The sequence below is a fragment of the Lutjanus erythropterus genome, chromosome 22 (genome assembly GCF_056507025.1).
Source record: "Lutjanus erythropterus isolate fLutEry1 chromosome 22, fLutEry1.hap2, whole genome shotgun sequence".
Lineage (NCBI taxonomy): Eukaryota > Metazoa > Chordata > Actinopteri > Lutjaniformes > Lutjanidae > Lutjanus > Lutjanus erythropterus.
In genome coordinates this window covers 24,038,812-24,182,990 of record NC_139338.1, presented here as the reverse complement: position 1 = coordinate 24,182,990, position 144,179 = coordinate 24,038,812, and the positions used below count along the sequence as shown (strand labels likewise).

The following is a 144,179-nucleotide window of genomic DNA, read 5'->3' as shown; positions in this document are numbered from 1 at the left end:
ATTTTTTTCCTCGAAAGCAAATTAAATGATTCATTTTCTGTTGATGGACTGATTGGCTAATTGGCTAATCATTTCAGCTCCGCAGAGCACGGCTGTGTCTCGGCTGTCAATTATCTATTTTAATGTAATTTCATGCTTAAGGAGCTATTTGACTCCTAATATATGAGCATGACCACAATGTCCTGTAAGCACTGGTGCAGTACTGTATGTGCTGCAGTCTTGAGAAAGAAATTCAGCATAGATGGGGTCATGAAAGATTCACAGTCCTGCACTCTGCATACAGAGGAGGGAACGTCAAGTCGGTGCATGTTGCACTCTGCAGGGCTCTCAAATATAAAGAGACGTCATTATACATTCAGGAACACACACACGCATTTTAGAGTTGACATATAGGATGAAAAATAGTCCTTTTCGCTTCCTCTTCCTCCAGAAGCCTGCTAAACCTAAGCTGTTATACACTCTGGAGGAACTCCCTGTAATAATCGGAACAATTTATTACTCCACCTCTCCTGTGACACAGTTCTGGTTTGATGGCGGCTTCCCAGATTCCCCAGAGCTCTCCAAGAACCTCGACACTCTGGCACTGGGAAGCAGCACTAACACTGCTCTGTGCTATGCGAATGTCACACTGTGATGCGTTCATGTCTGCCAGATTTTAATACCAACATTTGCCGCTTGAAAAATATTCCACCCCCCTTCTCTTTTTCTTTGACTGAGTCACATTTTTTTTGTCATCTATTGATAGATTTGTTTCTCTTCTTTCCTTTACTGACCCTGAGTTTCTGCAGTAACATATAATTAAAACAGCAAGTGACGTTATTTAATGTATAAATATACCATTTTCCTGTTGTACTTTTTAAAATTAATGGAATCGTTGTTCCATCCCATTTCGTCCAGACTGAAATATCTGAACAACTGTTGAATGGATTGCATTCATTTTCCCCTCAGGATGAATTGTATTAACTTTGGTGATCCCTTAATGTTTCAACTAGCGCCATCATCAGTTCAATATATCAACTTGTCCAATATTTAATGATCAATTAGCCGACCTGAAAAGCTAATGACATTTCCGTCATCTTCAGCTGTACTTAGTTTAGCGCTAACTAGCAAGTGTTAGCTTGCTAATACGCTAAACGCATCATTTCTGCTATATGAAGCATGTTAGCATTGACATTGTGAGCATGTTAGCATGCTGATGTTAGCATTTAACTTAAAGCACATCTGTGTTCAAGTACAGCTTCACTGAGCTGCTAGCATCTAGCATGGCTGTTTGTGGAAGAAGGGTGAGTCTAGATAGGATCCCCAGAGGCCGCCATGTTGCACCGCCATGTTTCTACAGTAGTTGGGAATGGACAAACCAAACACTGACTGCAATTTTTTCTCTTACACACTAGGAAGGAGAGGGTAAGTCAAGTGGTATTCAGCTGGTTGCAATCTACACCGTCACTACTAGATGCCACTAAATCCTGCACACTGGTCCGTGAAGAAACATTATTCCTCCCAAAAGTGGATATTTGATGCCATGGTTGGTGGGGACAATAAATATGCCCCAGCCTGTTGTCGCAAAGTTTCAGAATGACAGACTGTCTCCATAAGAAGCTGTCAGTCACCAGCCCACGATGCACAAGGAGATGGAGAGACACAGAGCTGCTGCCAGAGGACTGATGACTAAGATTACAGCACAGGAAAAAATTACAAAATAATAGATTTGTGTATATTTCTCACTTCCTCCCTGAATAACTCACTAGATTTGCTGTTAGTCACTTCATTCTTATATATTAAACGTTTTGGCAGCAAAAACACTTGTTGCTCTGTAGGCAATCGACCAAACCAATGTGAGGCAAACAGTTGGATGGAAGACATCATCTTTTGTGTCTCTGTTCTGAACTAAGATAGTAGATGTGGTTAATGTCACTGTGAGTAACAGGCTAATGCTAATGCTAGTATTTAGCTCACAGTGACGATATTATTCCTGTAATGGCAGAGTTTCTTCGGCAACAGAGATGAGTCCAACACTGCACATCTAAACACCATTATGAAATGAAAAACTTATCTACATCAGGATAAGATCCCCCACAACTCTATTAGATTCAAGGAGCATAATGTACAACTCACCCATTTGCAGCCTGTGATTCAACATCTCCTGCAGGGGCTGGAAAACCCTCTTATCATAATACCAATTATCTTCTCCTTCAAGAGAGAATGAAGCTCATCTCAGTAGTTATCTAAAACCCTATCTGTGGCGCACATGTGGCCACGGGGAGCCCGGCACGATTTGCATGGTGACCGTAACAAGTGATTTTCGATGTCAGAATGGCTTTGGGGAACTTGAGGGAAATTGCCAGCAGCCCTCCGCCATGCCTGTATCTCCCCTCTGCAGACAGCCAGCGACATCATTGAGACGGTGAATAGACAGGGCTGGACTAAATGAAAAGAAAGCATGATGAGTTTCTGGGATGGTTTTCATGCTAAACCCTCATAGACAAAAGATGAGATCATTTGGATAAGACTGTCAGAAACAGTAGGCAGCAGTCTGTAGGCAGTCTGAATAAATCAGCCTCTGCCTTTCTCCATTTTCCAGTTAAATCCTCATGTTAATTAAAATACTGCTGAATAATTATGCTTTTCTTTTTGGCTTGTGAGCTCCACAAACAAAGATCATACCTTAAATTTTAGACCTTATCTTTGACGATAAATGGTTATTTTCCCTTTTCTGGAAAACTGACATGATTCATTAATGTAAGAGCCTGATATGTCAAGAAAGATGAAGAGGACATTATCTTAGTTTTGCAAAAGGCAGGATGTAGTGATTTTAGGAAATCTAGCCTTCATACCTTCACCAGCTGTTAATTGGTTAGTTAATCATTTAAGGATTAATTTGACAGCAATTTTGATTATGATGAAGCAAAAATGCCAAATATTTGTTGGTTCTAGCTTGTCAAATGTGAAGATTTTCTGCTTTTAAATTGCCTGTCTTCGGCTGCTGAAAACAAGCTAATTGACAATGTCATTTTGTAAATTGCCATTGGCATTTTGCCTAAACAAGCATAATCAAAGGATTAAAGGAAGATTAAGTTAGTTAATTGCATCTCTAAGTGTCTGCCGTTAAAGGAATTGATTAACATTTTGGGAAATACACTTCGATTCATTTTCTTTCCAAGAGTTAGATGAGATCTACTCTCATGTCTATTAGTTTGCTAGGAAACAGGGTGAAAGAGTTAGCGCAGCTAGTGCGAAACAGAGGGAAACTGCTAGCTTGGCTCTGTCCACAAGTGACAAAATCGGCTTGCCAACCACCCTTAAAGCTCACTAATTCACATATTGTGTCTTATTGGTTTCATATAAAGAGAAATGTAAAAACAACAATTTTGTACAGACGGTTAGCTTACATTGCTGTAGCTAACCATTTCTTTACGCTGTCCATTTCTTGTTGCTGCATAAAACTGCTGAGTGAAATAAGATATTTATCAAATAATTACATGTAACATGTAACATGAAACACAGACATATGAGAGTGGTATCAATCTACTCATCTGACTCTCTGCAAGAAAATAAGCATATTTCCCAAAGTGTTGGGATATTTCTTTAAATATTAAAATTAATAGTCTGATGCTACACGCTGTAAAGTGTTCTAAGTGTTTGTGCTTTCATGCCACACACAGACATGTTATCTGTAACCTCGCCTTTCTTCCTTTTAATTTGTGCTATAGCTGTCCTGTCCTGTCCAGTGTGTAATTCAGCAGCAGAGCCTGTTATGTAAGAGTGAATTTGTTTTGCTGCTCTTTAGCCTGAGGTCCTCTCACTCTCAGCAGCAGCAGCAGCAGCCGCAGCAGCATCATCACTCCAGCCATGTTGTGCTGCGGAGTAAAGGGGAGCAGTGAGCATGAAAAGGGCAAAATCAACCGCTCAAATGCGAGAGCGATGGAGGGGAAAGGAAACGGCGGGCTGTAGATGGAGGTCAAGGAGGACACACGGTTCAGTGGGGCTGGTTTATGTAACACAATGTAGGGTCCTGAGTGGATACATGGGTGTAAAAGAGTAAACAGTGAGAGTGTGTGTGTGTATATATATATATATATATATATATGATATACATACATACATATGTGCCTGTATGATTGGGGGATTGGGTTGGATACATCTGAGCCCAGTTACATTAACACCTGAGCTCAACATGGACCAAGTTATTGTGTAATCGCACCATTTTCTAATGTACAAACTGAACATTTGCGCCGCAAAGTTGCACCAAAATAAGGGAGATAACGTAGAAGAGGAAATGTGCCAATAAAAATACACCAGTGAGAGGTTTTAAAGGGCAATACCACAATTTCTGTGTTGAAGATATGTATTTAGTTACCTTTTATATTATTTTTATTTTCATTTTGAACATTTGAAGTACTGTTTTGAAGAATTTCTTTCTGTTGTCAGAGTAGAAAAGCCTTCTGCGAAGCACTGAGGTCATCAAAACTGTTAGTAGAACGGATATAAATTCAGTTATGTTGGCAGGCTGTTCTTGAACAAAGGTCACACAAAAAGAAAAAAAAACAAACGCAAACATTATTTTCAGTCATGACATCCTGAAATGTCTTCTTTTGTCCACAACTCAAAAATATTTAGTGTAGTGTGAAAGAGGAGTAACCAGAAAACATGAGCTACACAGGCCAACCGCAGATGGTTTCTTGAGAGGTGCTGGTAGGCAGATTTTGTTACCTTTGGACAGAGACAGGCTAACAGTTTCCCTTTATTTCCAGTCTTTATGCTAAGCTAAGCTAACCAGCTGCTAGTAACCTTTACTATACAGATGAAGCAGTGGTGCACTCTTCAAAATAAAGGTGCTAACAAGAACCATGAAGGGTTCTACCATGGACCCATTTACATTCAAAGGGTTTTTAAACTACTCAGGGGGTTCCCCTGAGAACCCTTTAATATTCCAAGAAGAACCCAAACAGGTGCCCTTTACCCTTTATATTATGGTACAAAGAACTCTTGACAGACCCTTTCTTCAAAAAAGAGATATTCAGAAGCAAGTGGTTCTGGGAAGAACCTCAGCCCTTCAGGAAGAACCTTTAGAGGAACTTTACTGACTTCTCCTTTATTGACTCACTGTTTTGACTTTTTTGTCAAGTTAAAAGTCATATAAAACAGTCAATCCTTCCAATTTTGTCAGCAGATAATTCTTTTAAAATTGGTAAAATGTCAAAGTAAGAAATACGTACTGGTTGTAGGAACCTTCAAACTCAAAAATAGCATCATTTTAAATCTCACATTGGTGTAATTTTACTGAACATCTTGTCTGCTGCTGCAGAGCCGTCCTCTTTTCCTCCCTGCAGCTTAGCTGTCTGTTTGCTCAAGTCTCCCTGTTACAGATGAGTGAGCCTGAAACCTGTGTGTGTGTGTGTGTGTGTGTGTGTGTGTGTGTGTGTGTGTGTTTGTGTTTGTGCGTGCATGTGTGCGAACCCTGTCTAATCGAGAGCTTCGAGTCTCCAGGTACTTCTGAGGATGATCAAAAGCTACAGAACTGGGCCTGAATGTAGAACTGTGGTGTAGAAGGAACTGATACATGGAGGAAAGTGAGCCCCTGCTGTGTGCATTAAAATACAACTTAAGTCCTGATTTGCTATTCATTCATTTAAAATACATTCATTTATAGATAGCTAAAGCAGTGTAGAGGAGCGATTTGAACATTTTGTGAACTCAGTGATCTCAAAACTTCTTTACTTGCAGATCCTATATTAACGGTTTGGTAAACATGGTAATTAGGTTTAGGACCTGATTTAGGACAAAAAAAAAACATTACAGATGAAGAGTTTCTAAGTCAGTGTTCCCATCTTAAATGAAGATAGGAAGTCTTCATCCTAACCATCCAAATCTTAAATAAACTCTCCTAACTTTAGCATAACTGTTAAGTTCTAATTTTGACTTTTCCACCAGTAGTGGTTGCTAACTTATTAACTAGCTAATGGTTGCTAACAGAAGTTTTAGCTAACAGCAGCTAACAGAAGTACTTGTTGGTGTTGGTGTTGTTGATAATAGTAGCTAGCTAGTAGTGGTAACTAATAGTTTTATATTGTGTAATTATAGCAATTACAATATTCAATTTATTATAGATTACCTTCTGTTTAAATAGGATGAGCAACTTGTTTTGAGTTTGTCTGATTTTTTTTCTTTTTAGAGCTGTAACGATTATTGATTGGTTGTTAACTAATGAATTGATAGCAACTGTTGTCATGATCGATTGATCAGTTTGAGTAATGTTTTTAAAAAGGTCAAGGTTTTGTAATTCCATCTTCTAAAGTGTTTCCTGGTTGCTTTGGTCCTCTGTGACAGCATGCTGGATGTCTTTGGGTTGTGAAATGTTTGGCACTGATATTTTTCAGCATTTTCTTACATTTAGTGGACTGATTAGCTGATTGATTGATCAAGAAGATAATTGACAGGATTGATGGACAAAGAAAGTAATTTTTGGTTGCAGCCCTTTTTTGTTTTGTGTTAATGCAGCAAATTTATGCTGAATTTATGGCAATCCTGATGAATTCTATGAATCCAGATTCATCTGTGAACTCGATTGTTTATGATTTTCCCCAGAGGGCAAAATAGCACTTCAAAGTGAAGCACAAACACGACATTGTCACTCAGCGTGATCCCCGGCTCTCGGGAATGCCTGTTCCCTCCAAAACAAGAACCGTGTTAAATCGGTTCAGATGCAGCAGGCTTTATTATTAGCTCCAGGACAATTAGGTGGGCTGGAGCCGGGTTAGTGTGAACCTGTCTCTCTCTGTGTCATCTGGAGCCGTGGATGGGCGGCACCGCTCTCCCTCAGCTGCTCCCTCTGAGCGGTGTAGGGAGACAGGAGGCTAAAAATACCCGACAAAAACAAAAACGACAAAACAAACCCGAAAACTGAGGAGGAGAGAGCGCGTGATAGTGAGAAAGGAAGAGTATTTTTGATTATTTATCGGATATGGCCAGGTGTGACAATATGACACCCCGGGCTCCAAAGTCACTCCAAATTTAATCTCGGTGTTTCTATTTAAGAGATTTTTTCTCGGAAATTAAAATCGCTCCGCTTTCCTCCACAAAAAGCCATTTGATTTTGAATTAGTGCCGAAAATTAGCTCTGTCGCAAACAAAGGTTTTAATACTTATCACATTTTGTTCAGTAAGATAATGAAATAAAAGCTAACGTTAGCCTACAAACAATCTACACCATGGTCACATGTCACCCCCAGGGTTGGGAGGGTTGTTTTTGAAATGTATTCTCGTACATTTACGAATTACCTGTTTAAAAAAATGTAGTCAGTAACTTAATCAAAGTATCACAATGTTTAAAGTAATGTAACTTGATTACTTTCCATTAGTTTTGGATTACCTCAATGCCAATTATGGTGAAGTTTTCTTTAGCTTGGATTTCTGTGTAGCTAATGTTAGCAGTTATTCTGTGTAGCTAATGTCTTCTGGTTACCCCTCTCTGACAATACACTGGAATTTTTTGAGTTGTGGATAAAAAGACATCATCTTGAGCTTGGATCAACATTTTTCACTATTTTCTGACAGTATATGGACCAAATTACTAATTGATTAATTGAGAAAAAAGTGAGTTGCAGCCTTAAAAACACTATATTAGGCTAAACAATTCACCATATTTCATACTGTAACCCAAAAATAATGGACCAACCGCTAACATTAGCTACAAATTTAAGCCACAAAGACCAAACGCTAGCTTTAGCTAGATTCTAGAAAAGAGAACTGATGAGCCTTATCCTGGTTATATATCCAGGATAATAATCAGGAAACTACTGCACATGTAAAGACCTTCAGTGTCTGACAAAAAAAGATCAAAAATTCAGGCTCAAACTGGCTCTCTGTCAGACTCTGTGTTCCTTTGTGTCCATTCATACGTGGTCTGTTAGCGATTCTGCTGATGTGTGTCCTGTGGTGACCTCTGAACACGAACCAGTCCAAACCAGTCCTCTACCAGGGAGATAAGAGAGACAACTGGTAATATGTGACTCCAGCTCTCCTCCTCCTCTTCCTCCTCCTCTCTGTCTCTTGTTCTCAGTTTCTTCCTCTCTGTATTTCTCCCTCTGTGAGTCAGATTAGAGGCTAATTGCCATGTGGACTAATTATCTGACTGCAACAGACTCCTCTCCCTCATTCAGCGCGTCACGTGAGCTTTCTAATGCCCTCTTTCTCATTCTGATGGAGGTCCCCAGCGGCTGACTTCCTGTCACATCGACCAGGAGGCTCCGGCAGCTTCGCATCTGCTGCCTGCCCGCCTTCCTCCCTGCTCCTCCTCCTCCTCCCTTGTTTAACTGTACAGCTCGAGCCAACTTTGAGTCAACTCAAATTCTTAAGTTTTGTTGAGCTAATTTACTTTTCTTCTTCAGGTAAACTTAATGATATTAATATTTATTTGGGGTTAAAGGCTGAGTCAGTAGGATTTGTCCAAGTTGTTCCTAAACGCATACACAAAATAAGAACACCGTTGCCATTAATGCCATAAATTCTCTATTAAGCATAATAAATGATGGTTCAAGCTTCTTTCAGCGGTGGCGTCTTACAATCAGGAGCACTAAATGTTCAAAATTATATCATCCAAAATCACTCTGCATGCTGTGAAAAATGAACAAACAGATTACACCTCAGCGATGCCAATTTCACCTCAGCTGCTTCCACAATAAAACAATTCGCTGTCAAATGAAGCGTAACAGGTGGTTGCATAGTGTATAAGAGATAAAGTCTTTATGGAACACCGCCGCCCGCAGTCTTCATTAGATTTCACGACGGGTAATCCACGAGGAGGCCATATGATTGATGCAAATTCACATATTCTCAGCCTGTTGACAAGCAGTGAGGTGAGAAATTTGGTGAAACCTCGAGATGTGTCACGAGGGTAGAAACATCTCTCACATGACAGTTTATTAAGACGCTCTTCACACTGTTTATCTTGCAGCAAGTGAACTACAGTTTATAACAGAGTGTCCAACACTGTGGAGCCTCTTTCCACTGGCAAAATACTCACAGTGCAACATGGATAAAGTTAATATTAACGGATTATGTTACTCCTGATATCTTTCAGTTTGTTGGATCGTCATCATCTTTAAAGTTTTGGAACTTATAGTCCCCTCCCATGATGCTTTGGGAGGTCCATGATTTGATTTGAAGTGCCATTGTTTTGATTTGTAAAGATCCAACTGATCCTTGGTTTTATGCCCTGACAACTTTCATTCACATTTTCTGATTGGGAGATTTGAACCCAAACCATGATCTTTTCCTAAGTAACTTACAAGTATTTTTTTGTTCTAAACCTGACCATGCAGTTTTTCTGGAGCGACACAGATCAGCTAGCAAGCGAGCTAGTGTTTTGTTAACATTAGCAAACTTAAGATGTAGCTGTATATGTCACTTTCACAGGTCCCTCAGTAACCATCTTTTAACCATCTTCAAAGTTTGGTTTTGTTTTAAACATAGACAAGCTTCGTACATAACATACTTAAAAACAGGAAACAGAAATGTTTCTGTTGGCAGATTTCAAAGCAAATGTCTGGATGTTTACTCACAACAGAAATCAGAGGTGATATCCCTGGAAAGTGCAACACACTCTGAATCTAAAAATATGTGCCTCATGTTTACATTTGTCTGAGTTGTGATTGAAATTCCAGCAGTCAGGTGCAAATGGTTTTAAAGTACCTTAATTGCCTCCATTTTACCTCAGAGTGACAGTTCAGATTATTTGAAGTGGGGGTTTATGAGGTACTTGTTGATAATCAGTGTATTACCAACAGTAGATGGAGGTCAGCATGCACCCAGTTTAGAGGAGCAGCAGGAGAACTGATGTAGGAGAACTAATAAATGTACCGCTGTGGACAGGGTCAGCAGCAAAACACATTTTAGCCACCAAAAAAATCCAATATATGTTGAAGTGGATACTATATTTAGAATATTTTCACTGCTTTGCCTTGTCATCACACAACCTTTTCCAATGGGAAACCACTGTTATAGAAGCCAGTTATCGCTCTCAACCAGAATCCTTTGGCAAAAACAGTCATTTTATGCACAAACTTTACAAAAGCACACACATCTAAAAATGTTAAATAGGTGCTGGACTGAAGTTTATGACAAAAGAGGAAAAATCAGCATGCTTGATAATGCTCCTATGAATAGTGTTGACAGAGAGCAAAGGTCAGTTGTTGAATTTTGTCTAAGCTACCAATATGAGAAGGCCACGCAGAGTAAGATTCAGAGAAAAGAGAGAATTCAAAGACTGACAAGACATTTTAGGAGCTGATCTTTAAATGATGCATGTGGTTCATCTTTAAAGTTGCATTTTGTTACGTGTTGAATGTATTTTCAGAGTTTGTGGTTTCACACGTGCTGCTGGCTTTCACTGTCCGTTACTTAAAGAGGAACAAAGGCCAAGAATACAGGCCCTGTCACACACACACAAGTGCACGTGCATGATGGGCAGGGGTTTAGCGTAGCAGTGCTAGTAGCTTGACCCCTGTGGCAGCACTTGCAAACGATGAAATAGCTCAGAGCAAAGCAAAGCAAAGCTTCTTCTCTCCCGCCTCACAGTTCAAAACCTTCTTCACTATATCAAAAAGCAAACAAAGATCAAGTGCGCCCTGTAAAGCGCAAGATTGCCAATTCACCTCTGAACCGCAAAAACACAGAACCGAGACACACGTGATGCCGCCTTGCAGCAGCGAGACGTTACTAACACAATTTGCTCGGGAGCTGACCCCAGAGCAGTCAGCAAAAACAGACGCCAACCATCAGGGTAGACAGGGAGCGGCACAATGAGAAAAACGGCTGAAATTACATTGTGTTCGCTGTCTATCAGATTCAATCTTTGCTTCCCTGCAGCCTCGGGAGGAAAAGAAAGAAATCAAAACTCTTCCCTCCCCGTTCTCGACTCAGCTTGACATGATTTCCGTCACCCAGTGGATAAAAACATTGCAGTGTGCCACCAGACTTCATAAGCAATTTCATTAAAATAGTATTTTCCACGCTTTTGCGAGCAGGTGGAGTAACCCTTGATCTGTCACTGTTTGTATCCCCCTTAACAAGCTGTTTTTAATTTGCACAAGAGGATAATTACTGTTACCATTTAGCCATGAGCATCGAGGTGGGAACAAGGTCAACCGATACGCAGACTGTTGTCACAACAATATAACAAAAATTCAGAAGTGGAGCTCCTGATTGAATTTGATTAGTTCAGGTGTTGAGAAGCTCAATGTGAAAAAGCTCCTATTTTAGCAGAGCTGCTGCAGAGAGAGGAGAGAGAGAGGAGAAGATTACTTTTTGGATGAGGATTACTCTTATCTATTGGGTTTGTTAAGAGAATAAATGTGATTCAGTGGAAGGAAGAAATGGCCTCTGATCTCGATTTCTGGTGATTGCAGTGAAAGGCATAAAGAGAGGAGAGGAGAGGAGAGAAGGGAGGTGAGGGAAGGAAATGTATGGAAAGGAAAGGAAATAAGGAATAAAAGAGAAAGAGGAATGGCAGGGGAGGGAGGAGAGGAGATGACAGAGGAGAGATAAAAGAAAAGGAAAAAAAAAGGGAAGGAAACAATATGAGAGGAGAACTAAGGGCAGGAAAAATGAACAGACTGTAATGGAAGGGAACGATGAAAGGAAAGGAATGGAGGAGAAGACAGGAGAGACAAGGAAAGGAAAGGAAAGGGACAGAAAGGAAAGGAGACAAAAGGAAAGGGAAGGCAATGAGGAGAGGACAGGAGATGAAAGGGAAGGAAAGGAAAGAAAAGGAAAGGAGGAGAGGAGAGGAAAGGAATGAAAAGACATGGAAAGGAAAGGAAAAGACAGGAGGAGAGGAGAGGAGAGGAGAGGAGAGGAGAGGAGAGGAGAGGAGAGGAGAGGAGAGGAGAGGAAATGAGGAGAGGAGAGGTGAGGAGAGGAAAGGAAAGGCAAGGGAGGAGAGGAGAGGAGAGGAGAGGAGAGGAGAGGAGAGGAGAGGAGAGGAGAGGAGAGGAGAGGAGAGGGAATGAGGAGAGTACAGGAGATGAAAGGGAAGGAAAGAAAAGGAAAGGAGGAGAGGATGGAAGAGGACAGGAGAGGAAAGGAAAGGAAATGAGGACAGAAGAGGAAAGGAAAGGACAGGAAAGGAGGCAAAGAGAAGAGATGAGAAGAGAGAAGAAAGACAGGAGAAATAAATAAAGAAAAGGAAACAAGAAAAGAGAATTGGCCTGTTCTCATTCTCAGGTTGTCAAATATAGACTTTAAGTCCCGCCCCTCAGTGTCTCATACAGACGTACAAGGTCCCCCTCTGACTGAGACGCACCCTCATCCAGCTTTCAGGTAACTTCAGTGTAAATATATCTGTGGCCAACCAAACACTGGACTTTCACCCAGGAAGCCGGGGTTCACGTCTCAAATGAAACCAAATTATGTTAAGTCACGTAATTTAAGGTACGCTCCGGGTTGCCAGATGTGTGATGAAACCATCCAAACAGCTAATAAAACTAAATAAAAGCAGGCAGAGAGCATAAGTGTGTCATATTTGTGAGCGTTCATGTGGGCGTTCATGTGACATGTGCCAGGTCTGTGCTTATTGGAAGCCAGTTTGGTAGGATTTAGGTATTAATAAATGATTTTATTTAAATTTTGGATGTGTATTTATAGATATTATTAATGTAATCTGCATGCAAAATGGGTTCAGCAAACCAGTGGGCAAAAAATCCTCCTGGGGCAAAACAAACATAGCTCAATGGACCGGTTGCACAGCACGCACAAAATATCTCCTACAACTAGTCCGTTCTGCAGGAAAAATGTGGACCTGGCAACCCTGTGTCAGGCAACATAGTGTAGAGCAAGTTAAAGTAACAAGCTCACTTCAACCCACCCTTTTTCCTAAATCAACTGAGTGGTTTTGCAGATGAAAAAGACCAGTTCACAAAGCTTGCGACTCAGTAAAAAGGCTCTCATACAGATTCTGAAGGGAACTATATGCAAAACAAGGGCTGGGTATTGTTTAAAATCAATACAAGTACAAGTACCAGCCATCCATCCATTATCTGCAACCGCAAAGTGTTGCAGGGGGCTGGAGCCTCTCCCAGCTGATACTGGGCGAGAGGTGATGTGCACCCTGGCCGAGAAATACCAACACCAAGAGAGTACTTCAGATACTTTTTTTTTTCTATTTCATTCAATACTGCTTGCCACTGGGTTATTTCTGTCGAAAAACTGATAGCCAGTCCTAAAGAGAACAGGTGAGGAAGAAAAGAAACGAGGAAAGGATTAGGAAGGGAAAAGAGGACGGGATGAGGAAAGGAAACTAGGAGAGGAGAGATAATGAAGTGGAGGAGAGGCCGGTTTATGAGCCAGCTAAAAGCTGCTCAGCCACAGCTGGAGCTCAGAGAGGAACGAATGGGCTGAATCGAACTCACTGACACGGGTGGTGATTACCAGTTTGAAGTGTTGTTGTTTTGGACAGGAAGCCTGAGGAGAGATCTATGAATAGCTACTATAGAAACCATCGTTTTTTTTTTTTTTTTTACAGTATTGGACTTTTTTTTTTCTTTAGATGGATGAATGCTTTTTGACATGACAGCCTGTCAAAGATGAGTCGTGGATGATGTGCAGAGGTGTTGGACTGAGCAGCAGATCCACTGATGGATGTCTGACACAAAGCGCCACAGAAACATAATGACAGATCACACAGGCGGCGAGGACGAGGACACTCGACATGGTCAGACATGAGATGACATCATTACAGCCATGTTCAGGCCGGTTTATTCACCCTGAGGTCTCGTCTCTGTTTTATTTTTCTCTTTCCACTTTTTTTTTTTTTATGTCTCCTTCTCTGCCTGTCAGGCCGTAAAAATCATCCCTCACTCAAATTCTGCTCGGGAGCACTTTAACAGAACAATCTGTGCTCTTAGAACGAAAGGAGTCCAAAAGGGTTCTTCCTGAAGGGCTGAGGTTCTACCCAGAACCATTTCCTTCCAAAGAACCCTTTGTCAAGGGTTCTCTGGATTACTTAGGGTTGCATTAAAAAACCCTTTTCATCAAGAGAACCCTTTTTTGGAAGAAAGCGTTCCCCAAGGACTGTGGAAATCCTCAAAGAAAGGGTTCAAGGGTTCTTTGTACTGTAAAAGAGTTCTTGGCAGAACCCCCTGGTGGGGTTCTACATAAGACTCTTGGATTATAAAAATGTTCTCAGTAGAACCCCCGGGTGGGTTCTAAATAAAATCCTTGAAAGACAAAAATGTTATCTGGAGACCAGGATGGATTATAGATAAAACACTTTAGAACCCCTTAAACGTGTTCTAGGTAAAACCCCTGGAATACAAAAGGGTTCTTGGCAGAACCCATTGGATGGGTTCTAGATAAAACCCTTGTAAGGTAAAAAGATTCCCCGCAGATTAAACTCTTCTCCCTCCTTCGTGGGTTCTAGCTAAAACCCTTGGAATTTACAAAGGCTCTCAGCAGAACCCCCTTGGTAGGTTCAAGATAAAACCCTTGGTATATAAAAAGGTTCTTGGTACAACCCTGTGGATGCGTTCTTGTTAGCACCCTTAGAAGGTAAAGCGGTTCTGGATAGAACCGCCAGAGAGGGTTCTGGGTTGAACCATTGCCTGTGGAACCTCTCATAGTGGGTTGTGGGTGAAACCTGTCATAGATGGTCCTAGGTATAACCCTTTATGCTGGGTTCTAGGTAGAGCACTCTTAAAGGTGTGTGAGGGTTCTTTAATAAGGGTCACAGACCACTCGATTTAGTTCCCTCACAGACAGAAGAGGGTCGGCGTTTCTCATCGACCGCTGCCTTTGTGACGGCACACGACGCCATTATCCAGAGAGCGTCATTCAAAAACAAATCACACGCCCAGCCTCCTTCGCCCCGTTCACATACCGTACTATCACACTCGAAGAACTGACGAGTCTCACAGGAGACCGGGGGGTCAAACAGCCCAGAGTGACCCAGAAACAGCTCTCCGGTCTGTGAAAATCGTTCTCACCACTCACAGCATCAACAGGGAACATTTAAAGTGTTGTTTTAGGAGCGCGGTGAAGTGGACACACACAAACACATTTGTCTGTAAAAGCGCGGCGACTGGCTGCAGGCCTGTTGATTCAGAAAGAGGAGACAGATGGACGCAGGCAACAGGTGACTGGTGGTAGAAATCCAAGGCTGAGCAACACAAAGCATGTGAGAACAACAGGTAGGCAGATGGGGACGTCCTTTGTGAGAGACTGGCACTCAACCAAAGATACTTAAGCTGTGACTTTATGGCTCCACAGATGCCAGTGTTGGCTGGTGAGGTGCAGTTTGATCCACAGCTGGATTTACATGAGAACTGAGGGTTTTTTATTTTTACTTACTACTGATTTTTACTTAAAGTAATCTGCAAAAATAAAGTTTTAAAGATGAAAATCTTGGCTTTTAAACCTTGTAATAAGCAAACCACGAGCAGCCATTTCATTTTTTAAAAAGTTGCTCCGAGTTCTAGATAAAACCCTTGGAATGCAAAAGGGTCCTTGGTAGAACCCCCTGACTGTGTTCTAGATAAAACCTTGGGAATCTAAAAAAGTTTTTCAGCAGAACCCCCTGGGTTCTAGATAAAACCCTTGGTATATAAAAAGGTTCTTGGTACAACCCTGTGGATGGGCTCTCATTAGCACCCTTAGAAGATGGGATGTTTCTGAATAGAACCTCCAAAGAAGGTTCTGGATGGAACCATACACCATAGAAGAGTTGTAGCTGGTTGCTGGGCTCTCTTCATGACTTTAAGTCCAAGATTCACTCTCCTTTTAGCTCGGTTTTGGTCTCCGCCTCCTCCTGAGGGAAATATCTGGCTCTTTAGCTGCTAAACGCTCCACCACGTTCTCCAGCTAGTTGCTAAATTTGTTTGGCAGATATTTGGTGCTTGGCAGGAGATGTACTGTTGGGTTCTTTTTAGAGAGTTCTCACTGAAAACAGCTGCTTCTTGTTGGAAACTGCTCTGACGAATGATGAAAAAAGCAAAGATAATGATCTTAAAGATGCTAAAAGGCTCTGCAGAGTTGAGTTGAACTGCGTAAGTTTGGTTATATTTCCCTTTGGATTCGTCTTGAGTGACTCAATTTAGATACAAGTATAGTTATATGATCAATTTTTAATATATGAATATTAATTATAGCCACTTTAAAGCCCGTCTTAGTTATAATTTTGTCTTCATGGCTCGTCCAGGACATTTTCTCATTATGGCTGATTACTCTGTGATACGTGTTTGTTCATTTCAACACGCCTCGAGGATCCTTGTGGTTTTACTGTTCAAAATAACCCTTGAAATGAAAGCGAGCGCCTTGTGTTTTATTAATGCAGTGACTCCACTGGTGTTGGGTGACCTGCTCTTTTCAAAGCGTGCTGTCTGAAAGTCTGTACCCAGACTCTGCACTGGTGAACTGCAATGTGATTACAGAGGAACAGGCAGCTTAAATATAATTTAGTTTTTTTTATGTGATCCAGAGAGAACAGCCAGTCAGCGGCCACATGTTGTCTTGAAACAGTGGAAACGTTTCTTTAATTAAGATCAATGCACCGGTATCAGGGTTTGTGCAGCCTTTTAGGAGTAAAATCCAAATTGTTGCTATAAATGCAATCACAAATTCCTTTATAGCTGCAAGAATTCTGCATATTGTTCACCAGCTGTTCATATTAACTTTGATCGTGTGTTTTGATCAGGATTATTTAATTTCAAGATTAAGGGATCAACAGAGGATTTACCAAGCCATGAATTAATTAATTTCTCAAAGATTATATTCAAATTTAAGCATATTCTTAATTTCCAAACCTTATAGTATTGAAAAAAACTGTAATGTACAGGTTGCACCTTAAACAGTGATGTTCCCCTGCTGTAATAAATATAGTCTGAAATAGTGTTTCAGAAGATATACTGCTGATTTTGTCAAAACATTGTCTTTTTCAAAGTGCTTTGTCAGGCTGCTTTGTCTATTAAAAGGCTCCAGGTGACACCCAAGAAGTGTATTAGCAAAAAAAAAAAAAAAAAAAAGTCCACCAGCCTTGAGGAGCAAAAAGAAAACCAGAAATCTTTTCATGTCTGCTGACAGTGAAGGTCTGAAAGTGATTAAATTTGCTGCCATCACATCATAATTTTAACTTCATTTCAGTTTTTTTCCCCCATTTATGCTAAAGTCAGTAAGTTAAATCTGTGTGTGTTATTTTATTTGGGGTAGTGGGAGAAGAAGAAGGTGAAAGGAGGGAGAGGAAGGAGGCTCTGAAATGCCACAGCCAAAGATACACTCACCTCACATCAGCACCCACAGTTAAAATGGCCTCTTGCTGCACTGTGATAACGTTCGGCTTAAAGATGCCTTCCACTGAACAAAGTTTTCCTGACGTCTATGTTGCCTAAACAGGCTTGGGGAATAATGGATTACATGCATGTAATCTGGATACAAAAAAAGCTAATTTTGGATCGCTAGTATCATTACAATTTTAAAATAAAGAAAGATATACTATCATGCAGTCCACACACAGTTAACAATTCATTACCATTTTTGTCTTTAAACCAATCAATAAACTGCTCACAACAAAAGAAGGAACAGCTGGATTTAGCGCTGCTACGATTATTAAATAAAACTGCATTCATTTTTATAACCGATCAATTGTTTTGAGTCCTTTTTTTAGAGAAAAAAGTAACAATTCTTATTTAAATGACAATAAATCCACCGGAATGAAAAAAAAATAATCCTGCAGAAACACGACAAAACAAAATTAGCCTAATTCTGGCAACCCTGCTGAAGCCACAGACATTAGCTATTAGCTGCGTTACCTGCTCTCAGTTATGTACCTCATAATATTATAATTATTTTACAAAAACCTGCAAAATAAATTCTTTTTTTTCCACATTATGCACCGGCGTCACATGTCATCTTGTACCCTCATGAATCTATGTATCCCAGTACAACAAAAAAATACATTTCAGGCTTTATTCATATATGCGAGATGGTTTATAAGTCAGGAGGCTGTATTTACTCTCAAGGCCAGAGCTCAATTGTGAGTAATAAGGATTATAAATCAGCAGTCTGCGTCGCATGCATATGCAGCATTTAGCTGTTGAATTGTGTGCAAGAAAAATTAATTTAAGGGGAACAAATTAGTCATCCGTAATACAATCTAGTACTAATAATTCATGCATTCAAATGATTTCTTTCCCAGCTCGGTCAATGCTGATGATGTCAATGCTTTGACTAGAATTAGTGGCTGTTATCAATAGAGACCATTTATTGACAGAGGACTTTACTACACCACATATTGTGTATCTCACACAGCAGCTGCACACATCTGCCTCTGCTCATGACTTGTCTGAGCAGGAAAAATGTCTGTTTTGTCCAAAACCACTCAGTTAAGTTTGCCTACATTAGATTAGTTATTAAATAGTCCAATTCAAGCACTACTTCAGACCTTAACTTTAAGTAGGATTTGACATACGAATATATTGAAGTGCGGTCAAACCAGTCTTTCCCTTAATATAAACTAACTGCATCATATACAAGGTGGACTGCACTGCTGTTGAGTTTATCTTTGATTTAACCGGCGTATGTAAGATTTGTTGTAACTGTTGTGGGAGCAATAGCACGTTTTCTCTGAATGTGCAGACAATCCGGAGCCACAGGAGTTATGCTGACGTGTTCCTTTAACACAGTGACCTACATATCTTGTTTTATATTCAGATTAAATGTATCTTGCGTCACAAGTTATCTGCGATACGTTCTGTTGAGATAAATATACTATAAATATTTATGTTTTCACCGTGCCAAGGATGGGAGCAGACAAGCAGATGTCATCAATCCTCTGCCATACATCAAATTAGCTCACTAGACGACAGTTGTCATCTCACATTGTTCGACTCAAATAAAGCTAAGCAATGTTCTGCTGTGGACAGGGTCAGCAGCAAGGTCCACCTAAAGTTGCTGTCAGACAGGTTTTTCTGTCGAGAAATCAACATCATATATGTCAAATATTGCTCTGTCCAAACCAACCAAACTCTGTACATGAAATCAGCTATTTAACCTCGCAGAGAACCGGAGTTCCTGATGTACTGCTGCCTCAATCTGCCAATTTGTTTGTGTTATTGTGTAACTTTGGTGTTTTAAAAGGACAGTTCAGATTCACTGAAATCACACAAGAACACAAACAAACAAAACAGATGGAGGCAGAGGAAGACCGGCAACTCCTGCACTCTGTGAGGTAAAATAACCGATTTCGTCTATGGAATTTGGTTGGTTTGGAGAGAGCAAAAATTGGCTACTTAGCGTTAAAGTTAAATCTATATCAGTGTAAGTGTTCACTATATTTAGAACACCTTGCAGAACACAGAAATGGATTTCCAAAATGCTTGCAAGATTTGCTTTTTCATTGCACACGCTGCACAAATTAAATAGGCTATTTTATATTGTGCAGCATTGTGGTTAAGCTCTGCTAAAGTTTAGGGACAAAAACACCTGGTTAGGGAAAGATCATGGTTTGGGTTACACTGACCACAAGATCTTTCAAGGGTCAAAGGTTGTGAAAATCTGCTATCTGACAACCATTTCTCTCATGTCTCCCCCTCTAGCAACCTCACAGCATCGTCCAGCGCCGCCTGCTGGAGGGAAACATCACACGGCTGCGAGGGGAGGCCCGGGACCCCAGTGCCAGGGTTCGCTCCCCGCTTGCCGACACCAAGGACGGACCCGCCGACGCCGAGGAGAGGAGCGAGAGCACGGCCGACGACTCCACGGAGGAGAGGGAGTCTCTGGAGGAAAGCGAGAGGAGCCTACGGTCGGACGAAGAGGACGACAGCAGCGAGGCCGGAGCGAGACAGACGGCTGAGAAGAGCGAGGGCACGGAGAGCTCGACCGTCCTCACAGCTCTGGTCGTTCAGTGCAAGGTACCGTATCGTGTTCTCACTCACATTCAGTTGACATGTTGTACTACTGCATATAAAAACAGAGGGGAGACAAAGACAGCACGGTTCTGCACCCATGACTCATCACTTCAAACCCACTCTTCATTCTCTCTTCACAACACATGATTAGCGTTGCAGGACCCAGCAGCTGTCTGCTCGGATCAGAACAACAGAAAACTGAGTCACACTGACTACAAGTCCAACCTGGTCAACGTGCACATCGGTCCAAAATGGATTCAATGTAGGTCACAGACTTGAAATGGACACAATGTATGGACAAAGAGGGAAAATAATAAGGATAAATTGGTGTTAAAATTTGTGGAATTGCCATATTGAAACACATGCAGTAAAAAACAGGTAACGCTCACTTGTGGTCTACTTTTACCTACTTGTAGCCCACATTTGCTGTTGTAGCCCCTTGAGAATGACAGCTCACTTAGGCCCACTTTACTCAAGTATTGATGTACTGGCAGTATTACATGAAGCTATTTGAGACTATTTTTTAAATTTGTGGACACAAAACCTCTGCTATACTAGTGTGAAAATGTCTGTCCGCATTAGGGCTGCACAATTAATTGAATTTTTATCTATATCGCAATACCGCTTTCTGCAATTTTCAAATTGCAGGAGGTGCAATGTTTATTAAAAACTTTTAAATTAATGAATGTCGTGAGGCAGAGATGTCCTGTTTTACGAATCAGTTTCTACAGATGTAAAAAAAACAACCAAAAACCAAATTTTCATTTGGTGCAGATTCCTGCAAAAATCACACGACGTAAAAATAATCGTTACCTCTAATATCGCAAATCATATTGCAATTGCAATATCAGTCGAAATATTAGTAATGTCTACAAACATAATACGTTAACCTGACCCTCCAGATGTTTTTTTTATGCAGAACCATCTGGTTCCTCCTTAGAAACTGCTTGGAAAAGGGCATGCACTTTCAAAAAAAGCAGTTGGTGATTGGCATGAACCGTCTATCACCTGTAACACAAGCCAGCTTCAACCAATCAGATCAAACTCTTGTCAAAGCTGGTCAGGAGAAGAGGGGAAAGCCTTCAGTGTTGTTCTTTGCTCTTTTGTGAAGCGTTCTGTTTTTTGTATGTAGGTAAACAGTCCATGTGGAGAACAAAAGAGGTGGAACGCAATCTTGGAACTCAGCGACTAGCGTCTGACAATGATTTAGCTTTTTATTAGCTTTATAGAGATTAGCCAGACACCACAGGAACATCCCAAGTCTCTTATTTCTCCTCGATGCTGACTTAAACCTGAAGTTCTCCTGGTCCTCATCTCGCAGACTGTCCCAAGTCTCTTACTTCTGCTCCAAGGAGCAACAATCAAGGAGCAATGAGCGAGCCCGACTAATCATTAGTAAATAATGAGAGAAAACGTTCAGGCATCAATCCAAGACATAATAAAGAACTCGACCTGGAGGCTCTGTTCTGAAATCTGAGAAAATAATTAGTTCAGGTGGTGGCAGGTGGATGATTTATGTGCACATGCAGAGTCTGATGAACTCAGAGCCGAGCTGCTCGTCACTAAAAGTCAACACAAACAACCTTCCTCATTAGGCACATTTTTTTCATGACCTGTAATTTTTCTTGTTATTTTTTTATTAAGATAATAATTGAAGTTAGAGAGGGTAGGAGAGTCTATCTGTCAGTGAGAAACACCATTTACATAATTTATGGTCATTTCATTCAGTCACAGACGAGGCTGATCATTCCTGAGCGAACGTTGGGTTTAATACGACTTACATCGTTTCAATTTTCCCTGAAACATTTAACTTAATAAACAATTTCCAGTTTTCAAAAGAAACTGTGATCATAACCTTGGTTATTCATTAATGACACAATCAGAATATCAACACACACACACAGATGCAAATAATGAATAAATATTATAACACATTCTGCCTCTGATAAGGACACACAGCACGCAGAGCAAATACAGAACGCAGGCTGTGCAGGTGTTTGTTAAACAGGTAACAGGCTGCTGCTCTGCCACTGCTGATAACTGTGACACTGTATTAATATTAACACGGCACACGTGTGAAGACGCATGTGATGCTTAAAACAGATTTCCGCTTGTCTTCTCTCCTCGCACAGTTTCCTTGTGTCTCTCCATGAATCCTCAGTGGGAGGGACTAAGATGCAAGGAAAAGGCAGAAGTGTGGGATACATGGATGCAGTTTAAGAGATTTTGGGATGAACCCCTCGTGTCTCAAGTTGCTAATCGGACTGTACCAAGGAGGAGGCCTTTGTCTCAATATCTGTTGCCAAAGCCCGAAACTCCAAAACATTGTCTGTAGCCTTCAGAGGCCAAATCCACATCAGATGATAGCAGATGGGCTCTGAGATTGCTTGTTTGTTAACAAGATCTTGATACTGCTTTTGGCTAAATGCTTGTCATCGTTGGCTTAGTCTCTTGATACCAGACAATCAAAGATCTTGCCGCCTACTGATTATCTGTGCATTTATAAATGCAAGATAGGTGCTTTAAAGTCGGAAGCCAGGGTAGCAGATTGAGCTAGCAATGTGAAGTCAGTGGATATAAGTTCGTTTTCACAGAGCAGAAGAATTATACATCTGAATGTACGAGCATCCAAGTAGGTTTATGTTAAAGGTGAAGTAAAATGGATACGTTTGTTAAGATGCAATGCAATGCTAATTTCTGCCAACATGTTAATGGGAATTCCTATTATATGTTAGCATTAAGCTAATGGACTAAGATATAAAGAAAAAATGATTCAGAAATAATAATAATAAAAAAAAAAGATTCAGGAATCAAGAATCACTATTCTGAGAAACATTTTTTTTTCTCCCACCCCTGGAGTCAACTGTGGGGTTTCACCAGAAAATATATAAAACAAACATTAGTTGTATCTGTGTTGGATAAACTGTTGGTCTTCCAAGAAGACACTGTAGTGAATTTGAGGCTTAAGTTACAAAGTAATCAGGGTTTGCCTGGTTGATGCCTGCTGTAGATTTTGTCCACAGTGTGAACTTTACTGTTGGAGTTCATCGGTAACTTCTATAAAGATGACAGCGCAGTAATATGTACGCATCAGTGGTTTGGGACATTGTGTACTATAGTGAGCAAAAGGATCTGGTGCATGACGAAGCTGACACTTCACACCCCTCATTTCTATCAGCTCTCTACCAGCTACTATCAATAAAGGCAAATATACTTTTTATTCAGGCTTAGACTTAATATACGGGGCATTATAAAGATTTTTAATCAGTTTATTTAATTTAATAATTTAATCAGTATTCTACAACACAGCTTTGCACAACGGGATGCAACATGCCCCTCTATGCTAATCACAGAAAACAATATACAAAAATTATAAGTCCGGAGTTACAGCAGCGGATACTTCTGTATCTCTTGCCACATTGCAGCAGGTAGTATTTACCTGTATTATTATGTAGAAAGTACTTTTAGACGCCCAAAAAAAACAGATTTTTAAAAAAGGATGACTTAAGCATCTGTGACTGAGATATACTGACTCTTAGTCCCTTGTTTGGGTCAAACACTGAATCCTACATTTCCCATGATGCAGCTCATATGACCGTCCCTGCCTGGTTAATGTCCACATCTTTGAAACTGTACATCACAAGATTGTAACACAGAGACACACACCATGTTTACTTTTAAAAAGAGTTAAGCCTCAAACCCAATCCGACATAATCCTGATGACATCATGACCCCGATGACATCATGAGGATTATAATTAGAGCCACAGATGACTTGATACAGCTGTTTTACTGAGAGGAAGCCCTTGTGACAAGTAAACTGATCTTCATGTGTAAAACTGGTGGAGTGCCATTTTAATAAATAATCCCAAACTGAATCAAAACACGACTGCATCATCAGGGCCTCTTTGTTTAGTGTGAGACCGTGTCAGCATTGAAACGAGTAGAAAAAGTAGAAAACGGCATCATTATGCATGCAGTGACTCAGTACTCACGCTTTTTATTAACTCTCTTTTCTGAAACACATTAGGCATTAATGGTTGTGTGGTTTCACATTGAGATGCTCCCCGCGGTCCGCGATCTAACACACTCTCACCACTCCAGTGATTAATGTATGCAGAAAGGTCACAAATACTCGAGGAGTGATTCAGTCTGTCCTCAAGCTGATTCTTCATATCAGCCACAGAGACGAACGGCTCATACTTAATGTTTTAACACAATGTTGGTAAAAAAAGGTTATGTTTTAGGTGAAGGCCTGACAAAAAACAAAAACGGACATCCAGCATATAAAAACTGAGGCAGGATTTTTCCCTTAAAGGGATAGTTCAGATTTTGTGGGGTCGTATGAGGTACTTATCTGTAGTTAATATCAGTCTAAGCTGCCATCAGACAGCTTTTTCAGGCAAGCCAATATTAAATACTAGAATACTGTAATGGACCAATCAGAACCGAGTATTTTAACAAAGCTGTGTAACAAACATGATTATCATAGCTGGTAACATGTTGTTTTAGATGGAATCTTTTATAAATGAATGAAATAGAAAAATACATTGGGTTATGCTGTACATTTTGTGAGCGCACAGTTATCTCAAAATGACAGAAATACATTATTTTATCAAGTTCTCTTCTAAATCTACTCAATGACAAAGACAGTGGATACACAAGTATCAATTTTAAATACTTAACCTATAATCAAGGGCTAAAGAGCCATTTTTTATCCTTTGAAATAAATCAGTACAGTGATCAAACAGCTCCTGTATGTGTATTTAAAATCAGTGGTCCACTCAGGAGTTTTGTGGTAGATTCAGCGTTCCCCCCCTCCCCTCCATTACTCATTGTGGTTTTATCATCAACTTATTAAATGCAAAGTGTTCCCAGGTTACTCATTCGGCGGCTATTTTTAAACGTCACGGGGTGAGAGAGAGAGATTTCTGCACCGCCAGTGCTGAGACAAAAGAGCAGGTTTGTGGACCTGCTGATAAGCCGGTGTGCCTGCGAGGACAAAAAGGGGCTCAGCTCAGTCTGTACAGAGTGTGAGGGATCAAACCAAGGCTCATGGAAACTGAACGTGTTTATTTCCAAGGGGGAAAATGTCCTCGGGTCAAGTGGATAAGATATTGATTTATGACAGGGGATGACGGGGGATGACGGGGAGAGATAATTCAGAAACAGGAACCAGGATGAGTCCTGGGCCATAAAAACCACAGCAGATGTTATAAAATGTTAGATATAAGGCAACTTACATTATTATTAGGCAGACTTGGGGAGTAACAGGTGACATGTAACAGGATTACATAATTGTGATCCAATTAATAGTAACTATTTCATTACAGTTAAAAAAAAAATGAGATTACAGATTACAGTTACATTTAGTAAAAATGGGCATTATTAGCATAATTCTGACTTTAAAATGCATTTTAAAATAACAAAGGATATACTACCACACATTAACCACTTCATGAGTCTGAACACCACTCTGCCAGTTCATTAACTCTTGAAACAATGTTTTCATTGGGTGGAAATTTCACCATTCAACATTATTATTTCCTGCACTGCAGATTATCTAATAAAGGAGAATTATATAAAAATTAAAACATTTAAAGACCATTAAGCAATATAGCTGAGATTTTTTGGCATTTTAAGGTGGAAAAACATCTAATTTACACATGGTCTGACACACAGCTAGCAGTGTGGGGGTGGTGCCAGCATGCTTATCTCACATGCATGCAGAGCTTCCATATGTTCAGAATATACTCCTCATTTTACTGTCACTTTATGTTTTCCCCCGCAAACACGTTCCTTATTTGTTTACAGGTTGCATGACATCATGTAAGACGTTGCTGAATAGAAAAAGGCCATTACGGACGACAGTTCCCATAAACCATTACAATCTGCTGCACTATAGATGTTCCTCCAAGATTGTGTCTCTGCTCTGCCTCCCATGCAACATGTCTTTGTGACACGAAGTGCCCTGCAGGCAACAGAGCAAAGTATGAGATGCAGACGAACAGAAATGTCAGAGGAAATTAGGACAAGCTGCCTGTTAGCAGGACTACTGTAAAACACTAGCCTGAATTATGGGAAAACCTGGAAAAACAGGCATTTGGAAATACACTTATTTTCTGAGTTTTTAGCTCGCTTCGACAGTTTGCTGTTTTTATATTTCAGTTTTTGCACAGATTAAGCGAACAATATATAAAACTGCTACAGTAATTATAGGTGCTGGTAGATTTTGAGTTTGGACGGAGGCAGGCTAGCTATTTACCCCTTTTCCAGTCTTTCAGCTAAACTAAGCTAAGCTAACGGTCTCATGGCTGTAGCTTTACATTTATTTGCTTTTAACTGCCAAGATTTTGATGATATGATACTACTGTCATATCTGTCTGTTAAATATGAAGCTACGGCAACAAAACGGTTAGGTAGCTTAGACACTTCTTCCTCTATTTGTACACATCAGTTTTTGTACAGATTAAACTATAATGTTCTACAGAAATTAGAGATGCATGTTTTTAAACTTCAGACAGAACCAGACTAGCTGATTCCCCATCCTGTCTTTCAGCTCAGCTAAGCTAAGCTAACTGAATCATTAATACTAAAATGCTAAAAAAAAATCATTAATACTGCAATGAAAATGATTTTTGAGTTTGTAAAACAAATCATGTGGCTTGTTATAGATCACTTTCCTCTTTAGTGTGAAGTTGTTGACTTTAAAGTGCTCAAATGACTCACTTGGTTAATATTTCATGCTTGAGTGATGCTTTTGAGATCATTAAGTCTGAAAAATCAAAGTGCACTCAACAAACTAAAGAATCAGCATCTTACTGGGAACTAGAGTCAGCAACATGAACCTAACAGATCAGTTAATAATGAAAAAAAAAACAGCTTATATGATCTGTAATGGTTCACAGAAGATCCCTGTTGGTTTATTTATAACTTGGTTATTAACTGTTAGGCTGTTGGTCTGAACGCCTGCAGCAATTAGCAGAAACGTGGTGATTTAAGACTCCAACACAGAATCAATACAGATGGAGTTAAAAGCACTTAATAACATTTGGCTGAAAAACAAATAAAAAACAACCTGGCTTGGAAACACTGCACCGGGGGAGATTTGTTTTGTTTGTGCAAAGTTGATTAACAGTTGACTTGGACTTCATTTTTCAGTTTGGCACTTTCACAAGCGCGTGGCAGCCGAACGGGCTGGTTCAAAAGAAAAACAGATCAGTGGTTTTCAAAGGCTCCCCAGAGTTGTGTCAATGTGCCGTTGTGACTGGTTGTTTCCTCGCATGTGGTGTTGCCAGACTAAGAGTGGAAAATCACACTGTGACACCAAAATCCCCTCTCTGTTTTCTCCACAGTGCTGCGAGACTGAAGTCAAGGCATCCATCAACACGGGCAGCCAACACAACCACATCTCCACCTCCTGCTGCCAGAGGCTGGGGTAAGAAACTAAACTGCAAACACACTCTCATGACACATGTATTAGCTGCCCTCCCTTTGAAACCTGTAACGCATTTAACAAAGTGATTACATTTTATTTATATAGCATCTTTCATACATAAAATGCAGCCCAAAGTGCTTCACAAAAGGAAGAAATAGCAAAGAAAAACACAAAATACATCAAATCAAATCAGATGTAAGATCAAAGATATTTAAAATAAAGTATTAAAAGACAGACGGCCGTGGCAAGGCTAAAAACTAGAGCCTGACTGATATATACTGATGCTGATTTTAAAGGAAGAAATTCACTGTTTGCCAATATGCTGGCTGATATACTTAATTTTTGAGCTGAAATTGAAACAGATTTTTTCTGTGTCTACATCAGTTGCAACTGAGTGGCACTGAGTGGCAGCATGTACAATGTGAATAGCAAAGGACTGAGTATAAAGCCCTGTGGTACACCACACATACTCCTGTTAAATATGATTTAAACCAGATTAGCGCAGCACCACAGAGACCAAACTAATGTTCAAGGTGACTGATTAGGATGTTGTGGTCCACAGTATCAAAAGCCGAAGAAACATTGTTGTCATCAGCATTAACCCTGAAGTCATTTACAGCTGAGGCAAAGGCAAATATTGATAAAAGAGCAAATATAAAACCAAGAAGTTCAAGACTTCAATATTGAAAGATTTAGTGAAAAAATAACCTTCATAGAGAGATTTAATAATGAATGTTTTAGAGCCCTAAAGGTCGGACCTTCATCTTTAAGAAAAGTCATTAAAATGCCAAATAAATCTCAGTCTTTATATCAGAGTCTGTGCGCTGGCTTAAGAACATGAAGAGGATGTGATATTTTGTTCCCATCTTAGCTTAATATCAGCTCTGAAGATGAATGGTAAAGGCTGCAAATATTGATGTACTGTTTGTTAATAAAGTCTCAGCTGCACAAACGTTTGATCGACACTTTAATGAAAAAGTTTATGAAATTCACCACAGTGTGACACATAATGAAGGAATCCATTTCTGGCAGACAGTTACCGTATGAAATAAAATTAAATGCCCCCCTTTTTTAAAATTTTTGAACTGTCTGTGTGTGTTATTAGACTGGTTCCCAGTGAGGACAGTTCACCATGTGGTGTGAGCCGCTCAGTGACGGGTCTGCAGCTGCAGCTGGGCAGACAGACGGTCCAGTGTTCAGCCTTTGTCAAAGGTAAGAATATTAGCTTGCGCTGTAAAACTTTAACAATTTAAATGATTTGGATTTCCTAGTTATCAAGAGTCTGGAGTCATGCTAGCAGCTCTGTGAAGCTGTACTTAGGTACAGCAGTGCTTTTAGCAAAATGCTAACATCCTAGCAGGTACAATGTCTACCACGTTCACCATCTTGATTTAGTGTGTTAGCAGGCTAACATCTGCTAATTAGCACTAAACACAAAGTACAGCCGAGGCTGATGGGAGTCTGACACCGTATATTAAACAGTGGACAAAGCTTTCAGGTCTGAAAAGTGAAGACAATGCTGAGGTACCTAAAACCTGCATTTTTCTAAATGGCCACTAGGGGGGCGACTCCACTGGTTGCAATAAGAAGTCTGACTGCATGTAAGCTTTTGAGAAAATGACCCTACTCCTCACTTGATTTATGACCTCTGTCAACAGTTTCCTAATGAGTTTATGGTCTCAATTGTTAGTTTCAAGTCTTCTTCTACACAGCATGATGTTTATTTTGTAAATTTTGATCCCATTCGGTGTAAAATAAAGATGGCAGTTGCTGTTGGGGCAGTTTGTTGACTCCAAGACCTATGGTCATGAGCTTTGGATAGGGACCAAAAGAACGAGAGCACGGATACAGACGGCCGAAATGAGCTCCCTGCGCAGGGCGGCTGTGGTCAGTCTTTGGGCATCTGATTAGGATGCTTCCTAAACAACTTCTTTTGGAGGTTTTCCCAGAACGTCCCTCTGGGAGGAGACCCTGGGAGTAAACGCAGAAACTGCTGGAGGGATTACTTATCTCATCTGGCCTGGGAACGCTTCGAGGACCCCCCAGGGGGAGCTGGAAAGCGTGGAAGAGGTACATCTAGAATACCCTGCTTGGCCTGTTGCCACTGCGAGCTGACCCCAGATAAGAGGAAGAGAATGGATGGATGGATCTACATGAATCTTATAGATGAACTTTTCTGACAACTGCCATGAGACTGGGCTGAAATATTTCACTCAGAACCATATAATTTGTCAAGCTCATGGTGGCTCGAGAGGAAAAGTCATGGAATCACAAAAGTTATTAGGATACATCGTCTGGGAAATATAAATATCTGCACAAACTTCAGATATTTAAAGTGAAAGTGAAAACTTGTTTCCTGCTGCTGATGCGAAATGAAAAGTCAGGGGATCACTAATGTGAGTACACGTCTTCGTCTGCAGACCATGAATATTTGTACCAAAAAACCTCTAGCAGAGAAAATGCAGGTTCACCTGCTGTGTCACTTCTGCAGAGATTTTGTTAAAAGACATCTTGAGTTGGATATTTGCTCGTCTCTGTACTTAACATTCAGACGGTACATCCTACCCTGTCCTCTTAAAGCACCCAGGCAGAATTCACCATTACATAAAAGGACAGCTAGGTCGATAAGAATGCACTAAAGCAGTAATTAACAATATTTTCAAGCAAATAAATCCCTCTTTTAGTGATCTTTTCTACTTAATATTGCATTAATGCTGTGTGCACTCTGAAAAGCTTTTACATCAGCTCTACTAAGAGGAAAACTTTGAAGGAGAAATCCCCTGATGCTGAAAAAGACCAAGTGGGAAGATAATTATCATGAACAGTAATTGTCACCACGGTTGAATAGACAAAGAAACAACAACCGAACTTGATAAGCAGAAAAATCTAAGTCCCGCAGATACTGTTTACAGAGGAATTGTGCTCGATTCATCTTGTGTTTTCTTAGATTTTTGTGTCACGTTTTGGTGATAAAAGATCATTGGTGCCGTGTTTTACTGCAGGTAAGACAAACAAATAATAGATAATAGACAAAACCTGTGATCCTTTGCGTCACTATTTTCTAGAAGAAAATACCAGTTTATTTTTGCCATGAAAAAGGTTCGTATTTGGGACATATCCACAAAACAACATACGGCAGATCATCAAATTAATTGATCCTCAAGTATTTCCTTATTGCTGAATCCAATTGCAAAGTGTAATTTGATCAGATGATCCACCGCAGGCATGAGTGGCGGCATCTGGTAAGATGAGGTTATTCCAGCCTCGCAAAGTGAGGCGATGTGGTTCTTTCTCAGAAATGTGTGACTTTAATTGCAGAGAAGTTTTCTTGGAATTAATTACTTTAATTTGAGAATGGTACAGCCTTTTTTTTCCCTCAGAAATTTAGCACTTAACTCTTGGAAATTTTGCCTCAGAATATTATACTCACAGTTTAGAGCCAAGTCTGTCCAGGCTCAGATAATGTATGTGGTGAAGACTTTGAAGGAATTTAAGATGGAACTTACCAACATATTGACCTCTAACTTTTTTTAATAAAAAGTTTATTTGTGGCAAAATCACTCACTATACATGTGTGATTCTAGTGAATAATTTCCAGTGAGAAACACGTTTGTCTTCACTTAGAGACTATTTTTACAGAGAAGTAGAGGACTGGTAGGGAGCTGAAAATTATCATGTCATCTTTTTATCCAGTTAGATATTTGTGTGAAATTTTGTCATAATTAGCGTACTGAAATCTTGGGTCAAGTTTGAAGAAATTCCCTCAAGATGTTCGTGAGGTATCGCGTTTACAAGAATGGGCTGACCTCGCCTCTGACCATAAAAACATGAGGACATAAAAGCCATAAAAAAAGGTTTTTCAAGGTTTTTCAAAGAATCACAGAGGTCCTGCAGCAAACAGTCATGAATCTGCACAGAAAAAATGTGCAGTAGTATTCGAGATAAGCTGCAGACAAGCTGCAGTTCCAGTCATCACGCATGCACATACGCACACACGTAAGTGATTACATGATCCCCTCCCAGTTTAGGCCTGGTGGAATATCAAATTAGCAATGGGGGTGATTTTAGGTCAGCAGAAAAGTAGTTGGGACGTATCCCTGCAGTCCCTACCAAAATAACACATTCACGTTTCGCTGATAAATATGAAATGAGCTTCAGAGGTGCTGGTAGGCAGATTTTACTCATTTTGGACAGAGTCAGGCCGCTGTTTCCTGTTGTTTCTCGTCTTTAAGTTAAGCTAAGCTAACTGCAGACACTGGAGAGGTATCGATCTTATCATCTCGCTCGCAATAAAAGAAGGAAGTAATGCATTTAGAAAAATGTCAAACTGTTCCTTCAAAGTCAAGTCTCACTTCCATCGTCTCAAACCGTAACATTATAAAAATATTGTTGTGTCCTTACTTGGTCAAAAAAGCTCTTACTGTGAAGATTTATCATATCTTCCTCTTGTTTGAGGACATTTTGTCCTCTCACAGATAAAAGAACAAGAACACATAATTATTTATGTTGCAGTTCTTCTCTTCACCTTCTCGATTCATCCGCCCTGCGGTGAATGATAAAGTATAATTCAGTCTCTGAGCCCAACACCTGACTCCTAACACGCTTAAATTCTCACCCGGCTCCAAAACTCTCACTTCCCTGCTCCGGGAATCAAACGCACCCTCACAAGTACGTTTGCTTATCAGCTCTCATTAACACAGGAATGAATAATTTAGTTGTGTTGATGATTTAACCTGGATTCAGCCTAATATATGCATGTGAGGGCGAGGAGTGGATTTCATAATGCAGTCATAAAAGTGTTTCTTTCTCTGCTATCCCTCTCTCCTTATCTTCCCTTTCTTCTTTTCCCTTTCACAGAGGATGAGGCGTTTGAGCTGTGCCTGGGTCTTCAGACTCTGCTGGAACTTAAAGTAAGGTTCTCATTTGCTTTGCTAATATTTGCTGTGTCTTATCGTGTCTTTTGGTGCGTGTGTTTTTTTTAAAGAACCCAACTGCCCCGAAATGGTAACGTGGCTTTGAATAAGTAAAAAGGAAGAAGAAGAAACTACATGGTTGCAGAAAAAGGAACATTTCAAGGGGGGTGCGAAGACGGGAGCACAAGCACAAATTCTGTAAAAGAAATGTAGAGGATGTGATGTTATCTGGGCGAGAGGCGGGGTAGATTTATTTTAGTGCCCACTGTGCAGGTAAAAACCAGATAAGAACGAATCGAGGACACCCTGTGAGGTCAGATTTTGAATTTGCACTTTTAAAAATGCAATTTAAACCCCAGGAAGACACAATCTAGCCGTCTGAAAGTGAAAGCAGTGTTCTCTGGTATTGCATCTGGTTTTATATATATATCTATCTTCTTAAAATCTAATTAGCGTGTGACTTGAGGGTATGAAGGGAACATGAGCTCTAATTTTGTAAATTAAGGACTTTGTAATGCAAGATGAATATTTCCCTTCAAGTTCATTCCTGTAATTAGCTTTCTCTGCAAACTTTCATAAACAATATAGTAATTAATTAGGATTAATGGTGCGAATTATCACAGGGTTTATTGAAATATTATTTAACACAGCGACTGCAACAGCTGCTCATTCCTGTTCTCCCCTGAGGGGTTCATCAGAGATATCACACAATATCTTCATCATGTTAAACGTTTCTTTGCGAAGATTTTTTTGGTGATTTAGCAGCTTCTGTTTGTTTATGATTTTCTTATTAGACAAAAAAAGCAGAAACAATTATTTTCAGTATATTTTTAAAGCAGAAAATGACAAAAAAAATCCCTAGTTCCAGCTTCTCAAATGTGAAGATTTGCTAGTAAACTGAATATTTGAGGGGGTTTGGACTGTTGTTCAGACAAGTAAGACATTTTACACACATAAATCTATACATATATGCTTTTAAGTATGTTACTGGTCATATATAATGGCTAAGTAATTAACTATTCTAAATATTACTTTTTAATTACTCAATTAACATAACCATTTACCCAAAATAAATATCAAAAATGTGTTTTTTTAACATTTCAATATTTTATTCAATCATAATCCTGAAAAAGACACATAAAGCACATTAGAATAATGATAATAGTGGCATATTTTAGAATTAGTTTAATTTTCTCCCTATTTAATAGACCTTATGTCAGACGCCTGATGAGAAAAATCCTGGACACATTTATTAATTTAATTTCTCTGTCAATCGTTTCCCTGAACTGGACAATCAGTATATTTCCTGAAGTGCTTGACTTTCATCATAGCAGTAAAATGCAGTTAAAACGATTTACAGACTCTAACGACAGAATCGCTTGAGCCATAAAAATCAGCAAACATCTTCTTTGCCGTTGTCATTTTCAGCCATAACTTTGAAATTTAAAGAGATATAAAGAAACAGAATGGTCCGACCTATTTGATGCTCCTGCTGGGCTTATTTTATGTGTGATGCCGCTTTGCTAAAAATAAAGGCACTGAAAAATAGCAAACCTGAGAAGCTTCTTTGGTTTGTGTCCATTTGTTTGTTTGAAAGGGAGAGGGAGTGTGCAGGGGTGGTTGAACAAGTTAGACACTGAATGAGGAGAGGGAGCTGTAGTAGCGAGAAAGCCGATGAATCAGAGAAATAAAGCGTTATTTTCCAGTTGTTTCACAGTGGATATGTTCTAAGCACAAAATAAACAAACCCCCATACCGCTGCAAAAACCCTGCACAAATTTAAACAACGCCTTAGTTGGAGTTTTCAGTAAACTCAAGCTGTTATTTTCTTCAGTCTGTGACCCGACGGGTGAATTAGGTCTGCAAACGAATGCTAGTGAGAGCAGAAAACAAGACAAACTTTGAAATATCACCATGGAAAAAGTTAAATTGTATGTAGGTGACAGAGAGGTTTTCTACCTGGAAGCACTTGGTTCTATTTCTATAACCACCTAATTAGGGTGTTACATTTCTCATACTTTGCAGCAAAATATCAGTTATTAAGCGTCCAGATGACCTAGAAATAAATCTTAATGGAACAGAGGCTTTTATACCCAGGAAAGCTGAACCGACATCCAAGGATTTGGGTGAACAATGTAGCGATAATGTTCACATACTGTCTGAGAGCTGTTGACAGTCAAACTATTATGCTCCATCAGCGAGAGCCTGAGAAGAGGAATGATTTTAACTATAGAGCTGAAAGCTTGTATGGAACCATAGAGGGACAATAATGTTATGAATGATATGTATGTATCTAATTTTTTGTTGCAGACTGCAGATACGGGTATAATTCATGAATCTGATGTGTCTTCAGATTGCTTGTTTTGTCTGTCCAACAGTTCAAAACTCAAAGATAATAAGTTTATAACAATATAAAACAAGAAAAAAGTAGCAAAGCTTTATATTCATAAAGCTGAAAAAACTTTTGCTTAATGAATGCTAAAATTTGATATTCATTAAAATTATGTCCACTAACTAATCGCTTCAGCTCTATAAAGCAAAGACTGACGGAGAAAACTAATTGGGAAACTTGGGAATGTAGTGAAATGGTTCACAGCCTCTTGTGTTTGTGTGTCCTTAAAGGGAAAGTTCAGATTATTTGAAGTGCAGTCAGTGTAATCAGTGTTTTATCTACAGTAGATAGCAGTCAACATGCCTCCAGTTTGTAGAAGCAGAGAGGAGTACCTGCACGGAAGCTAAGCAATGTACCGCTGTGGATCGGTCAGCAGCTTAAAAGAAGGCCCACCTAAACAAAAACATTATCAGTTTGCATGTACTCTATATTTAGAACATTTTCAGTGCTTTACTTTGCCATCAGACAGCCTTTTCTGACAGGAAACTGACTTTATATTGGCTAAATATGACTCCTTCCAAACCAACCAAACTCCTTTGGCAAAAACAGTGATTTTATCTCACAGAACACTGTAGTTTCTGGTCTACTGCTACTTCAGTCTTTTAGTTTGTTTGTTATTGTGTGACTTTGGTGCATCTACACCTAACTTTTAAAACACCAAAGCCACACAATAACACAAAGAAACTAATAGGTCGAGGCAGCGGTACATCAGCAACTCCTGTGTTCTGTGAGGTAAAATTACTCATTCTGGCAATGGAGTTTGGTTGGTTTGGAGAGAGTGATATTTGGCTTATATTAAGGTGGTTTCTTGGTGGAAAAGGCTTTCTGGTGGCAAGCTAAAAGGGTGAAGACATTCTAAATATAGTGTACACTTAAACTGATATTGATTTTCTTTTAGATGGACCTTTTTTAAAAGTTGCTTAAATACGTTTTGCTGCTGTTAGCTTCCTACACCAGAAATCATGCTGCTTCTCGTTTGGGTCTAGAGGGAACCCAAGAGTAATTTATCTGACTAATTTACTGCACCTGAACAGGTAAAACAGTCTGGTATTTTGGTAGTCCTGACTTCAAGTAAGGAACCACAGATGTAGTACTAATTATGGTTCACTATGTGTGTTCCCAGTGCTGCCTGGACCTGAGCAGTCAGGTCCTGAAGCTGCAGGGCTGCGGTGAGGAACTACCCTTCCTGAACCCTTCGACCGACAGCCAGTGCCAACACGACACCAACGAGAACCTGTGAGCGCGACACGGCGGCGGCGACCACTCCCACCTCGACTGGTTGCAGCAACGTGGCGCGAAGCCGTTTGTGTCTGGACCGTCCGATCACGGTGTCTCACACTGCCAGAACATGGATGAGCGTTCGCCACCGTCGTCCTTGAGTTTACATCATTGTGTTTGTAGAATTAAAACACTCACCATGATTATCTCTTATATTAAATTAGTATAGTTCACAGAGTGGATGAAAGCCAGTTATGATGCCAGATCCAATATCTGTGAATCTAATCATTCTTTTTGATTATTATATTGTATATTCAAACCAGTTCCTCCGTTGAGCTTGGGTACACTGATGCTTTCAAGCACTACTTGCTCTAAAAGGGAAAAACATTATAATCATTTAAAGTGAACTTTAGTGGAATATTTTGTGATTTGGCTGTACAAAAATTACTTTAAATCATCAAGTAAATGAAAAGTGTTAACTGTAAATCATTTCAGTCCAGTTTAGATGGGGTTAAAGGAATACTTTTATGTTTTGGGACAAACACTAGTTCATTTTCTGCGAGGAGACACCATGTTCACATATGGTGAGCTTCAGCCAGCAGCTGGTTAGCTTAGCTTGGCATAAAGACTGGAAACGGGGAAACAGTCCAAAGGTAACAAAATCCGTCTACAAGCACCTCTAAAGCTCACCAATTAACATGGTAATTCTCTGTTTAATCTGCACAAACACTGACATTTGTCCATGTCAGTGTTTCTAAGGATTAAGGCTCATAAAAAGCAAAAACGTTTCCACACAAGTGGACAAATGTTCAGGTTGTTTCCTTCATTCCTTTTCTTTCTTCATTAATTTTAGCTATTTCACCATTTACCTTATCTATTAGGCTTCTTTTATCTGATAATTTCAACTGTTTGCCCATTATACTTTGAGCTAACTATTTCAAATGATGGCTCATTACTTTTAGTTAGCAATTTCAAATATGTATCCACTGGATTAAGCTAACCATTTGAAAAGTTGGCTCATCACTTTAGCTAAATATCTCAACTGTAAAAGTAATGTTAGCTCATTACTTTTAGCTAACTATGTCAACTGTTGGCTCCTAACTTCTAACTAACTATTTTGACTGTGGGCTCATTACTTTTAGCTAGCTGTATCAAATATCCATTACTTTTACAGTAGCTTAATATTTCAACTATTGGTTCGTTACTTTTACCTGACTTCCAATTACAGGCTTATAACTTTTAGTTAACTATTTCAAACATCCATTACCTTTATGCTAGCTATATGAACTATTTCAACTGTTTGCTTTTTTTTCAACCTTACCTTAATTTGAGCTAACTACTCCTAACTGTTAGCTCATTACTTTTATCTTACTATTTCAACCATCCATGCATTACTTTTAGTTGATATAACTGTTACAGCTAAATAAAAAATAAATTAAAAGCTAAATTAAAACTGTTCCACTAGATGTAGATGTTTTTTCACAAACAAAAATGTAATTTCAGTATTTTCAAATTGGTAGAACTACTCTATAATCTTATCACAGGCTACTCCCTGACGAATGCTTAAGTACGTCTGGTTGGGAATCACTGGATTAAACAAACAAGGCATAACATATTAATTAGTGAGCTTCAGAGGTGTTGTAGGTGGATTTCTTTTTTTTTTTTTACCTTTGCACCGAGCCAGGCTAGCTGTTTCACTAACAGCTGCTGGCATTTACCACAGAGTGGCATCAATCTTCTCACCACTCTGGTCAAGAATGCGAACAAGCGTTTTTTCCCAAAATGTCAAACCATTCCTTTAAGAATCAACATGACTCATCTAAAAAGTGTCGGTACTCAGGATGCCCTTTCCAGTGCGCTCAAAGGAAATTTTGAGAAGCCTTGAAGTTTTTTGAAGTCTTGTGTAATTAGATTTGGATCAGGCTACCTCTTAAAGAGTCGAGTTTAGAGGAGATCTGGGGTAAATACCGCAGTTTCTGATGCAGGCTACTTATATCCAGCTTTGTAAAGCCCCTTTTGCTCTTTCTTTCCCGCCCATCAGAAGACAGATGTTTTCCAGGAGCACACTTGCAGTCTGTCACGACAGCCTGAATTACAGTAGTTCCCCATAAATCCCTTCTAATAAAAATAGACTTCAGGTCAGCCAGCAAAACATATTTGAGTCAGACTACAGAAATATCAAAACATTCCATCTGCATGACTTTGTAAAGTTCTGCCTTTGTATAAGTCTGCATGTTTGTGTACTAGTCTGATTGTGTCAGTCTGAGCGGGCTGTGTGTGTGTGTGTGTGTGCGTTTACGTGTGCATGTGTGTGCGTTAGGAGTCGAAGCGGGGTTTTTCTGCCTCGTTTTCGGCTCGTGTCTCACATGGGAATAAGTGGAAAATGGGTCCTATCTCTCCCCCAAAGCCGGTCCACCGAGCTCCGGTCAGAAAAAGCTGCCAAAAGCCGACCCCAGCTGCCTTCCCTCTCCGCCTCTTTCAGGAGATTTTCATCACTCGGCTGAGGCTGCACTCTGTGCCAAGGCCGCTCTTCAAACTCATCTTCCTCTTTATTCAGAGGGCCGGTCTTTTCTTTGTGTATTTACCACTTTTTTTTTTTTGTGGCTGATGTTATTCACTTCGCCGCCTCATGTTTGCTGATTTGCTTCTCACGACGAGAACGAGAAAAACTCCCCACTACAGTGCCACCTGCCTCTCTCTCTCTCTCTCTCGTCTCTCTCGGTGTTTTCATAGTGTGGAGAATCGAGAACTGCCTCAGATCATGCTCTGCTTTTATGACACCTGAGCCGTGCCGTGCTTTTGACTGTGCTACAGTATCCATCTGACCTCTTCGCGGAGGTCATCCACGCGTAGTTTGTTTCTCTTTGATGTACTAGTGACCTTCCTACGCCGTATGAGAGGAAATGATGTATGACAGAAATTTATTTTTGGTGTTTCTCTTCTTCTGAACAGTATTTTCTCTGCCTAATAAAATATGTATTCTGGCTAACTCCGTTTGTATTCATGATTTTGATATTAGCTGACACAGCGCAAAGGACTGATGGAACTGTGACCCCAACTGCAAAAAAGTTGGGAACGTTGCGTAAAATGTAAATAAAAACAGAACTCAATGATTTGCAAAAACTTTTTGACTGCGAACTTTATTGTTTTTTATAAATATGCACTCATTTTGACAAAAAAAGTTTGGACAGGAGCCTGTTTACCACTGTGATGCATCGCCTTTTCTTTTAACAACACTCAGTGAGCGTTTGGGAACTGAGAACGCTAATTGTTGAAGTTTTGAAAGTGAATTTTTTTCTCATTCTTGCTTGAGGGGCTCAACAGTCCGGAGTCTCTGTTGTTATATGTGTTCTTAAACTGTTGGACTATTTGTCCAAGCAGTTTCAACTTTCCCAGTGTTTTGTTGCTCCTGTCCCAACTTTTTGTCAAAACTTGTTACAAGCAAATTCAGATTGAGTGTATATTCAGAAAAAACACATTTAAATCAGTTTGAACACCTTGTCTTTGTACTGTATTCGATTGAATACACATCGAAAACTTTTTTGGAGTTGGAGTAGTATTTGGAAATGCAGAGCAACATCGTGTGCATGCTGTTTAAAATCTCTAATCTCTGTCTGTCTGAGTAATATGAATCACCAGACTGGTTGTGGGAGGGCTCCACTAGAGGACAGCCAGCGCAGCCTGTTCCTCGTTTTATTGGACCTCACACTGATTCCCATGATTTGTGTGTGCCCTGCACTGGTGCATCCAGCTATATAAAGAGCCTCGTCATGTCGTAACAGAGAAAGCAGATGTTCTCACAGCACCAGGGGGCTTCGACAGTTGACCCATCTGACCGTTAAAGGTTCCCGTCTCGCTGTATTGCCCTCCTTTCTTGATACGGATAAAAGACAGTCCATGTCAAGTCTGTCGTAGGAGGTCTCATGTCAAGCTTTAAGTCCTGTCCAGTCTCAGGTCTTCACAAGGAAATGACAAGTCAAGATGTTTTGTTTTTTCTTTTCCATGCACTGGTCTGAATATTCAAGATGGAGCTAAACTGATTAGACAATTGATGTAGTTTTGATGTAATGTGATTTTTGAAAGATAATTTAATTCCTGCCTGATAAAAGGGCCAGGAGTCGCTGGATAAAACACATCAGGTCAGATAAAGTATCCATGCAAAATTGCTTCTATAACCAACCTAATCAATGGAGACAAAGAGCAGCCCACTATAATGTGGGGGTGAAAGAATAAGCATCAATCAATCGTGATTATTACAGTGTGACACCTTTGATGTGTCACACTGTAATAATTCCCACCATCCAGTCGGCGAGACGTCACCGCAGCCTGCTTGGAGGCCAGTTGGGCTCGCTTTGGCGTCACTCCAGAGTGGGTCCATGTTGGCCGTGTCTTGGCGCAACTCAGTGCGATAAAAGTGGTAGCGGAAATGCAGATAAGTGCGGCACGGTTTGACTGAAAAGTGCCGGTGGAAAAGCCCCATTGGTGCTGATGTATATTGTGCAGGATTATAACAAATCTGTGAAAAATTGTAATGTTCTTGTCTCGTAAAATTAGCTTTTATATTACCACTCAATTACATTATCTCTCGCCATAGACTATGTTCGTATTTCTGATGAAGTAAGGCTCCATGAGGGACTTCTCCATTAATGCAGCCACAACAGCAAAAATAAAACTTTTTTTTTTTTACTCCAGAGGGGCAGCTCAGCCGAAGAGGGCAAGTAGGTTGCTGTTCAGCCTTGTGCAGTTCCTGTGCTGTGCTGTCTTCTATATTATAGACGCCACTGACACACAAGAAAACGAGATTACTTGGCCAGACTATCGAGACCAGATGGCGAACCTGGAGATATACAGCTGAAGAAATGCCACAACAAAAGAAATCCTTCTTTTCCATTATGTTGTTTGGTTCAGGGACAAAACCGAGTCATATTGGTTTTTCGCGTCTGGTTTGACACGGCTGCCTCCTTGCAAAATAACAAACTATATTCTTCTCGTCAGAGCTGTCAAGCAATACTACTTTCAACCTGCACCGTTAAGCCAGGGAACATGTGGAAAAACCATTACAGGAACATGAAATTACAACAAACCCTGTCAGAGAAGATCCCCCTCAATACGCCCCCTCTCTTGTTTTGAGTCACTTTGCACACCACATCCTGTTAACACTGCAGCAGGTAACACCTCTGCTAGGAAAGTACCATTAGTCACTGAAAACACAGTGTGGTTGTACATTTATCCTCATTACAGGTGTCTTTAGACAACGTATAGCGAGATGCTTTGTCTCAAAACCACAAACTGATCACCTGCGACGTCTCCAGTAATGACAAAGAAAGAGAAAAAGGATATGTGATGACTTTTTGACCTTTAAATTGAGTTTCAGGCAGCAGCCAGTGCTTGAGTCTGTCTGTGCAGAAGAGGTGTTGCATAAAGCACCGCGTCTCATCCTCCAAGTCCCATGCAGTATGCATGAAGGGGCTATTCTCATTTAGAGGGCAGATCTCGACTGGAGCAATAGAGGGGGCACACTGATCTGCAGCAGGGAATGACTAATATAAATCTCCACCCAGAGGAGTAAAAGTGCAGTGATCTCCTCAGGCTTTAGACACTCAGGAGAGATAAATCCTCTGAGGTTATACAGTCAGACTTACAGTACACCGCCTGGGTGCTTAACCACCCATGTTATTGTGTTTATGGATAGTTACTGGTGAGCAAGGTCAGGTGTAGGAGTACAAAGTGGAAATTTCCTCAACTAAACATTGAGTTATACTGTAGTTATTGTGGTATTTTCTTCAAACAGGAAGTGACCCTCCCTTCGCTCTACTCCTTTTTGTGTTCAAACTACTTCTTTTCCTGTATAAGCAACAAAAAAGGTCACATCTTAAATAAGCTAATGTTAGCAAAACTCTAGCTGACAAGCTAGCTAATGATTGGTGTAGATGATCTAACTAGTTAGCTAGCAATTTGGAGCTTTATGAGCCCCGTAGAAAGACTGCAGAAACATACTGGATGGATGTTATCAGTTTTCATTGAACAAATCAGCAGTTCAGTGTGGAATTGAGATGGAAAAGCCACTACGGAAAAAACGCTGTATGGTTAAATGCTAAAATGAGACTAATCATAAATTCTATGAGTTAATGAGTTTTCCTGTGCAGCCCTCAGTCATATGCTGGCTGCCTAAACTGGCACTTAGTCAGCAAATATTTGACAACCCTTAATGCAAAATGTATACTATAGAATATCACCAGACAAACCCTTTAATTTGAAGTCCAAACTAAAATTTTTATTTCGTAAAACAAACAATTGCAAGACCAGGAATCTAAAGCCGAACATACTCACAATTACAATGCTAATTTCCTGCCTGTATATGTAATTTTGTACATGTGAAATTCATGTTTTTTTCTGTAAGGGTGATGTTCTGCAGGTTCAATGTTTCACTATCTTAGTTTAGTGTATTAGCATGCTAACATGTGCTAATTAGTGCAATTACACAGAATACAGCTGAGGCTGATGGGATTGGCATTAGTTTTGCAGATATTGACAGTATGACAAATCTAAATTTTGACCTGCTGATGGCACCAGATAAAAAGTCAATGTCATTCAAGTAATTACAATTCAGCCTGAGGGGAAAATGAATATCTGAAATAACTCAACAACTACTGAAATTTTGTGCAGACAAAAGTAGCAGGCAAACATTGAGCATTTCTGCTAGCATGGCTAAAAGTGAGATTTTAATCCTGCATATGAAACTCTAATTTGCGGGTTACTTTTAAGATTTTGGCTCTACTTTACATGATTAAAGGCTGTAGAAGAACAGTGTGGGCAGAAGCACTTTGCCTTGTCACAGACCTTTGATATAAGCTTAGCCCACTCCTCCACCCAGAACCTCATTACTGCCTGTTTGTTTACTTTGCCTGTCACCAGAAATAGCTTTCTGTCTCTTTTTGTCCATCTCCATCAATAGCATCTCCTCCCTCTTGTATCACTCCCTCCATCTGGTGAACACACACACACACACACACACACACACACACACACACACACACACACACACACACACACACACACACGGTGCAGCCCTGCAGGCTTGATTAACTCAGTGGGATGACCCAGAAGCCTGAACCCCAGAGAGTCAGGTGGGGATATTGTGAGGGGAATATTGATCAGACCTGTCCTCTGTGGTGAGGCAGCTGTTATGTAACACAGTGCCAGTGAGTGGGAGATCCTCCAGAGAGGGTCTCAAACGAGACAAGGAAAACATTTAAGCTCTCGCCTGCAAAGAATCTGATGGAAATTTAAATGCAAAATAGAGAAACGCTCATCATTTTAGGTTGGAGAGAATAGGGGCAACAAAAAGATAAATGCCAGGTTTGTGTCATGTCAGAGTCACTGTAATTATTTCTGAAATGTGAATATAATTTGCATCAGCAGTCAGAGTTTCGTGAAATCTATGATATGCACTAAATTATATGCAAAGACCTGCAAAAGCAAACATGGATGCCTCATGTGAGCCAAAATCTTTGCTCAAGGTGATTAAACACGGCCACCAGAAAACAGATACCCAGAATAAACTATAGCAACAAACAACAAATAAACTATATAGCATATGTTTTGTATCTTCAGACATTTTAATGTGGAAATGTTAGTGAATCTGTGGATCTGTACATGGACTTTAACTTGGTTTAATTTGACAAAAATTCATGCTGTTGACCAGTTGAAACAGTCTGAACAGTGCTGACCTTTGAAGGAATAGAGCCAGAGTTCAAAATAGAAAAAAAATATTAGCTGTGTCACACTATCAAATCTTATAACCCTTCACTGTCTGATTATAAAGTGCAACAAAAGAGACAAAACTCCTAGCCTGGTAGGAAACATTTTTAGCATGTACGGAAATTGTTTAGCAAGCTGGTAAGCTAACATTAGCATGTTTGTTAAGTATTTAACAGCATAACATGCTAACATGCTGGTGCATGCTATGTTAGCCTGACAAAGTAGGTTACAGCTGCTGACAGAGAATTAGTTTTGAGGCATTTTCAGTCACATCCTGACATGTTGGACAGTTTGTGAGCTACGGTACAATGATATTAACAAGACGGACAGCGGATCAGGAACTTCTGCAAAAACTGAGATGCTATTCGCAAACTCAACCCCATCCTGTGCAACCAACCAAGCTACAATTTCCATGCCCGTGGAAGACAGTATTTTACTTTTCTTGCTGTATAAAAAATTCCTCTGTCATAATTGATTTTTCATGGCACCGGGCACAACAAAATAAATCCTACATGCAGAAAAATGAAGTGGGATTAATTAAAACGTTCCATTTCTATTGAGCCTTGCATGGACTTCTTTTCAAGTGACAAGAAGCACAGTTAAAAAGAAGCATTAGGCAGTCACATTTAAAGCAAACTGTTCCACTGATCAAAACACTTTCAACTGCATCCATACAATTTACTATATAATAACCAAACACTTGCAGACAGCTCCGTATAATAAAGCAGGCAGTCAGATTGAAATCCTCTCTGCATCTGCCGACATAAACACTCTCGCTTTTAAAAGTGCCTGTTGTGCTGATGTTCATCCTGCAGCTATCCCCCATCAAGCATGAGGGGATGATGAAACGCTGCAGAATTAAGCCTGACGCAGGCGAAACTGGGTGCTGTTAATCAGTGGTGTCACTTCCCTCGGCGGCTTGGGGCTGCTGATGGAACGTGATGGAGCTTGTGTCAACTCACCACCACCCCGTCCCCTCCCACCCTGTGGAGGCTGGGGGTCCAGCTGTCTGTCAGTCAGGATCAGATCCACATTACCACACCCACCTCCCACCGTGCCACCAGGACCAAGCACGGGCACTGCATGGGTAAAAGCTCAAGTGGAGGATGGTGATGTAAACTGGCAGAAATGGTGTAGAGAAATTAAGAGTTACGTGTGATGGTATGGGGGTGTATCAGTGCCCATGGCATCGTGGGTAACTGTCACATCTGTGAAGGTCCCATTAATGCTTAAAGGTACATATAGGATTAAGAGCAACATAAGCTGCCATCCAGTCGTCTTTTTCAGAGACGTCCCTGCTGATTTCAGCGAGACAATGCTAAGACACATTCTGCATGTGTGGGTTCACATAATGAGCTCCACAAAGCTGCAGACGGATTTGTTGCACTGAATTGCAACGGACTCTAAAGGTGTTTTTGTCTTTTATCCCCCTGCAGTTGTTTTGAGGTCTGAAGATGAGCTTTAACTAAAAACCCTGATTCATCTTCTTTCGAGGGCTGCACATACAGTAATTATCCTCAGGTATTCAAACCGTCGCTGCTGTTTGTGATTCATCAGCATTGTATTCAAGGTGTGTGAGACGTGTAAATGGAGCGATTGAATCACTAGCCTGGTTGGATTGTGCAATCAAATATAATAGCTGAATATATTTCTCTGAAATCTCATTCAGCATATCCAGGTATATCTGTGCATCAGACAAGACAACGGGTCAAAAAGTTTTTCGACTGATAACTAAGTTGTTACATAAACCGCAGGCATGAGATGAGTTTATCATTTTTCTTCTAAGGACGGGAGCTTCAGGGCTTCTTCTCCTCCCTCATTTAGACACACAGGACTAACCTTTACCACAAAATTCAAAGATTATTTATCACAGGAGGTTGTTTGCTCGTCACATACACAGGTACGTGTAGTGAAAGTTAATGTGCTCCTGAGATGAAGGAGGGGAAAGGATAAAAATTCAAGCTAAAAAATAAATACACTGTGCAAGATGATGCAAAGGATTCACACAATACTTGTGATACTTTGTGTTTTCGACTGTTAACATGTTTAAAGCCATTTTTAAAAAAATACACAGCTGCATAGTTTAAAAAAGAAACTTGCCCACAGAAAACAAAGTTAGGAAAGTTCCTTGATTTAGATCAGAAAATATAAACAAGCCTTACAGCGAGTGAGTGGAACTCTAGTGTCTAATCTAATCTAATTTTCTCAGCTCAGTCAGGTTTCTACAGAGTTGGGAGACAGTTTACTCACTCGTAACCCCCAACAGCTGCACGACTTCCGTCCAGGCCTCGTCCTTTCTTTGAGGACGTCCTTTAAAGCGTGCTGCAGATCATCGTCTATCATCGTCCATGTCGACTGCCAACTGGAGGAGAAACAGAAACACCAAAGACGTCAGCCTCAATTTTGACAAATAAAACAGAACAGAGGCGAAGCAACTGGGTGAAACTTAGAACGCAGGGTGAGTGTTTTTTTTGTTTTTTTTTAAATAAGCGACAAAGACACTGAAACAATCTGACGTAGGGATGAACGATTTTGAAGAAATATCTAACTGCAATGCTTTTGACAGATATTGCAATTACCATGTGACTGGTGACATTAAAGGAAAGGATCGTTTTTGCATCATTATTCTAATTAAAATGATTATGCTGTGTTTTTTTTTTCAGGAATCTGTACTAAACAAAGATTTTTCTGAGGTCTAGAGAATCACCTGTTGGCCAGAACACCTCATAATATTAATATTTCATTTAAGAGGATCTGCACCCTCCGTCGACGTAAACAGCTCATTCTAAGGTAGAGAAAACACAACGATTCTTATTTTCAGACATACTTATGAATATTATAATTCAAATGCTGCCATATTCTGCCTCTAAATCCCTCTAAATCTTACAGATTGTGTCTTTAAGTCAACTGAAGACCGTACTGTCCCAGCGGACAGAGGGACATGTACCATACATCCACTGGCTTGCTGCAGTACAAACAGTACATTTAGCATTAAGTACAGATTCTCTCTTCTCTCTCATATGTGAAATGGATTGTGGGAGTTGTGCAGAAATTTGCAGATAAGGTGTGAAGATCTTTATCATAACACCACCTTTGCTTTTAATTAAACCCTGCTTCAGTGTTGAAATGACTGATCAGTTGCTGAAAGGAATTTAATTAACAACAAACTTGATGATATTTTAATCGTTTACATCATTTATCATGCAAAAAAAAAAAAAAACCCTGAATGTGCAGATGATAGTCTTTTTCATTGTATCATTGTAAAAGTAAAATATTTGTTTTGGGATTGTTATCTTTTAAAAGGAATAGTGCAGGTTTTCTTCAGAGGGTTTAGATGAGGTGTTTATCCATAGTCGGTTTATTATCTACAGTGGATATTGGTTGGTATGCGCCCACTTACAAGAAGCAGAGAGGAGTACCAGCATGGAGGCTGAGTATTGAACTGCTTTGGACAGAGTCAGCTGGAAAACATATTGGAAAACATATAACCCACACCAGAAACCAGAAGAGGTTACATTTATTTTATAATTTAATTACATGAAATTACACCACATTAGAGTAGTGGAGTAGAGTAGTATCCTATTAGATATTTGTTTGAAATGTTGCCATAATTTGTGTATGAATTCTTGAGTTATGGACAAAAATGTTTTTATGAGGTTACAGTTTGAGCACCAAAATCTAACCAGTTCATCCTTGAGTCCATGTGGACATTTGTACCAAATCTGAATAAATTCCCTCCAATTATTCCTAATATATCACGATAACGAGAGAAGGATGGACGCAAGGTCACAGCGACCTTTGACCACCAAAATGTACTCAGTTCATCCTTGAGTCCAAGCTGATGTTCGTACGAAATTGAAATAAATTCCCTCCTAGGGTTCCCGAGGTATCACGTTCACAAGAGAGGGATGGACGCGAAGTAACAGTGACCTTTAATGACCAAAATCTAATAATTGAGTCCAGGTGAACATTTGTGCCGAGTTACGGCGTTTTTGAGATAATAAATCTATTATCAAAACAGTTTACTGTTAAGTTGCAGCCTTATTGTGAAATTCAATAATGTTAAACAATGATAAAGTCTGATGGCCGATATGTCACAGGAGAATCATTCGACCTTTACTTAAACATATATGATGTCTCTATGGAAAGAGCCTGATGTTTCACCAACCAACCAGCCGTCCTTTTTTAACCAACCTAACTGTGTAGGAGTTTGTGGGAACAGTGACAGCGCAGCAGGATCAGACACTCCTCCGCTGGTCTGCGGCTGCTCTTACTCTTCTCACACAGGCGCCATGACAACAGATGGCCTGAACGCCAACAGTGGTGTGTATTTACAGAGCTGAGGGCGAAAGTCTTGTGCCTGTGACCCGACACTGGAGGTTGTGCAGGATGGGAGGACGCGGCGTGTGCTTTGGGAAGGGGGCGGGCTGTCAGTACGCGTTCAGCTCACCCGGGAGATTTTCTTCATTTAGAGCAGCTACTTTTTTCTTTCAGCAGATTAAAGCTTTCAAGAGTTTACAAAGCCACTTTGAAGATGGATTATTCGTTCTATATTCAGTTCATTATAGGTTTTGCATCAAGCCTAAACATCAGGTGTTGCATTTGTTTTTTACTGATACGGAAAACATGTTAGTCCTCATACAACTTTGTCAAAGTGGACAATGTTGCAAAACAGATGCTTACATAATATGAATCTGACACTATGCAGGGCTGCTGCATCCGTTCATAGTAGAGCGTGTAGAGAGCAGCCTACAGGGAGTGTTTTCATGCTGTCAGGTTCTTTAGACGTGGTCCTCATGATGGGTTTATTACTCACTAAAATGACTCATGGCAGTGGTTCGAGTGGCCGAGCTATATGCTGACGTCTCAACCTTTCTTGGCTGATTTGATCCATAAACAAAGCCGCTTAACCTTTGACAATAACTTTAGCTACACTAGCGACGCAGCCACGTGCCAGTGTCAGTCTGACGGCATGGGGGGGGGGGGGGCAAAAGGGAGGGTAAATCTTCTGAAGAAGCGGCGAAGGAGGATTTGTTTGGTTGTCGAGTTCAAATATGAACAATCTGCCTCCAGAAAAGCACATCCCACCTTTGATGGCTGCCACCGGGGTCGGATTCTCCTTGAAACTGAAAAAGAAGAAGCAGGAGGAGAATTTCTTTTAGATAATTTTATTTTTTGCATTATATTTTCTCCACCTGCAACACAACATGAAAGATCCCTGCAGTAACTTTAAGATGACGGCTGTGGTGTAATTTTGTATCTTCAGTCAGTCAATCATGACCAAATTCCTGTAAATCTAATCACATTCCCACCAGCCTCAGCTCTACTTTAGAGCTAATTGGCAAATGTTAGCATGCTAACACACTAAACTGGGATGATGAACATGGTGAATATTATACCTGCTACACATCAACATGTTAGCATTTAGCTCAAAGCTTCACCACAGACCAACAGTCATTAGCATGGCTGTAGACCTTTAGCCTCATTTTCTACCAGTGATTTTTACTGGATAAAGTCTTGATATTATATAGTTTTGTTTCAGATTAAAAACCCAAATGTAGGTTAAATTTAAAAATCAGTTCATAGTTGTTTACCTGGTGTTTGGTGTGATAAGAATCTGTAGTTCCAGCTGAAGGTAAACTGGTTCACACCCAGTCTTTCACGGTTCATATTTGCTGTATTTGAATTATTTTGAGATGTTTGTTTCCTCAGTGTCACAGTCAGCGATCATCAGAGTCCCGCCTCCTTTAAACAGGTGAGGAACGTCAGGTGGAAACAATGAGAACTGATTTAGGAACTGTCATAGAAATGGAACACAGAACAGATTAGACTGAAACACTGTGGCGTTAAGTTGACAAGATACAAGAAAAAACACATAATACTGCAATACTGTTTTTGTTGTCCATGTCCTCAGCTGTTTGTCCATTACTTTGAAACCAGAGTCAGTCTTGTATGTTTACACAACCTTGGCAAATAAAAGCCAATTCTGATTCCAAAATAAATCAATAAACAATTAAATAAAAAACACAACAAACAAAAAGAAAAACAGAACCCCCCCCCCAAAAAAAAAAAATAAAATAAAACTAAATACAAATATTTACTGAAAAAATACAAATTAGACTTAATAAAGGAAAATCAATTAAACAAACTTTAAAATAAAAATAAATAAATACAATTTATACATCAAGACAGAAGTAAAATCTGCTGACGACTATAAGTAGTTTCAGACAACAATAACTTAGTTATTTTGGAAATTAGAGTCTAACATGTTCTCTCTTTACTGTTTGTTTTGCATACAGTGTTTTTGCACATTTTGATAATCGCCTCAGTGTCTTATATAACCGTCAGCGACATTAACTAGCAATATATCAATAAACAATTATATCAAAAAACACAACAAACTCACAAAAAGAACAACAGCTACAATTAGAAAAGAGGTCAAGTCAAGTTAGTTACATCACTTTTTACAGTTAACTTGGTACATGTTAAAAAAAGAGAAAAATAGAAAAAAAATAGAAAATAAGTAAATGAAAATAAGTACAAATGTTCATGTACATATATATATTTATGTAAATAAAATATGTGCATCAAAAAAGGATTATTTTAGCTGTTTTAGCTCCATTTGTTGCCTCTCAAAGTTGCCTCCTACGTGTTGTTTGTTTCAAGAAGCAATAATACAGTTATTTTGGAAATCTAGACTTTAACATTTACGTCATAAGTCATTAAAATTATCCCCAAAACTCACGACCTCAGAACAGGAACCAGAAAAAAAGGGTCTGTGTGTTTTTTTTTCCTCCTTCAAATATGCTCTGGTACCACGATAACCTTTTACAAAAATGAATCTAACAAGCTCTCTAGAGGCGATATTACTTGAAGGCCAACCTCCAGATGGCAACAACGCTGCTAAAAATGGTCAGTTTGTGCTTTGGTTATCGTCAAGTACAAGAAATTATGTGGCAGAAAATAGCCGCAGACTGATCCACACAAATAAACACAAGGTCGGTCAGATCACGACGAGGCCGATGCCCCCTGCGTGGTCGTGTCACGGGGTCAGATGTCTGAGTGTTTCATGTCCGGCCTGCCCGCTTGGGGGGGAAAATATCGGAGCAAAAAGTCACAGTCACACAGGACTCATCGCTGGAAGCTGTAGGATGTCGTATACTGAACGGGCTGACATGTTTCTCCGGAGGGAATCAGGAGACGGACGTTTAATTTAAACACAAACTAACAGACCTAAATCCACGGATAACGGATAGGATCCATAAGAACAACAACGCGGTGCATCGGCCTGCTCCTGCTTGACCATTAATGGTCATAAACACAAATCAGTGTGAGCTCAGTGAGCAGGAATGTTCACCGCTTGTAAGGACAATCTGCAGCTGGACAGCTCACAGGTCGATTTTGTGATACAACAGTTAAGTAACAAGGTTAATAATGATTCATGCACCCCTGTGAAGGACTGCTTGACACAAACACTCAAACGTTTGTGATGTCAAGATATAATTATCATAATAAATCATAATATAACCTGCAAAACTTGTGACACTTGCTCTTTTCATTACGAACTCTGCTGAGGGGAAACGAGCCAGAAGTCATTAGCCCTTATTGAGTTCTCTTATTAAAATGATACCGATCAGAAAAGAGGGGATGGAGATTAACGGCAGGAATTTTTCTGTTGAGGAAGTCGATAATTCCTATTTATTCAAGGAGCAAAATACGATGCTATAAATTGCAAATCAGTTTCAACTTGTACTCAATTGAATACAATACAAAGGCAAGATATTTAATGTTCAAACTTATAACTTTGTTTTTTCTGTAAATATTCTCTCATTCTGAATTTGATGCTGCAACGTTTCAAAACTTTTCGATCTATATTCAGTATTAAACTGAATATAGATCGAAAAGTTTCGCAAATCATTGTATTCCATTTTTATTTACGTCTTAACACAGCGTCCCAACTTTTTTTGGAACTGGGGTTTGTACATGTAACTGGTTACAAGCCTGTTTTTAGCCTAGCAGTTGTTTATGGCTTGCAGCCCCTACCAGCCAGCTGAGAGGAGTCAGCAGACGGTATGGATTATTTATAGGTTTTACACAGGTTTTTCCAAAATTGTGAATGACTGCAACCACAGGAGGTCCTTGAGCATACTGTCATGAACGTGCACAAAAGACTTTGGGCTGATGGGTCCAGTGGTGTGTGAGAATAGCTGCGGACAAGCTCAAGGATGTCAACATCAATGGCGTTCTCTGCAGTGATATGGTTTGCAAAGGAAAGACAGTAGTTAGTAGTAGAGATGTCTGCCTTCTCTTTAATATTATGGAACTAGATGTCACTTTGTGTTGCTTAAAAGGCTTTTCACACTGCACTTAGACCCAGGCTAAAAAAGCTTTCACACTGGTGCAATCCTGACTTCAGCCTAGGGCTTGTTGGCCCCGCTCCAGAGTAGGGTTACCCCTGGGTTTGTGGGGTCATCCCCTGAAAATCGACTAAACTCAGGGCTAAAAAGTGCCGGTGTGAAACAGGGCTGAAAGAGTGGAGTAGCCAGCCTTAACAGAGCTTAACCTTAGCTTAACAATACGTGTGTGAAAAGGAGCTAAATAAGCCCAAGGTTAACTCTCAGCCCAGGATTAAGGATAGACCAGGGCTAAGAATAAGCAGTGTGAAAAGCACATAAGACTCTGGGGTGTGATTAGGAGGATTTTTACTTTTAAGTTAGACAAAAACAAGTGAAGACAAACAAAACCCAACCAAACAAACGATCAGTGAAGCTCAGCGAGCAGGTAGACGGCCCTATAGGGAGAGCTCTACCCGGCAGGCACGTCTCTAAAGGGCAGAAACACAGGAGGGATGAGAGGCTGTGGCCTACCGGGACACCTGAGCCTGCGTTTACCCTCCGGCGCACAAACAAACACACACAGAACTCATTTATATTGCATAAGAAAAAGATAGGCAGTGTACATAGGTGGTTATAGAATCCTCCCATTGGGAACAGTGGGTGATTCCCCCCAGTACTCCCAATCATCGAGCCCTGCAGGCACTCGCTGCTCGCCTGACAAACACCCCGCCATCTTGCTGCTATGCAAATCTCATTATGTAACAAATGTTGTATTATGTAATATCTGTAGTGCTTTACGTCTTTGAGATGATACGCTCGATAAAAGAAGAGCGTGAAGGGAAAGAAAAGGAAAAAGGCTCACTTTGTTTAATCAGGGAGCTCTTTTCATCAGCCTGTCGGCGTTGACTGACAGCAACATAATGCCTCTGTTGATCCTCCTCACTGACAGATTCACACACTTACCGGTGCAAAATAAGCAGGTTAAACAGTATAACATTTCCCCTGCATTGTGCCTCATGCTTTCATCCTCTCTCAGCCTTGTGAAAAACAACCTGGGCACAGTGAATACCAATGACAGAGGCGGCGTGCACGTCTGAGATTACAGCCGGCTCTGCGAGCAGACCAGAAACCTGAACCTGACGCGTCTGTCCGCGGGGGGACACGAATAACAAGACCGGCAGCACGGGAGACAGACATTCAGCCTTTATTAACAGAGTATTTACAGTCAGGGGATAAACAGAGTCAGAGTGTTGATGTGTGTCACTGTGCTAAGTCTGTGAATCCTCGTAGAGAACATTCGCCACCAGAGCTCGCACTGCTGCTGGGTCCTCAGTGTCTGTGGAGGGAAAACACAAATGTTGCAGTGAATATTAACAGAGGACACTCAGCGTGAGACCAAATAAACATTATGACGACTTTATTAACAGTTAAAATGTCTTCTTCTTTCTCAGCAACCATTGAATGGGTTGCAAGGAAGTTTTGTTCAGACATTCCTGCTCACATCGAGATGAATTCTGTTAAGTTTGGGGACGCCCCCAGGGGCCAAACAGACAGAGACGTGTCACAGGCAGACGGCGGCACAGGCGCCTCAAAAATGCCTTGGCACCAGGCGAAACAGCTGGTGCACCTGTGGAGCGGGTCTGCGAACGCAGCCGGGCGATCAAATATGATTAACGAGGAAAAAAATGGACTCAAGCAGACGTTGAGCTCTGTGCCACTGGATGAGAAAGCCCATAAAAAGCAGAGGTTTTTGGGTTTCTACTGTTTCTATCACATCTGCTGGCATCAAAACAAGGAACAAAGTGGTGACGTAGTAAAACTCACCTCTTGCTTGATTTGATTTGTTGCCTGGACCGAGTGTGACAATGACAAGCGATGCAACTCTGCTCCTTGTGCCGAAAAGCTGAAAATATAACTCAACGCTACAACTTCTCCTGCGACACACTGAACTCCTCAATGACAACTTAAAACCACCGATCACGTAGGAGGAACTGTCAACGTTCTGGCATTGTGACGGAGGACTGACAGTCTTCATCATCACCCTTTGGCTAAAGGGCAGTTATTAAGGTGAATGAACAGCAGGGAGGAGCTGGAGAGCTGCAGCTGACATTTCTAGGAGGTCAGGGTGAGGCAGGCAGCAAACACAGCTCTCGTCTTTTCTTCTTTTGTACTTGGAATGTTTGCTGTTCGTTGTTTTCAACAAGGCTGCAACCGACGATTATTTTCATGAGCTGAGATGAGCTCGGTCTCAGAGAAGTCTGCAGCGTTTCTGGATGTTGTTGATATATGTCTTTCTCTTTGCATAGCAGAGTCTTAACTTGCATTCATAGATGCAACGACCAATTGTTTACTGACAACAGTTTTCCACAGTGTTCCTAAGCCCATGTAGTATCCTTTATACAATTATGTGGGTTTTTAATGCAGTTTTTAATGCGGTGCTGCCTGAGGGGTCGAAGGTCGCAGACATTCAGTGTTGGTTTTCAGTCTTGCCTCTTACATGCAGAGATTTCTCTGGATTCTCTGAATCTTTTGATGATATTATGGACTGTAGATGCTGACATTCCTGCACTTTTGTGTTGAGAAACATTCTTAAACTGTTGGACTATTTCCCACACAATGGTCAACCTCACCTCATGCATGACTCTTTAATACCCAGTCATGATACTGTCACCTATTAGCAGTTAATTCACAGTCTTTCGTTGCTCCTGTCCAAACTTTTCGAAATATGTTGCAGCATCAAGAATAAATCTTATCAGTTTGAACATTAAATATCTTGTCTTTGTACTGTGTTTGGAATTCTGATTGTAAAACTGCATATGCAATAAAATGCACCTTAAGCTATTTTCAGTGGCACTCTGGGTGCCTAAATGGCAGAGAGAGATTTGACATGTGCGTTCTCATGTTGACAAAGCCAACTATCTCCTCCTCCACACTCTACATATCAGACACATTTTCACACTTTTATTTTCCCTCAGTCGTGTCATTTTTTTTCCCCTCTCTCTCCTTCCTTGTCCCTAGGCTGCTACATCAGACATGTTCCACACTGGGTTAGGTAACAAGCCTGCGAAATCATAGTCAAAAGAAACACAACAGGGCCCAGAGGTTGAATTATTAACACAGGCAGCGGGAAGCTACGCTAACACCACCACAAGGCTTCAGAAAAATCAGCTGGAACCTGCGTTTTCATCTGCAATCAATGCTCCGGTTGAGTCCTGCTAATCATGTGCTCGTGTGTTAAGTTTCCACTCTTTTTCTGACATGAAGCGGCTGACTCACCGGTCATCCACGCAGACCAAAAAACACAGATTAATTTCTAATTTACTCAGACGTATCCTCTCCTGTAGAAACATTTTACATGTGACGTGCACTGAGGCTGAAAACGCACGATGACAGAAGCGAGATTAATGTTCTAACAAAGGAAATAAATAACCACTGCGCGCATTCATAATGATTAACCAAGCTATTGACTCAGTTAAACGTCGTGTTTGTCGGGAGGACTGTGTTTGGAAAGACTCTGGGCGGCAGAGACACAATTTTCCACAGAGAGAGGAGGGCACGGGAGATAAAGAGAAAGAGTCAGGGAGCAGTGTCCTCGGCTTCTGTGCTCTGTGTGCTTGTGGATTACAGCCTCTCTAAAAATACTTCAGCCTTTTCAGCCCAGTTGACTGACAGGCTTTATATACATTTGGATGTAGAGATGAAAATGCTGGATTTGAGGTTTCTTGGATGAGTTTCCTCCCTGACCTCTTTCTCTACGTGTGTGTAAATGTATGTGTAGTTAATTTATTAAAGGGTGGATCCATTGTTTTTTGTTTTTTAAGGTTTTTAAATCATTCTGTTGCTGCCCAGTAGTGTTCCTTATGCATTCAACTCCAAGCATTCAAATTTTAGTTGACGTGCATATGTTTTAGCATCAAAATGCTATTTTCCCACACCCTTAAAGCTGTAAAAACGTTTTTCTGTGTGACCTGATGCAAGTTTCTGCATAATGACATGTCTACAGATAACCCCCGGTGTGCCTAATGTGCCCCTTTGTGACTGAGTCAAGCCTTATTTGAGAATTTTTAGCTATATTCCTCTCTCCCTAGCAATTACCTATCATTACTACCTACCTATCATTCGTAAGCCTTCGCCCAGTAACTTAGCCAGTATTGTGGGATCCAAATGTGTGCAAGCAGTGGATGTTTTTCCTTGAACTGGAGGACAAGCAGGACGCAAGGGCTTCTGTTTGCACGTGCAACAGGATCGTCACCGATTGTCTCTGACTTCATGCCTGCTTGCAAAAAGCTTGTGCTTGTGCAAAAATGCTGTTCCTACTCTCTCATCTGGAGGAGAAACAAGAAATGCAAATACTGCCAATCAGCTGGTACCTACAAGGCTTCATTTGCAGTAAAATGAACATAAACTCAGCTGAGGTTATCTCTGGCTGAGTTGCTAGTTTAGCTGCCTAGCTAGCTAATGCACTAAATCAGTGCATCTAACCTACTTCTCTGTGTCTGCTTATGACTGAGAGGGTGTTTTTACATTTGAGGAATGCAGATTGAGTCACCCTTTAAGGAAAAATCAGACAATGGGCTGGCAACAACATTTTTTGTCTTTCTCCTGACCTTGTTCATCGTATGAGCTTAGCAGTTATGGATAAGAGAGAACATGAAAGGTAGCAGGGGGTCTTTGCTCCGTCTCTCTATCAGCTAAAGGGTTCTTGGTCGGAATAAACGTTGATGACCCCTGATTCAGTGTGTCAACATGCTGATATTTATTAATAAGCACTAAACACAAAGTAGAACTCAGATTTGTACCAAATTTCATAGCAGTTGTTGAGATATTTCAGTTGAGCAGCAGAAAGGTTGACACATGCAACTTTTCTCAACCTCTCAGTAAATCAGCTCTCTGACGATACAAGGAACACTTAATCATTCATTAAGTTTCTTTTCGTCAGTTTTGTTTTAGTTAATTTCGGTAACATATTCACTCAAACTCCAGACTCGCGCAGATGAAGACATTATGATTCTTAACCCAAACAAGTGGCTCTGCAGAGAAAGACAGACCATCTGCGCGCGATTCGTGCGACGGGGCCGGATCACTTTGTTCAAATCAGAGAAAAAGTTAAATCTGTGAATGTGGCAAGTTCTCTGAAATCCCTTATCCGTGCCTCTTAAGAAAGAACCTGAGTGTGCGTGTTGCTCTTGCATGAGGCCCGTTAAAGTTGCCAGGACGCAGGATCTCGTTAGCAGTAAAAATCTGTCATGTGGGGATCATTTTTCTCTTCCTTCCTTATTAGTATTCCGGTCAGAGCGCCGAGTTTTACAACAGCCGAGTCGACTACAAATCGTCGCAGTTGGTCTCTCGTCCAATTACAACAATAAACAAGAGGAGACGTCGGTTTGAATTTGATTAGGGATTTTCCAATCTGATCCGAAGCCGCTTCCTAATCACTGCCTCTGAGTCGTTGCGGGTGTGCTTACCGACTCCCAGGAGCTTCAGGAGGCTCTTAAACTCGGGTTTCTCCTCCAGGACTCGTAGCAGGTTGGTGGACTCCATGCGCTCCAGCTCCACTTTCCAGTAGACATAGATTTTGTGATTGAAGCTCACATAAACCAAACAGGGGCTGTTCTTTCCCTCCTTACACGTATACTGACCTGTAAGCACACACAAAACATCAATAACGCTTCATATTGTGGGCAGTTTTCACTCAGCATGCTGTGATTTAGTGTGTTGTGTGAATCCTAATGAACACATCAGCGATCCTCAGCTGCCGGGCTGCTAATATGAGTCTCTGTAGCAGAGCCAGCGTCCACACAAACAGAAACCAATCTAATCTGTTTTAATGATCCCACAGAGCAGGCAGAGGGGAGAACGGATGGGAGGGGTGCACTGTTTTCACACACACTCACTCTGTAGGTGCAAAGAAACAATCCCCAATAGAATCAGGCAGATCAAACAGAGTCTCTTGTCTCTTTCTCTAATCCACTTACTACTCTACATGTCATATTAGCTCCCTCAAACGCACCACGGCTTGTTCAAACACTGCAGAAAGATTTGAGAGGGCAGACTGAGGAGGAAGAGGGAGAGTGCAGGGGGAGGTGAGCCTGAAGCTCAACGGTGCCACCTACTGGTGTCATGGGATGTTTGCGATTCTGGCCACACACACACACACACACACACACACACACACACACACACACACACACACACACACACACACACACACACACCAGCGAAAGCAGAGGTTCAAACCACTGGACTGTGAAGAGTTATGTTGGCCCCAAACTAGAAGATAATTGGGCAGATTTTGGGGTCAGTTTCACTCCTCCTGACAATTCTGGGAGCGTTTCTGAACAGTTTTTCTGCCCAAATGACATCAGCTTTTCAAGCTGGACCCTGTTTTCCCATGCTCTGAGTGGAAGTGACTAATGTGGACAACAATTGTGGGAATTAGTCCAGTGCTCAGCTAAATTACAATTACAGGCAATTGTGCACCGGCAGAGTAAGATCCCCAAAAGTAGTTGTTTTTGCCACAGACAAGTTCAGATTGTTACTCTAAGGCTGGGCTGCACCAACAAGGATTAATTTTAAACCTGATAAATCATGGTTTAACTTTAAATTATGTTGCACCAAACTTTTAAACTAGCTTGAAATGAAGAAAAAATAAAATCTGTTGCACTACAACTTTCAACTCCAATTTAAGACGTGATCCTGTGTTCACTTTTTAACTTTAAGGGCTGCCTTTCTGAGATGGACAGAGAAAAATATTTAAGTTCTACAGGAAATTTAAAGGACAGAGTCGACCCAGCTGAGTTTTACGAGGCGTCTCTTCTTTATTTCACTCCAGTTGATAATTTGGCAAACAGTTTTTTTTCAAAGGACAAAATCAGAGCCATCATGACTTTTTTAGCTAGCTAGCAAACGATAATTTAAAAGTGTCGCTCTGTGAATCGGCTCCATCAACACTGACTGAGTACGATCTGCAGAAACGCTGTATATTCTGGTAAAACATCAGGACGGTATGAAAAAACAGGAAGCAACCAAATCTACATACGATCATCTGGTGTCACGTATGAGGTCACTTACCTGCACAGAAGGCGTTGACGTTCTCATCGAACTGAAACCGCACGACTGTCCGATTGTGGTCAATGATGTAGGTTTGACCGTCCCAGGCGCACGCGACCACCTCCTCTCTGCCGTCTCCCTGGAAACAAACACGCATCATTGCCACGAATTCTTCTGAAATTACTTATTTTTATTTGATGAATTTTTACATTTTCAGAAATAAAGTCTCTTTTTAATGTTCGCTCAGGAATATTAATCAAACTGGTGTTGATTTATTAATTAATTTTAACAATGTGTTTCTGTTTTTGCAAACAAACTCAACAAGGTGAGAAGTTAAATGAGATTTTCCGCTGCTGTTAAATTACTTTTTAAAATCTAATTATGATGCAAATGTGCCAAACATTCATGAGTTTAAACTTCAAACATGAGGATCTTTTAAAGAAGTTTTTCTGCTTTACTATGACCTAATGATTGTCTACACCAAATCTAAGCAACAGACTGACATAAAACACACAAAAAAACTGTACAGAATTATATACATGCATACTAAAAACATGCTCTAACAATAGATTGAGATGTTTGTTAATAGTTAAGCTAAAACTGGCAACAAAAGCTGAATATTGGCATTGAATACAAAGCTGACTATAAACTCCATTTACAATCCTACAGATTATATCAAACCATAATTTGAAGTATTGGGCAAACTGCTCTATAAAAGCCAAAGTATATATATGTATATTTTTAAAGTTTTTGAAGAGAAGCAGGTAATTATCAGCTATTGTATAGACTGAAAAAAATCGTGCCTCCCTAATTTTAAAAAATCTTTTTCTATAAATGGGCATCATTACTGTTTGTTCATAATTAAAAAAAACTGTTATCTTGAAAGGAGAAGGAGCAGCTTCACAGATATCACTGAGACACTGGAGGAAAAGCAAGAAGACACTAGAAAATACTAAATAAATACGCAAAAACTCACAGTAACGTCGAGCTTCTGCAGCGCAAAGAGCTGATGATCCACCTGGACGGACCACAGCAGCTGCTCTGAGCTGTCCATCAACTTCAAGGTACCTTTGAAGGCAAAAAGAAAAGAAAGTCTAGTAGTTTCATATTGAAGAGCAGTTTTTATATATTCTGCTGCTGCTATTAGAGATAAAGAATACATCAAAAAAAAAATTGAAGAACTACTGAAGTGTGTTCTGGCAGATACAGATTCAGAGAAGTTTGCTTTTAAAAGCTGCTTTCGCAAATGTTTGTGTCTGTGAAAAAGACAGTGACATGAAAAAACATGTTATTGCCAACAACTTGAGAAAATCGATGCTGCTCTGTGAACTTCTGACACCGCGTCACATCCTCGACAAATAACAGTGTAACTGAAACACAGCTGGTAATAGTTTCTCTTGGATATAATTCAATAACCTCTGATGTTTTTTGTGAAATCTCTCCTGTGTGTTGGCACGTCGGTGTGTCAACAGGAGGGAGATTATGAGTGTAAAATGTTGGCAGCCGGAAGCCTTCGCTGACGATAATCCCACAAGATCCTCTCTTCTTTAAATATTGATGGACTCTCCAGCTGCTCTGAGGGCTGTTTGCCAGTTATCTGCTGCTGCCAGGACGATCGTCTGCGCCGGCAAACAGCCACCGAAGGGTCAGAACTGTGCTGCTGCTGCGTATACAGTAAGCGAAGCACAGGACATATGGCACTTTTTTTTTTACCTTGCTATGCAAATATGTTGTGCTGACTGACTAGTTCTGGTCCAGGTCATGTTCACACTGGATTTTTAAAGGAGAAATCTGACATTTATTTACTGCAATAAATCATAAAATGCACAAAATACTTCAGTAACACTCCAGCCAGCATGTTATCCTCTGAAATTTCCAATCAGGGCTGGAATAACTGTATTTGTTTGTCTGTTTTACATCAATTAGAGTTCAGATTAATGCTGAATGTTTGCTGAATGAATAAGCGTGTGTTTATGAGTCATAATAAATCATTAATAATCTTTTAGAAGGAGTAGATGTTTATCACAGTTAAATTGAGCAAAATGTTAATGGAGTTTGGCGGGCAGTCACTCCACAGTGTGTATTTTCAGAGCAGTGGGCTTTTGTTTTCAGGATAACAGGCTTAAAAGGATAGTTCACCCACAAAAGAAAAAATCTATCATTATCTGCTCCTCTAATGCTGACTGAAGGTCAGGTTCAGTTGTTTTAGTCAACAAAACACTGCTGGAGTTTCACAGGAAAAGAGAGTTGCAGTTATCGTCAAATTACAATGTTGTGCTCATCTTGAACTCCTGCAGCCTGCCTGAGCTTCCTCGAGTCTGTGGAGGAGGCGGCGGTGGGGAAACAACTTGCTCAACTCAATAGCCACTATATGCTTTGACCCACAGGTCTAAAATCTATGTAGCTGTCATGATGTAAAGTGTGTATGTGGTGATTTTCACAGCTGTTACATTGAGCATCGCCTCATTAACGCTCCTCAAAGACGACTGACTGAAGACGAGAGGAGGGACAAAGTACGGGCACATCCAGACAAAAATATTAAGCTGCAAGATAAAATTATCACTGTGTGGTTATTTATCCTGTCTGGTGTCACCAAACGCTCCCAGAAAAATAACTTATAAATGAATCTAATTATAAATAGTGGTGTACAGATGAAAACAAGACAAAAAGAGACCTCTTGCGAACTTCTAAAGTAAATGGATGAGGACACAAACTCAACACACATCTGGTTTAACTCCTTTTTGCTTTCTAACTGACGACGGACAATCCTCAAACTCACGTTACCATGGTTACACAATGATACTGTACATCAGTAAAGGCAATAGATTGATCAATTTCTTCACAGTTGACAACCAGCAGATGGATTTAACAGTCGTTTAACTTTTGAGATCATCATCAATCATAAATCCCCTGTGGATTCTGTTTTCACGCCACAAACAAACATCTGGAGCGAGAGCCTCGTTTTCTTGCCGTCTCTGTCTGGTTGTTTCGTTTGTACCAGAGTTTGACTGACAGCTTTTATATCAGCCCAGAACAACCAGACTAAATAACAGGGTTCCCCCAGGGTTCTCCGAGTTAAAATCAAGACCTTTTTAATACCAGTCAGAATGAAATCCAACGCCAACAAAAATATGAAGGCTAGAATGGAAACTAACTTCATACCACCCCATATTTTGGATTTAAACTTTCTCATTTTGTGGTGACAAGTTAACATTATCTTGTTAGTAGCAAGGTGCAAGACATTTTCTTTTCTTTCTTGATCTTTTAAAATTAAATTCAAAGGCCTCATTTTGAGAATATTCAATGCTTTTTTTTTTAATACTTAAAAACTCTGCAGGCACTCTGAAACGGACAAAGTCAATTTGAATCGAGCCAAAACAGGTTCAGCGTGAAAGCGCCCTTAACAAAATATACTAATCTTAGTTAATAAAAGATTTAAAACGTGTTTAAAATTCCTGACTCACCATCTAAAGTGCAGAGAGCGAACAGCCCACATTTAGAGGATTCCTCTTTTGAACCTGTTGAAAAACACAACATTTAACCTGTGAGTTACAGATTTAAAGTGTTGAGTGGAGTAAATAAAAACACACTAACTGTCACTGCGTTTCCTCCGTTTGGTACCTTTACTGATGCTGCCAATCAGATGAGTGGACACGTTCTTGTTGTGAATCCGCCCGGTGGTCAGATGGAGAAGAACGTCTCTGGAGGGTCCCTCACTGTGAGAGTGTCAGAGAACATTTCACATGACCGATCACAGTTTGTCTGTTACCTATGTGTCTGTAACCGCAGTTTGAAACACGGTCTACCTTCCAGGAGTGGCGGGGGCGTCTTCTCCGGAGCTGGAGGAGTCCTGTTGCGTCCAGGAACACAGCAGGATGGCGTAGCCGCAGCCGGGCTGAGACACCATCAGCTCCGGTAAACCCTCTGGGCCCGGATTCACCGACAAACTGTCCACCTGCAGCACAGACGTCATCATTAAACATGGGATGCTCAACTTGGTTTGCAAAATGACAGAAAGAACAACAGAACGAAAGAGACTGTTTTGTTTAAGATTAAGATCCTTTTTGTTTAACAAGAAACAGATGTTTTATTGCTCTGACCGAGCTAATTCCATTTATAGAAACAGTAATTTGATCATCATCATTTCATTCAAACTTGACAGAAACAAATTAAAACTCACCACAAACATCCTGGTTTGTCTTTACAGTGTTCTAAAAATCACTAGCACTTAATTCCCCACGTTAGATATGACAATATTCTGGCTGTGTGCGCCTCAACGCTGGTTCTCTGAAGTTTGACCATGACCTAATTCAGTGTTTCCCAAACAAAGTGTCAGACATTTTAGCCTGCTTCATAAATGAAACAAAATAAGTGTTATTTAGGTGGAAATAACAGATTCTTGTTCTTTCCTCTCATCAGTAAAGCAACATACACATTTTAAATGGTTTATAAAAGGTAACCTGTGGATATAAATTGTAAATTTTGTAAAATTTCTTCCATAGTTTTAATTATTTGGTGTCCTGAATAAAATCTCCTGTGACCCACCTGTGGGTCATGACCCCGTCTTTGGCAATGTTTCTGCAAATGGAGTCTTGAACGACTGTTTCTGGTTGAACAAAAAGGACTTTCCTCTTATGTCTCTATAGGGATCCTCTCTGTATTGTTGTCAGAAACTTGGAATAACAATCTGAGCCTGTCAGTGGCAAAAACAAGCGCTTTTAGTGGACGTACTTTCAGGCGCAATTACCCATAAAGATTCCATTTTAGCCCATTTCACAGCTGCAGCAGCCTCCCTCAATACTGAGCCAATTTTTAAAAACTGTCCCCATTAGGTGCTTAGAAACAAATGCATGGAAAATTAAGGTTGAAAAATACCAAAGTTACCCTTTAAGTCTCTTTAAGTCATGCACCTCACATTTTCAGTGAACACAGGTTCAGATAATTAATTTTGGCTTCCTAGGATCACTTCCCCTGGGGTTGACAGTAGCTGAGGTGAGGCGTACCTGCCCCTCCAGGAGCCACTTCTTCAGCAGGATCAGCTGTCCAGACCCAAGCTCTGAACTGTCAGACGGCTCCTCCCAGCGGAAAGCTCGCACCACCCGGTCTGTGTAGCCCACCACCAGCTCGCAGCGCCCATCACCATCTATACAGCACAGACATACACACACACACACACACACGCTTTGGTCAAATTCACAAACACAATACAAAGGCTGCATGTAAAATATATAAGAAAGAGGAGCCAGGATTCACCGATGTCACTGATGAGGATGACTTTGGTGTTGGCAGGAATATGCTGGGTGAAGAGCGGCCTCTGGTCCTCAGAGGGCGTGAATTCATGCTGACTGGATGAATCTGATTTACTCGCAGCAGCAGCTGTCAAGTCAAAGAGGTGAAACCAGCCCTCCGCTCCCACAGCCACCACAAAGTTCTGTCAAACAGGACAAAAAACCCACACAAGGTCGGGACCATTACCACCAAAATATTCTTGACACAGTGCTGTAGATCATTTATTTTTTCATGACTCACCTTTCCTTTGTTGCAGACGTCTCCAACGGCAACACAGGTCAGCTGGCAAACCAAGACATAATAGATGAATAAGAAAGAAACAAATTCAGTCTGAAATAATGAGCAGAGGTTTCTGGCGTCTCCACTGACCATGCCCACGCAGGTTCTTGTGATCCAGGGCTTGGAGTCATCGTTCTTGTACACGAGCAGTTTCCCACTGGTGTCTCCCACAACCAGCTCGTTCAGCTACAGCGAACAGAGACAGACAGCACGATGACTTAGCCTTAAAATGGAACAAATGTTTTATGTTTTGCAACCACGCAGTGTGAGAAATAATCTGAGAAATGGTTTTAATCATGGTTTAGATCCTAATATTTTGGGCTGACCTGCTTTTTTTTCAGACTAGTTTATTTTCTAGTTGTTAAAGACAAATAAAGAGTATAATTAAAAGGCTGCATTCACACTGAATTAATGCTCCCACAGGAATATAATGAGTCCAGCTAGGTTTTATTTTATATCAAGCTGACTGACAGAATGCCTTAACTAGAGCTGCAACAATTAACTGATTATTAAATAAGTCTTCAACTATTTTGATAACTGATTGATCAGTTGGAGTCATTTAAAAAGAAAAAGTCAAATTCTCTGATTTCAGCTTCTTAAATGTTGTTATTTTCTGCTTTCTTTACTCCTTTATGACCATGAACTCAATATATTTGCATTGTGAGCAAAAATGACATTTTCCACCGTTTTCTGGCAAACACCTTTTAATCAATTAACCGAGAAAATAACAGATCTATTAGTCGACTATTAAAATACTCGCTAGTTGCGGGTTTTTCACACAATCTGACACAAAATATTACTTGTAAAATGATTTTTGGGATTTAACGATGATGTTTTTGTCCCTCTAGAGTCTATGATCACAACTGTGTCCACAGCAACGGTCCGTTCCTCATAGCAACGGTCTGTTATACAGAAATAACAGACCTAAGACTGTTGTGATGTAATAATTCACATAAATATGGCTGCAGTGGAAAAAGGCCTCTAGAAACAGAAACAGCAAACAATTCAGTAGAAACAACTTGACTGACTCAGTCCTGAAAAGTAGAATGACAGAAAAAAAGCTCCTGTGAGATGAGACAGAAAGTCACTCATGAGCTGTAAAAAGATGAACCGAAAATAAGAAGAATATTTTATTACCGAGTCGTTGTCTGCATCTCCCAGACAGATGGCATGAGGAAACAGAGTTCCTGTAAAATCCAAACTGACACGCTGAACGTAGTTTAAAGACCGCATAACTGTTAGCGTTACTTAGGGTTTTATAACCGATAAATCTCCTTAAACATCTGTCCAGCTGCTTCTTTCATTAGTTGTTGAGTTGACAGCTAACTTAGCTAACATTAGCTTCCAGCGGCTAAGGAGCTCAAATTAACGTTTGCTTCTCCTAAACGGCTCGATAAAAGATGACATCTTCACCACCAAACTGTCTTCTAAAAATACCCGTTTGCTGAATTACTTTAAAGCTTAACTGTATAATTTTTAAATGGCTAAATAGCGGTATAATTGCTAACCCGGTTGAACACACGCGCTTCTTCCGAGTAAACAAAAGCACGTGACCACAGAACGTACGGAAGCTCAGTGTGGACAAAAATGTCTGCGCAAATCTAGTGTTAAGAGAGTAAAAATAGTCTTTCAACATTTTAAAATGATAAAAATAATGTGAATAACAATTAATGTAATTTAAAGAAAAAAAATTACTAGTTTAATAAATGTATAGCTTATTTGTATCCTGTAAGACAATACAAATAAACTGTTTTTACATCAATGATGTTGATGTATCCCACACTGTTCTTTAAAAAACATTTCCTTATTCATGATTATCATTATTATTAGAATGCCAAAATCCCACGTCAACAAAATTTACAGGAAGCCAGGTTTTGTCACATTTAGTAGGGAATTCGACAACTTTTTATGTAGATTTTTTTAAATGTGCTCTTGTTTTTATTTTGTTTTATATCTTTTTTTGCTCCCTTTTGTATGAGTTTTGTACATGTAAGTTCTTTAAATTAAAGGGGAAACGATGTCTGTAATGTTTATATATATATATATATATGTATATTTGTTAATTAAGTAAATAAGAAACAAACAAAAAACTCTATAACTGTTTTGCAAACCTTTTAGTATTACTCGTGGTCAGATGTGTTATTACATTTTCCTATGAAAATGTATGATATGCATGTTTTAAAGGTTATTTAACTGTGCCTTGGTAAAGTTGGATTTGCGCTGCTGTTTTGTCTTGACAGATGGTAAAATGTTGACATCTAGTGGGGGATTAGTGACCTAAAATTAGTTTCTACCTTGTCTTCTTTAGTGTTTATCTTTGAGTGACACCAAAGAAGGAAACCATATTTTTCACTGCCCAAAATGTCTCTATCAATAATATCCAATGAAACATTATTAGAAAAAATAAATATTTATATTGTTATCAAGTGGTCTTTCTGTGAACCTAATGGTAAAACAACCTAACCGCTATCATTATATTGTCTTTTTAAATTATCTTATCAAAATGTCACATTCACAACAATTTATTTTATCACAGAAAATCTTTATTAAGATTAAGATTTGTGTAAAAGAAATGCACCACTACATCAAAAACATTCAGTGCTGCAACCCAAAACCACAGACTGTTAATAAATGTAAACTGTACAAGATGATGTCTGAACTCCTGAATCTATATGTTTATGTTTGTCTATATGTCTTTTTTAAAAATTAAATAAATTTAAAATAATAATTAAAAAAACAGGGATGCATGAATGTAAATACAGGCCATAATTATTATTATATCAAGTAAACTTAGTTAAAGTCAAAAAGTGAGACTCTAGATCTGTCCAGGATTTATGGAACAAAAAGTAAAAATAAAAATATGTGTATCGCACAGATTAAGAAAATAGAAAAAAGTTGTGGTGTTAATTGCCACTGTTGTCCTCTAGAGGGCGGTGTTCAATCATAACTTTTTCATGTCAGGCAGAGAAGAACTCAGTCATGAGGGAGGAGGTGTTTCCTCAAACAGCACAGAGAGAGAAGAGGCAGAAGTCCATTACAGAAACACTTATTTTAAAAATGACATGAACCAGTTTTGTTTTGTTTTTCCATTTCTTCCTTCCTCGTTTCTTCTTATTCACTTTGTTGTATTTTTCTTCTTGTCTTGGATTTATATTCAAAATATATATTGTGCCCCTCTGACTGGTGTTGTTTGTGCATATTCTTAGAAAATATTTTATATACAAAATATCAAACATTAATTTTCACCACAGCCTCTCATGAAAGTAACTTTTTGCACATTTTGCATGTCACATAAAAAGAGTAACTGCTCTTTTTTTCTTTTTTCTTTTTTTAAAAAGATAAATATGAGTTTTTAAACATGCATCTATTGCTCTTGGTGCACCTGCTACAAGAAAACAAAACATGGTGAGAAAAACTGTTTTTAATGACAAACAAATTGAAATTTTATCCCTCAAATCACATACAAAGACTGTATGGGTGGATGATACGGCTGCTTATGAGTTTTTGTTTTATTGTCTGCGCAGAACTAAGAGAGAAAACTACAGAAAGTGGTTAAAGGGGGAACTCGGGCGCCCAGATGTCATATTAATTATTACACTCAGCCATGACTGGAAAGCCCCTTGAGAGAAATGAGCGCCCTCCCAGCCTCTGGAAGACCAGCAGCAGCAGCAGAGAGGGAGAGAAAGTCCTCACAAAGCGCTAATTGGACTCTGGAAGCACACTGACAGGCCATGGATAGGTTTCAGAAAGCCTGGCGATGGCGGAGGGGTGCAGGGGGAGGCTGAATAGAACCCACGCTTCTTTTCTAAACTCTCTCGCTGGGCCAGAAAAAGGGAGAGAGAATAAGAGGGGGGAGGGAGGGAAAGAAAAGAAAGTATTGGTAGTGGGTGGGGTGAGATGGAGGGTGAGGTGGAGGAGGAGCGGGGGCTGGGCTGGAGGTTCCTCAATGCAAGCTTGATTTTGAATGCCACTGCCAGCGCAGAAAAATTGCACAATTTATTACAATCCTCTCTTCAGAGCGCGCACGCACGCATAGAAAGCACGCGCACAGAAATAAAGGAAAAAAAAAAAAACAGGGAAGAAGGGGAGGAGTGGAGAGAGGTTATCTGCACACACACACACACACACACACACACACAAAGTCTATTAGAAAGCATGGAAAGACACAAAACTTGATGCGTAAAAACTGAAAAATTGACGCACAAACTGAAAAAAAATCTAGAAAACTCTTAATTCTGGCTTCTCTATGTGTTTTATTGTCAACACCGCCCATGCACGCCTTAGCACGCACGCGCGCGCGCACACACAGGGGAAATTAACTGTAATGGAAAGCATGGAAAGACACGCACACACGGACAGAGAAGAACTTGGTCAAATCCAAAACATTACGCACAAACTGGCAACTAAGTCTGTGTTTTACTGCAAATGCAACCACTACACACGCACGCGCGAAGTTGCAAACACAGAAATAATCAAATGTACTGCAGAGCGTGACAAGATTAAATGCGTAATAATTACGCAAAATGAAAAAATATGCACTGACTGAAGAAAAAATCCCTTCTCTCTGTGTGTTTTATTGCACATGTACCACTGCATGCGCAAACAGACACATAGAAAAGCATAGAAAGACAAACACAGATACAGAACTTAATGCGTAAAAACGGACGAATTACGCACAAACTGAAACACACACACACACACACACACACACACACACACACACACACACACACACACACACACACTACATGTGCTCGCGCAAACACAGAACGAATTAACCGTTCTATAAAGCATGGAACGACACGCAAACGTGGATAGAGAAGAACTTCATGCGTAAATCTGACAGATTACGCATGATGTTCTGAACCCGTGAAGTTAAGCCTGGCTCCTCTCTGTGTTTTATTGCACACGCACGAACCTCACACGCACGCGCGCCTACAGATAAAATTAGAGAGGGTGGCACTGTTCGGTCGTGGTTTTGTTCCGCGCTGAAAGACGTGTTTTTATTATTCTACACTTTTCAAAGCGACAATAATCGACAGAGCTCGGCGCGTCCCGGCTACTGTAACCGTACCGGGTGTATCCAATCACACACAAAGCCTCCTCCTCACCGCTGCTCAGGGCCCCTCCGCAGATCTGCGCCCCTCCGTTCCGCCTGTGCGCGGCTGATGATCTGCTCTAATCAAAGTGGAAAATTCGGCCTCTGATGCACAATGGAGACTCAAATGAGCGGCTTTCAGACGCGTCTGTAATGTTAACAATAAAACTAGACTGCGTGATTTACATGCACAGCTCTCAGTTCAACTCCAGCATGAATGTTGTGTTGTAAGTCCTGATGGTGAGCTGTCTTTCAGCACCACAGTCTGGTCCAGAGCGAAGAAGAAGAAGTCAAAAGATATAAGAATCACTGAATTATGAATATATATAGTATATCTATTCTTACTACACTGCATCAATCTTTTCTGTTTCAAAGATCCACTGCTCTGCAGAACTGTAATTGAAGAAAACACTTAATTGTCTGTTCTTTAAAACAAACTGTCATTCTTTTCATTTTCAGAGCGCTTTCATGTGACAATAAACCACCTGAGTGAGATTTTTTTTATGTCACCTGTTGAAATGAGACTTATTTTCTGAAATGACAGCATTAACAGACTGATTCATTGATACTGTTTAAAGATCCCTAAATGACCAGATGTGAGCATGTTCCTTGGTATTTGTCCTCCAAAATAGTGAGTTTAAAAAAAAAAAAGAAGTTGCAAACCAACTGATTTTAATTCACTTAATTCAATAAGTAGCGGAAACTTCAACTTTCTTTATTTCTGCTAACTTAAAAATGTTGAGTACCAGTAGAATTTTCTGTCTTTTGTGTTCATGAATCTCAATGATTAATCTGAACTCTACTGAACATGAAGTAATGGGGTATTTATACTGAGTACTTGCATTCACTGAAAATATTTGAGTTGGCTTAATCAATCATTTTAATTTGACAAAATGCTAGGTAACTAGCTGTCTAATGAAATGCAAGCTAGATAGAATTTTGATAACATTAGCCATCTGATGTAACTATAGCTAATGATTGATGAAGCTTACCCCGCTTAGAATTTTGCTAAGATTATCTATAAGATTATCTAATTTAAAGCTACTACACCAAACTTTCATATTTTATTGATTTTGGAGGCCCCTGTGGACAAAAGCAGCAGTTTTTACACCCTATTAATCACAAAATAAAACACAAAAAATAAAAGTATCCAAATAAAAGTGTCATCTTTCTACATTTTAACTGGCTAACATATTACTCACAGTAACTTTGTTTGGGAAAATGTAAACAGACTCGTTTAATCTAATTTTAAGGAGGATCTGACCCAGTGGCAGCCCTTCAGAAGAACTATAGAAACAGTCAGTCTTCTTGCTAAAGAGTCATACAGAAGCAGAAGTAACAAAGTGAGACTATTTAATAATCAGTTAAAACTCCCTGTAGTAGCTTTAAGCTCAGATAACCTCCAGCTTATGATTTTATGAAATATTGTGGCAAACTGTCATTTTTTTAAGAACTGGTAACTTACTCGGGTCAATAGAACATGAAAGATGGACACAAACTGTCTGTTTACTTTAGAACAAAAACGCTAAAGTGCTTCAGTTTTCTTTTCCTCTGTGTTGGAAACTTTCCTCTCTGCTCCATCTCACACCTTCTTCACTCCTGACAGATAAAAAAAAAAGAAAAAAAGAAAACTCTCCTCTGGCTGTTTGTTTAGTGCTTCGAGTGGCACGCGTCCGGCGCGCGCAGCACACCGTCACCGGGGCAGGAGCTCGAGGTGAATCCACGCGACCGGAGGGCGTGGCCTGTCCCGCATCCACGCGCATTGAAAAGCAGTGGCGTCTGTCCTCGAGGACTCAGAGCAGCTTTGAGGAGCGCGCGAGGCAGCTGAAACAAGTGCGCGTAAAGCGACCACAACACGTGAACGGCACGAGCGGGACGCACCGCCTCGAGACTCTGTGGTTCTTTATAAGTTTGTGTTTTTACTGGTTTTACTGGGATAATGGAGATCACAGCCAAGATGGACATTACGGTCAGCCAGCAGCCGCTCCTGCCGCCCGCCTGCTTCTTCACCGCTGCTGCGGCGGCGCAGAGCGTCCAACTGAGCCCGAGCGGCAGCAGCCAGAGCGGCGGGAAGTCTGCGAGCAAGCAGCCGAAGAGGCAGCGCTCCTCCTCCCCGGAGCTGCTGCGCTGCAAGCGGAGGCTCAACTTCGCGGGGTTCGGGTACAGCCTCCCGCAGCAGCAGCCGCACGCCGTGGCGCGGAGGAACGAGCGGGAGCGGAACCGGGTCAAATTGGTCAACAACGGCTTCGCCACCCTGCGGGAACACGTCCCCAACGGAGCCGCCAACAAGAAGATGAGCAAGGTGGAGACGCTGCGGTCAGCGGTGGAGTACATCCGCGCCCTGCAGCAGCTGCTGGACGAACACGACGCGGTGAGCGCCGCCTTTCAGTCCGGCGTCCTGTCGCCCACCATGTCGCAGGGATACTCCGCAGACATGAACTCCATGGCGGGGTCGCCGGTGTCCTCATACTCGTCTGATGAAGGATCCTACGACCCGCTGAGTCCAGAGGAGCAGGAGCTGCTGGACTTCACCAACTGGTTCTGAGCGTCTGTATGAGGTAAGACTCAATCAAGTTCAATCAGACACTTTTATCGATAATCAATCATGATAATCAGTCTGAACTGTCCCTTAACCGCCTCTTTTCTTCTTCTCCTCCCCACAGAAATATGGATCAACTCATTTAACTGCTGTAGCGCGCTTGGGATGGTCCCGGAGGAGGCTGGCTGTCCTCCGCAACAAGACGCACCGTACATGCGTCTTGGTCCTCCGGTCCTCCCAGACAGACAGACAGACTGTATGACAGACAGACAGACACAGACCAACGGCCTTAACGTCCGAAAAACTTTGGGGGGAAATCAGGCCAGAGACGAGCGCCAAAGGATTAAAGGAAGACGGGTCTCCTGACAGCGTGGGAATCCAAACTTCTGTGCATTTGATAAAGAAAAACAACCCTAAAGTGAATTCACGCTCTTCAGCAGCACATTAAAAACATTATTTAACACAAACTATGCTAAACCCAATCACAGAACACCTTCTCTTTGGTTAAAAACAACTCTCAGACGTTTGAATCCAGAAAATGCTTCCAAGTCGCGGATTTATTCTATGAAATTCTATATCGAAAAAAACGCTTTTTTGAAATATATTAAGATATTTTTGTATGTAAGAGATTTATAGATGTTTTGTACACATCCTTTTGTATATATTTTGTCTATATATTGCGAAGTTGCTTCTATACCTCCTGCCTATGTAGACGTGTAGTCTATTATTCTCTGGCTCTTCTGTTCATGAGGTTTCCAGACGGAGTTTGACACTCCGATGTTTTATTATTCTAGCACCGATGTGTCTTATTTAATAGCAAATACCATGTTATTATTGCATTTATGTCATGAAGTTCACGATGATCAAAACTTATGCAGCTATTGTCCAAACAGAGCGCGATGGCCATGCATTGTCTCTTTATACTGCCAGCTCTATATTGTCTTCACATAAGAAAAGAAGTCTTATAACCATATTTTCTACACTCTAGTCCAAGAATAAAATCATTTGCTACTGAATTATTTTTCATGTCTTCTTGTTTCTGGGGGTGGATTCAACCTTTCTTACAACTTTCAACATGTGGTTTATAGAGTAAAGTGAAAGGGAACGATGGAGATGGAGGTTATCTACACTGCGGTGACAAAAAGGGGAAAAGAAACCACACTTTTACGCGTGTTTTACGCACATTTTACGCACGATGTTCCCTTTCTCGTCTTTCGAAAGTAGTGGCATCTTAAAGCCTTAAGTCACAGCAAAGCCCTAAACGTCCAACTCTCCCAGTCTGTTTTGTAATATTAAACAGTATTTACAACAGATCTGATGCATTTTGCGCAAGCGCCAAAGGTAAATCTGGTGCTAAAAGTGCGTAAAAGTCATGAAATTTTAATCCCTCACTAATCAAACAGCACTAACATACAAACATTGAAGAAATGCTGTTTGTTTCTTTCAAGAAAGGGATCTTAAAGCAAACTTAATATCTTATCCTCACAGTTTGAAATTCATGGCCTGAAGAGACTGAAACAGATTTAAAAGGTGCGCAAAATGCAAATATTTAAGTGGATTCATCATCTATAATGTTAATGCGCACAATCGGAGTGAAATTAAAAGAAAGTGCCAAAGTTGTAGCCCTCAGGTTGAAGTATTTTTCAATCCAGCTTCCAAAACTAAAGAGAAACTTCGAGGGGAACAAAACCTGAGGACACCGTCCTTTAAATCGGCAGATGGAGGGGATTTCAGTGGTTTGGAGACCACCAGGAGACTCTGAGGTGGAGTTTTGTGTTTCTGCGAAACGAAGTTTGACAGGTAGAGCAGGAGGAGGCTGCAGCCGGACGCGTGTCTGCTCTAATGAGTGAATGGGGTTTGTCGGGTGGTCGAGTGGAGACACAGAGTTGAATTGGCTGATGGCGTGTGCCTCCTGACAGCAGCATGCCGCCGAACACACAACAATCACCACCTGGGAAGGAAAAAAAATGTCCCTGTGTGTGTGTGTGTGTGTGTGTGTGTGTGTGTGTGTGTGTGTGTGTGTGTGTGAGGCTGAAAGAAACTCTGGCTGCTCTTGTTTTTTAAGCAACAATATCTCAGAGAAATCACAGCAAACTAGAAATTCACACGTTTGAGTCACAGGTTGAAGAAAGGAATATTTTATTCACAAAGAGAAACACACTACAGAACTACGTGGTGTGTTCAGGGTCTGTGTGCCAAGATGCGTGTGCGCCACATCAGTTGCTCTCAAAGGAGGGTTCATGGGCCACCAGGGGGCCCTGAGAGGGGAGAAGAGGGTCCCTTAAAGATGAACAAGGCTGCAACTTCACTGTCACTCAGAACAGAGCAGTAAGAAAAAACTGCTAGTAGTAAACACTTGAAGCTTTGTAGTATTTACTATTCAATTTAGGCTTTTGATTTGATTTCTTTTATTTTTCTGTCATGCACACAAAGTGCCAAATCTTCATAGGTTTACAAGACACCAAAAGATGGCTACTGTTGCAGTGTTCAAAGATTTCATGACATTTCCCATCATTACAAAACTACAGGTTATAATACAGCTCAGTATTAAACAAAATATTCTGCCTTCTCTCACAAGCTCGACAAATACAGTGAAAAAAGTTAATCAAAACTCAAAAGACAAACAAACAGGAAAGAAAACCTACCTGATTGAAACCTGCAGCCACTTACAAATTGATTGACAGGCCTTTTCAATCACAAATCAATGACAACAAGATAAGAGCTAAATCTTATTTATCTGATGCAAAGTTTTGTTTACATCAGGATTATGCTCAAATTTATGTGAAATTCTCTATAAGTCAAAGTCGTCTCTGATATGTGTGATTAATATAAACATCAAATTTGTATTTAGGACATAAAGTTACTAATTTCATCAGCATATTTCATTTTTCAGCTTTACTTGGAGAGACAAACAACGGAGGACGATGCCAGATTTAACAAGTTTTGTCAAATAACAGAAAGCATACAAACTGGGCAAACTGGAAGAGATTTTATTGCCGGTTTTGGCAAATCTGCACATCTGTTTTGTCAAGATGGTGAGTAAGAAAGTATAACCATCTCATCTTTAACAGTATGTAGCTGTGAAGAAATTGGTAAAAATATTGCAAAGTTTGTTTGTAAACTATTTGGACGATGTTCAAGATTTCTGGAGACTTTAAGGACCAGTGTGTAGGATTTAGCGGCATCGAGTGGTGAGCATGCAGATTGAAAAACACCTTACCTCACACTTCCTATTCCAAGTTAAATTTTTTGTGTTTCAGGCACCTTTTTAGGCCCCGTATTTCCCTCTAATAAAAAAAAAAATTGTGTTTAATAAACACAAAAGAAATATAATTCTGATGGCACTCAATATTTTTAAGTTAGTAGAACCTCTAAACAAACTTTAAGCCTCTCTTTCCCTTAACCAAAACACAAAGTTAACTGATAACATATGAGCTGTATCACAACTGGAGGCCTGTTTGTTCAGTTCTTTTGCGCCTTTGTGTTCCACTAAAACAAAATTACAAAATTAAAGGGTTGCAGAGTGAAGAGACACTGCAGCCGAGGGAAGAAAAGTCAAAACTAGGGGAGGATATTGATAAACACTGATAATAATAAAGTTCAAAATGATCCTTTCAACTGCAGAATAACATTTTTTTCTTGTCTTCTTCAGGTTTTACATGATAACATATGCTGCTTACAGGACGACCCTGATCTAACAATCCTGGTTTTGCAGCCTGTCAGAGCCCATTATGTTTTGCTGTATGGCGGTCTGTCAAGCGTGTACGAGCCGCAGGAGAGCGCGGCCGTATCTAATTGGCAAAGCCGAGGCGAAACAATGGCTCAAGCTATATTAGTTGAATATCTTATTGAATATCATTCATCAGTGTTGATTAAGTTGGATAGAGGAGGACAACAGTCTGAGCCTCCAGCTCAAATATTGTTTTTTTTACTGCAGAACAATAAGAAGTTGTTGCATCAGAACATTAACACGAACCTGCCTCCCCTGCAGCAGCAGCAGTGTGTGTGTGTGTCAGGGAAAGTTTGAAGGAGTTTATATCTAATGCAACCAAACTATATGCTCTGTGGTGAAGTTTTTGATCTCCATCCGCTGCTGCAGAACATTTCAGCACCACAGACAGCACTTCACAGCTCTATGACACGTCAGAAAACTTACCGGCACGTTTCATATCACTTCTCTTTTCTATACAGACCTCTTATTATCCTATTAATGATTAACATTAACTGAGAGTGAAAATAAGTTGTTAAAGTTCATTTTAAGTCCCAGCGAGAGAACAAAATGTCCTCTGTATGTTTGCGCCATAAATCAGTGCATGAAAGGAAGAGATCGTGAGAAACACTCAACACACTCTGTAGTTCAAAGAGACCAACAAGCAAGTTTATGGCTTAATTTGAGGCTGCTTACTATGGTTGTCTGTTTTTTTCTGGATGTAAAAGTAATTCTTTAAGGCCATTTTTGTTTGATAGAATCAATCGTGCACTGTATTAGAATTAGAAAGTTTATTATAGACAGTTTGCTAAATCCTGAGTACCAGTCCTTTTATTGTTGCATGGCCTGGCTCAGGTTTAAGAGGACACAGCTGGGAGGAAACAGCATCCCATTTTGGGGCTAATAAATTATATAATATCAGACTGGTGTATAGACTTGCACACTCGCTGATACCAAATACAGTTATACTAAGCTTTGTTCAAGTTCATAGGACTTTATCCCAGTGCCTATTTCACTAAGCCAATCTAAGATTTTCTGCTTCTTGTTTATCACTTTTCACAGAAGACTACAGTCATGATAACTGCAGTGACAGTAGTGCTGGTACCTGAGCCGCGCTCGGGGGGGGGCAGACGGCGCGGCGTTTGAGGTCAGAGGTTGCTGGAGTCGTCCAGGGGATTGGAGACGACCGACTTGTGGATGAGCATGAAGAGGGGCAGGTAGGCCAGGAAGTCCAGCAGGTCCAGAGGAGGAATGTGCTGCAGCTCCAGCCTGATGGCCGCCTCCTGCTCCAGGTGGATCCCCCCGGCCTTCAGCTCCAGGAGCAGCTGCTCCGCACTGATGAAGCCCTGCTGAGCTCCACCGTCTCCTCGCTGCTCCTCCAGGAGGAACAGGAACAGTTGCTACACGGGTCATAACAATGATAAAAGACAAAAATAATGTTCAAAATATGTATAATAATAATAATAATATATACTTTTTCTTATCTTAAGTTACAGCAGGAATGTCTACAAACTGTTTTACCTGTAATGGTGTTTTACCTAAATCAAGCCCCTAATTACCATGGTTACCAAATGGTTAAGATGCTAATTAACAGATACCGTTTTAAGCACATGGTATCAAAAAGTATACAAGTATTGACAGCTTTAATAGTTGTGAGTGTGTGGGTGTGTTTGCTCATGTGTGAGTATGAGTGTGTTATTGTTTGTGCCAGCCTCAGATTACCTCGGCCTGTTTCTAGTCTTGTTTGAGTGCACCTGTTTGCACAGTTAATGCAGTCAAGGTAATAATTGTTGAGGTATGGTTGGGGGGGGAGAGAGAGAGGGAGCGATAATCTTTCTGGCAATTAGCCCGTTCCCCCCACCACCCTCTCCAGTTAACAACCCTATCCCTAACAGCTCTATAATTACAAAGCCTCCCCTACCTGGCCAGGGGCTCAGTTTCCACACCCACACGGCCACAGGCTTTCATGTTCCCCCCTGCCTTTCAGCGGCTCACTACTTCCTCGTATGAATGAGGGCCGGGCCTGCTTGTGAGCGGCCAGCTGGTAGGCTAGTCCCGGTCCATCTGAGATGAGCCGTGTGTCTCAGGCTGATTACAGGGCTGGGCGGAGTGGACGGCATGTTCACTGCTGGGCACTTTAATGAGATTAGGCCCGTGCTAATCTATGAAAAGGGAAAAGCACCCCTCTCTTTCTCCCTCTAGCTCGCTTCCCTCATTTCTATGCATGAGTGCTGAGTGTCTCACATAAAAAAAAGGCTAGCTTTACAAAGCATGCTTTGGAATTGCTCTTCAAAGTGTTTACCAGTATTTATTTCATTGTAATTATACCCGCGGAGCCATGAAAGAGAGGCGGAGGTGGTGTTTGTGGCATGAATGTGACTAATGTGAGAGTTAATCTGATGTTGCATGGAAGTAATCAAGTGCACCTTGTGAAAACAAATTCAGAGTAAAAACATGTGGCTGCACTGTACTTGCCAACCTGGAGACCTCAAAAAGCAGGTAGGATTTAGTAGCCTGAGTGTGGTTACTGAAAAAGTTCTGTTTTCTGGTGACTTTTAAAGACTTTTAAATAACAAAATGATACAAATAAAATAATCGATGCCTGCAGGTGACCTTAAACTGACACTCATTAGCTGGAAAACCCAATGGGACCAGCGCATTTAGCCTTTGTTCAGTACCAAGTCTTAGAAAAAACCTTTCCTTTAAAACTTTTCATAAGAAGCAGGAATTCTTTATTCCAGGACGTCTGTATTTCTTTGACTTTGTACTCTCCATTTCTTTCTCTGTCTCTTACTCACTGAGGAGGACGAGGTTTGAACATGGATCTCTGTACTACGTCACACGCATGTCAATCAGCATATGGTGTAGCTGTATCAACTGTCTGGCTGGGAAAAAAAAGAGGTGGAAAAATAATCACTGGGGAGAAATATGGGAGAACTGTGACCCCAGAAGGAAACTTGTGGAAGGCAATGAAAATTCGCAGGGGTGGCAAGGATGGGTTGAACATATTTGCAAACAGAAATTCAGGAGAATTGCAGGGAATTGCGAGCCAAATGTTGTCATTACCTTTGCTTTGAAGAGCCTCACTTCAAGCGAGCGGAAGTCCATGTCGTTGATCAGCGATCGCATAAATTCACTGGGAGAAAAAAAGAAAAAAAGGTGGCGACAGTTGGTGAAAATGTGAGGGTAGTTTTCAAAGAAGTACTCCACTGATTTAATGTTGCATTTTCATAAAGTTATGGGATTTACAACACATTCAGTGGAAGACTCATTCTACCAAGATGCATCACAGGAAGTCATTCCTGCCTGTTCAACTCCTCCCTTTGAGTGTAAGACTCTTTTCACCTCTCTCAGCAGCTAATCATTATTTATTATGATTTACATCTTCAACTGTACTCTCACAGTATTTGAGCTCTAATTCAACTGTGCAAAATCACACTATTTTGCAAGAAGGCATCGTTTAAAGTTTCAACTCGTCTCGTCTCATGAATGTTTGGTTTTAAAGTTGCAACAAACGTCCTCCAAGAACACCTCAACGCCCCTCGTTCTGAAGTACAGCTTCCAGCACTTTTCCATTTTAAACTGTGGTAAAAGTATAGAGGTATCAATACTTTGTCCCTCGTATTGTTTGAGTTGGATCCTGCCCAGGCCTTCACTTTGTACTGCAGGTTTTCTGCTAGAAATCTAATGGTCTCCAGGCCCAAAGGAAGATAACCCTGGTGACGTAATCTTGGTTATTTTTCAGACTTTGACAGTACTTCAAAACATGACCGGAAAAGTGATCTTGACATGCTGCAAATCAGTGCAGAGCGCCGTTAACAAGGCTTACGTTTGTTGAATCACAATAAAAATCATCTAGTCAAAGTAAAATCTGTCCAAAAATAGCAGTGTTGGTACTTTGGATGACACTGCACACAAATTCAGGACAGTCTGTTTGTGGTGGCGGGTGATTTTTGGCGGGTCCGTCCCGTGCGATGTTTGCAGAGATGTGATGGTAAAGTGTTCTGAGCCCTTTGTGGTTGCTCACAGTGGCCTGGCTGCCAAACAATACGTGGGCACACGTGGACATCCCGCCACAGTAACGGATAAAACTGCTCTGGTTTTGGGACAGTGTGTGTGTGTGTGTGTGTGTGTGTGTGTGTGTGGAGGGGGGGAAGCTGACGCAGGGTGACCAGGGTTCGTGTGGAGGTTTAGGGAGGGGAATAAGCAACCGGGGCACACTCTGGTGCAATGTGACCACTCGCAAACCAACAAAATCTAGGTCCGCTGGGATAATTGGAGGGAGACATGGCCAATTGTGTTGGGACAGACCTCTCCAGTCCAGCGTGTGGCACAGCGACGGCCGTCCCTTCTCTTAACGAGCGCCCGGTGTTAATGAGCCCCTCCTCGCCGTGCGCTCAATGGCCTGCTAGAGCGAAGAATGGCCAAACGCTGGGCCAACGAGTGCAATGCACGCCTGAGTGCTCCCAGCGCCGTGATTGGCCCTTCTCCTCCAACCACGGCGCAGGCGGGGGCTTGATGGGGATGAAGCAAGACAGGGCAGCTAATGATCATTAATTGCACTTGGTTTGCAGTAAAAGAGTCCAAATGCTGGTGTGCTAAGGACACTGGCGTGATAATGGCGAGCGTAAACGAGGGGCTGGCGGACTGGTGATGGACTGTGGGGAGGATAATAGCAGCCTAACCCATTTTCTTTTGTCGGCCCTCCTCTGGCACCCTGCTGGGGACAACACAGCAGACTTCTCGCTTACGTAACGCCAAAAAATTTTGGCGGTCTCCTCACTGGGGAGCCAGTATACAGTGAGGCAGGGGGTAAAGGGATGCAAACATATTCTGACCTAGTTTGATTTGACAGAACTGAGAGTTGTTTTGGGATATTTTTGAGCGGGATGCAGTGACGAGGGAACTCTCTGGAGGAGGGAGGAGGAGGAGGGACCTGAATCAGGAAAGCACAAATAATATGATGGAAACAGATATTTCTGGTATCTTATTATCCTGAAAAAGTGAGCGCTACAATTCCCTCAGGATAGTTAAAAAGTTCTCAACTGCCTTAATCAATCACTCAATGCACCAAGATGATTCCCTTCAAAAACTGGTAGTGGAATTTGACAGCCAAAAAAAGAAAGAAAAATCTGAACAATAAACAGAAAAGCCATAACAGAAAAAAAGGAAACGAACTGAAATGATACTGTGGACAAAACAAACTCAAATCAAGTAAAACATATACAGAAAATTTGTTTAATTTTAGTCTTTTGGTCAAATTTGTGACCAGAAGTAGCACGACAAGGCACTGAAGTTTAGTGAGACGAGGATCTCTGCACGACTGTGAGTCAACTGCCTTCACAAAATGTTGTGTTTGTATTGTAACACTGATTCTGAACTACTTAAATCTAACACAACAACAAATAAAAACTAAACTAAAACTAAACATTTTTAAACAATAAAAACGAGAAAATCCACTCTGGAAACAAACTGAAACTAAACTGAATAGAAAACAAAAATCAAAAACAAAATAAAAACAAAATAACACTATTTGAACGGGTGATTATAAGACAGTCATTACATAGTCATAACCATGGCAGCTAGCGTCACGGCTAACCAAGCTGACTAGCTAACACCAGCTACAGCAGACAGCGGTTAGCCAACTTTAACAAGTAAATTTAAATCACCTTTATACTATACTGTTGTCATTAAACTGGCCTTATAACACTTAATAATGATGTTATGACAAGTCCAAATGTTCCACTATAATTGAGGTCAAGAAGACATTCATAACACACTTATAATGATGTCAGTATCAAAACCAATCAGAGTATAATGTCATGTCAAAACAGAAAGCTACACAGTTTAAGTTTAATAATGTCAAGTTGTCATAGCAAAGACTTTTTAAACGTCAACTTTTCATTAAAATGACATAATAGACCAAATCCCATATAATAACATCAGTCATAAAGACTCTTCATGTTCATAAAAGGCACCATGACATGATTATAACAGAGTAATGACAGTCTTATGCACACCTCTTCAAATAAAAAGTTACCAAAATACAAAAACATAATAACACTGGTGCTTCTGCTGTCTCATGTTTTCTCCAACATTAGCCTCCTTCATTCGCTGACTCATTCAGGCCAGTGAATTTCCCGGAACGAGGAGACTTACAGTAACTCTCAGCGCACGCATGCATGCTCACAGATCCAACAAGGGAGGACAGCGACGAGAACAATGACGGCGACGGCTCCACTGATGCCATTTGGGAATCCTGTATGGCAATGTGCTTCTTGGCAGATCATGTGACTCGCCCTGAGGGAATGTGGCGCTGTGTGAGGTGGACTTGTCGGGGAGCACAATGCTGCACGGGGACAGATGGGCCGAGTCAAGGGCCAAAACGGCGCGGCACAGAGGGTGAGAGGCAGGCAACAAGAGAGCCGCAGAGATTAGAGGCACGAGAGGGACGGACAGTTAAAGACGAAAAGAAAAGAGAGTGAAAGGGGGGAGGGGTGCAATTAGTGTGAGGTAAAAATGGAGGAAAAGACAGAAATATACTCAACAAAAATATAAATGCAACACTGACTTCTTCTGTTTATCTCTCTCAGATTTTGTTATTAAATTTGTTAAAATCCATGTAAGTGAGCACTTCTCTTCTGTTAAATAATCCGTCCACCTGACAACTGAGGCATACCATGATTATAGGGCTACAAAGAAGACCAAAGTCAAGACCGGCCCCGCTCTGAACCTGATTCGTTGCCTTCGTAGTTTAGGTTTAGGCATCATACTTACAGGTACAAGCTGGGTAACCTGCAAAAAATCTAGTAACACATAAAAAATAAAAACATTTGCGACAACGTGTAAAAGTGTCAGTCCATCTCAGATGAGCTCGGGCCTCAGAGAAGTCTGCAGCGTTTCTGGACGTTCTTGATGTATGTCTTTCTCTTTGCATGATAGAGTCTTAACTTGCATTTATAGTTGCAGTGACAGTGCTTAACCGTTTTCCACTAAAAGTGCGCAGATTTTAAATAATTTGTGCACGAACTATGAGAGAAATAAATCTTTCGTCTGCACAAAACAAGCCCTCGATTTCCTATTTTTTAAATATTTTATGATATATAGAAATGTAAATAAAAATGTAGGAAGCAGCTCCTGAGATTTCAAAGCCTTACGTGATCATAAAGGCTGATTGTGTAACTACTGTTGCATCTAATTTCTAAGACAGGATTAGAGACAACAGGATTAACTGAAACAGGTAAGAGGATCAATTTAGTTGAGTTGGGATGAGATGACAGAAGGATGCTATTGTTTTCTCCTCGTTCAGGAGCCGCTGATCTCCTCTCTTCTTATCATTCAAATTGCAAAAAGGAGTTTTGTGAGAAGAGGTTTAATATGGTCATTCATTATCATTACTATAATTGCCTCCATAGAGAGGAGACACCCTGGTCTCCCTGTGCCAGTGAGGCAGTCAGTCTACAGGCCTCCTCTCTAATACACAACACAAAGGGCCGGCCGTAAATCAGAGGACCCATGACCCTGGCCCTGTCCTCGCTGAGAGGGAGCTCTCACTCCGGGGTGAGGGCTTTGGGAGCAGGCCTTGACCCTCGGAGACCTCCGGAGTAGGCTTGGCTCCACACACTCCTGTCTGTAGGAAGCTATACACCCCAGGGCAGGAGAAAAGCGATGTGTGTGGGAATCCGCGGCGGCATATGGGACGTAATGTAGAGACACAGGGACGCTAAAGGCCGAGTTCAACTCAGAGTGATTTTTTTTTTCTTCTGTCTGCGCAGGGTTCAATGTAGGGCTGCAATAACCATTATTATTGATTAATCTGCAGGTTATCTTCTCTATTCATCGTTTTGTCCACAAAATGGGAGAAAATTCAGTTCCCACAGCCCAAATTAACACGATCAGATATTTTGTTTTCTTTGACCAACAGTTCAAAACTCAAACAGACTCAGTTTAGTATCAGGTATGACAGAAGTACTTTGGAAGATTTAATTTGAACTAATTCTTCCTTTCATATGTGTTTTTTGTTTATGTGAACATGGCTCACATTTTGGGTCAGCTTGTATTTTCCTGTGTTTATTATGATGCAAAACTGGGTGGCATGTCATACTTTCAGATGGATGTGTGCTGTGTATTGGGGAAAAAACTAAAAAACCAAACCAGCATCTACCACGCAAGTTAAAGAAATACAGACCAGTCAGAATCCATAATATGTTATTTGACCAACAGTTCAGTGAGTGATATAAAAAAAAAAAAAACAGCAAATCATCACATCTGAGCTGAAACCACCAGAGGATATTTAGCATTTCTGCTCAATAAATAACTTGTATTAACATTGTCCATTCATTTTCTGTTGTTCTGCTAATCAAAGAATCATTTTAGTTCTTTTGTCACGTCCAAACTCATAATTTTGACTTCTGAAGCCACATAAAATGTTTGAAGACACGAGAAGACGGGGATCAAAGAGAGCCCCACACACGACGACTAAATCAGCGGAACAAACTTGCGTACACACACTCTTATTCTTATTTATGGCGGGTCAGGCACTCCTCTTCCGGCTTCATTGAGGAGTGTGTCTGACTCCTGACCGTCACTTACTCCATTGTGGCTATTTTCTGAGCCAGGCTGGAGATCACAGCGAAGAGCCTCAGGTCCACGAGCCCATCTGTCACTCTGAAGTCCACCATCTCCAGGATCTAAAACAAAATGCCAAGAGAGTGAGGTGATCGGCGTCAGTCTGTTCGACGTTCGGCCCAAATATTGTTATGGAGAATGATTTTTTGCATATTGTACCATATTTTATATCTGTTTGAAAATCTTTGATTCTCCTCTCAGTGGTGGGATTAGCACCGTTTACTGTAACTGCATTTTTTTTTCCATATTCAATATATTTTTTGTATTCTTTCACTCTTCACCAAACTTTCCAAGTAAAATGTCCTTGTAACTGTTGAGTTTCTCCAAAAGACTAATTTTCAGCTGGGGTGAACAGAGCTGAGTGGCTGGATGCAGTCACTCGGTCAGCCATTTTTTTCCCCCCTGAAAAGGTCTTAATTTACTCAGAATTCATTGTGTTGTAGTCCTACTTAAGAATATCAAGAACTAAACTGCTTTGTGCAACCGATAAATTTAGACATCTATCAGACATCTGACTATCTGTTATATCTAAGCCGTAGTCAAAGTCTACCTTTGTGAAACCAGCTCCAGAGGAGTGTTTTAGCACATCTGAAAGATAATCTCATACCTGAAAATGAACGTAGAGTAAACAGGAAGCAGATTGTCTGCTCTGTGGTTGGTTGCTTACTTGCATAGTTTCAATACAATGAATGACAAACAGCGATGGTGAGAAATAAGACAAGAGACTTCTCTGATTGTATGAACAACAAAGTGTTGTTGTCGGTTGAAGTGACACGTGGACATGAACTGCTGCTCATCAAACTGTTTGTATGACAAACCAGAGAAAGACGCATAATGAACCCAGTCAGGCAGCAAACTGTGGTGTCTGCATGATCATTTTGAAAAGTCTGTTTCCACCCGTCCAGACTAAAATGACCTAAAAACTGATCATTTCAGTTTTAGTTTTACAACTAAATTGAGTTCTTCCTTTTTGTTAAAAGACGTAGAGGAGACCGATTTTCATTATTGTCACTGTGGCTTCAATAAAGAAAACTGGGCTACTTTTTAGGTTGTTTTGTGTCACTGTGGGAGAGCAGTATCTGTGTGTGTGTGTGTGTGTGTGTGTGTGTGTGTGTGTGTGTGTGTGTGTGTGTGTGTGAGTGAAAGGTGTACAGGTGGAGAAAAAGCCGACCCTGTAGACGTAGATCTCCTCTTCATCAGACAGCAGCTCTGGAGGGATGATGTTTTTAAGAGCAAGTAGAACCTGAAGGCAGGAGATGTAGCCGTCACCGTCACTGTCCTCCTGCAAAGAAGGACCACCATCATCATCATCATTTAGATCCACGAGTCCTTAACTTTTTGGGTTATGATTCTTTAACTCCAGTGTGTGGCGTCACAGGTTGACACGACTGTTGCATTTTTCAGGTTGCTTCGTTTGAAGGATTTTTGATTTTTGCAGGAGTTAAGGAGGCAAAAGTATCCAGTATTTTGCAAAAAAGCAAAAAACATTTGACACAATTCAGAAAAATTAATACAATTTTGAGCAAAAATCTTAATTCAAGCTCCAAAGCCCATGAGATACAGTTGAAAGCACCAGGTAATGCTAGCAGAAATATGTTTTTACTTTCTTTTATTATGCAACCCCTTGCATATATCGTAAGAACCTCACCAGGTTGAGAACTACTGATCTAGATTAAATTATTTGTCAAATAACCAATTAGCTGATTGACAGAAAAACTAATCTTCAAGCATTTTAACAACTGTTTAACCATTTCAGTCATGTTTTTAAGCAGAAAATTGCCCAAAACTCTCAGGTTCAGTTTCTTAAATGTAAATATTTGCTGCTGTTTTTCATTTCCAAGTCTACTAAATTAAATAACTTTGAGAAAAATATTTTCTGACAAAAAAGAAATAGAAAAAACACCTTATTGTTAATTGGAGTGCACCACATTACAGTTAGAATATCCCCAATATAAAGGGTTTAAATGTCTTTTCACTTACTGCTTCAAAAGCTCTTTTGTACTCGGCCAGCTTCTCCTGACTGAAAATGCAGTACTTTGCCAAAAAGTCGACTGCAAAGAGAAGAGAAGAAGACAAAGACAAACCTTTAGAGCTTGTAGAACACACATTAAATGGTCTTTCTGACCGCACAAGAACATTTCAGTCCAAAAGATGGCCGTTTGTTCTGTGTATCACATTTCATACCATATAGAACAATGATTTCCAGCTTCAGTAACAGCATTAGGCTTCTGTGTGTGTGAGCATGTGTGTGTGCAGAGTGGATTAGAGCAATATTTCTCTCTTCTGGTCGCACTAAGGTCACGGCGGGTGGACAATACGGGGCGAGTGGTTCACAGGGAGTCCAGTTGGCCTTGACTGGTGGGGGTCAGAGTGGCTGCTGAATGGATGCTGTGGTCAAGACCTTGATACACACACAATATTCTACGTTATCAGGAAAAAGCAAATATCTTATTTACAATAGTGAGTAGTTATTTTCTCATATTTTGCTGTGACGCCTCTGTGCTTCAGCCTGTTTGGCAGCGCTGTGTAGCTCCGAGACACTGCTGCCCGCAGGTTTTGAGGTCAGGACTCGTAGTTAAACGGTTACACCACATTCTCAGTTTCTTTCCTCTGCTCTCTGTCTGTGAGAGCTGCAGAAAGAGTTTTACACGTGCAGACTCACGGGCAGAGCAGACTGAGGATCGCTTCGGCTGAATTCACACAAAATCTGGCATTGTGAGGAGATGTGGGTCTGTTTATTTTTCTATTTTGATCATCGATTAACCATTTAAGTAATTTTTCTAGCAAAAATGACTAAAAAATATGGTCTTCCTCTGTTAGTTTGACACGTGATGACGTCACCTTAGGGTTCTGATAAACTTGGATTCACATTTTTCATGGTTTCTGACATTTTATACACCAAAAGATGAAAACTAAGGTTCGGTTTTTGTTTTAACCCACTGATATCGGACTGCCAATAAATACTGGCCGAAAGTTCAGGTATAAATAATAATAAAATAAATATAATAATTGTCTTTAAGGTTCATAATCCTCAAACATTCCTCTCAAAAGACTTTTCTGATTCTTTTGTGATAGAAACAGCACCTTATTTCTTTAAGTCAAATATAATGATCTCTGTTTTGAGATAAAAACGATTCTTACATGAGAGGGACAGTCTGAGACCAACCACAACCATGAATATTTCAGTAGGCAAATTTGGGAGGGAGAATGACTTGGGGAAAAAAAAAAGGGGGTAGAAAATGGGGGCTTTTAAGCTGCTGCCACTTCAATTTAGGAGATGAGAATGAGTCTACTGAATAATGGATCTATTCATTGGTTTGGAGAAGAAAGAGGAGCAACAGAGTTGATATCAGTCTGGACTTAAACCCCTGGACCTCTGGGGTTTCTCCGCAATAGCAGGGGGGCTGTTTGAATCTGCCATTTATCAGCTTAGGCCTAATCAAAACCAGGCCTTCCGTGGCCTCGTCCTTTCACATGCAAAATGTTACATTCGCATCTAGTCAACTTGACTTGTTAAAGCTTGATTGATCAAAAAACCTGCGGGCCGGCTTCGCGCATCTGTTTGCAAATATCCGCGATGAGAAGGGCCTGCAGGACGGGGATCTGGAGTCACACGTGCAGCCGCTGATCGGCCTGCATGAGACCAGGCGGGGATTTAAACTCCGCTCCCGTCAAAAGACACCGACACACACATTCACATGCAGGGCTGCATCAGTGCACCGGTCAATCTGCTAAAGTGAACTGGCAGCTTGTGTGAGAGAGTGAATGGATCCACCTTCTCTTTTTCTTTACTACCCGGCTGAGCAGAGGTTCACCGACCATCTGGAGGAGAGTCAGCAGATGACCTGTCGTGACTTCACTCAGTCCAGAAACACACATATGAACATATTTTAAGAAAAACTGACCCATGTTGGTCTATTTTATTCTACACTGACAGGCCTGAACCAGTCAGGTGTATTATTATCTTAGGAGTCCATCTTTTTAAACTTCGCACCGCGAGAACAGTTTCTTCCCAACTGCAGCTGGTCTGATCGACGAGACCCGGTGTTCTGATGATTCATGCTGCCTTTTTGAAAAAATGCTACAGAAGCAAGACTCGATAGCAGAATAATAATAAAATAAAAAAATAAACAACATATCAATTTATTTCTTTCATATTTCTTATATTTTACATACCAAATTAATTTGACTTGTAGACATGTATAGAGATATAAACATATAAATACGCTTATTTTATTTATTTTTACCTTAACGAAGCTGTGTGTGTTTTAATGTTGAAGTCTGTGTTCCCCTCGTAGCATTTAATTAGAGTGCTATGTTTTGACCCCTGCCTAACTCTCACCCTTCCACTGAACTTTCTACCCAGAGAACCACTAAGTAATACATCTCGATTGTTAGCACGCATCGATAGAACATCTGGATCAAATATCGCTCTCTCCGAAGCCATCGGGCTCCTTTGGCAAAAACAGCAATCTTACCTGCTCGTCTATCGCTGCCTCGATTTGTTAATTTGTTTGTATTATGTAACTGATTGAAGTACAATTTTGAGATACTTAACAACTTTACTTCAGTGTTTCGATTTTGTGCATTTATTTTATTATTTATTTATTTTTAACATTTATTACAGTATTCTTTTTTAAATTTTTTAAAGCTGTGGTTGAGATTGGTAGGATTTCAGTGCAACGTCATCACAGAGATGTGCATTCACAAAATATTACCCAATGAGATTTTTTGATAAATAATCATAAGCTAGAACAGTTTGGTAAGTTCAGAAAATTACATCACTTTACTGCAATGCAGCCTTTAAAACCAGGAAAAGACACCACATATGACATATCATGATATAACGATATTCGAAACCTGATATCAATCAAATCGCACTTGCATTGTGGCAGATTTTGTGATATCTGCAAGTATCGTATCGCCGCCCAAAGAATCAATATAACATCGTATCGTTATTAGACTTGTGATTTACAGCTCTAATAAGCTGTTCTGCGAATGATGCAGAGTTCAAGGGAGTTCAAACTCAACATCAGCCCTGCCTGCACTGCTGCTGTATACAACACACACACACACACACACACACACACACACACACACACACACACACACACACACACACACACTGTGGGGCTGCAGTGCAGTGGTGCTGGAGGAGGTCGGGGGGTCCCTGACTGAGCGGAGCACTCCGTCAGGGAATCAGCCGGACAAAAGGTGCAGTGGAGTGAGAGATTGAGGGAGGAAGCGAGGGCGGGTGGAGGAGCGGGACAAAGCCGAGGCAGTAAAGCCTCCTGCCTGATAGCCTTATCTGATTCCACTCCAGCGCTTGATGGCTTTTTTTTCACCCTGCCTTTAAAGCGCACAGGTTGTGCCTTTGGTGTGAAGCCTAGCAGAAAATGTTAATCAAGAGAGGGACTGTGTGGAGAAAGGCGAGAGAAAGGGGAGAGTCACTCTGCGGAGGCCATAATCTGTAATGAGACCGAGGCGATTCAGTTGCAATTGAGAGAGGAAGAATGGGGCCGTGATGATGATGAGCAGGGAGGTTCACTCTTTTCGCCGGCGTTTGTTTTTCTGTTTTGTTCCTTTTCTCTTGCGGAGTCGCTGCTCGCGCACCGGTCGACAGGCTGCAAACAGCCGCGGGTCACAACTCATTTAACACACACTTGGACGTCATTTTCAATGTCTGCAGCTGACAGATGAAAAACACTGCTGGCTGCTCGCCTGACAACTATTGGTACTCATCTGTGTATGATTTATATTTCCTTCTCTGACCTCCAGGCGTTTACGGCGCTGCCTGAAATGTGCCCGCAGCGATGAGTATCACAAACTGTCGGGTGTTAAAATCTGCCTGGTCAGATTCACCGTCTTGTTTATTTGTTTTCTTGATCAGATAGTTCTTTATTTGAATCTTACTTTGATTTATTATTTGAGAAGTTTTGCATCTTTTGTTAAATTAAAAGTTTTGTAGAGAAAACATGTTTATATTTCTAAAAAACAAGGTGTCAAAAAAGTATAGTCTTACAGAACCTTTTAGTACTGAAACAAATACACCCTTGTCAAGTACCAAAAGTTTCAAAGTTATGTAATGCTTGTCAGGTTTCTACTTTTGTTTGCCTACTTACTTACTATTAGATCGTTTCTGTTTAAATCATAATTTCTGCCCAACTTTAGAGTTTTATACAATTGCAGGTGTTTGGAGAACTTTTCACATGTGAGAAGTTAGGCTTCTTTTATTGAGTGAAAAAGTGGATTTTCAAATCACAGGAAGGTACAGAGTGTTCCTGTTTGGTTGTTTTCTATCTGTTTGAGAAAAAATTAAAATTATGGACAGTAGTTGCAAGATCATAAGAGTTAATTTGCACAAAAACAAGGGGAAAATTAAAATAGCCTGTGTTTCATTTTGGCATGTACATTGTGGCTGTTTGTATCTAAACAACTTTTCACTTTTGAAAAGTTTAGCCCCTTTAGAAATGAATAGTTTTGTAGAAAAAGCAAGTCAATATACTTCAAAGTATCCGCAAAGTATGGCTTTGGTATCTGCACTGAAATGACTGTATGCAATAAAGTATCAAAATATAACTCACACTTAAGCTCTACTCAGCAGTGAAGTGCTTTAGTTCAAAATAAAACACACTCATTAATATGCACTTACACAAAAAAAACACTTCTATAAATGACTCGTCAAACAGTGTCAGAGCTAGGATGCAATTTATAACACACACACAAAGACTCACACAGGGGTCTATTGTATTTCTAACGAGTTCACTTGTTTGTTGCTCTCTTTCCCGCTTAATCCCAGACTTTTGTTCCTGCTCATCATCACACTGTATAAAGTGTCCTATAATTCCTTTAACAAAGGTCACATTCAGTGGTGGAGAGGAGGTGACCCCCTTTTTAATAGCAGGAGAATGTCAGAGTGCAACATGCCCCACATATACAGCCCTAAAATATGTGATTAAGAGCGCGAATTTGGAGCAAACAGCATTCACACACACAGAGACGAACAGAGTCTGAACTGATCTTTAACTGCTGCAGGTCTATGAGAAATGGGTTTATGGGATGTTTTGGGTTTAAGTTCTTAAATATGTGATGATCCTGTAAAACTCCCGCCGCAGAGCGACGAGACAAAGCCGTAAAATATGAAGCGCGGTGCTGTAAGATAAGGAGGTGAGAGGTCTGAGCTGTAAACCAGGCCAGGCGTGTCATTTCACAATAGTATAGAATGAGGTATTGTCAGGCGTTTTGAACACGCTCCGAATCAAAGGTGAAAAAGATCAAAATCTTATCTGATAAAAGTGTGACAGGAAAAACACTGGACTGCAGCAGACCAGCAGGAGGTGCACAAACAGGTTTTCAGACTGATAAAAGCAGTCAGAGGACACAGATGTGCACACGGAGAGTAGATGACATGTGGTTTGAGATAATATATGCAGTGGTAATGATCTCTACTCTACAACTGATCACTGATTTATCAAGCAGCGCAGTTATTTTTGCATCTACCTTTAAATGAGATTGATGCTGTGATACGGTAGAAATGTATGTCATGCAGATTTAAGTGAGCCTATAAAGATTAAAGGATAAGTAAACAGAGTCCCTGATACAAACAGTAAAAGTGCTTATTAACTTCACATTCCCAGGGATGATGGTCATACATTTAGAAATACACATGAATATTGATTTTTTGGGGGAATTTGTGTGAGACTGTAAAAACGAAGAAACACTAAAATCACTTCCTGTTGACTACACAGTACACAGGTTGCATAAAGTTCCCAGGAAACAGCTAGTAGAGTGTTTATTTTTCATGTGTTGCCTAAAAAAACAAAAAACAGTGAGGGAGGGACTTGTCACAGCACTGTGCATTATACCCCCCACCATGCATCTAAAGTGGTCAATGGATGTAACACTAGAGGGCTTTTCACACTGCATATAGCACCAGACTAAGAGAGCTGTTAGCTGTTAGCTTAAGGTGTGCTGGTCCTGCTCTGGAGCAAGTTTATCCCTTGGAAACAGACTAAAACCAGGGCTAAAAGGTGTCAGTGTGAAATGGGGAGTATTTACATCAGTTCCTGTACTGACAGACATTTAACCCAGGGCTAAAACAAGTGCAATGTGAATCAAATAGCCCTGGGCTTAGCTTAAACCTGGGATAACAATATGTATGTGAGATAAGGCTAAGTTATCCCAGGGTTAAGTCTTAGACCTAGGCTAAGGACAGCCCAGTGAACATGGCCAGACCAGGACCAAAAGAGCCTCAGCAGAGGCCAGTTTGATGACAGGGATTAGGCTGAGGTGGCTGTCATGCTGGGTTTGGTTTCCAGCACAGTCCAGGGCTGACAGCTAACTGAGCTAATGGCATTTAGCGGTTAGGTTACTTCAGCTAACAGTAAAGCTATCTTTCCTCGGAAACTGTGTTCATCCTGGGGACTGGCTGTGTTCACTGGGAGCCTGCTGAGCCCAGTTCTTTTGCCCATTAATGGCAGCTACCATGGAGAGTTGAAGCTGAGCAGCTGGAGGACATCAGAAGGTAAATAAGAAAATATTTTCCCCCTAAAATATACTTCAGTTTCACCCAAATCAGTCCAATGAGGCCCAGAGAAACCCCCTCCTTCCATGATCCACTGCTTCATAAGTGAGAAAATGTTTCACTGGATGCAAATTTAGTAACACCTCCAGGTGCAGGATGAGTCATTAACAGTTTTCAGTTATTTTCCAGGAAAAGACAAGCTCTGAAATATCATATCAAATATCTAGCGATATAGCGGTACAGTGCAACACATATATGATAAAAAAAAAAAAACAGCTGAACGTTGATTTTGACTTTACGGGAACTTTAAAGGGGCTCTGTGAAGTTTTCTCGTAAACAAATAAAAGTTACAGTATGTTTATTTTCATGTTACTCACAGCAGCACAGCACCCGTGTCGTGTCTACAGCGCTCGCATGCTAGAGTTGTTCTGTGATTCATCTTCACAAAAGGCAGCAGTTACAAGCATGAATGACTTTCAAATGAATGAGTTCATTAATTAAAGTTGTTAACTTCTTAAAAAAAAAAGGCTGTGGACCATTTATCTTAATTGGCAGTTATGTTTCATATTGTATTTCAGTGGAATAAGGACACCAGTAAATGGTCTGGCACACAGAGCACTGCTCTGGAGCAAGACACTGAAAATTGTGCCCTCTTTTCTATTCATTCAACAAAGAATTGAGTCTGAATCGATTCAGACCTGACAGAATCTGAACTGACTGAAGATTCCTGCCTCTAACCACATGTTGCATATTTAGTGTCTCTAACGTCCAAACCTGATGCCAGAGGAGCACCTACAGTGTCACAGTTTGAAGCGTACGAGTTGACGAGACAGGAGTTTGACCGTGTTGGGTGCAACAGTATTCGGGGTGCCTCACTAATGTTGTAAAAAATAGTCTGTTCAGAGCAGAATCTGGCAACGTGCGCTGGTTTCTCTTGAGTGGGCACTACAACGTGAAAGAGGGTGACAGTATTTGGCAGCATTCTCGTGCAGGCTGTTGTTGCTCCATGAAAACACGACTCCTCCCCCTCACTTTCTCCAGAACGGCTGAGGAGTGTGTGTGTGTGTGTGTGTGTGTGTATAAAGCGCTGGTAGGGAAAACAAACAAAGACACACGTAGTGGCCACACTCCTGTCTCTGGCTGCACGCCATCACCCCTCACCACAAACCACAACTTGGGCTTTCTGCACACACGCTCGTATACACACACGCCTACGCCCCAATCAGATCCACACTGATATGTCCCCAGAGTCCAAATCATCGCAGATCTCCAGAGATAACCTCACAAAGCAAAATCATCTGCTATTATTGCCCTGCCGCTCCTTGACATTGTGCCATTAATAAGGCCATTGTGGAGGCCGCTCTCTGTTTGGACACCGTATAATAGACTCTTTGACAGATTTACTTTGCTCACTCTACCTCTTCCCCTTCCTTTTCTCTCTGTCGTGAATACAGCGGGCATATTCCACGCCGCTGCTCATCAAAAGGCGAGCTGTTTGTTTGCCCAGTCATTCTGGACTGATGGTAAATACATAGAGGTATTCCAGACCAAAGGCTGAGCAAACAGGGGTTACATAAAGGCACTGTACCCGAACACACACCGGGGGACATCCTCCTGCACGCACACACACACACACACACACACACACACACACACACACACACACACACGCTCACAAAACCCCTCACACTATAGCCCTTCATCTCTCCTTTTAAAGCGACTGGTCTTTCTTGCACATTCAGTCGGCTGTATTTTTCTTTTTTTGCTGTTTGAAAACAACAATTAGGCGACAGATCTCCGCCCACAGGTAGAAGACAGTAATGTAGGCTAGTGGCGGTGGTGGCGGCGGTGGGTGGGGTCAAACGAGGCTAGCCTCAAGGCCGCCAGGTGTTCCATATCAACACTGACATTCATCAGAGACCCACAGAGTCCCTCACGCCTCACTCTGCTGCTCTGCGGCAACACAAAGGAGACCACAGACACTTGACCTCGGTGTCACCCCGTTCGCCATCACCTCAGCCTGGGTTGTCCACAACAGTCACAAATTTGGAGGCAAAATTGGCCTTTTTTTTTTGGAAATCTAGGTAGGTAACATGTTTTTGTAAATGTATAAGCAACCACTGAGATAAATATCTTAATTATTACAGCAGGCATGCATGATAAATACTGGGGCTGATGAATTATCTGCCTACAGTAAATAAAATTTTATCTGATTCATCAAAATTACCACTGATGTTTGGCCACAATCAGTTTTTTTTTTGTTTTTTTTTGTTTTTTTACACTGGTTGAGTTGCTGTTTCTTGTTAATTTCCAACTGGTTGACTGCAAATGCAAACCTGTATTTTTGTGTCCCAGGTGCTGTTTTTATTAAAATAAATTGAGCACTGCGCAGCTACAATAAATTCAACAAATTAAACAACATTGGATTAGATGAGCTGGTTAAGAACAGAGTGGAAGAAGCTGTACCACAGTATAAAGGTATAAAAATTAAAGAAATCTAAAAGATACAACTTTAGATTGATTGCTAATGTGCACATTATCTCACAGCCTTTAATTTTTAGTTTTAGAGTTTTTGCTCACAAAAAGGATAAATATTTTACTAAAAATCAATAATGGGGCAGAGAAATGTAAAGGTTCACAAAAGATTTATTCTGTTCTCTATCAGCTCATTGATGTTGGCGTTACATGACGACAAAGGGAGCAGGTTTGACGCGACTCATCTCGTACTGAGAGCATGTTTACATCTGCTCTTTGTGCTTATGTACATATTCTGTTATTCTCCTCTGTTAACTCCAAACACACGAGCCACATGACAGCGACCGCTGACTGATGACAACCTGGAGGGTCACAGAGTTGAATGGATGAATGGTGGCAGAGTACAGGAAGTCATAAGTGTGTGTGTGTGTGTGTGTGTGTGTGTGTGTGTGTGTGTGTGTGTGTGTGTGTGTGTGTGAGGGGTGGGGAGGGTTCTCTATTTTGGGAATCCTTTGGCAAGTGGTCAGCGCTGGACTGAAAAGAGACAATTATGACCAGTTAGTCCCTTTCAGAGCCTAATGAGGAGCCACAGTTACAAGTGTCTGGACAACAACTAGTCAACACACACACACAGATACAAACACTTTTGTTTGCACACGAAACCAAATGTGTGTGTGTGTGCATGTGCAAGGACGCACGCACGACAAAACAAAAGGACCCTGGCAAATATTCAGGAGTGAAAAATTACAGATTGTACCAGGACTCACTCTGTAAACACACCCACAAACACAGAGAGCCTCACACACACACTTCATTGTACGTCTAATATTATGAGGAACTACATTACATGTCATTTAAACTCCAACATGAATCAATCATTAAAGGGATAGTTCACCCAAAAATGAAAATCCCTCGTGCTGATTGAAGTTTATTTTTCACAGGAAAACAGTGTTGCAGAATTTCAACCCAAAAAAAATCATTAAGTTCCTCCATACTGCTCGTCTGCTGACGAGCTAACACAAGTCCCCTAATGTCTCTGACGTGCCAAGTCGACTTGAAAGACGTCATTTACACCATGATTTGAACCCAAATCTTCACTGTAGACCCGTAGCTTGGAGCAACATATTGGCCAGAACGTAATCTCCGAACCTATCAGCTATCTTCTGATGGAAATTTTGCTTTTGACGAGCTTTATTAGCTTTATTTATATGCATATATGTTTAGAGTATCAGTAGAAATGCATCTTTCTGGTCATTCTCACTCTTAAATTGCTAATCAGATTGTAAACAATCATCTGCACACAGAAGAGGAAGGAAGAGGAAAAAAGGAAAAAGTGGAAAACAACTCTGACCTCACGCTTTTCCTAAACATATTCCTCCAACTCCAAATAAACTAACAACAACAGCAACCAAAAAATGACATCACTGCAAAACTGTCATATAGATAAAACTCTTCAGTGACACACACACAAACCAAAGTCCACACTCCTGTACGAGAACAAAAGCTTTCCATCAGTAATAACCTGCAGAATAGTGAGGCCAGCTGCAGGGTTCTTCATCCTGCTTGATTACCGTCTGAACAAACCTGTCCAATCAGTCCCATTCACGGGTGCCAGCACTCACGGCTGAACTCTGACCCGGCCGACCCCTGCAGAGGGCCGGCCCCTCAGCCTTGACCTTAGGTGTGGATGCTTATTGTCGGACTCGTCAGCCCCGGCGCTCTCACAAAGGCTGGGATGCCAGAAATTAGGCACTTGAGGGAAACTGGAGAACTCCTGGCCAAACTCCTGCTCGCAAAAAAGGCAATTCTAAAAAATCAAGTGCCGTAATTGAGGGGAAATTTTTAGAGTCGAGAGGAGTGTTGGTAAATGCGTCGGCTGTTTGTGTTTTTGCCCACACGGTCTTTTGTGTGAACAGGAGGCAAAAAGAGTGTTGGCAGGCAGAGATAGATTTACCCTTCAAACATGGCTGAGCTGAAAAACCCTTCATTTTAAACAGTAAAGTATAACAATTATGATTAATTCTGACCAAAATCTCCTCAGCTGTTCCACTACAGAGCACCTTGTTTGACAGTCTATGAGCTAATAGACAGTAATCAATCCCAGAAGCCTTAAAAACGTTCACGTGTAACCAGAGGACGAATAAATGATCTTAAATGTACAGAATCTTTTAATTTCCACCCGTACAGTCTGCGAAGAACCTGTGCATGGCTGCAAGTAAATAAGAAGATATGTGGTGTTACTCAACACTGAAGGTGAAAAAACTTACTGCAACTTATTCCAGAAGTTTTTATACATTTACCTTGATTTTACTGATTTAGTGTGCTGTCTGGAGTAAAGTGAGGACTGGGTTGAGGAATGTTAGGCTGTTTTCAGTGGGGCTGGGTTAAAAAAAACTGATTCAAATCAATATCGTTCTTTACAATTATGTGTCTTTTTCCAATATTTAAAGTGCATGTCCTGTTGTGGGAAGCCTTTTAACACCATGACCAGGAACTACAGATGTAAAAATAGACTTTTAAAAGTCATTTTAATGTAAATTTTCTCCCTGTGCTGCCTAAGAACAGAAGAATTCTGTGACCAAATATTGGAAGTAATCAGGACACGGATGCATCAAAAGTTAATCTTATGAAGTGAGCTCTATGTGAAACCTTCGAGCTCTTCTGACGGTACTGCAGCTTAGAAACTATTCAGGATGTAGTTTGAAGGTATATGATACAAGATCTGGACTGAAAATGACTTAAGGAATAAAATAATCTTTTTCTTTCATGAGATAATAAACTCACAGTCCTCAAAGTTGGAGCGACCTTCGTCTCTGTTTGGCTGACGAGGCGTATCGTCCTGCAGTTTGGAAAGCATGTTCAGCGCCTTTGTTTTCCTCTCCTCCATCATTCGGTCAAAACTCCCAGACCTCCTCCTTCCTCCAGCTGACGACTCGACTTCGTCCCTCCATCCCGGATAACTGGACTCCTCCTCGGTGGGGCCTCCGTCGTCTGTGCTGGAACCTGGAGCAGAAACATAAAACAGAGAAAAAAAAAATTAAATCTTGCATCTAGCAGCCTAGTTGAGTTAGTGAGGGGGCAACTTTTTAAATATAAACACTGTAATCACCACAGTGTTGAACAAGAGAAACACATCTGTGTTCATGGTCGTCTCCGTGTAAGTAGCCACTCAGTAAAAAGCACTAAAACTCATTTCTGTTCCTTTAATAAACACTAATTCTCATCACATTGTTCTCCTAAATGCCACAGTCACATCTCCCTTCAGGCCTTTCAGAGTCTCACTAAGGACCTGAAACTTAAACAGCCGTCCATTTTGTCACTGACCAGCCAATTAAGGGCCCCATTATCTGTGAATATAAAGTCCCCAGAATACACTTCTTGGTGTGGCGGCGCAGAGACAAAGAGCTCCATCAATGCAGACTTGAGCTTAAGGAGAGCTCCGATTGTCTTCTGCAACAGTTTCCATTAGAGTTTCAGACTCTTTTCTTCGTCCTGCTCTTGCAAACAGGAGTGTTACTTGTGTTGGCGCATGAGCGATAATTCAAGCGCGATACATTTGGAGATGGTTCTATTCATTAGGGAGGAGAAGGCCTGACCAGTCGAGGAGCTGACAGGCGGCGGATTCATCGAGCCGTCCGAAACGTGGTGCCGTGGATTCATTTGTCCCGTCGGCGAGCGTGCGGAGGTCAGCGGCCCAGATTGATGGAGCCATGTCCCATTTGACAGGCCGTCTTCCACCACGCTGCACACAATCACACGCTCCCATCAGCCCCGGTGTCCTGCTCGAGCCTCAATGTCACCGAAAGAGACGACGGGATGAGAAATGTATTCATCTTTAGAGCGAAGAATTCATCATTTCTTTCATATGCAACATAAAACAAATGTCTGTGACATCATGATGAATGTGAGGGTAAAGGTTTCCAAAATCAAAAACTTTTCCTTTAAATGCATCATACATCAAATTACAAAGAAATCTGCATTGATTTTCACATTATTCTGATCTGTTGTTTCATGTTACAACGAACAGTTTCATTGTTTTACCTGTAAAATATTTCAAAATAGTATGAGATGTTCATCATCACAGACCAATGGCCGTATTTCAGCTTGAGAAAACGTGCAAAAAGATGGAACAAGGAAAATATCTTCAACAACACGTGCAGCATTCAGAAAAAATGTAATTTTACTTATGTAAAAACTTCAGACACAACAGACACAAAGTCAGGCCAAACCGTCAATATTACCTTTATCTGAATTTGAACATTCGTACAGCATGAGTCTGATATTGACGATAACTGCAGTACCCTCAAAAGAAAGTTTCTGCACACCTAAGTGACAGCAGAGGAAAGTTCATCTGTATTTTTCATGATCGTGTGCTTATTTTGTAAGATCAATAGAGTCAAAATCCAAAGATGCTGATTTTATAGTGGTTGTATTAGGGCCATAGTATGAGAAAAAACAAAACTGACGTGGTAAATTTACCTGTTTACTCTCAGAGAATATCACAGTGTTCCTTTGCCACTTGAATCTTGAGTTTCTGAGCTTCTTTTGAGTTTTTTTTCCCCCTGGATCTTTATAACCCACAAAGGCCCTAATACGCTGCTATAGATATTAAACATAAGAAACTATAAAATCCTCACATTTCAGAAGCTGGTCTGCCTTTTTCTTGATAAAATGACCCAAAATAATGATGTTTATTTCAGCACCGGTTAAAATCTTTATGTCCAGACAGCTTCTGCAATACACCATCTTTAAAGCAGGGTGAGACCTCGACTAAAATTATTCAGGATTTGGTTTCCTCCTTTTGAAACGCTGCTATCCTAACCTCCAACGCGGCCTAATCCATGAATGCACAGCAGTGATTACTGGTCAGTTCAAGCTGGAAACAAGAGCCCATCTAAAACACACAGACACGCAGGTTACCATACCAACCGCAGCATCTGAACACAGCAGATAGCTGGATTTGGCTGCGAGCGACCGAGTCAAATCCCCTCGCTGATTCCGAAAAGGCCGCCGAAGACAATAAACACACACACACCGCCCACCCTTCGTCCGACTCTCTCCAACACACACCGCCTGCCCTTTAGCATCCAGCGCACCAGGCAGAGGCAAGAAGGTTGGACTTGTATCTCTTTCATTGCGTGTTTGAGAAAGGGATGAGCATCAGCGAGACAATCGGCGTGCCGAGGCTATTCACTGATGCCACCCAGAGCCTTCACTCCTCTATCTCCTAGAAGAATGGCAGAATAGGAGCGGGGTGGAGTAAAAAGGAAAATCCTCGCCAATTTATTATTCATGGGGAGGGGATTTTCCTTTCAGGCCTCCTTTATCGAAGCCTTTCCCAACACGTCACCCTCTCTATCAGCCCTGACAAGTGCCAATCAAAGGGCTTGAGTCCAGGTTTTTGGGGAAACGCTGGAGGATTTCGGAGACAATGGCCAATGAGTCCACAGTGGCGGTGGCTTAGAGACAATGGTGACATGGCTACACTGTCAGTGTGTGGTCCTCTGGGGGGGAAACGATCCTCGCTTAGTACACGACTAATCTCTGCTTGCACCCATCTCTGTCTTTCTGGAGCCTAATCTGTCCCCGTAGCTTCCTTCAGCTTTTCCGGAACAATCCACCAGGGTCAGTTCAGATTAGTGCTCTTTGTGGCCCGGCGCATCGCTACATTCATTTGGATGCTAACATCTTTAGTAGCAGCTGAATGCTAAACATTGGAGTGGGCGCAGCGGAGTGACCGGGGCAGCGGGGAAACAGTCATGAAACAATTATGAGGGGACGGATTATTCTACCTATGAATCCCTGATGAGTTCAACTGGACAAAGGTCTTATCATGAGCCTCGCTGGGGAGCCGCAGCATCTGATCGCAGCTGATTTCTGGCTTCGGTTTAATCTGAGAATCACACAAAGAATGTCGATTGATCCGGAGACATGTGGACAATTCACTGATATGGAAGAGGCATTAATAAAACTGCTTATCGCTGAATTAGAAAACAATATTTTTTGATTCCAATTCCATTCATTTTACTCACGAAGTTCAGTTTACACATCTCAAATTGCAATATTCAACCTGTGAAAACTGTAATATAATATCCTCTGTGGTTCTCAAGAAGCTCCCAAAGTTTGAAAAATGATTTGTGCTGTTCTTGTCTTGTTACCTGAGGGTTACACTGTCACTGAAACAAAGAAAAAAAATGGTTCGATTCCAGCCTGCCGCCCTTTGCAGGGTGTCATCCTCCCTCTATCAACCCTCCTTTCCTGTCCGTCCCCGGATGTCTCTATAATATGCTTGCCTTTGTGATGGTGGCAACAATAATCCCACTTTGAAACGCTGTGGAGGGAAAAGTTGAAAAGTTTCTGTTTCCACTTTAATCATTTAGAGTAAAAATGTCGGTGACATCTTCAAATTGCTTATTTTGTTGCACAAATAGTCCCAAACCCTAAAATATCAAAGCGGGAATCATCATATTATAAAGTTATTATGGTGTAACGTGTTAGAAAATTCAGTTCTCAGTGCACCTGATCAATGTACGTCCAATATTCAGCTCTGTTTTGGTCTCTACCAACTCCTGAGGTAAATATTTGGCTCTTTAGCTGCTAAAATGCCTCAGTATGTTCACAGGCTAGTCACTGACTTTGTGTTTGATGTCTTGCAGGTTGTGTACATGCAGTGGACCTATCAGATCTTTTTCACCGAGCACTGCTGGAAACAAGGTTGGTGAGAACCAAAACCAAAACTGTAGGCCTGAAGTTGCGAGCCAAAAAAAATCTGAAGCAAAACCAGACTCAGGGAGTGATCCATTCTTTTAGATCCATTCTTGATATTCAATTTTGATAAGAGCAATTTTAAATCATATCATATAACACAAAGAAAAACAAATGATTGGCATTTTTAACTTAACATAAACAATTAACTGAATTTCTCACAATCCTTTTCAACAGGAGATACTACAGACATTCAACCTTCAATCTTCCTTAAATCTAAATGTAAATTAGCAGTTGGTCATGTGAACTGATCAATTATTGCTGTCACAAGCCCATTTTCTAAACTGTCTCGTACACACTGAGCCATAATGGGGTCATTCCCTCCATTACTCGGGAGGAGCTCCATTCAAAGGTTGAACTGCACCTCCAGGGTAACCGAATCTCACCTATCCACACAAAGACATGCCACACACTGGGCATCTTTTAGAGAGACTGAGTGACCTCAGGAGTGACCCTTTCACGCCCTGCTGATGACCGCCCCCCCCTCCCTCCCTCCTCACCCAGAGTGTGACCATGCCTTTGGCCTCTAAAAGGTCAAAGCGCACCAGCCATCACCAGGATCCTCCGGGTGACATCTTCCTTTCTTGGGTTCAGTTTGTTTAATGCTCACAGGGTAGTTAAACAGTTAAAGACTGGTTTTAAAATGTGTAAGTTGAATTTTCAAGCTGAAGGAATTTCAGTCATTGTGTGTCATGACAATGGATGTACAATGTGTACATTTAACAGGCTAATCAATCCATCAATCATTCTCTATGTAAAAGAGAATTAAATCATTTTTCCCTGCAACATACTGCACAGAAGTACCACATTTTGGGAGATTTTAGTAAAAAACAGATCAAAATTTCTGAGTACAGTTTGGTTGGGATCCTGAAATAGTAAATATCTCTATATATTTGTTTGTAAATGTATGTAAATGTCAATAACTTTATTTAACACCCTGTTTTAGTTTCCACCTCTGCCTGCTTGTGGATCCGAAGAAAAAAACAACACCTCAGAGACTACAAAGCGTAGCTGACTGTCTGTTGTATCACACCATAGAGACCGCCTTTTTAAAAAAAGTTTTGGGAAAGTAAATGACAGTTGTCAGGGCATAAAACTAAAGATCTGTTGATCTTTACACGTCAACACTCAATGGTCTGACAACGGCATATCTGACAGTGCAAAAAACAAAATAAAATTAAATTGAAAAATTGAATCGAAAGTCTAATATCTAATTGTGGATTTGGAGAATCGTGACGACTCTAATTTCAAGGGTCTGAAATGACAGACAGTTTGAACATCTTATAGGTTCAGTATGCTTCAAACAAACTGGGTTGTATCTGAATTGTCTTTTTAAGTGTTTTTAGTTGTTATGAATGGCTGAGCTTAAAGTTGGAGAGAGAAGCCTGCTGCTGAAACACAACGAACCAGCACGTTATCTGTGGATAAAAAGATGCGGAGGGAGGGTGTTTCGGATTCCGTTCAACAAGTGAAAAGCAATTTTATTTGAAGCATGTCGGCACCTTAAATCAGACTGATGCCTGCAGGATCAATATCCCTGCAAGTTTTGTGGAAACTGATGTCAAAATGTTTCAAACGCAGATGGTCACAGCACAGCCTGATCTATAGTTCCGCCCTCCTCCTCTCCTGGATGTGTTTTTAAGCTTAGCAGCCACTTGACATCGGCCATTTTGGTTTAATAAGACACATCACGGTGCCTTTGAACTGAACGGTGAGCTGCAGCTTGGCCCTCGCACACATCCATCTCTTATATGATGGATGCGTTTGTAATATCCTCACAGCATGGACCATTACCGTCAGAGAACGATGACTGATACTGGACAAGCGAGAAGAAAACAGAGCGTGATCACCACCTGACAGACGTGCTAAAATGTGGCTCTCCATTTCCATGTGGTGACAGCACTCCTGACCTTTTTCCTGTCTGTCTCTCCAGTGTTTGTGGTCCTTACAGTAAGCGCTGCCTCTGAACCATCATTCATGAATGTACACAAGCCGACCACACAGGTGAAGGTGATACTTGGAGCCAGCTGGCCCTACTGAGGATTATCGGGCTTAAGTGTACCGGAGGCAAGAGAACGCTAAACACAGCGCTGACAGTGAGGAGACAATGGCTCCTAATAAAGCAGAGCTGACTGGGACTGAGAGGGCTTTTACCGGATCAGACGCTAATGGTGAAGACGGGCTCTTGTATTGATTAAGTATTGTTGTTATAGGCTCTCGAGAGAGAGCGCCAGTTTTAACAGGGAGGTGATATGTCATTGCAGCACACACAGATCAAGAAAAATAATTATTGTCTGGGTATATTAAAGGGATACAGTACCGTGATTGGAGGCACAGGGAGAATCTGCAGATCTGAACATGTCGTATGATGGACTCGGGTCTATGATCCACGAAGACGGCGAGCCAGAACCTCCTTCGGACTGATCCTGCAAGGACACACAAGACAGAATAAACCATTACCTAACCACATGTGAAAAAAGTCGGTCATTAGCTGCAAACTTTTTGCCAGCATGCAGAGCTCTGGAAGTAAAAGTCCTGTTTATTTTCTGTATGGATGGCAGGTCATTAGCAGTGATGAGTACTAAATGAATCATGAGCAGGTGCACTGGAGAAGATCTGGTGCTTTGATAAAAAAGTAAACATTTGGATATTGTGAGACCTGCAGCATGCTGTGAGTCTGTGATGAAACACAGTGCAAGTTGTTTTCCGTATGCCAAGAACTTCCTACCTAAAGGTGCTGCTTTTAGTCATCAGCTCATCTAATACGAGGGTAAAAAGCTGTCTATCTAAAGGTGACAAAATCTGCCTTCCAGCACCTTTAAAAGCTCACTAGTTAACGTTTCAGTAAGTGATTCAGGCAAAAGATAGTTTAGGGTTGAATCTAATTCCCAGGTCGTCAAACACTGATCTTTTGGTTCTCCTGTCACAGGCTTGATTTTCTCAAACCCGGAAACGGAGCCAAGAGGAGGAGCAGAAGTGTAGTTTTCTCTCAGACCACTTGAATTGCATTATGCTTAAAGGTCATTGTGGAACTCTTGCATAATGACGCCAAAAATAAACTGCCTACCCCGCCAGCTGTGACACAAAATGTTTCGTTTGTGCAAGCTGATAGAAACGATTTGAAGAAACAGCGTCGTGGTTTTACGGGTGGTCTTTGGCTACCTCACAGCGATGAGGCTGGACTGGCATCAGTCCTCCTGCTTTTATTGCATGAAATCAAATAAGCATGTTTCCCAAAGTTTATGTCAAACTACTACTTTAAAACTCCTGAGACTCAATGCTACAGAATATCAGCGATATCACCAAAAGAAAACTTTCAAATGGGAATTTACAGAGCCGACCACAAGCTCCACCCACCTCTCAGCTCAGAACATACCACTGGTTTATCATGGGTTTCTAAATAAATAATCCAGTGTGCGGACACTTGGTTCAGTGAGGTGCATTATGCAAATGATGGTATGAATCCTGCTCTGAGCACTCCAGCTCGTCATTGTGGTTTGGCATAATTGCAGGGGGCTTATGAGTCTCATTCATGCTTTTCAGGGGCTCTCTCTCATCCGTCATAAAGGGGAGATTAATCGTAGATCACGTGGAGCACCTGCGTCCATTCCACTGCAGCCCAGCATGCACAAGCCCTGTTTACCCCCCTGACCCCTCGCCCCTCAGCCCCTGTCTGATCCTGGTGGTGGTGCATCCTCTAAAAGAATCCCACAGTGTCGGGCGTTTAGCAGAGCGTACCCCCCTGCGACAGAGCAATGAGCTGGTGTAAAAGCCCTGCCTGCTCCCGTACAGTCAGACCTCCCGCCCCCCTCCTGCAGCCCGTGACTGATTAACCACACACCTGCTGCACGCCGCGTGCCCTCTGTTATATTGTGTCTCAATTATCAACAACAATTTGGCTCGTCTTACTGGAATGACAGTTATAAATACATGCCGGTTCAAGTTTGTAAAAGGGGGTCTTCGTGTGGGAGGGAGGCTGTGTGTGCCAGGTCTGAGGTTATTGTCTGATCGGAGTTGATTCTCGAAGGTCCTCTGTTTGCTCCGGACGAGGCGAAGTCCTGCAAATCTGATGGATGAACAGAGGAGGGGGGTACACTCTTACAGATAAGGGTTCAAAAAGGGTTCTTCCTGAAGGAACGAGGCTCTGCCTGGAACGATATGCTCCTGAGGAAAGCCCCCTTTTTGAAGAAAAGGTTTGTCAAGGGTTCTTTGTAAGACTAGGAGTTACATTAAGAAGAACCCTGTATTGAAGAAAGGATTTTTGAAAGCAAGAACCCATCATTGTTCCAAAATTTTTAATTAAAGTTTTTATTTGAATGTTTCCTCAATTAAAATGTTGATCATTTTCGTAGAACCCTCAAAAGTGAATAGTATTACACGAGAAACCCTTGGTATGTACATAGGTTCTTTTTGTCAGAGCTCTGAGGGTGGGTTCTAAATGAATCCCTTGGAATATATATAGGGGTTCTCGGTAGAACCTCTAGTGTTCGTTCTTGATTGAAACTTGCAATGTAAAGAAGTTCTCAGTAGGACCTCCAGGACAGGTTCTACACAATACCCTTAGAATGTAAAAGGGTTCTTGGTAGCACCCCCTGGCTGGGTTCTAGATGAAACCTTTGGAATATAAACTGTTATGTGCAGAACCCCCTGAGTGGGTTGATTAAATCCTTGGAATACAAAAAGGTTCTTGATGGAACCTCCAAGGTTTGTTCTAAATGCAAACCCTTGGAATTTAAACTGTTATTGATAGAACCCCCTGAGTGGGTTCTAGATGAAACTCTTGGAATACAAAGGGGTTCTATATGAAAACCCTGGAATAAAAATTGTTCCTGATAGAACACCCTCGGTGGGTTCTAGATGAAATCCTTGGAATATAAAAGAGTTATTAGGAGAATCCTGTTCTTGTTAGCACCCTTTCTGGATGAAAAGGTTCTGGATTGAGCCTTCACAGAGGGTTCTGGGTGGAACCATAACACTATGAACAGTTCAGAACATTTTCCTCAAAAATAAAATTTATTCGGATCCCCAAAAGTTGGTTCCCAACTGGAACAAAGAACAGGTTTTCCTTAGGAACCAAAGTGGGCGCGTTGTTTTCTACACATTATTGTGTGTCGTGCAGTGGTTCCACTCCAAACTGCTAATTTGTCTTTATGCTAGGATAAGATAATTTGTTGGAAAAGGGTCTATAGGGGGTTCTGGATGGAACCTTTCACAGATGGCTCTATGTGTAATCTTTTATGTGAGGTTTTGGGTAGAACCCTCTGAAAGGTTTCCAGGTGGAGAGTTTATAATAGGATCTACCAGGAAGCAAAAAGTGCTCTCCTACTGGTACGATCTGAAGAACCCCGCATGGTTCTAGTTAGCACCTTCGTTTCTCAGAGTGTAGAGAGTGAAAAGCGTCTCCAGAAGGGGCAGCGAGCGACACTCACCGATCTGTTCTCCTGGACTTTCCCTGCGGAGTCACACCTTTCAGAGACGCTGCCAGCTGTGAGGGGCCTCAAATCACCTGACAAAACCACAGAGGACACAGCGTCAAGCTACACGCAGAGGAGGCAATTGTGTGTTTGCAGTTGTGGCGCAGGCAGGCAGGCGTGTGCAGCGTCCGTGCGCGTGTGTACATAAGCGTTCGCACACTCACGCGCTTGCCTTTTGTGCTCGAGTGTGTGTGCACAGATATGAGTAATGTCGTGTATTAGTTCCAATTATGGCTCTTAATCTCTGAGCAAATAAAGGCAAAAAAAAAATGGAGTAACAAAACCCCTGAGGAGCACCTGTCTACAGAAGCGTGCCAGGTGCAAACATTGTTCAGGAGACACAGAGGGAGGAAAGACAAGCTTCCAGTAAACTCAGACAGATTTTCTCTGCTTGTAAACATCGCTGGCATAGACGCATGAATAACAAAAACAAAATCACTGCTGTTGTCATATTTCTCATATCTCAACATTTTTCTCTGGTGATCAGATGCTGCTGATATCAAGCCACGCAGATGAATTTGGTTGTATTTGTCCAGGTTTTAAGATATCTGCAATACAATGAAGGTAAATGGAATTTCAGATGTGTTGCATTTATTAGAACGAATGCTGTGAGCAACAAAAAGTGTTCACTCTGAGTCTGTGGATTATCCACAGTGAAGGTACGGTCACATAAAGGATGAGGCTTGATTTTGGGGGGTGATTGACTGATTTTATATTTGAACTATAGGAACTTTTACTTTCTCTGACTGTTTGAAAATCTGATGTTTTCAAACCACAGATAAAGACAAAAGGCATTAAAATGTAAGTCTTACTGGTAGAACAAACTTGCACAGGAAGAAAAAAAAAAAGAACAAATAGTTGAATATTTGTATTGGATGGCAACATCTGATTCTATTAAAAAAATCTTACTCTGGGATAGCTCTAGTTTGAACCATGAAAAGAAAAGTTCAAATCCTTTTTTTTTTTTACAGTTGTAGAACTTTTATCGAGTGGCTAAAATATGCCAAATCAAATGTAAACACATGTAAAACTATTTGCATGGCCGCATACCACTGGAGTTAAGTGAAATGTGTTCCTTTGTAATTTGGTTGAACTGAACCTTTAAACGTCTGCGGCGTTTATCTCACTCTCCGATGTGTGTTATCAGACTATAAACAACAGTCGTCTTGTCTGTGCACACTCTCCTCAGTTTCTTATCCATTGTTATGTATGCAGCGCATGGTTCTAAGTGTCTCCAGCTATCTCAGTCGGACTTTCCCGGTTAATGATCCACTCTAGCGGTTTGATCTTTATTAATATGGCACATCCTGATATCCCTATAAACCCCTCCGCTGAGCGGCCACACCTTCGGGGAACAGCAGTTACGAGCTCGCAGCGGCATGCCTGGGAGCGGTATCACAGCTCGTTAAAAGAGAAGCCGCTCGACGCCATAAAGGCATCGCTTACTCTCAAGGACGGCCGCGGACCGAGTCAACACACCTACAGTGTCATGTTTTCCCCCCCCGTTGTCTGGTCATGTGTGTGGTTTCTCCTCAAACACACACACACACACGGACACACCTGTCTGACTGCTCCCTGTTATTACAGTGACGGTTTCTGCTTATCAAACGATCTCATTCAAACTGTCAAAAAGATTTGTCACAGCAAGACTTTTACAAACTGAGATTGCTTGTCAGTCACAGTCAACGTCATAAACACACTCAGATTTAACACGATCACAGATAAATCACAGATAGTTTTGATACTTGTTGACTGAATAAACAAGTTTTAATAATTAAGAACTGGATTGAACTCAAAGTTTGTCTCTCGAGTGCGAACTTCCTCTTTTGGCTCAGTTTCCACCTGACATTATCAAGCTGCTTGAATCCAGTGTATCTGGATGTTTCTGCAGGATTATATTTAATCCTGGTATTAAACTGTGTGTATGTTGCTGCCCCTCAAATTCCCATGAACTTGATTTCCTCCGATAATATTCAAATCTCTAAATCTTCTAGGAATTTGACTCGTAACAGTAAAAATGCATATAGAACCTTTTAGTGCAGACGTCACAATTATGTAACGGTGTTAGCTGGAAGGGAAACACAAAAGAAAAACTGGCAAATAACAAGAGCAAAAACAAACTGTGTTGTTGGTGCCAGAATAGAAGCAGTAATTGCTCAGAATTGTTTTATCACATACCAGCTGTCAACTATGGTTAAAAGCGATAAGACAAAAGCAGGTAGATGTATGTGAGCTTCAACAAAATAAACAAAATGAACTCACAACATGAAGAAAAATGCAACCGATTTCCTTCTAAATTAAAGTTTTTCTCTTTTACCAATTGAAGATGAGCTTTAATTACCTTGTTAACTCTGTAAAACACATCTGGACAGACAGAAACAAAATAAAACTCATCAAAGCTGTCTTGTCATCTAGCTTTTCCACTGTTATAACAATCACCAACAAAATAAACCCTTAATTCAGTGTGTTAGATGTGAAAATTGTCACAATGAAGAGTTATACCTGCTGAGGTTATTCTTGGATCATAGCTCATCCTCAGTTCGGACCAGTCCTGCAGCGGCGAGAGCTCCTCTTCCTCACCGAAGGGACTCGTCAGGGTCTCCGGCTCCAGTCGGTCCAGGAGGAGCAGCTGGACCCGGGACAGGGAGCCCAGATTCCCTGAGTCACAGCCCACCGTCAGCGCCGCCAGGCCAGGAGACAGCTCTGCAGCGGGAGACAATAAAGTCTGAATTGGTAGAAAAATATCCTGCGGCGCTGCAGTCGCACACCACAAACAACGATTTGACTTCTGTAAAACAGGTTTTCTCTTTAATGGCTGAATCATTTAGATAACTACAGTAAACAGACTAATGATGGGTCTGAAAGGCAGCTGCTGACAGGGAGTAGACACGTTATTTCATCTAATCATCAGAAATAAAATCTGTCCATTTTCTGCTGCTTATCCGGGCCTGGTCACAGTGGCAGCAGGCTAACCAAGGTCATCGAGATGTTTCTCTCCCCAGGACATTTTACAGCTCCTCCTAAGGGATCCTGAGGTTTTCCCAAGCTAGACGAGATATATAACCTCTCCAGTGCGTTCTGGGTCGTCCCTGGGCTCTCCATCCAGTTGGACGTGCCCGGCAAGCAGTAGCTTTACGTCCTCCCTCCAGATGTCTTCGCTCCTCACCCTCTCTCTAAGGCTGAGCCGAAACACCTTACAGTGAAAACTTGAAAGCTTCTTCTGACTCAGCTTTCTCTGCAACGATTGGATGTTTTGCCTTCAAATTAGTTCACGTATTAATACCAGTATTTGGTCATAACACCCATGTTTAAAAAAAAAAAGAAAACTTTTAGATATAGATATTTCAGTTCTGACCAAAGAAGAGGACAGACTGATGAAGAAACATGGCAGTTCAACATGGTGGCCTCCATGAATAAGGACCTTAGTCCTCTGTACATAAAAACAGCTCATCCTAAGGAAACAAAACCACATGGATTTTCAGGTGATTATACACTAATGAAAACATTACATTCAATTTCTTCTATATTCTGACAATAAACCCACATAAATCTTACGCACTGCACCTTTATGAAGAGGAATGGAAAATATGCACAATTTAAATATGCACTCAAGAAAAGAGCAATTAACTAAAACAGTCAAAATATAAACATCAGGAGTCATTTTTTTAAAATTAAAAATGCTTCTGAAATGTGAATATTTTCTGGTTTCTTTACTCCTCTATGACAAAAAACTGAATATATTTGTATTTTGGACAAAACACGACATTTGAGGACGTCATTTTGGGCTTTGAAAAACAAATAATCAATATTTTTCACCATTTTCTGACGTTAAACAGACCAAACCACTAACTGATTTATCGAGAAAATAATCAACAGTTTAATCTATAATCAAAACAATCATCAGTTGCAGCCCTATTTTAAAATAATTAGATTGAATGACTTGTTGAACTACATTATGAAATTACCCTAAATTACACTGCCTTCTCCTCACACAAACCCAAAAACCCCCCTCCCACCCCACCCTCTACCCTGAAGCATCTCACCCCTCTCCTCACACCTCCACCTCCCCCGTCAGGCTCCAAAGTTCTCATCGTCACACCCAATTAAAAGCGGATCAGTGACAGTGTGGCTCGGTGCCCATGCAAATCCCCGGCCCACGCTGGCCGGGTGTGGAGCTGCCATTCCTCTCCGAGGGGATTTCACACAACACGCTCTGCTGCAGGTACCCCATTACACACACACACACACACACGCACACACGCACACGCACACACACTTTCCCAGCAACATCCCAGAAAAGCTGTACATATGCCTCCACATCCACTTTGCATTGAAGTAGATTTCACAGACAGAAAGTTTCCCGTTTGTCTTAATTGTGTTATGCAATGAGTCCAGTTTGCCCACACACACACACACACGCACACACACATTCTTCGGTGAAGTGTTTTCAGTTGGGAGGTCACACATGTAGGTGTGTCGATGCTTGGTAAAGTAATCCCTCAGGTGCGAAAAAGGAACTGTTGCCTTGGCTGATAAATTAAGGAGTCGTTGGGAGGAAATCCCTGGGATGACTGTGGGTGTAACATAATGTGGCGGACACACTTTCAGTTAGGCCGGGTATTAGTACATAATTAGCCAAAAGTAGCCGTGAGATTGAAAGACACTCAGCAAACACTGTAGCAGATAACAAATGACTAATCTTGTGATTAAGGTGTTGGACACGCTGGTTACCACCCACTCAGGGTCAAACAGACAGAAGAGCATGGACACACTTCTAATTCAGAGGCTTTGTTCCTTGTTGCCAAGTTTGAGAAAAAGTTTTAAAACTTCAGAGTTAAATGCTGATGACTTATCCAACATCTGTAGACTTCACACAGGATGCACATGTCCCCAAAAGGAAATTAAAGTCAAAATTCATCTTAAAGGTAAACCCAAAAATGAAAGTTCAGTCGTAACCTACTCACTCTCGTGCTGACTGCAGGTCGCGTTTAGTTTTTCAGTCCACAAAAGACTGCTGGAGTTTGACAGGTCAGACCAGACAGGTTGAGACTTGAAACTTCAAAAGCAAAGGTCCAAACAAGTCAAGTCTCAAGTTCTTGTTTTGAGTCCAAGTATTAAATCTATAGCCCTGATCTGATTGTGCACCGGGGTGGTTACCTGCAGGTTCAGACCAGGAAACCCGCAAAAAAGCTGTGTAATGGGTAAAACATATAGAAATTCACGGGTGCGATCACAGGCACATCTGAAGTGCATCGATTCATACAAGAATGGATTATTTCCTCCACTGCTTTTTAGAAAATAAATTGATGTGTGTTGTGTTTATGTTGTTTCCTTAGAACAAATCTGCTTTATGCCAGCTAGTAAGGAAGGTTTCTAGAGTCAGTTTGAAATATATCTGCACATTTTATTTGAGCCACTAATCTGTTCATTCATTTATTACTGGGTCCTCACATGTATTGAAGATGAAATATTCTTCTCAGCTCTGCCACATTGTGATTGACTCCGATAAGATATCTTGCATTTTTCAATAAAACTGCTGCTCAGTGAAGCTTTAAATCAGCCTCGTTCTTTACAGATGTAAATTGTGCTTCGTGTCACGCTGATAAAAATCAGTCTGGAGCATTTAGCTCACACTTAGCAGAGCATTTGGTTTGAGCCCCCGAGTTGATTTTATCTCGCTGCGGTTGCCGTGGAAACGGCCGCCCTGATCCTTCCGCATCCTCGGGGCAAAGGTCGCCGGGGTCAGATGGAGGTCCGGGTCAAGCAAGCAGGTTAAACACCTTGTCAGGGATTAGCGGGCTATGAGGGAGGTGGAGGAAGTCCTCATTGGCTGATGTCTCTGTCAGCCGCTCACTGAACCACCTCCAGGACACACACACACACACACACTTTTACACATGCTATCTAACACAGGCACACACACACACACACACACACCACATTTACTCTGCTTTTGTTAGCCAACATGAGCTGATACAAAGACCCGACACAGTGAGTGCTCAGATAAGCCCGTCCTCATCTGTAACACGGCAGAGTGACAGAGGAAGGAGAGCATGTCTAATTGAGACATGACCGAGAGCCACACTGAGATGGAAACAACAACAAACAAACATGATAACATGAAGCACAACACAATCAAGTCAGAACGGGAAAGAAAAGCTGCAACAAGTGTTACTAGTTAACTTTCCAAATCGATATGATGTACCACATATAAATATATATTTATATATATATTAAGGTTCAGAGCACAATTATGATGCAAATATAATAATGGAGAAGTCTGAAATTCAGTTTTGGTGCTAGATCAACATTAATCATCAACAGTTTTGATAAGTGACGAATTGTTGAAGTGATTTATCTGGCAAAAATGCCAAACATTTGTTGGTTTACATGATTTTACAGACAAAACCATAAATAAATTAATGGAAAGCAAGACCGTCTACAGGCACACTAGCAGCTCTGTGAGGTGCTTTATTCTGACCACATGTGACTTGGCATGTCAGGGGTTTGCATTCCCACTACAACCAGGCTAACTGCTTGGAGGTGTATCTTTTAACAGAAGACGAGCTCGACGAAGATGGAGTCGAGCAGCTGCAAAGCTGTTGACAGACTAGTTGCAGACTGTGTGTACCTGTGTCAGGTGAGGGGCGACCCGATGAGTCTGATGGCTCGTCCAGCGACGGACAGGAAGCAGAGCGAGGGGCGATGGCCTCCAGTTCATCAAACACGTGAGAGTGACTGCAGCTGAGCTCCGAGTAGCGAGATGCCGCTGAGCCACAGCGTCCTGCAACAGCAGCACAGAGTGGGTGTTTTATGTTATGATGATAAAAACAATGATGATGAGGATGAAGATTAGATGCAACTTTAATGACACACGTGGGCACAGTGGGTTGTTTCATTAGCGAATAATAGGAAACAACAAAGAGGTGTATGAATGATAATAAAACAACTGGGAGAACTAAATGAGCACAGGGCAAAGGGGGCAATTCAGGAAAGTCATAAGATGATTCAGTTTTTTACTTTCATATCCAAGATAAACAGATTTACTTTTCAAGATAAGACATTTTAATAGTAGGATATTCAATATTTCATCTAGAGCTGACAATAACAAGGCAAGACAAGGCTAAAAATCAGATTTTAGTAATACTCTGAACTTCTGTTAAAAGAACAATTTAACATTTTGTAAAATGTGCTTTAGTTTCTTTCTCATAAGAAGATTTGTCCTAAATATGAGGCACCTAGCTCGTAAGGTGCCACATAACTAACTGCAAAACTATAATGTTTTTACACTTCTGATGTTGTATAGATAAAACAAATGAGATAAACAAATCATTTTTTTGAGCCATTTTGAATTGAGCCAGGTTAGCAGCCTCACTCCCAGTGTTTATGCTAAATGAAGTTAACGTCTCCTGGCTGCAGTTTTCTTTATGAAAGTCAGATGAGATACTACTCACAGATTGGTCTGTTAGCTTAACATGCTAGGCTAGCTCAGCTAGCTTGTGTAGCACCGTCTGTAAAACTATGCTTCAAACTTTTTATTTTGTTTGGATTAAACAAATAGGATATAAAGTTTAAATTAATGAGTGTATATTTAAAACAATAATGCATCAAATTGCAGTGTGTCCCCTTGTTGTGATTTCAGTTTATCTCAGGGACGTTGGATTGGATTGATAACTAACGAGATGTAAATAAATAAGGAACACCAGAGAAGCTGACAGCTGAAGCTCCTGGAGGACGTTCTGTGACGCAGCTATCAGACTTTAAATCTCAGCTGGAAGTTGTTGTGGACTCAGTCTCAGTCTGTCCCCTCCAGGTTTTACACTCTGACGAGTGGGCAACTCCCAACACAAACCAAGACCTCCATGACTGAAGCCCCACAGGCTGTTAAAGTCTCAGAAATAAAAGTTCTTAAAGGAACCCTTAGTTTTACAAAAAAACAAAACTCTGGATAAACGCTTTCTTCAAAAAAAAAGGGTTCATCCTGAATAGAACCTCAGCCCTTCAGGAAGAACCCTTTAGGAACCCTCGTTTGTAAGAGCGTACAGTCAGACTCACCTTCAATATAGACGGGGCGAGAAACTCTGCCCTTAAGCTCTAATGACCAAAGACTTCACTAACAGGAGGTTAAAAACTGTCAAGATAATCACCAATTACTTATCTGCTCTCAAACCGTCAAAACAAAACTGTTTCACTCTGCCTGGTTTAGAAATCAGAGGATTAGTGAGCGAAACTGTTTCACTGGGCGGTGTGTTTTGTCATCGTCCTGAAAGAGGCTTGTCGAGGCTTTTCTCACATTAGAAATGCAGAACAGCTTGGCCCGGACAAAAGGATAATATATACAGAGGCTCTAAAAAGGAAAAAGGCAAACTCAGCTCCTTCGCGTCTGCCCACATGGACAAGTATAAATGTACACATGAAGCCACCCCTCACACAGTCAAGTATGTGAACAACGACGCGCACTATTGTGCACTTGAGCGGCCCGGCGCTCTCCTCACAAGAGACAATGGAGAGACTTGACTTGACACTTCAAAGCATACTGCTGCTGTCAACTCAGCTGTCATTCTCCGCGGACGAGGGCCGCGCTGAGTTTTTTCGGGGAGGTTAAGGGTGACTCTGAGGGGTCAGCGAGTTTGATATGACAGAGTCAGAGGCGGACAAGGCCTTCTCTGTGTGCCGGCGGCCCTCTTTTCCTGGTCACAGAGCCGGGCTAAAAGGCCCCCGAGTGGAGAGGCCAGGCCGGGCCGGGACAGTGACCCGCTTCATTGTCACGGACAGTTACACTCTGAGGATGTTGCTCAAAACAGGTCAGCTCAGGGTCGCTGTATGGACTGTAGAGGATCTGAAACAATCACGCTGAGGGTCAAAAAGGGCTGAGAGGGATGAAGAGACTCCCATTAGCCTCTGCAGCCACATACAGTATCCCACACAGGGTTATAAGGGTATAAGGGTCCTTTTAAACTTTCACTCGAGGCCGGAACAGCTTGCTTGTTTCAGGTTAATTGCAGTAACAATTAACGCCAAATGATGAAGTTCTGTATTAAAACCAAACATTGTACAGAAACCATGGATTTTTATTACCTGATTTGCTGCTGCAGAAATAGACGATATATGAAGGCCAGTTTCTAAGAGAGAACTTTTTGGAATATATCGCTGCAAAGATTATCCTGCTTTATGACAACTTGGGCTTAGCTATAGCATTTTTAGCTGAAATAATAACATTTTCCTCACCAAGTTAGTTGCTGAGATCTGGCAATGCATCGAGATAGCCTGTGGTCAGCATGACAAGGTCACCTTAAAGGACCAGCATGTAGGATTCAGTGGTATCTAACGGTGAAGTTGGAGATTGCAACCAAATAACCTCACCCTCCCCTTCCAGGCGTGCACCTATGATTGCTGCGAAAGTTGCAAAAAAACAAGAAAGGGCCTCTCTAGAGCCAGTGTTTGCTTTGTCCGTTCTGGGCTACTGTAGAAACATGACGACATGGCGGCCTCAGTGGAGAGGATCTGCGCCCTTTGTAGATACAAACGGCTCATTCTAAGGTAACAAAACGCAACAATTACAGCTAAGATCATATAGAATCACCTAAATATGTGTGACTATGTTTATATGCATTTTGTGCATATTATGAAGGAAGTATGACTCTAAATGTATTGTACATTCCTGTGTTGTATAATGATAATAAATTATACTCAATCCTTGAATTATTTTAAAGAGATAGTTTAGATATACAGTACTGAGGAATTATAATGTTTTCCCCATTTCCCAGGATGAGAAACTGATAAATGCCTGAGGACAGACATTTTTATGTATTTGGTGTAGAATGCCATTATATAAAACACCAATAACAGCAATTGATGAGTGTCTATAGGGACAAATAATATAATCATGATACCATAAACATGCAGAAACTGAGCAAAACAATTTCCAAGCTTTGTCCGAGGGGAGGCCCACAGTTTCAGACTTTGAACCCCCTGATTTAGTTGATCTGACTAAACTGTTAGCTTGTTTCTAACTGATCCCATGGTTGCTGTGTTTTTCCCCCACTGGACTATAGCGATGTTACCATGTTTCCAGATCTCAGAACAATGTTACCTTAACAATTAGAAATGACGGCCAAACATAAAAATAAACCCGAGTTGCAATAAAGCAGAATTATCCTTTAAGCTTTACATGCTGCCACATCGAGGCCACATTGAGCTTGAATTGCCTCCATCTGCAGTGAAATAAATGAACCAGTGACACTCGCTCTGTGTGTGCTGTGAAGAGAACAGCGTGCTCCGATACAGCATGGGCCCCCCTGCAGCACAGCACCACACAGAGAACAGTAGATGTCTCTGATAGAAAAGAGAAAATCCCTGCACAATTTCCACATTGTTTGCTTTCTTTCATAAAGTTCCTGGAGGAGTCAGATGTCAGTGGCCCTGTCCTTTATCCCCATTGGGAATGGTAAATTAGCGTCCGCAGGAAAGCCGCGGAGGTATTCTATTGTGGCGGCCTGCCTCAGTGTTCTGCCGTCAGCGAGCGGTTGGTCAGTGTGGATTTATGACCATCAGCTACACGTCTCCCTCTCAGAGGCCAGAGAATAGCGAGGGCACGGGGGAGCCGAGGCTGAGAGGCACGGCACACGAGGTAGGCACCCCGACTTCTATTGTTGGGGCCTCACGCCTTTGAGCGGGGAATCAAACGGTACCAGCTTTTCATCAAAAGCCCTCCTTTCTATCGCTGATTTAGAGGAAAAAGAAAAGCTTTCTGCGTTATTTATTACAGGGTGGGAGGAGGTGGGGAAAAACAGGGTGACAGCAACGCTTTCACAATGTGGCGACGGGGGCAGGAGCATCAGAATGTCTCACTATGAGAGCAGGCTTTGAAATCTCTGTGTCTGGCCCCGTTTCTTTGTCTACGCGTGGATGTCCAGCCATGTTCAGGACAATCAGGCTGCTCAGGATGTGGGCAGGAGTGCAGCACAGGGCAGGGGAGGAGGCTGTGAACGGTCCATATGCGGCCAGCAGAGCTCATTTCTCACCTCTGACAGGAGAGATGGGAGGCAGGACAGGCCAGCGGTGAGACTCAAGCCGAGTTGCTGATCCAGAAGGGGTCAGTTTTGGTCCCGATCGTGAGCGGGGAGTGGTTCTCTGTGGACTGGGACAGGAAGACCAAGTAGCGGAGGGGAAAGTCAGGGTGATGAGCCCGTGATCAGAGTCCAGGTACGGATCTACAGGTGGATCTTGGGGGAGATTCTCTGTTGTTTGTGTGTCTTCACATCTCCTCAGAGGTTTGCCTGACTGAGGACGGACGCCTGATGTCAGACGAGGGGATAGGGGTTTGGTTTGGCCAAAAACCGGTTCGCAGAGTGCAGGGGTGGTTGTAGCACTCAGTGATGATTGGCGAGGATTGGAAGAAGCCAAAGGTGACTGCATCACTGGATGAGGCTGGAGTGATGAGAAACAAGCCCCGCCTTCTGGGTCTGAGTCAGTGATATCTGCTGCAAGACGACAGAGGGAAATTAGAAATCAAACACCAATTTTGATAATCCACTGATAGTTTCAGTAATTTATCAAGCAAATATTCTCTGGTTCTCGCTTCACAAATTAGAGGATTTGCTTCTTCTCTGTTTTATTTAATATCTTTATATCACTGAACAAACAACAATATTACTATTTCAATATTATATGATATTTTAGACTGAATAATTAAGGGATTAACTAACAAATAATCAACAATAATCACTAGTTTTGATCCCTAAAGTACATATGAAGAGGCTACAGCTATATGCTAATGCTAACTCCACTGTCACAGAAGTTTTACCAGACAGGACGCTGCTCCTGCCGCTGATGAGGTCAGTGCTGCGGCTGAACAGGCTGGAAGGAGGTCGACTTAAATCTGAGAGAGACCCGTTTGAGACGGGGGAGGTCAGCGACGTTGAGCTTTCTGGTCCAACAGGCCCTAGATCTTGCTTCCAGTCGGACTCTCTGATGGATCCCGCAGCAGGTTGTGGCGCCTTCTCCTCCTGAACTTCATCTTTTTCCCCAGGAGCAGGATGAAGACCGGAGGGAGATGCCGGAGCAGTGTTTGGTTCGCTTTGTTGTCCTCCAGAGTCGGGTTGAGGGCTGCATTGGTGGGGAGGTGTTGGATTAATGGTGGACGATGGTGGAGCAGCAGGGAGTGGAGGACAGGGAACAACAACAGCAGAGCACCTTCCTGCGATCGAGCTTTCAATCTGCACAACATTTCTTCCTCTGTCTGGACTGAGGTGCAAGAAACCTTCAAGAAAGACAAAAACAATTCTTAAAAGATATTCAGTATTTAATTCAAAGCGCTCACCCAAAACTGACCCTTCACTGACTTCACAAACAAAGACTGCTTTTTCAGTGGTCAACATGTCACAGGTCATTTTCAAAACAGCCAACGTCTGCTTGTGACACTCTGGTTCCCACTTTGCTCAGTCCTGAAGCAAACATTTGATTCCCCGCTGGGTTGGTCGGCTCGCTAACAAAGGCTGCGAGAAATCGCCCGGCTGGAGCAGCTGCCTGTTTCCAAACTCAATATTCACAATAGAAATCAGACCTGAGGGCACAATGAGCTTCTATACATACAATCATTCTTATAAAGCTGGATATCATGTCAGCTACAGGTGTCAGTTAGGCCAGCCTACGTGCTGCATATCACAGTTCAGACAGCAGCATTGGTATTTTTCATTCACAATAAGTCACGGTGAACTGAATTATCTGAACTTGGTGTCAAAACTGATCATTGGATTTCTAGAAAGAGCTGCAACAAATTATTATTCTTCCAGGTAACATATTGTCTATAATAATTTTGGAAATAGTGAAAAATGGCCAAGGATTTAAGGATTTAAATGGCTTGTTTTGTCCAAACCCAAACATGTTCAGTTTACAAAGATATAAAGTAGTAATTTTTTGCATTTGAGAAGCTGTTATGGGCAAATCTGGGGCACTTTTGTTTGATAAATGACTTCCACAATGACTTTATTAATCATTAATCGACACTACAGAGAGTACACAGACAAACCCTTTTCTAAAGAAGTTGTAGCACTGTTTTATACATCCTTCTCTCTTTCTACGACACTCATTATCTCAGCTCCTCTTTCTTCTGAACATTTCCTTTCATCCCTCTGAGTTTCTCCTCCACAAACATCAACTCCTTCCAACACCGCCCATTTCCCTTTCGCCTCCTCCATTCTTCCCCCTTCGCCTTAGCACACCCCTTCCTTTCTCTCTCCTCCTATTTTTTTGTTGACCACTGAGAGGGTGTGTGTGTGTGTGTGTGTGTGTGTGATGGGGGGGGTGAAGGGTGTCAGACAATCTGCTCTTGTTTCCTGGGGGTCTGTCGCCGAGAGGAGTCAGCACAGGAGGATAAAGAGAACGCATTGGAGAGCACATTTCTGCACTGCCTCCTCGTACAATGCCCTGCCATTCCCATCTGTTACACACACGCACACACACACACATATACACAAGTGTGCGTGAACTGGTGCATGTGTGTGTGATGTGCATATGAATGACGTGTCAGAGTGCAAAGCCACGGCGTAGGGCGCAGCACGTTTCTTCAGGGAGCAGGGTTAAGGGCAATTGTGAGGGAGCCGACCACCATATGGTAGAATAATTAGTGTTTAGACCCTGGTGCTGAGAAATGCCCCCCCCCCTTCACTGCTTTATACACACACACACACACCCCAGCATGGTGAAAGCAGTACCCTGCTGTGGGGCTGAGGTGTGCGCTGGGAAAGATGCCTTCACATCAGAGGCCGGGCTCTGAAAGGAGCGGCAGGTCTCCCGGCCCCGGGGCCTTTCACTCCCACCAGAGGACCACCAGGAGGGCGGCGCTGTGGGCACTTCCTCGCCAGAGAGGAGGATTTGCACTTAACCAAACACAACCACAGAGAGAGAGAGAGAGAGAGAGAGAGAGAGAGAGAGAGATTAAGAACTAACGACAAGCCCGGTGGCCTGGCTACCTCCACTGCTCCAGCAGAAGAAGAAAAGGCGAGAAAAATTGTTAATGAGCAGAGCTGAGGAGTCAAAGGAGCCGGGGTCTTCCTCCTCCTGGTGTGGCTCTGAGGGTGAAGGAAGAATGAACCTCATAAAAGATCATTTCTCTTACTTTTTTCACATAGTGGGCTTGTATGAGTGTGTCACATCAGATTCAGCAAATGCTCCAAACTTCAGGTAACTGTGTAAATGATCCACCTGTCTAGCCCCCAATAATACAGTATAAGGCTGCACGTCCTGCCCCATGCATATGCACAGCTTTATAAATCTGCTGAAAAGAATGTGCATGCATGTGTCTGTCTTCGTCCTCTGTGAATCTATGCCACAGGTCCAGATGATTTATTGCCTAGACTCACCCTGCAGTGTTTGTATCTTTGGGGACACAGTGACAGTGTGCGTACTGGTCGTCTTCCCCTGAGTTGGAGGCTGCGGTCGGGACTTGGAGCTCAGGAAACAAGGAGGTCTGAGGTCCTCAGGACGAGCTTTCATGTGAGACAAGAACCGGGGACACAACAGGGGACGATGAGTTGGACGATCATGGGCCTGGAAGAGAAGAGAAAGAGAAAAGCTTTCAGAACAGTGTGAAAAAAGGCGGAGAGATATATTATTTTCAGTATGTTTACGCATCCAATGCCTTTCATCCTCTTAAATTAAATAAAACCCAATAAAATAAAATAAACGCTGGGTTCAGTGTCATCTCCAGCCACTGGAGACACACAAGCCAGAGCTTTCCTCATTGCTGGTCCCAAACCTGGATAAATGAGGAGGGTTGCATCAAGAAAAGTCTCTGGAGTAAAAAAAGAAGAAGCGAAATCAAATGTGTGGATCATAAAAAATCTGATTCCCATGCATTTAAAAAATAAAATAAAAAAACAAAACAAAAAAACATTAAATAAAAGAAAAAACATTTTAAAAATACAGAATCAATTAAACAATATTTGTACAATTAATTACACACTATACAACAAATAAATCCACAATGAATAAGTAAGAAATGAAAATGTCATAAATATAAAAATACTAATTAAAAGTCAAAAATAAGAACCAGAATATCAATAATGAAAAAACAACTAAAAAAATGAAACCAAGTACAACTGAATGTTCAATTTATTTTTGATAAAAGATAAAAAATATATTTTCCTGCAAAAGTTGTGAGGTTCAGGTATTTAATATTTTAATATTCAAACCAAATTCTCTTTAATAAACAAGCAATTATAATGAATTAATCATGTTTTATTTTCAGTACTAATATGTTTGTTTTAATATAAAAAGTAATGTAAAAATATAGATTTTTTTACTGCTGTCACAACACACACTCTTCTTATCTTCCAACTGAAATCTGTGGTGACTGATTTGTTTAGAAAATATGTCAGTCAGTAAACAAAATAAAAGTCACTCTGGGAAAAAAACATCTGTGCCCCACACTGCTACAAAATAAAAGCCTGAATGAGGAACCCTGCTGCACAGTTTGTGGAGGAGAATTCAAATGATGCACGGCGACACCGCTGCCCCCTTGTGTCGACTAAACAGATCACACCCCTCATCCTCTTTTCCTCAGCACACAAAGTAACTCCAGCTCTCTCTCTCCTTACACCCGCAGCCTTCCTCTCCTCCTCACAAGAAAGGAGGCAGACAATTATCTCGAGGGCGATAAACCTCCTCAGAGTACACTGTCGTGACACGGCAGATAAAAGCAGGCGGATCGGTCAATATTGGAAATGTGGAGGGATGGACGTCCGCCTGCAGCACGCCAAACCAGTGAAAACCAGCCCAGTCTAAGGCCTTGCTCGGTGCCAGTGACTCATTCAATGGCCTTTACAGAGCAAACAATTATAATATGCGGCCCGCAGACCCACACTGGGCTTTATTTGACTTGGATTTAAGGTTCATGTAAAACAAAGTTCAGCAGTCGCACTTTATTTTACAGTACACTAATGAGACGTAACAACCTGCACTTTGTACCACATTAGACAAAAAACAGAATAATATATTTTTATTAGAGAGTATTACATCCTTTATTACACCTTCATTACTTTTCTTAGCGGTAATTAGGGACATATTACAGCAGAACTTTTCCCACTGCTAGAACTTTTTTTGACTGTAAGCTAAAGTCTATTATTTCCCATTGTTTGACCATTATATGGGAGTTATTAGTGATATATTACAACAAAACTGCACTGTAAACTGAAGTGTATTGTTTCCCACTATGACATCCTTATTAAATTTTATTAAACAGAAACTAGGGACACGTTACAACAGAACTGTTCTACAGTAAAATGTATTATTTACCACTGTTAGACTCTTATTAGACTTTCTTAAGAGAATAGTTGGGGTCACGTTAGAACAGAGCTGTACTGTAAACCAAAGTGTTAGACCCTTACTGGGCAGTCCGGTGGTGCAATGGTTGGCACATATGCCTCATAACAAGAATGTGCTGGGTTTGAATCCTCAAGAACTTTATTTCATACAAAGTACAGCTTGTTACGTCTTGTTAGGCGTACTGCATCTGACCGGGGGATAACTACTGTCAGTAACATTTTCAGTTTTTGTCGAATTTGTAAAAGTAGACGGCTTGTTACATCTTATAGTGTACTGTAAGTGCTACCACTTCAGCTCCTCCTACAAAAAATGCACAGATGCAACATCTGTCTGGTGAACCAGGAGACCCTCAGACAGAGAGGGGAGAAAGTGGGGGAGGAAGGTGGGGTCGCTGTCTGTGACTCACACAGGGAGGATCAACTTTTAAATCCCTGCACCATCTCCACTGATTCCCTTTGCTCAGATCTGGAGGCTTTAAAGATTTGCATTCTTGTGATGTAAAGAGGGAGAAGTGAGGTAGAAAAAGCAGAACGAGAGCCGGTGATGGAGGCCTTTCTCCTCCTTGCTCCTCTTCCTCCCCTCCGGCCTCCTCATTACCTGTCACTCAGGCTGAGGAGGGCTTTGTGAGGGTATAGACTCGGGCTGGTGTCATCAAACCCGCGACCTTTCTGCAGAACAGGTCCGGGCACGAACGTTAAACGTACGTCTGTGTCATTACAGCCCGCGCGAAAGCTCTTTTAATGCATCCATACACGCGAACACAATCATACAGTACAGGAAGCACAAAGCTGCGTGTCCTTTAAACACACTTTCTGACATTTTCATAAAAAAGTCTTGATCCTTCTTTATTACTTGCTTTTTCTTTAAAGGGACAGTTCATCCCAAAATTGAAGACACTTGTGGTGCTATTTATCCATTTAGATGGTTTTGGTGTTAGTAGCGTAGATCTAGGCTTCCCTCTGGGCAGATTAAATTCACCAGAAAGAAAGTAGTTCTTACATGAAACTGCTCACAAGCCAAGTGCCATCTAGTTCCATTATATCCGAGAGAAGGCAGACATCTCTACGGTCAATATGTCCCAAACTCTGCAACTCACACCAAAACCATCTACACTGATAAAACAGCACTACAAGTCAGAGGAAAAATCTTTCATCTATTTGACTTTTTAATTTTTTCCTGTTTTGTTGTGTTTTCAACAGATTCTGATTACTGCTCATTTTGTAATTTTGATCCTATATATATATATTTTTTTTTGAATGACTTAAACATTTGCCCAGGGACTGCAGATGAAAAAAATCACCTCTTAGCAAGCTCTGACACTTTTTCAGCAATGCTTACTAAATAATTTTAACTAAACCACTGATTAAAAAAATAAATAAGCACTACATTGGTCACAGTTCAATAAAATAATATACTAACTCTCATACACCTTTCACATCACGGAATTGGTTCCGTTCTGGTTCATGCACATCATCATTTGGAGCATTTTGTATATGGAAGCAAATAATATCCATAAAGCATTTAATGTTCTAAACAACTGAGCAGCTAATTATGAAATTGATTCATTACCTAACACTGAATTTATAGCATTGGAGATTTGGCAAATTTTGGACCACAGGGGCCTCCAAAATCAACAAACTATGAAAGTTCCTTGTAGTAGCTTTAATCATAAAATGCTGAAGCATCATTTCAGGAATTCCTCCATTCACATGATGGGTATTGAATGAAGTAGAAAAAAAATGAACCAATCTATTGAAGTCGGCAGCCCTAACAATGACCGAAGAGGATGAATCAAATGATGATTATACTGGTTCTTCACACTTCAGCTTCAATCAAATATTTACAGGAACTCAAGTCAAGAGCAGAATGATTTAAAATGACCGTTCAGATGAAAATAGTCCTCATTACTGGAAAACGGGATTACTGGAAGATGTCATTTCCATCAGAGACAGAAGGTAATACTGTAGTTTCTGTAGACACCCATAACGCTCGTGTGGGCTCCTTCGGGGCCCTGCAGGCCCCCAGGAAACAGGCTGACCTCCTGGCGTCAGGCAACCCACACGCTGTCCTCACACAGCCAGAGCTGGCTAATGTCATTACGGGCCTGTTTGTGGTCAACAGCTCCCTGATTGAGATGTAGAAGTAGTGCTGCTCGATGAATGTAGGAAGTCTATTAGTTAGTCAGAGTCCCAGATGGCCTGCAGAGGACTTGCAGACTTGCGTGTGCTCCTTCACCCCCCCTCACCTCTAAACACACACACACACAAGCGTACATAAAGCAGCGATGCACACATACACACACACACTTAATTACACTGCCTCCGAGTGAACCCTCTGACAGGCGGACGACTACGAGCAAAGACAGAAGTGTGTCTATGTCCCAGCGTCTGCAGGAACAGAGAATTCTTCACAGAGCTGGTGCACAAGAAAGCCAGGCTTAGACCCTAACAAGGTTAAACCCCTGAAAAAGAGTGACTTTTTAAATCATGGAGATTTGTGTTTCTGTGGGGTGTAATTAGCTTTGCTGCGGGGGAGGAGGGTGGATGAAGGGGTCGGGATGCTGGCGAGGGGGCCGGCGAGAGGCGAAGCGGGGGACGACGACAGTGGGGCGCATTGTGGAGTCCGGCGGATTCAGGGGAGTAAATCTGATTATCAGCTCGTGTCAGAAGCCAGGCTCAGATACAGCTTAGCATTCAGAGCAACTTTCTACTTTCGATGGTGAGACAATGACCCCCCTTTGCAGGCCCACGCAGCCCCAGAGGGCAAACAACTCTTCCCCTGGAGCCCCGACATCCTGAAACAACGCGGCACAACACAGCAAACCACGGGATGACAGTATACAGTATTACAGACAGTGGTGGAAGAAGTATTCAAATATTTTGTTTGAAGGGGACCTGCACCGGTTTTACCCATCAAAGTCTGTTTACAGGTGCTGGGGTGATGTCACATGAATCAGACAGAATCTGATGGTCAGCGGATAGAAACAGAGATGCATTTCGTTTCTGATTTTCTGTCTAATAACTAAAATTTTACAAGAAAAGGTGCAAAAATGCTTGTGAATGCCATCAATTAAATCGGACGCTTATAATAAAATACTGATTATTAAATAACTTTTACATTCTGTCCCAAAAGTGCTCCAGGTTACAGCCAGGCCTTATTATATTATCATAATAAGCACAGTCTCGTGTGGTTTCACGTGATCTGATGCGTAAGTAGACTGACGCCATGCGGCAGTTTGCTGTAGTAAAGTTTTGCAGTGAGAAAAACAGGAGACAATAAAAGAGTGTGGCTAAGAAAATGTTTGAGACGTCAACACAGGTTGTTTATTCTCCACCCAGAATAGGAGGTGAGATTTTAACTAGTTTGCTGGTGGCTGGTGACATTAGCATGAAGAGTTAGTCAGTTTACCGCTGTCAGCTGCTCCACCTCCTTATACCCTGATCTTGGAATCTCTCACATATCGCCGACTTTGTGCAAGCATGTATCTGAGCGTGAACTCAGCTGTGACCAGCGCTGTTGTGGGTGTGACGTCACGGTCGGCGTGTCTGCTGCGCGCATGATGTGACCATCGTGCGGAGCATGCGTGTGAATTTGACCGGCACAGAATCGGATATGTGACGCTGACCGGCTGGTCACCGGTCAGGGCCATCCGGTTCTGGTGTCTGTGGTCTCTCACAAGTGTGAGAATATACTTTTCAGTGAAGCAGCAGGCAACTTTCATCTGGTAGTTAAACTTTATAAATGAGCAACATTTGCACATTCAAAGATTGTGGATTATGTGCTTTCTGTATATGGTTATGTGGCCTTGCACGGACAAGCCAACAATCAACTTTTTTCTATGCTATGTGCTTTTGCACTCTTTTTCTGACACACGCACGCACACATATGCCTAAATCTGGCACCGTATTCACGTTTACAACTAGTAGAACTTCTGTGCTGGACCAGAGTGAGTCTGAAACAAAGTCATTAAACTATTTTTATTATGCAGAATGAAAAAAAAGGAGCTTTATTTTTGGACATGTTGTTGAGTCTGGGACAGTTGAACACAGAATTCACAACAGTCACAGGACACAGAGGAAAAAACTTAATTTCAAACCCTGAGAGCAACATATGCCATCAAAGTTTTTTTCAGGCTAATGAATGAGGCTTTTCTCTGTTCACTCATTGTTTAAGAAAACAACTACAAGTCGGCCACTGAAAGCATAAAACTTGGGTTGAACCCCTTGTGCAAAAAGCACATACATTAAGTTTTAAAATGGAGCTCTGCAGCTCTGTTGGCTTGTTTGGGCACCTGTGCATTCTGACCTGGACTGTCCCATTGCAGCTTGTGTCCCGGGTGACAGTACAGGAGCTTTGACGCCTATATAACACAGCCTGCTGGGTCAACAGCCTCTTGTCGGCTGTCTGTCTGTTTAGACAGGGCCACGCTTGCTGTAAAAGTTGTGTCGCTGTATGACGGGAGCGGTTTTACCATCACAATGCCCTCGCCGTGATTTATTAGACACGGCAGCGGCGGCGATGGCGAGGGCGATGCCAGGCCTGATGAACTTGCCGAATGCAAGAAGTGCCGAAGGCAGTTGACGATGTAAATGAGGCTGTAAGGACCAGCAAGCGTCTTTGTCTGCCGACTTTACTTGTTTGTTTAACCAGAGGCCAAGACAGGAAGCCAGCCCACACAACTCTGCTGTCCCCATGGCAACCCCACTGTTAATTGTGGCACATCCACTCCCAGACTCTTTTCAGCAGAGAGGAGAGGTGGGGACTTCTGAGTGTCAGAGGAGAGAAAGAAGAAGAGGAGCGTGTGTGTTTCTTTTTACTTGTTAGCGGTGCGGCAAGAATACTGGGATTTGATGTAATTTTTGAAAAGCTTTATTGAATTTGAATCTTTAAAAACTTCGATATCTCAACAGTGAATAAAAGTCTAATGACGGATTAACAGTTTATCTAATTTATCAAGGATGGTCTCATCTTATCAAATGTGCCATATTGATTGTTCATGTGTATTAATTTATTTTACATAAATATTTGAGTAGTTTTGTCAAAATCTTTGTTTTCTATCTCTTTGTTTGATCTTGGTATGAAAATAAAATCCAAATCCAAACTTTCACGTGTCAAATTGTGCAGTCTGCATACATTGTGCATGTCACACGTTCTCCAGCCTTTCGCCACTTTTGTCTAAAAAACATCCTGGGAAAATCCTGTATGAGGGTTTGCAGACTGCAACTCAGGATTCGGATGAAGAAGCCTCACAGAAAATAGTAAGAGACGTTTAGGACAGGAAGATGAAAAAATTCTTTCTTTCTTGTTGTCAAGTTCAAACAGTATCTGTTCACTCACGGTGTAGCTGCAGGATCCTCTCTCCCACAAGATGGCCTTACTGACAAAAGACACGTAAACGGGACTCTGCAAAAAAGACGAGAAAGAAAAGAAGCCACGTAAGTATAAAAACTTACTGATTACAGACCAAGGGCACAGGTACACATTGACATTTAAAAACAGATTTATTCAAGTCAGATTGAGATTGATCAGTCAGAAGAGTTCAGAGATGAACTGCTTTCAGTGGCTCAATCTTAAGCTCTGTGGGCCCCCAGGATGAGAACAATGACTGAGGCCTGGCAAAACAAATAAAAAGCCACACAGTGAGAGGACTCTCCAGAGACGTTTAAGCCCCCACCAGTGCATTAATAACCCCTCAGTCTTGATTACTGAGCCGCTGTGAAACCGTCCAGTGGTTTAGCAGAAGACTCAATGATGGAGTCTGCTCTCCCACGCAGCCACTTTCCAACATCTGTTCAGTTTAGAAAACGTCTGTCTCTTATCTCTGTCTCTTTTCTTTTAACTTGTTGCTTCCTCAGGACAGTATGGTGGTTTTAAGGGTAAGGGTGCATCAGTTTGACCCGCGGTGCAAGGGGACGCTGTGTTAACTCATCAATCACTTGAGACACACCACCAGCCGATGCCCAGCAGTCAGCAGAGCGGCTCATCCATCTCTCTTTGCAGCTCCTGGCAGCTCCCAGAAGCACCGAGTCAGCTCCAGAGTCGGTCCACTCCAGGGAGCAAGAGAGCAGATCCTCCCAGGACTCACCCCTCATTCATGGGCTGTAACCCCAGACCGGAGTGGGTGACAGGGGGCAAGAGGGGCTCGCGGGGTGGGAGGACAATGGAGCTTGATGTGTGCGCTTTCCCTTTTCCTTTTAGAGTGCACTGATGTGAAGCTCTCTGCCAGCTTGTGCTCGACTCTCAAAGCCATTCAGTGCCACTACGAGAGGCTAGAGGGCAGCGTAGGTCTGGCCATCTCATCGCCTTTGTCTATTGGCTTCATTTAGACCGTACCTGTTGTATTTAACAAAGCACATCACGTATGATTATGCACATTATGCCAGAAATACCTCGCAAGCCCTCCATCCTTAATAGAAGCCTTAATTGCAGCCGAATAATGAACCGACGGGGAACAACAACCAATTTGCCCGTGAATCACGGGTGCTTGCAGCCCAGTGACCTTGTTGTTACTAATTATATGCTGAATGTGAAATCAAGTACATTTTGAGACAGTGAGGGATGAAGTGGCTGGGGGTTGGGTCGGCCTGTGACAACGTCGAGAAATTATGTGAACAGAAACACATAAAGACAGCAAAGGGAAAAAGTAACGAGAGAAAAAGATTTTTTCTCCGAAATAGGAGAAAGCCAGTTTTAATTTTTCAAAAATGCATAAGGTGAAATGAAAACCAGGGACATTTCCAGTTCTGTGGTTAATATATCATCAAAATATCAAAGGTTTCCTGTATTTTGACCACGGTGACTGTTATAAACCAAGGCGCAGGCTGTTGCACAAGCTAAAAGCTAATGCTAGCTTGTAAACAAAAGGTATCATAATAAAATTCATGTTTGAAACCATGCCAAAACCAAAGATAGTGTTGTGTTAATTCAAACAAAAAGGCATAAATCAGAGGCCTCCTTCTGTCTCTGATGTCGTTCATCGTTTGACCCATCATCACGAGTACAACACATAATCCCATATAGGGTTTGTCTAAAGTGATTGCTGCTCCTCTTTTCCTTGTTCAATTCAGATGATGAGATTAGGGAGATTCCTAGCAGATGGGATTTCCACTGTGCGCGTGTCGACAGCATGTATCACTCCACCTCAAGGTACTTCCTGTCAGATCCGTTGGGCGCAGAGCGGCGTGGGCCGGCAGGACCCAAACGCACAGGAAGCGCTGTGGTGCCGGCCTGAGCCAGCAGGGGGAAATACGGTCAAATATGGTCTGTCTTATCAATAATGAGTAGGTGGAACTGGCTAGATCAAATTACCAATTTGGAGCTAATCACCAAAGTGGTGGCTGGTCTTTGGCTTTATCCCCTCTCCCACTCTGCTTTCTCCTCTCTCTGGCGATTCCTGCCGCCATCTGTCTGTCTTTCTCAGGGGAGCCCTTCCTTCTCTCCTGAGCACCACACGGGATGTTTTATTAATTCTGTTTCACCTGATTACACCCTGTCTGTGAGTCAGGGCACATTAATAGGCATTTAATCAACGTTTAATTAGGGGAGCAGGCATTGAACAGAGAGCAACAGATCAGAGCTGCATCCTGGTGAGGTCAGCACCGAGGACACATGAACACACATATTAGCTGTACGGACAAATCTGGGTTGTATGTGAAAACAGACAAGGTGCTTGTACAATATACTGCAATACACTCACTCATTACCCCAGTATTTTATTACCAGATTCTTGCAGATTCACAGCTGTACATTTCACGCCATTTAGTCTGACTTATGCAGAGACGGTGTGTAATTTTACGCTCAAATGCCACAGATTAAAAAAATCTATGGCTTCCACACGTATGGAGGAGGTTAAGACAGGTGAATGGGTCAAACAAATACAGTTCTTTCACGAAAAGTCCATGTTCAATTATTTTAACCATAGTAGCCTACATAAGTTACTCAAGTGTCTTAATAGACATACGTATTTTAACCCAAACCACGATCTTTTCCTGAACCTGAAGTTAACCACAATGGAGGTCACCTGACTATTGTTACCACATCCAGAATAAGCAGCATTAAATGCTGTTTAATATGCGTAGACGTGCCATGATTACACTGGCCACTGCTACCACACCTCACTTGTAAATCCATGTTTAATACTGTTAAGTATATGAAGGATTTCACTCTTTAAGTATCTAAAAGTTGAAATATTGTCATGAAATCAGGGTTAAGCGATATGTTACAATTTTCAAACCACTCAGTGTGAGCACATCAACCGGCAATTGATGATATATTGCTGAATTCACTACATTGCGTACATTATGTACTGTATATGTTCACTATGCCCAGTAAACAGAATAAACTCATAAAGTGTCAGGAAACACACACTTATTTTCCCTTTTAAACAGAAAAATACAACCGTACACCTTCAAGTTTCTCTGTTTTACTGAACTCAGATGAGCTTAATCCACTTTTTTCTTTTAGCTTCTTTCTTTCACCAACTTTTGAGGTAAATTTATCCGTCTCTTTAGCTGCTAAATGCTCCATAACGTTCACCAGCTAGTCTACCTAACTGTGAGCTAGGGGCTAACTGTATAAACACTGGGTTTTATAGAGTCTTTCCTCTGGAAGCAGCTGAAATCGATGCTATGAGAGCCCAGCCAAAAACGTAAGATAAAACTCACTTTAAAGCTCCGTAAAGCTGAGGGTATCTGCAGATTTGGATAAATAATTCCTTGTAGATTCACTATCGAACACTTTCACTCTGTCACATTGTTTTTATGTTGTCAAATATTAATTAGAGCCACTTTCCCCACTAAAATCAGACCAAAACTGTCCCAAATATCTTATACTAGCTTGGAACTCCATGCAATCTCACTTTCTCATGTTTTACAATCTAAATCATAAGTTAGTAAGTAATTCCTGCAGAGTTTAATTAATTTGCTACGCAGCTCTTTCACATTCAGCCTGTGGAAGTGAGAAGAGGTATGTTCCTGTGTCATAACTTATTTTTAGACTACTAAATAAACTCTGCTTTGTACAGACTACCTTCATCTGTCAGCAACTGCCAACCACGATAACCCAAACATCTGTGCTTTCACTCACAGTGTAAATGCGTTAACTCTGCCACTGCAGCAGTGGCAATGACATCTGAGATTGCGACACATAGATCAGCAGCCGGATTTGTCCACAAACCAACACACTTGTAGACAAAAGAACTACACAGTTTCTAAAGCTCAGACAAAACTTTAAAAGCACACCACAGGAACTCGACAATGCAGCGCAACACAACTGATGAGCAGATCCAGTTCAGAAAACAATCAAGCAAACGGCCGAGCTATCAATGGCGAACAAAAGGCACGGCTGACCACCTCAGCATGTCTTTGGCCAGGTTAGAGGCAGAGACAGAAGAGGAGAGCACCCAGATTGAGAGAGAGAGAAAGCCCGGGGTCAGCTATAATGAGCCGTGAATGTGAGCATCCGACCAATCCTGTTTAATGGGGTTCATCCCTGGAAGGGTTTCTGTCCTGCCTCGCTCCTGTGTTTGTGTGTGTTCACGTTGGGGTTCGGGTCAGGGGGCTGCAAGGGCTCCGTGACCCTGAAATGAGCTCTGGGAGTCAGCAGGGACCCCCGCTGGCAGGACAGAGGTCCTTTTATGCTTAAATCTGCGAGCAAGGGGGATCAATATGGCGACTATTGGTGCTGGGATTGTGTGCAGGAGTAAGCGGTCCAGCCATTTTAGATCACACAGGGGGTTGGCGCACCCTGACAAAAGCGCAGCCCCGCTGCCACCACCGGTCACAATGACCTGTGGGACAGTGGCACACCAGCAGCTAACCTACTTAACATTCATTAGTGTCAGAGAGGTGGACAGATGCTCCGGGTCTTACGGATCTTCTCTCTCATGTTCCCTACATGGGGCTCATTCAGCAGCGTTTGACGCGTCTTTCATTTGGGATATTGGAGTTGTGGGCGGTGGCGGCAGCAGGCCGCTCAGCTGTGGATTTAGGAAGAGCTGGGTGGGCATGGATGGACTCACCCTGTGCGCGTGGTGTGCAGAGCAGGAGCCGTCAGGCAGCCAGGTGCTCATGCTGACGGGATGCCTGGGCCGAGCCAGAAGCCTCCGATGACGCTTGAAATCCCGATTTCTGGAAGGACTGTGCTCCCAGCGAGGCTCTGGAGCTCCTCTTCTCTCGACAGCAGACATGTCCAAAGAGCTCCGGTCTTACACTTTACTCATCTTCGCTCAAGAAATCCTGAAGTAACAGGAAAGCAGCCATTTAGCCCCCAAACATTTTCAATAATATACCCTCACTCTTTGAAGCTGAGTGATTTAAGGGCAGGGGAACTGAGCAATGCCTCTCTGTGGGAGGCAAAAATGTCCTCTGTTTAAATAAGTTATGGCTGTTAATAATTACCATCCTGCTAAACTGGTGCAACTCTCTCATGCACATTGTTTCCCTGGCAAGCAAATACACAAGACATCAGGCCTCATGCATGAAGATTTTTGTATTCTTATCTTAAATTTCTCTTATTTCTTTTTTTTTTTTTAAACTTCAGATAACTGTACATGACCCCACAGTTGATATGGTATCAGGTCTGATATAACGGACTGTTAGCCACACAGTGTCGTTTTTGAAGTGTTTTCTTTTTCAGACAAACGCTGGACGCTGCGAGGAGGCCGAGGTGGAGAGAGAAAAAGATAATACTGGGAGAATCATCAATCCTGCCTTTGATTTTGAGTTTTTTCAATGGAATGAAATACACAAAAAGAGAACCTTCAGTTTGGATAACAGCAGTTTTCCACTTGTAAATTGTGTTTACTTTGTACCGAAGAGAAAATTCAAAGTAAGAGAAAAGAGAGAAACACACCTGAATCTGACTATGTCGTTCGGAAAAGCACAAATAATGCAAACGAAACAAATATTTCTTCTATTCAAAATTGCTCATTATTATTTGGGAAAAAAGTCAGTTCCATATCTACCATCATCAATCACTGATTTAATACACCAAGATTATTCCCTTCAACTGAAGGATCTTTTCATGTGATTTTTCAACATCCCCCAGGTGAAGGGGAGGAGGTGGTGGAATTCGATCAATTATATCAATTATATGCCAATATTATATCAATTTTGGATACAACAATTGCCTTGACAATGAATATTAGATTAGAAAATACAACATTTGCCTGATTATTGTAACTTGAGGCATATAGATGATGAGACAGATAATTTTGTGGGTAAAAAAAATAAATAATGACAAATAATTAATGACGTCTCTGAGCACCTCTTCAGTGCAGCAAGTTCTCCTAAACTGCTTGTACAAACCGTTGAAGAACCAATCTGTTTGTACGAGTAGTTCTTTCACAGGGCTGCACAATTAATTGCAATATTATTGAAATCACAAAACAAACAAGTGCAGTATCGAAATCACAGAACCCTACAATTTTTTGAGGAAAACTTGTTTGTTTGGTACAAATGTCACATCATTATGATTTGAATAGTTTATCTCTCGTTGTGATGCAACAGTGATGACACCCACTAACTGTACTGCATATCAAAATTGCAATTTCAGTCATAATAATCACAAAATTACATTTTTTTTTACCAAATCATGCAGCCCTATTCTTGCACAAAGTCAACTATTCCCTTCAAAGTTTGCTTCATAATAAACTTAAACCCTGTGTTTCTTCCACATGAAACACACACACACAAAAAAAAACACGGCCGACAATAAACCAAAGCTTTCAATTAAGAAGTGAGCAGCACTGTAGCCCCACACAGTGACAGAGGCCAGAACAGAAATCAGGACCAGCTGGACAGAGAGAGGGCTTTTCAGCCCGACTCCAGACACAACATGGATCAGGTTCTGGCCTGTTATACAGAAGCATAAATCTCCTGGCCGTAATTACATTACAGGGCTTAATAGTGGCGAGCTCTGTGGAAACAATGGACCCTATCAATTCCACAAATCAGAGCTCAGTGTGTGTGTGTGTGTGTGTGTGTGTGTGTGTGTGTGTGTGTGTGTGTGTGTGTGTGTGTGTGTGTGTGCATGCTCTGAACAGCTCTCTATCTGTATCTCTAATCAAAGCTTATTATCTAGAGTGTGACTTGAGTTGGAGGTTCTTCATCTTCAGATTTGTGGTGCAGGGAAGATATGCTCTTGGTGTAATATTAACGAGGACCGTGGACAAATGAGGAGTGCTCCGTGTTTTCCATGGTGACTAGAAAAAACAATTACAACTGCTGTCCCACTTCAGCTACATAAAATAAATCTTTCAAACTTAATTTAGTTTAGAAATCCTGTGACATTCGTCCACTGCAGAATCTGCAAAAATTTAATTTCTTTAAAACTGACGCTTAAATAAAAATCTTCTGTCTGTAATAGCAGGACTGTGACTGTGCAACACTTGTTGAGACCATCTGAGATCAAGATCAACCTCTCCTTTACATCTCGCTTCCTAAAGCACTCCGAGGTCTCCCTCTGTTCGGCCCTACGGGGGCTCCGCGCTGCTTTTTGGGTAATCCAGATACCACAATACCAGTTGCTAAGACACTGCCAGAATATGCATTGTGTGAGGGGAAGTAAGGCTGGAAATCACAGTATTTTTGTGGCACAAATGTGAATGCCCTTTTTTATGAGGAGAATTTTTGGATAGTCAGCACGTCTTTTTTACCTGTTCTCTTTAGAGCTGCAATGATTTATTGAATTAATCAATTAGCTGATGGAAAGAAAATTTGATTTTAATCGTTTTTCCAAGCAAAAATGTTGAACACTTGCTGGTTCCAGCTCTTCACCATCTTTTAACGCAGTTTCTGTGGGAATTATCCAGCTCTTTAGCTGCTAAACACACCACAAGGCGCTAACTTTGTCTGTCTTTGCTGAGCAGAAACGTGATCTCATGGGATGACATAAAAGTAGCCACTTTTAAGTTCATTTTGCGTGTCATGTCTACACATTTTAGACTTTGCATGTCATTAAACGCTGTTTAGTCTGCTGCATTTTATGATTTTTGGAAATTGTAACAATTGTAAGGTGACCTTGAATAATTCTGGTGATCTTTATCACGGCTGAAGTTGTGAAACTGTCAGTTTGGTTAGATTTAGGAAAAGATTGTGGTTTGGATTAAAGTAAATATGTTACTGAAATACAAGTTAATGTACTAAAGTTAGTAAGTAAGTCAACACTGACACTGTGCATTTTAAAAGTTTTTTCAGCCCCGTCTGCTGCATCTGAAAACAATGTTATGAGAGTAGTGACAGTAAATGCAAGCCAAACAGCTAAGTTGTGGGCCACAAAACCAAAACAGTGAGCTGAAAGATGATAAAACTGCTGAGTTTGTCACTAAGAGTACCTCCGTTTGCGTATAATTAGTCATGATCTCTTGATAATATGAAAATATTGATTATAGTTGCTTTAATTTTCAATCTTTTCTCTCTGTTAGACTGAAAATGGCACAAAAAACAAACACAACCAGTTTGTTTGTAATTGAGCAGCTAATATAACATAAAACAGGCACATTTTCTACAAATTTCCACTGTTAATAGAAAGTAAAAGTACTTTTAAAATTGTAAAAGTAATTAATTTTCAATCTTTTTGTTCTTTTAGACTAAAAAAAAGACTTGAATGCCACATATTTGCAAATGCACACACTCTCTCTCTCTCGCACGCACACACAAATAAACACATACATCAACACACAAAAGCTGACAAAGCCTCTCACAAAACACATAAAAATACAATTACATGAGCTTTCATGCAGTTCTAAGGAAAGCGGCCCTGCCCACAGCGTGCTGCCCTTTGTCGTCTGCGGGACCCAGAATCAAAGAGTGTTGACCTGCGCCGGCTCTGCCTGGCAGGCCTGCGGGGAGTCCTGCTCTGACTCCAAACCCTGGCTGCAATGCCATGCTGGGATCCCCCCCCCTTCCCCTCCACTCCTTTCTCCCGCCCCCCGGTCAGCTCCGTTATTTCCTCATCTCATCAATCTGTCAGCTAAGCCCTTTGACATGCGGCACAATATGGTCCCAGTATTTCTCGGTTCAGGCCCTCTCTTTCAATATGGTTCCAGCATTTCAAGATTAGTCAGCTCACCCATGAGGGTCTGCTCCCCCGGTGCCCTGGGACCGAGGGGGGAGTCAGCAGCAAATATAGTTGCTAAAATCAAAGTGATGGCAGCTTCTGGGTCTGAACAGCAGCCAGTGATGAAATGAATTTAAATATCTCTACATTCAAATTGATATTATATGACAAACGTAAGATCTGCGTGAAAATTTCAAGTATTATTATATCATCCTGACTCCTGTATCAGATTATGGTATCTGTTGTTCCCTGCATGGGCAGTTTTTATTATCTAAATGCAATAATTCAGCTTCTTACTATGAACATTTAAGTCATAACTTTGCTGAGGACAATTTTGATTATTTGATTTCATAACTGGTGTTTCTCTCTGTGCTCCTCTCACCTCACAGCCCTCTCACCTGAAGTGTGCAGGGCTGTGAGGTGAAGTCACATGCTTCCATTAGGATTTTACGACAGTCGGATCAAAACTGTTGGACAGTTGATGGATTACGACGCCAGCAGTGTCAATAAAAACTGATCAAACCAGACCTAAACAGTCCTGATGAAGCAGAATAGCTGAGTTTTGTTTATTCTTTGCAGATAATTTTTGTGCTTTTTAGCCTTTATATGACAGGACAGATCTAGATAGAGTGGGTTGGTTTGGATTCACCAAAGTCTCTGCTTCTTTAAACTGGGGGCGTGTCGACCGCCGTCTACTGCAGGTAATACAATGACTATGAATAAGTACCTCATATAACCACACTTCAAATAATCCGACCTATCCCTTTAACCTTAAGTGTCGCCTACTTAGTCATGAATATTTATAGGGAGCTTTCAATGCATTATATAATACCTGGACAATCTGTAGATACAACTATCTAATGTCGTCGCAGCCTTAACAGAGGCAGCAAAATGAAGGCAGATTTGAAAGATTTGTGCAGAAGAGTCTGGTTGGTAAATTACAAAGTGTTTAAGTGGTTATGTAACAGTCTCCATTTAATATTGACGCCTCTACATAAGCAAACAAAAAGATAGACTATTTATATAAAGTTATTTTTGATGCCTGACACCAAAAATCCAGTCCCAAAGATGCCCCAAGTAAAGGTTGGCCACCTGTGAATATGGCTAACAGTTTCATCGAGGGATGGAGGTGAAAAAGAAGAGAGTAATCCTGTTTTTGAGATCCGTGCCGCTGGACTGGACTCACTCAAGAACAGACCATTCAATTTATTTTCGAGTAAGGATGAAAGGAAGACTCCAAACTATGCATGTCGCCTATTCACTGGAGACGCTCTTTAAAGAAAGAAAAAAAGACAGCAAAAAAGAGTTGGGAAAGGGTGGAGGGGTGGAGCGCTGCATAAATTTTACATACACAAGGCTGCAGACAAAGTGATTGTTGCTTCCCCCCAAAAAAACTTTTTTTTTCTCCTCCAGAAAACACTTTTCTCGCTGAATAGGCACCTATTAGTGACTCCATTATGGGCACAGGGCTCTTGAATGGCTCCTCACTGTGCGTCTTTATCATAGTCAGGGCCGTGAATACAGGCAGCCCCCCTCCTCCTGAAGCCCAGGCAAACTCTTTACAGCCTGTATTGATAGGTGGTGCTGCTGGTGATGATGGGTGAGGCAGGCCACTCTCACCCCCCGTTGTGTGCTCCAGGTGTGGTGGGTTAAGCGTAGCGCTCCGAAGCCTCTATTGTGCCGTGCCATACACTTTTTCTTTACCACTTGTTCAAAAAAAAAAATGGATGCAGAGTGTTTTACATGCATTAGCTGATCTCCATAATGCCACCCCCCCGCCCCTGCCCCCGCTGCACCCCAAAAACAAGTCAGGCCTCCGGCGAATCGCTGCACACCGCCTCAGAGCCCTGTATTGTTGCTGGATTATTCAGGAGTTAGCTGAAAGAAAGAGACAGGCAGAGTGGGGTGTCTGTACTTTATCTCCAGGGGAGACAGGGGCTAAAAGAAGGAGCTTCTTTAGAGGAGTGAGTTACTGCAGCGAAAAAGCCCGAAAACACCTGCAGAGGACAAGCGCAGTGAGGCCGAGGAAAGGAACGCCTATTGTTTGTCTTTACTTTTCTACTGTAAACCAGCTCCTTCTGAATGGAGGAGCGTCCTCTAACACAATAACCCGTCACAACGCCATCACCTCTGCACAAACTCTGCTGTATTGACAGACCCGTCAGCATGTTGGCGGCTTCAATCATCTGTGTGTGCGTGATTCATTCAACTTTGAAGTTATGTGTGTACACGCAGTTGAAGGAGGGAGTAGGAGAGACTTTATGATGAATATGGAAGCATTGTTCAGCCATGCTTACCTCCACAGGGGACCATCTGCTCCCTGTCAATGCATCACCTGCTCGTCTGAGCCGTCTCCAGGGCAACAAGGGGTGGGGGGATTAGGAGAGGTTATGGCTTTGATGGGAGGGGCCGTCGCTGGGGACAGAGAGGAGGTTCACTGGAAGAGGAGGAGGCGGAGGAGGTGGGGGGCTGATGGGAGGGAGGTTGCCGGGCGAATGTCGCCCTCTGCTGGTGGAGAGACAGACAGCAGGAGTCACACACATGAGCACTGTGGACGCTCAACAGACAAGATTTCCTCCCGCAGAAGCCACTTGTTGAACATAGAATAACTGGAGCCAAAACAAAAACTGGAACTAAACCTCAAGAACTCATTTAAAGGGTCAGTTCACCCAAATAAAAAAGACATTTCTCCACTTGCAGGTGGTTGGTGTTACCTTTTGCTCATGATTATCCATCTCTGAGATTTCTGCCTCCACCTGAATGAAATGGAGATTTTGTTGTTTGTTTGTTTTTTTGTTCTTCTTTATACCTCTAATACTTTCAATACTAACGAAAAATAGTATTGTGGAAAAAAAAGCATGGAAGCAACCTTAATATGAAATATGAATGAATTTTCCTAATTGAAATATAAGTGTGTTCTTGTTATGCTGGTCTGTTCAGCTCAGATGTCTAATGAAGATGCTATCCAGTTGCATTATGGGATATGTAGGATCTTGACTCATACCTCATACTATACATTTGATGCACGGTCACACAAGCGCAAATTTGCATCCTTGTTTTGCATTCAATTCTTTGCAGCCTCCACATATAGCAAAGATGCGTGTGTGGCGTTCACCTCGGCAGGCGACGGTCACACGTGACTGTGTGGTCAGGATCTCAGTCTATTCAGTTTTTAATCTGTATTTTGGGAAAAACACAACTTTACAGAAGCGCAATAGTCCCCCTTTAAAAGGAAAGTGACCATTATACAAACTGGTTGAACCGTTGTGCTTTGATTTGTCTTTCATAAATTATTCTTTGTATTTTATAGACATCTTATCAATTGCTAACCTCGTTATCTTTTTATTGCACTTTAAATTTCCTGCCACTGGACAGCAGTTTGTCCTCTTTATTTTAAAAGTGCAATCTAAATCAAAAGTCCTAGAACAGTTTAGGACTCAGTAATTTGCTAAAGAATAATTTGACTATGAAACCATGTTCTTTTAGTTTAGTTCAATCAATACTTTTTATCATTAATTGTTTGATGTCCCCTACTTGGTAAATTTAATAATGTATAATGATTTATTACACTAATAGGCCACCATTCTGGCTGCATTTACATTACCACTGAATAGTTAGAGTGGTTAGTCCAAAGAGAAATGTATAACTTCACCATCTTTGTGAAATTCAGCGTGACACTGACAATGAAGTTGACCTGCACGATAAATAAAAAACATCTACAGTGAGGAAATGACTTGTCAGACCTGAATGTGATTAGCTGCTGCAGAGTGACAGTCCCTCTGTGTTTGGGGCGGGCAGTCACGTCAGGTATTGTGTGACAAGCGGCATGAATGTCGGTCAGTCACAGAGTTCTCATTAAGTCTCTCTGTTCCTCCACCTACAGCACACTGTACGCTCTGCCGGCGACGGCTGGGTAAACACAGACCTGAGGACAGCTTGAAAGGCAAACACGTAAGAGGTGAAATACACCTCATGACTCAGTCAGGCACCAGTGCATCACACTGAACAACAAGCACTCAACAACTCAGCACAGGAGCAATTATTGTAGGTTTAAGGTCACTTGCAAGACATTTATTACCTTATTCCAGCATTCCTGAATAATCTGGTCATTCAGCTTTTGAATATTTCAGATGGTTAAAGAAATAGCTTAAGATTTTAGGAACTATGCATGCTTGCCATTCATGGATTTTTGTTTTTTATGTTCTTTGTGAGCCCCTAAACTATTAATTTTTTCTATTGTAATGTCATAGACAATAAGGGTTTTTTGGTTTGTTTTGATTTTTGAAAGTTTGACAAGAAAAAACAATGCTGACAGAAAGCTTTTGATATCAAATCACAGCATGAATTTTTCTGAGGTGCTCCTCAAGCTCGGTGTCTGTGTTTTTTTTTTTAAATACGGTGGGGGGTGGGGGGGGGGGGTATGGGAATGGCCATCATAATGTTGGGGCATTATATAAAGCCCTTATACACTCTTTCTAACCTTGAATAGGCACCTAAAGAAAACCCAGTGACTACAAACACTTGACACAGTGCTGAGCTGCATCTCTAATTAGTCTTCATGTTCACATCTTTCAGATGGTGTATTCCACTTCAATGTGGCATGTACTATTGAACTGCTGTCCTCTCCCAGAGATACCCCGTCCCACCCTCCTCTATGGTCAGAAGAGACGGTGTGAAAGAAGTTAAGTGAAATTAGATGAGTCTTCTTTTGGGTTCAACCTGTACATAAGAAGGTAAATATACTGAAATATGTCAAAACATGCAAATATCTACTGTTACAGTAACTAACTGTATGTATAATATATAGAAAAATATGCACGCTAATGTGTGACATCAGATATATATGGTGTCCAAATTTGATTTGGTAGTTTTGGATCCTTTTAAAGGCAAAAATGTCCAAAGGAAAATGTATTTAGATTTAAATTGCAGAGTATTACGAGGGAGCATTCAGAGCGAATTTTCATTTGCAAGCTACAGGTGTAGGTTTGGTGTCAGAATTGTTCTTCAACCAGATAAAAGTGAATGCTATTCATGTATGTATATTCACAACCAAGCAAATAACTTGATAATGAAACTGGTAATCATATCTTCTGTTAGTCTATCACAGAGCAAGCAACAGAAAATTTCTGTATTATCACAGTCAGTTTGAGATAAGGCTGAATTTTCATTTATAACCTCAAACATTAAAATTCAAATCATATTTTGCTGCTGCAAATATAATTTTTACCCTGCAGGTTGCTTTGAATATTTTTGCAGTGTGAAATAGTGTCTACAGATACAACCCAAACAACCTCCACAAATGCAACCTGTAAGGAGTAAGCAGGGGGAAAAAAGCCCACAAAGCATTTGCCATTTCTAACTAAAAGTTATCTTCTACGAATATTCAACACTGATCACTGAAGACAATCCAGACTGGCATGTCAACAGCAAAGATACTGCAAAAGTAAGTACTCTTGTTTTAATCTGATAAGGTAGAGACCTACAGGAATTTTTGGTGGCACACTAGATTAAATGTAGGATTTTGCCCAGACTTCAGTGTCTGACACTGAGGACAAGAAGACCCTTCAGGAGGAGCCGTTAAACGTTCACGTCCACAGACTCGGGGTGACACGGGGAAAGTCTGACTGACAGGTGAAAGTGACCACGGCTGCAGGGAGGAAACACCTTTTGTGTTTGGTCAGAGAGCTGGTGAGGAGTGGTGACCCACGTCCCCCCCGCCAACGAGATCATCAGCCTGAGGGTAAGGTGGGAGGGTCTGGATCACTCCCTCTTCACACCATCAATACACCCCCATAACCATCTCAACCTTAACATGTCATCCCCCTCAGTTAGAGACCTCAACTCCCTCCCTCTTAAAACACTCTCAATCTAATCTCCATCTTTACCACATGTGTAGGAAACAAGATAAACAGCCACGAAGAAACAGCGTCCACCTGCAGGTAACACTATGCCTCTCTGTTATCTGTTTCCACACTCTGCAGAGGTGATAAAACAGCTGTCAGGCCTTCAATACACG

General features: G+C 41.4%; 4 protein-coding genes across 4 annotated transcripts in view; 2 read left to right on the top strand and 2 right to left on the bottom strand.

Moving 5' to 3' along the window:
* Nucleotides 1-35,903, top strand: part of nrip2 (nuclear receptor interacting protein 2) — a 39,363-nt gene extending 3,460 nt beyond the window's left edge. Inside the window, exons 2-6 of the mRNA XM_084711432.1 lie at nucleotides 19,581-19,895; nucleotides 27,247-27,329; nucleotides 28,435-28,541; nucleotides 32,187-32,239; nucleotides 35,758-35,903. Coding sequence (XP_084567558.1) covers nucleotides 19,581-19,895; nucleotides 27,247-27,329; nucleotides 28,435-28,541; nucleotides 32,187-32,239; nucleotides 35,758-35,874 — 675 coding nt within the window. The 3' untranslated portion in view covers nucleotides 35,875-35,903. The remainder of the gene's footprint in view (nucleotides 1-19,580; nucleotides 19,896-27,246; nucleotides 27,330-28,434; nucleotides 28,542-32,186; nucleotides 32,240-35,757) is intronic.
* Nucleotides 35,904-53,137: 17,234 nt separating this feature from the next.
* Nucleotides 53,138-66,110, bottom strand: itfg2 (integrin alpha FG-GAP repeat containing 2). Its single transcript, XM_084711276.1, has 12 exons — nucleotides 65,705-66,110; nucleotides 64,658-64,753; nucleotides 64,529-64,570; nucleotides 64,253-64,430; nucleotides 64,003-64,142; nucleotides 62,806-62,954; nucleotides 62,621-62,715; nucleotides 62,464-62,517; nucleotides 59,976-60,067; nucleotides 59,021-59,138; nucleotides 57,415-57,588; nucleotides 53,138-53,285 (listed from the first exon to the last, which is right to left on the bottom strand). Exons 1-12 carry the CDS (start codon nucleotides 65,798-65,800, stop codon nucleotides 53,218-53,220), a joined length of 1,302 nt encoding a protein of 433 aa, XP_084567402.1. The 5' UTR covers nucleotides 65,801-66,110; the 3' UTR covers nucleotides 53,138-53,217.
* A 5,325-nt stretch (nucleotides 66,111-71,435) lies between these two features.
* On the top strand, nucleotides 71,436-73,220 carry ascl1a (achaete-scute family bHLH transcription factor 1a). Its single transcript, XM_084710959.1, has 2 exons — nucleotides 71,436-72,223; nucleotides 72,329-73,220. The coding sequence occupies exon 1, from the start codon at nucleotides 71,605-71,607 to the stop codon at nucleotides 72,208-72,210; it is 606 nt and encodes a 201-aa protein (XP_084567085.1). The 5' UTR covers nucleotides 71,436-71,604; the 3' UTR covers nucleotides 72,211-72,223; nucleotides 72,329-73,220.
* A 3,386-nt stretch (nucleotides 73,221-76,606) lies between these two features.
* Nucleotides 76,607-134,388, bottom strand: LOC146306963 (uncharacterized). Its single transcript, XM_084710898.1, has 15 exons — nucleotides 134,124-134,388; nucleotides 129,443-129,508; nucleotides 122,143-122,329; nucleotides 119,586-120,041; nucleotides 118,804-119,262; nucleotides 114,411-114,563; nucleotides 110,282-110,482; nucleotides 107,735-107,811; nucleotides 104,626-104,731; nucleotides 98,325-98,543; nucleotides 86,522-86,592; nucleotides 85,713-85,823; nucleotides 84,506-84,603; nucleotides 78,980-79,049; nucleotides 76,607-77,313 (listed from the first exon to the last, which is right to left on the bottom strand). Exons 1-15 carry the CDS (start codon nucleotides 134,289-134,291, stop codon nucleotides 77,062-77,064), a joined length of 2,694 nt encoding a protein of 897 aa, XP_084567024.1. The 5' UTR covers nucleotides 134,292-134,388; the 3' UTR covers nucleotides 76,607-77,061.
* Nucleotides 134,389-144,179: the final 9,791 nt, after the last annotated feature.

Excerpts from the sequence above, each read along its gene's own strand:
- itfg2 (XM_084711276.1), bottom strand. The coding sequence starts at position 65,800 with ATGCGGTCTTTAAACTACGTTCAGCGTGTCAGTTTGGATTTTACAGGA. Across the intron at positions 62,716-62,805 it reads GCCCCCGCCACTCCTGGAAG|TGAGGGACCCTCCAGAGACG; the intron begins GTAGACCGTGTT and ends ACACTCTCACAG. Across the intron at positions 53,286-57,414 it reads CCTGAAGCTCCTGGGAGTCG|ACACTGAGGACCCAGCAGCA; the intron begins GTAAGCACACCC and ends TTCCCTCCACAG.
- ascl1a (XM_084710959.1), top strand. The coding sequence starts at position 71,605 with ATGGAGATCACAGCCAAGATGGACATTACGGTCAGCCAGCAGCCGCTC.
- LOC146306963 (XM_084710898.1), bottom strand. The coding sequence starts at position 134,291 with ATGTCTGCTGTCGAGAGAAGAGGAGCTCCAGAGCCTCGCTGGGAGCAC. Across the intron at positions 120,042-122,142 it reads AAAGATACAAACACTGCAGG|GTTTCTTGCACCTCAGTCCA; the intron begins GTGAGTCTAGGC and ends TCTTTCTTGAAG. Across the intron at positions 114,564-118,803 it reads TCCCATCTCTCCTGTCAGAG|GACGCTGTGGCTCAGCGGCA; the intron begins GTGAGAAATGAG and ends CTGCTGTTGCAG.